Source organism: Schistosoma haematobium, chromosome 1 (assembly GCF_000699445.3).
Source record: "Schistosoma haematobium chromosome 1, whole genome shotgun sequence".
NCBI lineage: Eukaryota > Metazoa > Platyhelminthes > Trematoda > Strigeidida > Schistosomatidae > Schistosoma > Schistosoma haematobium.
The window spans coordinates 49859997-50002287 of NC_067196.1; the positions used below are offsets into that span (position 1 = coordinate 49859997).

Consider the following 142291-nt stretch of genomic DNA (forward strand, 5'->3'; position numbering starts at 1 on the left):
CTATGATTATCTGCAGTTGAAGGCCGTGGTCAATAAAGCAAAACACAAGGCGGCCTGCTTGAGCATCTGGGCTACCTTTTCCTGCCATCTAGATATTTCAACAAGTGCGTTTCTGAAAAGTGTACAATCTTTTGTTGTCAAAGTTACAAAAAGCCCAATAAGAGATATTGTGGTGGCTGGCAATATGCAGCGAAAAGAGTATACATTATTCAGATGTTCATTTACTGGACTGCTCACATCTAATGGGCGGTCACTCAATATTTATCGTCAGGATCGACCAAGAAGTAAGAAACAGAAACTTTATGAAATACTTTGTGCTGAGAATTCTATATTGTACCAAAAATATAATACTGAATAAAGCTAATAATAATAATAATAATAATAATAATAATAATAATAATAATAATAAAGAGAGCGTCTATTCTTAATAATCGCGTTAGTGTATATATATATATATATATATATATATATATATATATATATATATATATATATAGGAAAACAATCATATCCGTTTCTTTACCATTGATACAGAGTAACGATAGATATTGGATATGTGATTATATATAAAGTGTGTCCTTACGAAACTCACTGAATATATATGTCACAATACATTCACTCATTTCTCAGATCAATATAGCAGTTATTACTCATGAAAGACAGAGCGAAGATAAAGAAGTAACTCTTTCAGGCTTTATTTATGTTTAATTGGTGTTCTCTCTTTCATCGTAGACTATGAAGAATGTACGAATAGAAAAAAATGGATTTTGTAACGACTTATTAATTTCTGTACTGAAACACATCGAAAGAATAAAACACTTGCACATTACATGACATCTACCATTTCAAGTGTTTCTTTACACAAATGACATAAGCATTCGAATATACTCTATCCAAGTAGTCGCAATCAATGAATAAATGAAAAACTGAACTAATGCTTTATGGGCTAAGTGTTTATACGTCTTACCTAAACTATACCATCAGACAACTTTCTGAAACGCTTGACTGTGCGAACATGTGGTTATATAGTCAATAATATTATTATGTGTTACATCATCTTGTTTAAGATCACTTACGTGTAAGTTGAATTTATTTGCTCATGAAAATAAGTGATACATAATGACATATGTAGGTCACACTCCGTAAATGTGATAATGAATACATAGATCATACTATCACCAATGAACACATACAAACATATAGTAACTGGATGAGGGGTCTTTACGATCGAGGAGAAAATGTGCAAGTTGTAACCAGTTTCATTGTGAATACACCTAAAATTATCTGACAAATAAATACAGTACAAATAAGAAATTCACGTATTTTCGATTACTTCATTGCCATACGCTTACAACCTAACATGAGTTAGCGAAGTACGAGTAATGTCAGATTCTCACATTACATATATCTCGATTTTATCGACTTATCAACAGTATGAAAAATCCACAGACATTAATGTCGTCTTGCTCACTCAGTCCTGTACTTAATCTAAATACCATCGCATCCGCTGTTCATATCAACGTGCGGCTTACTATCTATGTCGTCCCCGTTTCTTAAGCTTGTATTGCGTATTTTCGACACCACATGCATTTAAGATTAATAACGTAGAAAAACTTTTATCCCACCATCCGCGAAACGATTCGTTCTCAACTTCATGATATCTCAAATACTCAGTATTAAGTGACATAGGAACGAGCTTTAGTCAAAAGAAAGTTTGGATTAAAAATGATTGTTTATTTTATGACATATAATGAAATTTCAAGTCAATATCTGCGACGTCTCAACTCTTTCGAACCGAGACCAACAGCGAGCCCAATACCGAACAACGCAGCCGCTCCCAAAACTACACCCCCTACAACAGCCAAGCCATTCATACAATCTAAAATCAAAAAGATTTTAAAAAAATTAAATAATCATCTGAACCATCGTATCAAACTGAACAGAATTCTAGATCAACCATAAAAAACACTTATTTATATGTAAACGCGGACATTGTGAGTAAACAAATTTCCTATACATGACAAACTTAGGTCAACCTGGACTTAGTTTTACACCAAAAACTTTGAATACCGTCTATAACACGTTCGGCTTCACATTGTCTTGATGATCTTATTTTAAATTTGTCATCACGACACGGGAGTGATAGTTGGTGAAGACCCTCCACGACATCTTTGATTTCTCTGTCTTGTTTTAACGTCTCTTCTTCAAACTTGTCATCATGGTAGGAGAGTGATGATGGCCATTTCTGTAAAAAAAATTGTAAGATCGATTTTTCTGAATAATAGTTTGAGCTACAAGAACCTTGAATGCTTTTGGTTGAAAAAATAAAACACTTCACTTTTTTGATTTGATAGTGTTATCTTAGTACTTAATTGCATGCTAACTAACTTTATCATAGCGTGAATCAATTCCAGCAATTGTGCCAGCCACACTTATTTTGGTAGTCTTGTGATGTGTGCACTGACAATTTAGTTGCCTGTCATTAAGTCTTTAGCACCCTATCTAACATCCTGCTGCAATGTGGGTCGGTTGATCAAACGGCATAGCCATTGTCTTAAGCTCTCATATGGATAGAAACAATAACAGATACGTTGTATGTCTATCTCCACATGAAAACTCATGGTTAACATACCGAGGCAAATTTTACTTCATATCTAGGGTACAAGGTATGGGTATCTAATGACCTACTTCGAGAACCTCAATATTTTTTTCGATCAGATTGTCTAAAGAAACATTGATGATAAAATATCCGCAAATATAATATGGCTATTATATATTCGGAACTCATATTCTGTGATAGTATTAATCTACTTATCATAAAGCTTTAGTTGACGGAATGCAGTTGAGTTCTATGCACTTAAACACTATTGTTTATATTTTAGGAAATCATGTTTACGATCCTGTTACGACAATAACAGCGCAAAGCTAATATTATCAAGAGAGAAACTCACCTGTTCAAAGCACTTGCGACACATTTCTGTAACTCGATAAAGAACCATAACTGACTGAATATTTATAGTTGACTCTGTCGCTTATGTGTGCATGTGAGTTTGTGAACAACTTGTCGCTTCAAGCTAATCCACATCGATCAGTTGTCGTTCCACCTATCAGAGTATTTTGCTTGATGGTGATTGTTCGAGAGGGGTGGTAAGGGTCTGATATTTTAATCTTTACCTATTGTGCTGAACAACAACAGTCGTTAGGATTGTAAAGGCTGTCCCAATTTCAAGTTTCTCTACCCGTCTGAGATCTGTTTGTTTAATTGGTTATTTGGTAATATTTTAACCTAGACAGTTAAACCAATCAGATGGCCCACAACCTAAAGAAATAGACTTTAAAAAATCTTCTAAGTTCCTAAGACAACGCTCATATGAGTTAAGATTTAATAAGTATAGTATTGTAAATTATTATCGTAGCATACAGTTCTTTACTTGTAATCTTAAAATTGACATTAGATGATGTGCTCAGTAGAATGTGAAGTTTTTGGTAAAATCTGGTGGAATGAAATAATTGCCATCAATTCGCCACTCAATATTCTATAAAACACCGAATATATAGAAATATTTATTGATTATTTATTTGTTTGAACGCATAAATATTGTTACAAGGGGGCACCAAATATATATGCGCCACACAAAACAATGAGGATGGGAAGAGAAAAAAGAAGGTAGGGTGCGTATAAGGAAAAATGAACAATAACGACCAAAGATTCGTGTAAGGTAGTGCAATAATAGTAATAATGGAGGAAACGGAAAGGTACAACTAGAAGAATTCTTTCAGTTAAGGAAGATACAACTACTTTTTATGAAAAAAGTAAAAGAAGGTTACAGCAGGATTGCCACCGGCTTCTATTCTGAGCAAATGTACAGAAAAATAAATGGCAGTAAACAATATTTGATGACATTACGAAAATACAATGAAAGTTATATGAAGTCACTGAACTGGTGAAATGAGTTGATTCCATGAAATATTGATCGCATGTAAATAGACTAAGTGATGTATTAACAATAAATTATGCCTGTTTCAAATAGTCCAAAAGACATGTACAAATGGATGTCATAGATAAAACGAACTCCAAGTGTTTAAAAGGCAGGAAATTTATGATGAGGTATAAACTGATAAACTTTATTATTCTAATAAGGTTGTTGATCCACTCTTAGCACAATTGAAATTGACCACTAAGCCGATGCACTTAATTAAGAAATCAAACAATTAAATTCACTGGAATGTATATACGATTAGTGAAACTTGAATTGAAACTGAAATTTAATCAAGTTTTATCTTTGTCTACTTTTTCAGTGAATGATTAGTTTCGACTTGATCATTATCTATAAGCTGTTGAAATAGTAATTTAAACACATTAGTTTAAATAAGTTATTTAATTGTTTTTAGTTGTTGAAAGCACATTTGACCACTATTTTGACTGTAATCAATGATAATTCACTTTGCATAAATAATTGTCAAGTATATGTTACCTAATAATAATAATAATAATAATAATAATAATAATAATAATAATAATAATAATAAGAATAAGAAGAAGAAGAAGAAGAAGAAGAAGAAGAAGAAGAAGAAAATCAAATTCGTCCAATAAACCTCATCTGATCAACTAAATATTAGTAAACGAAATTTGATTGCCCGATTTTCATTGTCAGTAATATGTAAAACAAAAATTGATTCAGTTTTATGGGAAGCACAAAAACCAGTGTTTTGGGAATTACATGTACAATAAAGAACGTCTTTTATGACATTTTTAACTAAAATTCACTCAACAGTAGTAGACAATTTTTGAAACGGATTAAATTCTGACCCTGTTCGGTAATGTGAAAACACTCACTGTAGAATTAGTTGGTGTCTGATTTTAGGTTCTTTTAAATAATACCCTGCATATTTTTCTTATATGCATGTCACAGAAGATACGGGTAAATACAGCTGGCGTTAGTCAAAGGAAATCTGTTATCTAAGTAGTAAATATCTTCATAAGCGATTTATCCTCTGAGCTGAATCGCTTAGTCAGACAAAAAAAGTTTACCTAAATCATCCGCCTGCGCAACAACAAATCACATTTAAAATAATAGGAACAGCTCCTTGTCGTAAAATTCCATTTATTATTGATAAAATATACAAAGCATGCGACTCATTAACATTACAAATTATATCTTGAGAAACAACGGACATCCATATGACACACCAAAAACACTTAATTAACAGTTCATTGCGTCATGAACACTCTTTAACAAAATATGTATCACATTAAATTTCTGTGGTAGTTTGAAGTAATTGAATGATAGTACAAACCAGGAATTACAGAAATAACGCAATTTAACCAAGAAGAACTAGATGAGCACGAACGAACGTATTGCATTCGGATTTTGAAACCAGACAGTCATCAAGTACAAACGAATCATTAGTTCATACAAACACCACAATATTACGACTTTTTGGATAGGCTTTGATAGTACATTTGTTGATAATCGTGATTTTTCATTATTGCATTTAATAATCCACCAAGAGTAAGTACATTCTGAAAGATTTATCTAACATCATATGATTATTTCCTAAATGATCTATCAGAACTGTTGCATTCTTTGTGAAATACTAATAGTAATGTGTATATGAAAGAAAACATGGCATTCATATCAGACAAATGATTGATATGGTTCAAACAGTCTGTATCATCAAATAATTCTTATTTCCTGACAAATATGTCAACTTGTTAAAATAAATAAGTTGCGAAAATCATGTCAAGTTACTACTGGTTTATATAAGTCCATATATACATACATCGTAAATAGGTCAACTTGTATACTGAAATTCCTAATCACAAATGTATAAACCACACAACAATTCAACTTAATACTTATTATTAGGCAAGTTAACTGAATCTTCTTTTCATACTGTAGACGAAATGCATTAGATAAAAATGGTAGGTAAGTAAGCGTAAAATAAGTGTGTATACCGATGTGAATACTTTATTCGACACAAGTATGTTTGTCGATGACCATTTAATCAGTTTGTTGAAGGGTCCTATAAAGGACTGTGCTTTGTTCACTTTGAATGTGAGTTGATATCTACTATGAAAAAACACAGGGTAATATTATCAATCAGATGGAATATAATACTGCACAGCATTGTCTCTACATCATATCATGTTTGTTTTGTTTTTATATTTCATGCAACTAGTTCCCTTTACGAATTTGTCTATTTTTATACTATTACCGTTATTATTATTATTATTATTATTATTATTATTATTATTATTTTTATTTTTATTGATAGTCAAACTGTACAAATTAAAAAGTACGTTAAATTTTCCTAAATGTCAGTTTATTTTTTTTTACCGAAAAATTTGTATTTGTAGAAGTTCTCATGCAGTACAGACAATATGAACTCACTTATTAATGTCAAGTGAATAATGTTTACCACAGAAAATCAACAGTTTATGAAGAGAATTCAGACACATAGATACCATTGTGTTAAAATTAATGTTAAGTGAATAATGTTTACCATTGAATTCAGACACCCGGAAACCAAAATTTTACAATCGATTTAAATTATTGTTCACAATACTACTCATAGAAAACTGAAGATCTAAGTTACTACATCGTTGAGGAGTATTCTATGACAAATATACCCATTGAAATATAAAATAAGAAAGATTGGTTCGACGAAGTGTTCTATTTTTGGTGAATTTATTTTCAAAGCTGTACGATCGCAAATATATATGCTTATTTTTCTGGATGATGATAATAATTACAATAATAGTGATAGTGAAATTCTGTTAAACATGGTAACAGCGAGGTAGAATAAACAAAGGTATTAAGAAAAATTACTTTTTTATTATCAGGGAAACTAATAATAGTTTCAAGGAGGAAGAATGTATTTGTAAAATCTCAGCAAATGGATTTTGAAGTTAATCCAACGTTTCGCCTGGTAATCCGGGTAGCAGATGGCTGTCAAGTAATAAAAATTTGAAGGAGAATGTAAATTATGAGACATTAAGATCATGGTAAAATAGGAGGTTTTACCAACTTTTTTGGACACATATCTGGTTTTTCTAGATGTGTAGCTATTGCTTAGGAATGTTAAGAAGATACAATAAAGCTGCATTATGCAGCCTTTGATTGAGTGACCCGCGTTCAAATGGTGTTTGATTATTGAGTTTCTTATCGAACCACTGTGTCAACTCATTCTTCTCGTTTATCTTTTTGGTCTTCGTTCTTAATTATTCTTTTTATAAAATCCCTCGGATAATTATTCGTCACTAGAGTGGATATAAATAAATTCATTTCAGTTTATATATCATTTAGTTCAGTGACGAGTTTTTGAACTCTGGTTATCAAATTCTTGGCCACTGTTGCTTTGGTGGAGTGGAGATATGCTAACCTCTAATCTAGATATTTCCATGAATATGTTAACTTCCGGAATATATTAATTTTAAACAATCATTATAATGACAAAAGTGTCATCAACTTTATATTCCATATTTGATTACACTTTCATATGGTTTAAGAATCTTGGGTAAGTATTTAGAAACACTTTTGGTTGATGAATTTGTATAGTTAACCACAGTTCTTAGTGGGATATTAGTTTTATGTATTTATGGTAGGCAGTCAAATCTACAAATTTTATTGCTTTGCGGAAATAGTGAAAACCATCAAGATGTACTAGTTTAAATTATAATTCCTTGAAAAAGCTTGGACCAGATTGCCAGGCGAAACGTTGGATTAACTTCAAAATCCATTTGCTGAGATTTTACAAATACATTCTTCCTCCTTGAAACTATTATTAGTTTCCCTGATAATAAAAAAGTAATTTTTCTTAATACCTTTGTTTATTCTACCTCGCTGTTACCATGTTTAACAGAATTTCACTATCACTATTATTGTAATTATTATCATCATCCAGAAAAATAAGCATATATATTTGCGATCGTACAGCTTTGAAAATAAATTCACCAAAAATAGAACACTTCGTCGAACCAATCTTTCTTATTTTATATTTCAATGGGTATATTTGTCATAGAATACTCCTCAACGATGTAGTAACTTAGATCTTCAGTTTTCTATGAGTAGTATTGTGAACAATAATTTAAATCGATTGTAAAATTTTGGTTTCCGGGTGTCTGAATTCAATGGTAAACATTATTCACTTAACATTAATTTTAACACAATGGTATCTATGTGTCTGAATTCTCTTCATAAACTGTTGATTTTCTGTGGTAAACATTATTCACTTGACATTAATAAGTGAGTTCATATTGTCTGTACTGCATGAGAACTTCTACAAATACAAATTTTTCGGTAAAAAAAAATAAACTGACATTTAGGAAAATTTAACGTACTTTTTAATTTGTACAGTTTGACTATCAATAAAAATAAAAATAATAATAATAATAATAATAATAATAATAATAACGGTAATAGTATAAAAATAGACAAATTCGTAAAGGGAACTAGTTGCATGAAATATAAAAACAAAACAAACATGATATGATGTAGAGACAATGCTGTGCAGTATTATATTCCATCTGATTGATAATATTACCCTGTGTTTTTTCATAGTAGATATCAACTCACATTCAAAGTGAACAAAGCACAGTCCTTTATAGGACCCTTCAACAAACTGATTAAATGGTCATCGACAAACATACTTGTGTCGAATAAAGTATTCACATCGGTATACACACTTATTTTACGCTTACTTACCTACCATTTTTATCTAATGCATTTCGTCTACAGTATGAAAAGAAGATTCAGTTAACTTGCCTAATAATAAGTATTAAGTTGAATTGTTGTGTGGTTTATACATTTGTGATTAGGAATTTCAGTATACAAGTTGACCTATTTACGATGTATGTATATATGGACTTATATAAACCAGTAGTAACTTGACATGATTTTCGCAACTTATTTATTTTAACAAGTTGACATATTTGTCAGGAAATAAGAATTATTTGATGATACAGACTGTTTGAACCATATCAATCATTTGTCTGATATGATTGCCATTGTAGCGGTAAATAAATCCCTAAAATAAATAGCTCTGTAAGTTTTCGACATTGGATGCTGACCATATGTTTTAGTGGACTCATCTAGCTGAATGCGCTCGGTCAGGCATCCGCACCAGATCACGTGTGGTAACGCCGTGCTCAACATCAACCGCAATCGCTAGCCAGATTAGATCAGAGAATTCCGATATATTGGTCATCGCCAAATATACTCTTCCGGTCTCCTCGACTCTGTCTTTTGATTTCTCTTGGTGGGAACGAAATATATTAGAAGGTGTTACTGGTAGAAGCGTTGTCAAACACTGAATACCTGTGACATCATCATTGGTGAACCCGACGTGATCTGATACACCTAATTGCAACTGTGAGTCTGTTCCTTTTTGGGATTTTTATATATCATTGCCTTATTTTTTATTTTTTTTTAAACATTGTGATTTTTTTTCGTGTTTTTTCTTCGATATATATATATTTTCCCCTCGTTCATTATCGTACTTCATACTTCATCATGACTGAACAGACACCTAAAGTACTCAAGCTTAAGACTTTGTCCCCACCTTCGTTTCAACTGATGCCTTTCTGGCCCGACAACATCGAAGCCTGGTTTTGCTACGCAGAAGCCGACTTCTCCGAGCACGGCGTGATCGACACACGTGCACAATTCCTCGCAGTAGTCAAGGCACTACCGCGCGAATTCAACAGGTACGTAACACCTAGTATGTTTACTAGTGATGTTTCCGATCCTTACGAAATCTTAAAACGCTCGATTCTCAAACGAGGAGATCTAACCGATCGACAAAGGTTAGATCAACTCTTCAATAACATCGACCTGCAACACGGTTCTGCGACGGACATGTTGCAACGGATGAGAGAGGTAATAGGCCCAAGAACTTTCGACGAAGGTCTATTCAAACAACTCTTCTTGTCAAAACTTCCCCAACAGGTGCAAGCAGTTCTGGTCTCGTTCCAGAACAACGGCTTAGACGAGCTAGCTGCATCTGCCGACCGCATTTTAGAAATTACGAAATCTACTACCGAGGTATTTTCAGTCAAAGAAAAGCCTCACACGACTCAGAATGATATAACCGACTTATGTCACACACTCACGCGTTATCTTAGTCTTCGTACCGACCGTAAGAGATCGCGCACACCACGTAGAAGCATTTCTCGTAAGCGATCTGTCTCTAGACCACGAGAGACAGATAACCCCGACTGGTGCTGGTATCATAACCAGTATGGAAAGTTTTCCAGAAATTGCAGAAAACCCTGCAATTTTCCCAACACGAAACCGACCGATTCGAAAAACAATTCGGGAAACTTCCAAGCCGACACGCGTTAACGGCAACCGTAGCCGGCGAACAAAGCCGTCTGTTATTCGTCACAGATGTGACAACGAGAGTTCGCTACCTCGTCGACACTGGCGCAGAAGTTAGCGTTCTCCCAGCAAATCCTAACGACCGGCTTCACGAATCGGCTTTTAACTTACAGGCGGCAAACGGAAAACCGATCGCTACGTATGGCAAAAGGTACGTTTACCTTAACGTGGGTTTACGCAAACCCATCCACTGGATTTTCGTTATTGCAGATGTTTCTATGCCAATCATTGGTATGGATCTTCTACAACACCATATTCTGATCATCGACACGCGCAAACGGAGGCTAGTAGACGGAAACACTAATTTGTCCGTTTGCGTAACTTCTTTTACTGGTTGTAGAGTATCCCCAGTCACAGTTAAACATATGATAGACCCACTCTATCAACCACTACTCGATAAGTACCCTGGGATACAACAAACTCAACCGAAACTACCGTGTGTAACCAGCAACGTTACACATCACATCACGACTACAGGACCACCTGTATTCTCTAAAGCACGACGACTAGCTCCTGAAAAGCTAAGGTTAGCGAAAAACGAATTCGATCACATGATGGACTTAGGAATCATACGACCGTCAAGTAGCCCATATGCATCTCCGTTGCACATGGTCCCTAAAAAGGACAGCAACGATTGGCGTCCAACTGGTGACTATCGGCGATTGAACGCGAAAACCATTCCCGATCGTTACCCGTTGCCTCACATTCACGATTTGACAGCTACCTTGAAAGGTACAACTGTCTTTTCGAAAATCGACTTGGTTAAAGCGTATAACCAAATCCCTATGGCTACTGACGACATACCGAAAACAGCTATTATAACTCCCTTCGGACTCTATGAATTTTTGCGAATGCCTTTCGGTCTAAGAAATGCTGCTCAAACATTCCAAAGATTCATAGACGACGTTTTCGAGGTCTCAACTTCGTACACGCGTATGTTGATGACTGTCTAATCGCAAGTCCGGACAGAGAAACACATCTCAAGCATCTGGATCTTGTTTTCGAACGACTTCAAAAACATGGCATTACTGTAAACGTTCAGAAATGCCAATTCGGAACCGACTCGTTAGACTTTCTGGGACACACTATCGATGCTCAAGGCATTCGACCTCTTAGGACCAAAGTGGCGGCCATTCTGGATTACCCAGAACCGACCACTGTCAAGCAATTACGCACGTTCAACGGCCTCGTAAGTTTCTTTAGACGTTTCATACCCAAATGCGCATTACTTATGAAACCTCTGACCGACCAACTTCGTGGAAATGCGAAATCCATTAATTTGGACGACACCGCACGAAAAGCATTCTCCACAGTTAAGGAACTGATTGCTAAAGCAACAATGCTCGCACATCAGGACACCCGAGCACCCATTAGCATCGAAGTAGACGCATCCGACTCGGCAATCGGAGGAGTCTTACAACAATGGGTTAACAACTCCTGGCAACCCTTGGCATTTTTCTCTAGAAGGTTGCTAGACACCGAATCGAGGTACATCACATTCGGTAGGGAACTCCTAGCTATGTATTGTGCTAAACGGCATTTCCAACACTACATCGAAGGTCGTGAATTCACTCTTTTCACGGACCATAAACCGCTCACTTTCTCGTTAAGCTCTCCTTCTGACAAGTACTCTCCCCGTGAGTCTCGACAACTGGACTACATTTCGCAGTTTACTTCAGACATTCAACGCATCTCTGGAGCAAACAATGTAGTTGCAGACGCTTTATCTCGTATAACTTCCTTGAACAGTTTCCAAGGAATCGACCTTCTTAAACTCGCCGAGCTTCAAAAAGAAGACACTGATCTTCAGCACGAGTTATCGTCTACAACACTTAAACTACGCATCAAACAGATGGGAACAGGTAAGAAAACTCTACTTTGTGACACATCTACAGGTAGGGATCGCCCAATCGTGCCGAAACATTATCGACGCAATGTCTTCAACACATTGCACAAACTTTCTCATCCAGGTGTTCGTGCAACCATCAAGCTTATAGCAGAACGGTTTTGCTGGCCTGGAATGAATAAAGACGTGAGGGAGTGGGCACGCTCCTGTGTAAGCTGCCAAAAATCTAAGGTTATCAGACACAATAAATGTCCCTTAGGCTCGTTTAAAACTCCCGATGCCCGTTTCGACCATGTCCATCTGGATTTGGTAGGACCTTTACCAGATTCAAATGGATACTCTTATCTCTTAACCTGCGTTGACCGTTTCACTCGATGGCCAGAAGCAGTACCTATTAAGGACATCACTGCTGAAACAGTGGCCCGCACCTTCGTCGAACGATGGGTAGCAAACTTCGGTTGCCCTTCAACCATCACTACAGACCGCGGACGTCAGTTCGAATCTGATCTTTTCCGTCGTCTGACCACACTTTTAGGAATCACTCGATTCCGAACGACCGCCTACCATCCACAAGCAAACGGGTTGGTAGAACGTTTTCACCGACGACTGAAAGCTTCGCTATCAGCAGCAAACGTTTCACAGTGGACCGACGCTCTTCCACTCGTCTTACTAGGTATCCGCAATGCAGTGAAAGCTGACATTTGATACACTGCGGCTCAACTCGTTTATGGAACGACACTCCGACTTCCAGGAGAATTCGTGGATCCTTCATCCTCTTCAATGAACATGGATCTAACCTCCTACACGAACAGGCTTACAAACGCAATGCGTTCAGTTAAACCTGCTTTCACTCGACCTCAATCAACTGATGTTTTCGTTCAACCTGACTTACGATATAGTACACACGTTTTCATTCGTCGAGACTCGCATCGACGACCATTCGAATCAGCATACGAAGGACCCTTCAAAGTTCTTCAACGTGAATCTAAGTACTTTATAGTCGATAAGAACGGAACCAACGATAGCATCAGCATCGATCGCTTAAAAGCAGCGTATTTAGAAGAAAATCCTATCCACGTCGATTTTCCTTCGGTACAATCGAACGACACGACTCCGACACTTATAATACCTCATCCGCACACACGAAGACACTTCGACAGTATCCGAAAATAAACTTAAAACGACGCGTTCTGGAAGAAGGGTGAGATTTCCAGAACATTTAAACGACTATTGCACGTAAGGCACTTCTCGACATTGTATATTATTTTTTTTAAAAAAAAAAACAATTTTAATATGCTTATATATTTTTATTTCTATTTAAAAAAAACAAAACAAAAAAAAACAATTTTTTTAACGCTATTACGTGTTCATGAGTTTATTTTCCATTTTTTTCTCTGACATTGTGCTTTTACACACATACGAGTGTATTTCGACATGCACTTACATTTTCTTTTTTCTTTTCCAGGACGGCTGGAAAAGAACGATGACGTTTATGAGGATCCGAAATTTTCATTGTACATTTTCTTTTTTTACTATGTTGAACCTCCGTCCCATATAGTAAGGAAAGACGACCAGACGCTGCTAAATTTAGTAAGCTATCAGAAGAGTGTTTACCAACGACAAACTCGTTGGGTTTAAACTTCTGGCTGGCCACGTCTTAGTGTCGTCACTGCCCCACTAGGGGGGGGAGTGATCTGTAGCGGTAAATAAATCCCTAAAATAAATAGCTCTGTAAGTTTTCGACATTGGATGCTGACCATATGTTTTAGTGGACTCATCTAGCTGAATGCGCTCGGTCAGGCATCCGCACCAGATCACGTGTGGTAACGCCGTGCTCAACATCAACCGCAATCGCTAGCCAGATTAGATCAGAGAATTCCGATATATTGGTCATCGCCAAATATACTCTTCCGGTCTCCTCGACTCTGTCTTTTGATTTCTCTTGGTGGGAACGAAATATATTAGAAGGTGTTACTGGTAGAAGCGTTGTCAAACACTGAATACCTGTGACATCATCACCATGTTTTCTTTCATATACACATTACTATTAGTATTTCACAAAGAATGCAACAGTTCTGATAGATCATTTAGGAAATAATCATATGATGTTAGATAAATCTTTCAGAATGTATTTACTCTTGGTGGATTATTAAATGCAATAATGAAAAATCACGATTATCAACAAATGTACTATCAAAGCCTATCCAAAAAGTCGTAATATTGTGGTGTTTGTATGAACTAATGATTCGTTTGTACTTGATGACTGTCTGGTTTCAAAATCCGAATGCAATACGTTCGTTCGTGCTCATCTAGTTCTTCTTGGTTAAGTTGCATTATTTCGGGGAGTCATAGAGTAACAGTCGATAAATCCACATAATCAATTGCTCTGTTATTTTTCGATGTTTGATGTTTATTATGACATCTGTATTTAGTGATTTTTTTAACGATGAAATAAAAACCTTTTTTGTTTTAATTTGTCGCACACGTTATATAACCACATTTATATGCAACATCTATTGTTACTCTGTGTCGTTTGAAATAAACGGATATAATTTTTTGGTTATTTATATCTATATATATACTCCCGCTCTTTTTGAAAGATAAACGCTATCTCCGATGTCTGCTCTTCTGTTTTATTGACCACGGCCTTTGACTGCAGATAATCATATTGTCATAACATCCTTTTAGGCCTTCCCACACTATGTTGGAGTTTTGGCTCGGATTACTTATGAATAATACTATCGGATTTAATGTTTCCCATTACGCCGTTGTTGCCACCACGTAGAGAAACAATTGTCAATCAAGTGAACTCATTTATGATTGTTATCTCAGAGAGCCACTTATAAGTAGAATTCATTTGATAACAGCTTGTAGTGGTAAATAAATCCCCAAAATAAATAGCTCTGTAAGTTTTCGACATTGGATGCTGACCACATTAGTTTTAATGGACTCACCTAGCTGAAGTCGCTCAGTCACTCATCAACACCAGATCACGAGTGGGAACGCCGTGCTCAACAAACCCTGCAATCGCTATTCAGATTAGATCAGACGATCCTCGATATATTGATAGCCTATCAAATATATCTACTGTCTTTTGATTTCACTTGGTGGGTACGCTTCATATTAGTAGGTGTTACTGGTTTAAGCGTTGTCAATCTACGAATACCCGTGGCATATTCATTTGTGAGCCTAACGTGATCTGGTACACCGAATTGCAAACTGTGATTCTGTTTCTTTTTGGGATTGTATATATCATTGCTTTATTTTAATTTTTTATACATTGTGGTATTTTTCCCGCGTTTTTTGGATATGTACATTTATTTCACTCGTTCATTCTCGTACTTGATATTTCACTATGACTGAACAGACACACAAGTTGCTTAAGCTAAAAACTATGTCCGCGACTTCGTTTCAACTGATGCCCTTCTGGCCAGACAACATCGAAGCCTGGTTCTGCTACACAGGAGCCGACATACGTGCACAATTCCTCGCAGTAGTCAAGGCACTACCACGCGAATTCAACAGGTACGTAACACCTAATATGTTTACTAGTGATGTTTCGGAACCCTACGAAACACTTAAACGATCTATTCTTAAACGCGGACACCTAACCGATCAACAACGGTTAGACCAACTCCTTAATAACAGCGACCTGCAACACGGTTCTGTGACAGACATGTTGCAAAGAATGAGAGAGGTTATCGGCCAAGGAACCTTCGATGATGGCCTATTCAAACAACTTTTCTCACCCAAACTTCCTCAACAGGTTCAATCTGTGCTTGTCTCGTTTGAAAACAACTTCATAGACGAGCTGGCTGTATCTGCCGACCGCATCTTAGAAATCACGAAATCTTCTAATACCGAGGTTTTTCCAGTCAAATAAAAGTCTCAAACGACCCAGAATGACGTAACAGAGTTATGTCATACCCTCAAACGTTATCTTGAATTTTGTGACAACCGTAAACGGTCACACACCCCGCAAAGAAGCACTTCACGTAAGCGAACTGTCTCTAAACCATGAGAGACGGATAACCCCGACTGGTGCCTGTATCATAACCTGTATGGAAAGTCTTCCAAAAATTGCAGAAAACCCTGCAGTTTTCTCAACTCACAACCGACTGACTCGATAAACAACTCGGGAAACTTCCAAGCCGGCACGCGTTAGTGGCAACCGTAGCCGGCGAACATAGCCGTCTGTTATACGTCATAGATGTGACAACGAGAGTTTGCTACCTTGTCGACACTGGCGCAGAAGTTAGCGTTCTCCCAGCGAATTCCAACGACCGGCTTCACGAATCGGCTTTAAACTTACAGGCGGCAAACGGTAAGTCTATCGCCACATACGGTAAAAGGTATGTTTACCTTAACGTGGGTTTACGCAAACCCATACACTGGATCTTCGTTGTTGCGGATGTTTCTATGCCAATCATTGGTATGGACCTTCTACAACACCATAATCTAATCACCGATACTCGCGAACGGAGGCTAGTAGACGGAAACACTAATTTATCTGTTTGCGTAACTTCTTTTTCCGGTTGCAGATTATCCCCAGTCACAATCAAGCATATGATAGACCCACTTTATCAACCACTACTCGATAAGTATCCTGGCATTCATCAAACGCAACCGAAACTACCGTGTGTAACCAGCAACGTTACACATCACATCACGACTACAGGACCACCTGTATTCTCTAAAGCACGACGACTGGCCCCCCAAAAGCTGAGGTTAGCCAAAAAGAATGCGACTATAAGACTGTGAAACAGCCAATATGCATCTCCGTTGCACATGGTCCCCAAACAATACAGCAACGATTGGCGTTCAACTGATGGCTATCCACCACATTTTGGCCAGTGTATAAGTCCTTCTCAATTCAGCTGGTATTTAGAATCGGTCTTACCAGATACGGACTGCAGTCACGTCTTTGTGTGACCACCCATAGATTTCTTGCAATATACTTTTATACCAGACAACATTGGTTGTTGATGTGGGCGGTGGATGAGCATGCTTGACATGTACCAAACACATTGGTTGACATAAATTCACTGTCTCCTCAACAGAATTACCTTATTTCATCAGTTTTATATATATATATATCTGAGGGATTTGTACGTGTCTAGTCTGATAAATCTGCAGTATAACTGCTTTTACTTGACAATCGGGGACACCTTCAATTCTCACTGCGCAAAGTGAAAACACGAGTGACTGGTTCAATGAAGGTTTACTCACTCTCCAAATAAGTTCTAACTGATATATTTTATTAGTCGTAGACTGCAATACAACTACTTCTATATATATATTAAAATCGTTGGAGCGGTATTCTACTACATTCTACAACTAGGTATTACCCTTCCTTCTGATAGCCAATGTGCATTCCCTCTAAACTTCGTTCCAAAGAAAAACGAAGGTTACTGGCGTTCGGGTAGGGATAACGGATACCTCAACTGTCAAAAAGTATCAAGTTGGTACATAATACATAATATCCATAGTTCAGAAACAGCTTACAGCGTATGAACATATATACCAGGACTGACTTGATCAGGGCATATCTCACTACCTCAGTGGCTGAAAAAGATGTCCTCAAGACATATATTACTATACCTTTTTGATTGTCCGAGATTGCATCCAATCCGTTTGGCTTGAGGAACGCTGCACGAATACTTGAAAGGTTTATGATTAACCTCCTTTCAGATGTGCTTTAGGCACGAGATTATGTGGTCGATTTGTTAATTGTCAGTCCGGATTTAAAATCACGTAAATAACACGTGGGGGCAGTGTTAAAACGGCCAGATGGAAAATGGATGAACAGAGATGAAAGTTGTACGTTCCCTTTTTGTACCTGGATATGTTGTCTGATCAGTGAAGCGATTCTCCAAGTTTGACTAATTTTATCTGTACCCTTTAAAAATAGATTCTGCTTTACTTCGGACTTTAGGGTAGCTAGAGGAGTAGGTGAGTAAACGCATGACGGCCAGATAGAGCACGGCAAAATCGCACCTCACCAACATGCTGTCCGTTATCTCTCTCGTGGCACTTCCTCGGATATTCTTGACACATTTTCTTACCTTTCAGTCCCTTAGTAACCCTGATTCTCCTATAGAGGGCACGCACGAGTGATGTGCGGTAATTTGTGGAAAAAAGGTAAACGGTACCGGGACAAGTGAACAAGTTAGAAAAGTATATGACATCTATAGTCTATCTCTGAATATTGGTTGAGCAATCGTCTCCATTGAGTATAAACGTAAGAAGGTCAGGCATTGTTTGAGTCTGTAATTCTCCATTACGCTGCGGATACTGAACTGACATATCTTCCTGTGGAAGTCGGTTCTGAGAGGAAGCGGATGCAATGAATTCGGTCGGGTGGTTGGGATCTGGATGAAGACATGTTGATAATGTCAAAACATCATAGCTCAAGTATTTACTTCCTGGTCTTGCCTGGACATTATACTTCCTATCATCCCATATTGTGTGCTGAAAGCTTTGTGTTAAAAATGATAATCTCGCGCTACAACTGTTTTGTACCACAATGTGAATAAAAACCTACTGCAAATAACAGTTTAACTTTTTCTGCTTATAAAATGACGGATAACTGTCAGCAACATATAGGCATACCGTTTTGCTATGTACTTTAAAAGCATCCACTATGCGATGATAGTTTACCTCAAAGCTACACCAGTATTCATTCTGTGAACAAATGGTAGGTACGTTATGTCTAAAGTTTGCTCTATTCCGTTACTGAAGCGCGGTAGATTGATCTACTCACTACCCACCACCGAAATATCCGGAAAACCGAATTCTAATTTGTTCGTAAATTACAAGTAATCAACTCAAAAGCTATTGTTCAAACAGTAATTATTGTAAGTTCGCTACAAGCCTACAATTTTCGGGTTTCCGGAGCAAAACGTACAACATACCAAACCAAAACACTAAGAAACCGAGAATGTTCAGGTTCAAAATTCTAAAGGAACAAGTCCAAAATTGAGTATAACAGTTATATCTATCCAAAACGGTGAAAATGTAAGTATTCAATGTAACAGTTAATCATCAGTTAAACGCTTTCACTTCCTCCTGTATTGGGTATCGACACCCTTGCCCATGATAAATTATATTTAGGAGTCATTTAGTGCCAAAATATATTATTTAAGTTATAATTCGAAGAGTACTTCGAATTAAGCCTAATTGTAAGATCCATTTTGAATGTTTTGTGTGTTTGTGAAAATCCCTCCATGTGCATACTTGACCTTTTTTCTATTGATCCCTTTCATTGTACATTATTAGTTTTTGATTACATTTGAATTGTTAATATTTGTATTTTACTGTGGTCTTTGTTCTTACTACACCTTCACTAATTCCTCGTGTTTCTTCTCGATCTGTTCTTATGTTGTTTTACTTTATACTAAGTCTTGGAGTCAGCCATATTGGTTTGTTCCTGCTTTTGATTGCTTCACTTGTGTTGACTGGAATTGTGCAATTTGGTTGTGAGGTGAAGCACTCTTCCAGAATTGAAAACACTGTGTTATAGAGCGACCAATTATTACCTTTTGAACGAATCTGTACGTGGTCTATCCAGACAGGATAGAATAACATTTATTTGTTGTGATTGGTAACTTCCTTGCATCCTTTATCAACTTTCTTATTTATTGTAATTTAGATTTAATCAATTGAACAATTATTGGTTGGATAGCTGAGTGGTTATATTTGTTTAGGTAATAATGTACACTTAAATTCATGATAAATTATAGAACCGTCATCGTACCCAATTACTTTGTTTTGGTTTCAAACGGGCGAGGGAGCGTATCTAACTCATCCAGACAGCTGTCCATCAGTCCAACCGTAGTTTGGACCTTACACTAATTATTGGTGTCTTTTCATAACTTTGATTTTTCTCTGATTGTACAAAAGCGATTATAGTAAATCTAACACTCTTGCTGCCAGAGGGAAATAACCTATATTTGACTACGGCAATTGTGATGAATTGTGAGTAACAAGCAAATAAAATACGAAAATTAACGTTTAATAACCAAAATCAACTACAGAGTGGAGAAGTAGCGATTCCAAAAATAACCTCATCATACCTCGGAAAAACCTAGAACTTATCTTTTATCAGTGTCACATCTCTTGATACCAAACTTTAACTTCACCCAACAAATACCTGCACATTAATATGCACAATACTTTGACCACACACCAATTTCTTCATAAGAAAGTTTTATGGACTAACCTCTGTAACTAGGTTGTAATCCCTCATTAACTGTCCATCTCGTGTTCAAAGCTGGCTGATATCCAAAAAATGTGTGATAATAACTATAGCTACAGCGCACAATCAATATTTGTGACATGAACATCGATCTAATGTCATCTGAAGGCAGACATAAGTTGAGAGGATGAAGCCTAAAAAATATGGATTCTCACATGTGATATTCTCTACCGCTAACCAATTAGGAAAACATTCAACAAATACGCACAAGTTATTGCGTTTGGTAGGAAGAACAGCTCACCATTTTTTTTTCTAAAACGTACGAAAGTGACGACAAATTGATACACAACTTTACAAAAAACAGGACCTCTTGTCATTTAATACACTGGATTCATGTTCTAAGACCAGTCACACCTCATACTTCATTGTCCTAAAAATTAACGGGTACAAGTTCGCCTTACTGTCACCAAGTGGGACTCTAGGTTTTACTTACAACGTCCGGCATCTCAAAGACAATCAAAGTCTGTCAAATACCGAACCTTTTGAAATCACTAAGGCAATGAGGTGTTCGAATCCAAATTATCCTGCAGTTTCAAGGAAAATCCAAACCATGAGGATACCAACAACCTATGAGCTTGAAAGTAAACATTTACTTTCGGCTTACGAGTCGCTTTTGATTTCATATTTTTCACCAAGGAATAGGGTTTAGATTCTAGATTATGCGGCACAGTAAGCATTTGTTTCCACTGTTGTCATATATCTTATAAAATGAATGCTATAATATGGTTGCTTCTTCAGACTCTGTGTAGCATGAAGAATGAGCTATTTGAATTGATCTTTACATACATAGAACCTCAGTTAAAAAGTTTAAACTTTACTCTACTGATGCCTAAAAGTGGTTATCACTTTTATGTAAGAAGTTCGCGGTAGAGAGGACAAAAGTGCTTGGATCGATGATTAGACGCACTTGATTTATATTAATGGATTTGAATTTTAACTGAGAAAGATGAAAGAATAACCACAAATATGGCCATGATTTGTCGAGTGGTTCACAGCCGTCTTCGTTTTTGAACCACTTAAAGGCTTTATCTCAGCTACTTTTGAAGAACATACGACCACAGGCTGTCGGACTTCAAAAGCACAAAAGAAGTCACGTAGTCTGTTTTGTCAGATTAGGTAACCAAGTTTAATAAAGGGAAACCTATTAGCACAAATCAAATAGATAGGGAGAACTCGGAGAAAAATTCCAACTTTTGATATGAAACCCGGTTGTGAAAATGAATAGTTTAATTAAATGCTATACGTGACGTAATGGGGACATCAAATACCAGGACAGTCCAGTTGCAATACATAAAGATTTCTAGCTAAGTTCATAACCTTTGTAGCGTGGCGTCGAGTCGCGATCAACTACGAACACCGCTACAGAGAAACACGCGCCTGGATATCCACAAAATCCCGCGGAAGCCAAATATCAGAAGGCAATTAATGGACCAAGTCGAGATATATTTGCTGGCAATCTCGGGGTATTGAAAGAATACCGATATCGTGCCAGGATACAAGCTTGGTTACAGAGCGTAACCGAATTCGCGCGAGGTCAAAATCAAAGTGTAAGAATAATGGATATTTTTTAGCACAGTTAAACAAAGAGCACATTAAACAGTCACTGGCACAATTGGTTATAATAATAATTGTTTTCAATAAACCAGTCGTGTTCTCGTGATAAAAGAGTCACTACACCTTTTTCACAGTTTTATTGACTTCTAGACACCTATATGATGTTGCCTGAATACACAAATATGCTGCTTGTCCCCTAAAGCACAATAGGCTGTTTGTGATTATCCGAGGAGCCTGTGTTCACAGTAGGAGTACAAACGTTAACTGCTATGGAAACTCAATACTTCTTTTCTCTAGGAATCAAATTATCCGATATTAAGAAAAATATTGTCTTGTCACCTTAGATCATACGACTACTCCGGCTGGCTCTAGATTATCACACAAAATCTATGACTCTGGAGATTAGTCAGTAACATCGTTCCACCTAAGAATCCGACGACGAAGATACCGATCTTGCATTGTAAACTGATTGTTTGTATACATTAGTAGGTCGCTGACTTGAAAATCAGTACCACTTGAAGTCAATAGCCTTTTTGTCCAAGGATGTAAATAGATGAACCTGAGAGAGTTAATTTGACTAGCGCGTAGTCCACACCACGAGTTTATGAAACGGCAAGGATGCCTGAGTGTGTCTTTGGTTGATTAGGTCATAAAATAGAACGATATGGTGGAATCTCGAATATTTGTCGGGGTATTAACCTGAAAAATTGTTTATCGCAAAAACGTGGTCGATTTATTAATTATATATTGGATACGTAACGTAGCTTCGAGCTCCAAATAATATGTTACTCTTCTTTAACTAGATCATGAAAGCTGATGGATTGAACTAGGTGGTCTTCAGAGTTAAAAATAAAAACCACCTTATCGGAGTATTGGTTCGTCGAACGAAATAATTAGATATTATAACTTTTTGCCAGAACAAAAGATGTCAGTAATTTAGATGCTAAAAATATCAGGGTTAGCTGAAAGATGAATAAAAATATATTCATACGCCTCCGACTACCTGTAGTAAACCAGAAGTTATAAGTAAGCTCTATGGGAGCAAGATACATGTTCGTGAATTTATGGCGTGTAGATCACTAATGTAAATGATCTATGCTGTATGATTGGGGACCTACTAGAGTTAAATGGGAATGTTGTGACCAATAGCTAACTTCAGAGTTGTACCTTTCATTCAGCACCTAACGTGGATTATCCCTCCGTCATATCAAGGTAATATGGTTGCTTTGATACCGTAAAACACAAAGGATGTTATTACGGAAATATAATAGTAAGAATGGGTACAGAGAAAATAGTGCGACCACCACCGCACATGCAAGTTCATGGAATGCGATTAACTGATACGCGTTAGTTGTCTTTGACATTGTCGGGGGCCGATAAACTGTTCGACATTCAGTGACCCAACTACCGGATTGTTTGTCCAATGCTCAATACCAATTCAACAGCCCTTCACAAGCAGCTTCATTTCATTAGACAGTTTGTGTGAAATATCCAGCATTTTCGCACTTAGTTAGTGAACGGCTGCTGAACGCAAGAGGAGAATCGTTGATGAGAGATTCATTTTAAGATTTTACTTCACTTTACCTATTATTTTAGTTCGGTAGGAAAAGATGCAACGGCATCATGTACTCAGAATACATGACGAAATTTTTGATGATTGAACTGAGGTCTCCGTGAAAAATTAGCGACTTATGTGCGATAATTATTTGCTTAGTGAATGAAAAAATTATCAAAAGTGATGGATACCAAAAGTTTATTGAACATTTCATGTTCAATACATGTCAGTTGTATATTGGACATTAACTTCGAGTATAAATAGTTTTCTGAGTGTCGTACGGAATTTGTATTGGTATTGTAACGTGCAGTATGAGGATGTTGGGTTGGTTCTGCGCTGTAATACTGTTCACACTGTTCAGTTCTGAGTTAGTCGAGTCGAAATTTAAACCGCGAACAAACGATAAGGTATTTTACTTACAATTGGAAATATTTTCCTAGGACTTAAGTAATTCACCACATACCCATGAAGGTGAACACAGTGCAGCATACGATCATGATGCATTTCTGGGGAGAGACGAGGCCAAGAGATTCGATGATCTAACACCGGAAGAAAGCAAACAAAAACTGGGGTATTTAACGTTTTTCTTTATCCTACATAAGAGCGTTTTACGCAGACTTGCTTATTTTATTGTTAATATTAGCGTTCATGTTTTTATCTGGCATGTTTGCTAGTCAGTCGCTTTTACCTGTCCCGGGTTATATTCATAAACTCAAAACGTCTTATAATCGAAATGTCTCATTTTCTATGGACTAAACCAGAGCTGTAAACAATTGTTTATAGTTAGGACTTTCCTAATTTTCATCGAGTAACATTATTGATGTACATTATCATGTGATGAGATTTGGCCTCATACTGGAGTGTGCCCCGGTGTACAAATTTCGCGTTTAGTGTACAGCCATTATTAAGCAGGCTTACTGGCTGGATCACTTCGGTTGTTGAATCAAAACTGTTCCTAACTTACGCTTCATAGCAACCCCTTCAAACATATGGTTGGACGCATTTTCTGACCAGGCACTTAGTATTAGTCCGTCATGCTCAGGAACGATGGATACTCCGTTCTCGGTCTTCAAAAATAAACATTGCACGAAACAATATTTTCTGATAGCTATCATCGTTCAACGGTTTTAAGTTTCTGAATATTATTTTTCAGTGAGATTGTGGACAAAATTGATTTAAATAATGATGGTCAAATCACTTCCGAAGAAATGACTGTATGGATTAACAAAGTATCCAGAAAAATGCTCCTTGATGATGTTGATCGCGCTTGGAAAGATTTTGAATTGCTAGACGAAGACAAGTTGCCATGGGAGAAACATGTTGACGAGCTGTTTGGTGAAGACGGAGATTTAGAGGGTACGTTAACCTCTCATTTATTTTATACACTATAGGTCTATCGTCTAACATACATTATGTCCAGATTCATTTCTATCTTATAACGAAATTTAAATTGTATTTTCAGATGAAGATGATGAAACAAAGAAAGCCTATTCTGAAAAAGACAAGAGGCGTTGGATGGCTGCCGATGCAGACGGAGATGGGAAGCTATCAAAAATAGAATACTTAGCATTCCTTCATCCAGAGCATGAACCAAAAATGCGAGATGTCGTTATAAAGGTTAGCCCTGTGACAAACGATAAAAACAACTTGTATTTACTCCGCAATCATACGCTTACTCAAAAATACCCTATATTCACTTGCGAATAATTCCATAACATTCAGGTTATTTGGAGCAGTGTATGCTCTGTGGATTATGGTAATTCTATTTAGACCGTAATTTATAGTTTTTATTAGCCCAAAAATCCATGTTGGACCTACTTGAGCCTATCACACCTCATGGAGAAGTGTAGACCTCCCAACCTGGATTTTCCATTAAACACAGTCCTAAATAATGTTTTCCAGTTGCTATTCGTTCATTTGATATCCACTTCCAATTTCTAACGCAGCGTGTTCCTTGGTCTTCTTCTTTTTGTCCCCCTTCATGATCCCTAATTAGCACTTGTTTAGTGTTCTATCCACTTCAAACGTCGTTTTCTAATTTCCTCTTCAACTGGAAGCTGGTTCGTTCTCTGCTACAGTAGGTTGTTGCTGATGGCATCTGGTCAACGAACATTGAGTACATTGCGTAAAACATTGTTTATAAATAAGTAAAAATCAATAAACTGATGCAGAAACTGCTGCTACTCCGTATACCTCGACCCTCATTTGTTGGTGTGTATGGGATAGAAAAGCTAGGTTATCTTTGAAGTCCAAATCGTCTAGTTGCATCTAAGCTGTCCATTGTTTTCCATGCTTCACCTGAAATGTGGAGGTCTCTTCACAATCCACCCGACCACGAGAAGACAGAGAAGGGGCGAGAGTAAGCAGCCTTGTCTGACACAGATCTTCACTTAGAATGAGTGTCAGCCGTCATCTATGCACGACTTAGCAGTGTAGTCCGTCGTATGAATTCTGTTTGGTATTGACGGTTTTCCATGTTAATTTCTTCCTTGTGTCATATAGTTGTTTGGTATTTCCTTCTCTTGCTGCTTTTCACACTGTCATTGCTAAGTGTTCTACGTATTTCTGCTTGCTGACCGTAATGCTCCTCTACACCCTCTTGTTTATTTCTGTGTACTCGGTCTGTGACATGGTTTCCTCTGCTTGTTCGACTGCTGTTAATTGCTGTCTTCTTCCCCTCTTAAGTCGTGGTAATGGTTTCGACCGAGATGCATTACTTATGATGATGCTTCTTACGGCTTAGAATCTCCTAACACGTTGAAGTTAGTGCTTCTCTGATCCTCTTCCAGTTGTTCTCCATAGTAGTTCCCTCTTCTTTTAGTGGATCATGTAAGGCTTGAAACCCGTTTCTGAGAGCTATCTTGAATTCGTTGTTTGTCAGTATATCGAAGAAAGGCTATACAGGATTTGTTTAATGCTGAGTCTCCAGTTGTCCAGTGTTTCTTTAGCTTCAGTTCCTAATTGGTCGCAACCAGGTGGTGGTGATTTAAAGGTGTCAGCTTTTTTTCCTGGTTCTTCCATTTATCTTCTGGATGTTTTAGTGATGTAAATATGATCGATCTAATTCTCTGTAGTATGATTTAGTGAGACCCATGTAACTTCGTATAGGAGTTTGTGTGGGAATACTGTCACCTTCAACCGTTTGGTTGAATGCACATAAATTTGCAAATCTTTCTTCATTCTCATCCCTTTTTCTTAATCAGTTCATGTTGTCTCATTATATCTTCCTACTTGGTATTGTCCATTCGGACCTTGGCGTTAAGGTCCCCCATCAGGATGGTCAGGTCCTTTCTTGGGCACCTCTCTATGGCCGACTTTAGCCTCTCATTAGACTGATGTTTACCGTCTTAACTGCTAACATTGGTGGGTCCATGGCACTGAACAACATTCATTGTGATCCCTTTTGTCTTTGTTTTCAAAGAAGGTTTGATTATTCTAGATCCGTGAGATTTCCATCCTACAGGTGTTTCACGTGCTTTAGACAGCATCAGTGCAACTTCCTGCGCGTAAAACGTCATAATTCTGAATGAAGATCCTTCAACTTGGAGGGCTGAGTTTAAACAGTTTAAATTATTTATTCTGGTTAGCACTTTTTAGCAAGGTTGTTTTCTACAGGATGATGTTGCTGACCCCACGCCCAGCCCTCCTCCTTTACCAGGGCTAGGGACCGACAGTAACCCTAGAAGAGCTGTAGATGTTGCTAAGTTAAACATATCCATGTAATTTTGTAATCGGTAGTAGTCGAGATGATTATTGAATAACTTGTTGCAAATGCTTGGGACATTTTTGTACTTCAGTGAGAAGTTCCTCAGCACTGAACCACAAACTAATCATTGCTTTTAAGACTCACAAGTTAGAGTGATTTCCAGTCAAATATGCACATTTGCCTGGTCCAAATTAAACATATATGAATACTTATTATTGTCTAACACAAATACCAAGTTTATCGTTAAAAAAGTAAGCACAACAGCTTCAGTTTCATCTCTAATGTAAATAATTACTTCAAGTTACATTAAGTTTTTAGACACTTTGTGGTTCAACTATTTTATTTGCTTTTACAAACCTAGGAAACAATGGAAGAAATTGACAAAAATAATGATAGCTTCGTTGATCTTGATGAATATATCAGTAAGTTTTCACTGTTGATGTATTTCTTCAGATTTTTATGTCGGAAATATTCGGTCGTCAAAACTTTAATTGAATTGTTATTTTCAAACTCTATTTTTGGCTAAACTACTGATAGTATAACTTTTAAGGTAGGCAGAATAAGCCTGTTAATGAGGTTGTAGATGTCCATTGATTTATATGGTTTTGTCCTTTTCTAGGTATTCTAAATCAACAAGGCCTTTATAAGTGAAGAACATCCGTAGATTGCTAGTATCTGACCATAAGTACCCTTAAAGCATATGACAGGATCACCTGTTATCTAACAATATACGTGTAGAGTGCTAGGCAAAGATGGTAAGTCGACTGATAAGATAGTGGATCCTCATCAACCGACGTGGTCGGGACTACTTGCATTCAATCACCTCTTACTTTGACACTCGATATTTCTTGATGTAGCAGATTGAGGGGAAAATATAGGTAACCAATTCATGATACCGGTCCATGAAGTTATTTTTAGTTAGTTATGTTAGTGGGTGCTGATCATGTAGTTCAGGTCCGCGCTATTGTAGCTAATAATTGGGTTACAATCAGCCTCAGTGGTGCACATACACTCATTCTTTGTCTCTCCTTAAGTTCTGAGTTCCAAAATTATTTTGTATTTTTCATTCCCGCAAACTAGTTCTCGAATCACATTCTCTATGCTTAATTTGCTTTGCTAACACTGATATTACTACTTTCACTACGTTGATATATATATCGTTATGTTCACGTGCCGTGGCGTGGCAATGTGGACTGATGCATATATTTACTAGTTTCTATATTGCTTTCGATTAACTTTGTCCGCCCCTGATAGTAGTGGAACTAGGTGTAAGAAGGCTAAGGGTTATCAGGTTTATATGTAATACTGGTTTATGGAGTCTCTATCTCTTGGTTTAAATTGTGGTACAACTAGGTAGGATCGCTAACAAAACCAGCGATCGAATACAAGTGCTGTGAAACTATTCGATCAAATTTAGACGAAAGTTCTTACGTATTATCCATGGTTTATTTCCCGATTCTTAAATATTTTACTACCTATTTCAACTAATTGACAGACTAATATTGTGATCAGTCGAGATTATCACGGGCTTTACCACTAAAAGGTTATTCGTTAGTAATAACGGAACAACTGGGTATTTCCACTGTTAATCATCTTTAATACTGAAGTTTTATATGGGCGGGTAGTCAACTAAAATACTCGTTGAGTCTACAGATTGTCGCAGAAGGTACAGAAACTAGTTGAGCACATAATGGGGCAAAAAATTATCCAGTTGATTCTAAAATGGGAATATTTAAGTCAAACTTTAATGTCAAGTAGAATTAATTCTCTCACACTGATTAAATACTTGAGGACTTTGGCCTTCAAACAGTATTTTTTCATTCATCTGACTACTAGTAAATTAGCTTGAAGAGTTAGTGAAGTTTTACGCTTCATCATTGATTTTTTATTGGTACTCTAAGTATCTTTATTCGATGTTTATTGGGAATTTGTCTTGTAGAAGATCTGTGGTCTCCGAATTCACCTAATGAAACGGAGCCTGAATGGGTTAAAACTGAAAGAGAGGAATTTGCCAAACGACGCGATATTAATGGGGATGGAAAACTGGATCTGGATGAGGTCGGCAAATGGATCGTACCTGAAGATTATAATCATGTCCAAGCAGAAGTAACCCATTTATTCTCAGAATCAGATGCAGATCAGGTAGAGCTTATGTTGATTATTGTGCCTTCGTAATTTTTCGTAAATATGATCTCAGATATGACTAGTGTCTTTATAATACTTGTCAGTTTGCCATTGTAGGTTTTTGTTGCTATTTATATCGAGAGACTTAAAAGGTAAGATGGCTCTTAATTGTTTTCCATGCTAATCGTAACCTTGTATTTTCCAACCAAAAAATTAGTTTAATATTGAACTCTGAAAATTTCCGGATCTAGAGAAGTATTTTCATTCGAATAACGTGATAAATAGTATGTTATCCTTTTCGAGAAAGCCTTCTTTATGCTAGTGTCAGCAATATAGACTTGTACAATTATGACCATCCCCGTCATTTACAATGGTTACCAACTATCATTTTGTGTATGGGATACATATCGATCTAATTTGTTCTCGGTAGAAACAAATTCTACTCAAACTTTTATTTTGTCAAATATATATCGCGTATTTTTTAAAATTTCTGTTAATATTATTTAGGATGGAAAACTCAGCAAAAACGAAATACTAAATCGTTACGACTTATTTGTTGGTAGCCAGGCAACCAATTTTGGGGAAATCCTAATTGGTCATGATGAGTTATAACAATGTGAAATCTGTCAGTGAAGTAATCCGACAACCGATTGTCTGTTAAATATCATAAGGATCTTTTTCTTTTAAAAGTCTAACATTTTCTTGGTTCATAGTTTCTATCAGTTATTATACGTTATTACCTCTATTGCATAAACACTGTTAATTCATATGTTCTTGTTAATCAACACAAACTTTCAAAAACACTTGATTAATCAAGTGTGTCAATAAAATTTGTTGAAGGTCGTACATTTTGCAAGTGCCTATTCTAGCGCTTATTTTGTTTTTATCTTACAAACAATTTCGTCTATATTTTATTCTCGAGCCATCCGTTTATTTTCATTTTTTATACTTTTTAATCGTTTATTTGTATATGAATCAAAATAGTTTATTTGCCAGCTTCATTTTTAGTTGATCTCTTTTGTGCGCATGCTTGTCATTAATATGTTTTGTAATGTATAAAAATATATTATTGCTTTACATGTATTTATTTTTGATGTTCAAAAATATGACTGATTTACTCATTGGTTAAAGAAATCTAGGTTTAGTGTTATTTTCTCGATTATTAAAAACTGCTATTCGTAAGTAAATGCAAGTTTGGTCAATCTTGTGTAAGCTTCAGTTGCTCCCGAGATCATTTATAATTGTTGACTCTCATCCCACACCTGTATGTATTATTCCCATTATTTGTGATTGTTGAATCACTCTTAAACTAACAGTCTACTACTAAAGGATTTCACAGACTAATTAACCTTTACTTCCGCAGACAGACAGTCAATTATTTGACTCCCCCTCATATACCCTTGTTTTCATAAAATACACCCATGCTATGATAAATAATGCATCACGGTTGACAGTAACTAGTCGTGCGTAACACAGCTTCATCAACCAGCTTTCTATCTCTACCTAGTACCCTTCATCTGTCCTCCACATTACTCTTTTTTTAGTTGCAACATATGCGGGCTAGTTTCATAGAACTAGTGAGTTATCGGTTCATGGAACGTGGTCATGACCTAAATCCAAAGTCTTAGTACTTGTGAAGTTGTACAATATATTAAGAAAGGAAAATTAGGTCCATTTAGTTCCTTTATATTTTGCCCGATTTAGAGTTAAGCTACTCATAAGTAGCTCACTATTTCTAAGGCGAAACATGGTTTTACTAAGACTGAAAATTATACCCTTATTGAGATGCGAATTTCCTATCACCACTGTGATAAAACTCACTTGTATTCCAATCTCATGTAAAGTTTTCATCAAACCATTTTTGTTTATGCGTTATTCAAAGTGATTTTTAGGTTTGTAAATATATATCAAAATGATTGGAAACGAATGCGGACTGAGATTGACTAAGGTAATAGTGAACCTTAGTTATCTGGTTATTTTAGCCAGTGTAAGAACTGTCGTGTTTGATTTATACCTAATTTTCATATAATTGTGCTAACATATATGAAAAGAATCGAAAAATGTGAGAACAGATGCTGTATTTTTCTTACATTATGACAATCTTTTCACTAAACGAGAAGACAAATTTAGAATTTATCTTAGAATTTGACAGTTTTTTGTCTGTATATCTGAATCCTAATTGTTACACTGATATGGAAGGTACAATAAATACTATTTCGTTAGTCATTATAGGTGGCCTCTTAAAATTATTTCCACACTTAAAAAGCTTCAAACTGTGGCTAATGGGTACGAAATTTTAATTACTCCGAATAATATATATGTAAAAACGCCCCCAAATGCCCTAGTATGGCCGGGAGTGGGGTGGGCCCGTCCTGCCTCTCGAAATTCTCTCACACGGGCACACGTATACAGCCTCTGCCAGAGATGTCCTACTCACTGCCTACTCGTGGCGGGGGTGCTGTTTACGAAATTAAGAGGACGAAAAGCGGATGTCCGGCGCTTTAACCGGATTCCAAACCAATGGTACACGTGGGCTCCAGTATCCTGCGGGAACAAATGGCGTATGAACCAATCGTTGGTCACCGGCTACCATGGGACTGGATCTCCTTACGATGCTCCACTGCCTTATGGGTTAGACCTTTGGTCAAAGGCTCGGGGTGTGGCCCCCAAAGAAAACCACCTTCTTCGGTTTGGGCACCCGGGCAGTATCACAGCCCTCACACAAATCGAATGATTCATGTGCCGTATATCTACTTGGTGCCTCCTTGTACCAATGTTTATGTGTTTAAATAGATAAATAAATAATGTAAAAACAAGTATATATTATTAATACCTATGAAAGTAACTGACATTTTAGTTTTGTTTTCGGTTGTTAATTATTTAGATTGACTAGAAAGATTATTATTGTCGCTAAGAAAGGAATAGGAATTGAGGAGGGACACTGATTATGAATACAGGGGTCTTTAATGCTGTTAGAGGTTGCTGATTGACTCATTGTCGCTACTTCATTCTTTGTAGGAATAACAAGTACTTTCACATTTGACTGACAATTTTTTACTGAAATTACTCAGCTGTTTGATATTATGTTGCCTCGTGAATCGTAAGTAGGTAGTTTAACTCAGCCGTAATGAATAATGAGCTGATGTTTAATATCCTAAGTAGTCATTCACTCAGTTACAACGTAGGACCAGGGACACATGCATTGGTCCAAGTTGCCACACCTCATTAGCACAGCGAGGCGAACACCGGATTCATAGAAACATTTAACTCAATGGTGTAATATATAAAGGAATGATTTTATGTAAGGATGTAGTACAGAAAGAAAGATGTGAAATAACTTTGGTCTCATAGTTAAAGAGTGTATACACCGACGCCATTGTGATCGATTCTGAGCCATGTTACCAAGAATATCCAACCATTGGTTACGATAGTCACGCAGACCCCAACCAAGAAGTCTGCATCTACCAACATGGCTCAGACTAGAGGTTAGTGTCTTCAAGCACTGATGCCACGTTTTGTTTTGGCCGCCCCTAACCTTCTTCCAACCATCTCCAACACCGGTTAGCATTGCACGTCGTGGTAATCGGTGTTCAGGCATACGTAACATGTGACTCAACCATCTCAGTCGATGAAGATTCACAACCTCATCGACTGATTTACCATCATTCCCTAATACCCTGCGTCTAACCTCACTGTTACTTACCCGATGATCCAAGCAGATGCGACCAATATTTCTAAGGCATCTGTGGTCAAATATTAGTAACTTACGAGTATCTTCTACTCTTGATGGCCATGTTTTGCAGCCGAAAAGTAAAACAGAACGGACTGCCGCGCAGTATACTCGTCCCTTAATTGATAGACGGATATCTCACCTTGGCCATAGGTGACGTCAGTTGGCAAACGCCAAATGAGCTTTTCGAATCTGTGCTGAGATTTCGTCAGACACCAACCCATTAGGGCTGATCATTCTTCCAAGATAAGTGAAGTTTTCAACTCATTCGACAACTTCACTCCCTATCTTTAGTTCAGGTATTGACGCAGACCAGTCCTGAAGCAACAACTTGCATTTAGAGGGGGATAAGCGCATCCCAAACATTTTGGGATTTCTGCTCAGTGCTACTAAAAGATTCTGCATTTTATCAGCGTCTTCACCAAACAGGACTATGCCATCTGCGTATTCCAAGTCGATAAGTGGACCTCCTGGAAGGAGATTAATGCCACAGAACTCAGTAGACGAGAACGTTATTTCCATCAGTATGTCTATGATGAAGTTGAACAAAAATGGAGAAAGTGTACAGTCTTGACGTACACTACTTGAGGTTGCAAAAGCAGATGACAGCTCGCCATAAGTTCTGACTCGACTAGTAATGTTCGAGTAGAGAGCCTTCACAAGGTTTATGTACTTCTGAGGTACACCTTTCAGTGACGGACACTGCCACAGAACCTCTCGCTCTACAGAGTCAAATGCTGCTTTTAAGTCAAGAAAGACCACCATTGTCGGACGCCGATAAGTATGCCTGTGTTCTAGAACCTGAGTAATGGTGAGTACGTGGTCGATGCAGCCACGACCAGGTCTGAAGCCAGCTTCATTCTCTCGTGTTTGCAGTTCACGAGTCTTAGTTAGGCGTCTGATAATTGTCGAGGCTAGTATTTTAGATGCTATATTAGTCAAACTAATCCCTCTATGGCTATCACCGGATGATTTTGACCCCTTCGTATATGTCGGGACAATAAGTGATTGCGACCAATCAGATGGGATTACATCCAACTCCCAGATCTTAGCTAAAATATTAGTCAACCTAATCGCTAAAATTGGACCACCATCCTTAAAGACCTCTGGAGCCAGTCCATCTGGACCAGCTGCCCTTCCTCGTTTCAGATTAACTATAGCCTTTTGAACTTCTGCTAGAGTTGGGGGACCTACTTCAATGTTCCATTCACACTGTCTGGGAATGGAGGGTAGTTGTATATATATATATGTTGCAAAGAAGAAAGCCTACATTTCATTTTTCTAAAATATTGAACTGAATAAAAAGAAATCTTTCTGAACTATTGTTCAAATACCAATTGTACTAAAAACTTGTGACTAAAAGCTCTATCGTGACAAACCTGTCATGATGCATATATAACAACAGGGACTGATTGGTTTTAGCGCCAAACATCACCAAGGCGAAGGTATAAACTCTTACTAATACCATCTTAGCCAAAGATGTTGGTGATCATCCGGTCTCAGTGGTTTAAATGATAACGTTATTTGAAGCGAAAGTTATTGGACTTGAATAACAGTGTGAACTTCAACTTTCGAACGTAGGTAAATCTAACTGACAAATTTCAAATAGAATGAGATACGTTTCTTGGATTCTATTGTTAGTTACATACCAGATATACTAAAGCGTTTAGATATTTATTTGAAGTTAATTGCCAGTAGAATAAAAAAAGCGGATTAACTTTTATTCACGTACATTCTTCCGCACTTGTTAACTTTGGTGTACCAAGTTTCATTCCCCACAGATTTCCAATCGTTCTTTAGATGAAGTCAGTCTGTGATGGAAACTAACTTCACAAAAAACAAACCTACTCATCATCTTTTTTAAGTGAAGACTTATGGGTTGAGTAAATTCCACAAAGTGGTATTATCTCATTTTTATTCTTTACTTGTACTTTGTGAAAAATAGTTTATTACTCACATCACTTGTTAATAAACAAACAAACTTCTCTATCAACTGAAAACCTTCCCTGGGTTCGAGTCCCGCGTGTGCGCTGCTGAGGTGTCCCATACTGGGACGAAACAGCTGTCCAATACTCCTTGGTTTTCAATCGTGGTCTAGCTTAGATCTACTCATGAATTCGACTATTAAAATTACTACAATCTCTACGATCTCCCATTCTGATAAAAAAATTGTCGTCTATAATTTTAAGTTTCCAAGTAAAATCATCTACGTTAAAATCAAAATTTAATATTAAATAATCTTAATTAAGTTTGAACAGAAAATCGAAATTAAAATCTATGGCTTTTTCCAAGTGATTATAAATTATCATAGGAATCAGTGCTCCAAGTTATATTTTTAAGAATATCATTACTCAAATCGTTTCAAAATCCTAGATCTCCCATCACCACTACTAGATCGTTTCAAGTCTCACCCTACGAAAGGCAAAATGACGTTTTTTACGTGGGTGGAATTTGAATTTGAGCTATTTTTACTTTCCTATTTGATAAAGTGATGCAAGGTATATCTGTCAGTCTCTCATCTTTTGTTAAATTAAATGTTTCCTAACTAGTTTGTAGTAGTGAGGACAAGGATATTTTGTGGCTGTCCTTACTACAAATATCTGACCATCTTGAATAATACGGTCATCACTACATAAGCAGACATGTGGATGTTAATATTGGATAAACAAACAGACCATACATCAGTAGTTTCGATTTTTCAAAACATGTGAGAAATATGGATAAACCATGATTACTGGTTTAACAACAGATGCTGAGTAACTCAATTTCCACGTGTATATTTATACATTTAATTATTTGAAATCTAAAGAACCGAAGTTGTGCTGAAAACACTTATACAAGATGTCTTTAATCTCAGATTGTATGTTGTTCTCTGTGTCAAGGTATCCCAATTACATATATGATTTGAGAAATGAGTTTTAAATTTAATCCAATTGCATTTATTAGTCGTCGAAGTTCGAAAGTTCAGGCTAAGAAACGCAGTGAATCAGCCGATCAAACATCATTAAGTCAGAATGATAGCGATAATGAATTTCAGAGTCCCGTGGTCAGATCTCGTACAAGACCTTCAAAGAAAATCTCATCCGGACAAGATCCAAAATCTTTCCCTTCATCTTCTATTCGAGCTCAGGTACTTGCAAGTCTCAGAAGAACTCGAAGTCCTAATCGTAAAGCTCATCAAAAGTCGATCAGGGCAATATCTGTTCCACCAAGTACGATTGAAAATAATACCTCAACCCACATCAATAGTACCGTTACTAGTACCACTATTAATGATCACTGTAAAGTAGCAAGTGTAGTTAGTTCAAAATTTGGCGAACGACAAACAAAAGAATGTGAATCTCCAGCACCTCTAGCTCAAGATGATTGTTTTGAATTAACAGATATGTCGGATGTAGAAAGTGATCCTATGCATAAATCTCAAACATTTCAGTGGTCAACAAGTGATGAAAACAAGATGCAAAAAACAACAATTGGAACAATGGATGATCATGAATCTAATACACCGGTTGGATCACAATCACAATCTCTTGAAAATATCAATATCGGGTCGAATAATCTATCGTCCAGTGTACGTGATAATTACAATGATAATAAAAATGAAATTGACAAAAACATTTTATCAACTTATACGTATGACAGTACAGATTTACAATATGAATCGGAAGGAGAGAATTCGATGGAAAATGGGTATGCAATCTATGCAAATAATAACAATTATTTTGATGATGATAAAAGTGTAACAAAATTAGTTGTTGAATATGAAATCGACTATCCTGTGATTGATCATACTGATTATGATGACGTCTTATCACTTACTAATGAAACACCAAAGCAATCCTCATTATCTAGTGATAATGAGGAGGAACACGATATAGGAGAACAAGATGATGAAAGTACAAAAAGTATTTCAAGTTCAATGAATCAATCAATCACATCTATAAAACAGCCAGATAAAGAAGATGCAAACAAAGAAAATATACAGTGCGATACTAGAAATGTATACCAAGACGAAACTGATGATCGGCAATATGTTCCTAGTCATTCAGAAGACGATTATTATAGATATGATGAAGAAAATCAACAACCACTAGTTATAACTATTGAGAAGGAACAAAACATTCAAGTAAATGAAACTAACTATAGTAAAGAAGTACAGGAACAAGAGAATATTGATCAGTATGAATCAAGTAATGAAGATGTAAGTCAAGATCCATCTTCGCTTACTAAATTAACTGCTTACAATTCAGAGTGGGAAAATATGCGTGATAACAGAGACACTTATTTAACAACACCTTCAATCATTATCACATGTGCATCTACTGAAAGCTTGATGAAAATAAATAATGAAAATAGTTTAACACCTCCAATGAGACCACCACCACCTCCAGTCCCTCCATCGCCTTCTCATTCAGTAAGTACACCCAAACGTCCATCACCACCTAAAGAATTACCGCCAAGACCACAGCATCCTCAATCTACAACAACTAGTCATCATGATACTAGCAAAAAGAGACGTAAAAAGGATAAACTTTTTGGTTTAGTCGACCTTGGTGAGTTTATCACATTTTTTCAGTAATTTTGTGGACTTGAAACTTTATGACTTTATGATATCGGGAAACCATTCTTCAAACTTAAGCTATAAAATTTTGTGCCTTATTTCACCGAATTGATCTTAGCCGACCTAGTAAAAATATCTTGGATACGAGCTTATTGTTAAAATTCATTAAATGTTATTAATGTGAGAAATTATTGAATTTTCAATGTAAAAACAATTTGCATTAACACTGAAACTTTCATACTTTAATAAACATATAAAAACATGGAAGTATGATTTATATGATATCGTTTATAAGAAATGTATATTGATTAATGTACACGTCAAACTAACTAATAGGGGAACGTGATAAGAGCTATAAACCCAGGGTTTTGTAATTCTTTTTGTAAATAGACTGGTTTTGTTGACGAGGAACGAGTCATGAACCGTTAGTTTAATTATAGCATGATGGTTATAAGTTTGAATTCAAGAACGAGTTTGTGTTCTTTTTTAGTCAACATCCAGGAAATTCCCAGAACCAATTTGGAAACACCTTTGAGGTTTTTATTCTAATATATCACTCGATTAATTAAATTGGATATATACCGTATGACAATTGGTTCTCAAAAAGGAAAGAATGCAGAATGATTGTATTCCTGAAGATGTGCCTCCCCTTAAAGTTTTTTTGTTTCATTTAGGCTAGTTGTGAATGTCAAGTCAAATAAATACCATATACATTTAGAAGTCATTATTGTTGCCCTTTAATCCTCGTCATGCTAGCTAATTCAAGCTTAGCTACACAGTCCTTCTACTGAAACGATGTTTATTTTATACCTCTAAAGGTGATTTCTAACATTCTGATTTATTTCCAGAAAAATAAACGAATTCAGACTAATATGAAAAGTAATAAGATTATTTATAACAGTTAGGTCAAATAATCACATTGTCTCAATTTTCTCAAGCTAATGACTAAAATTTAGTCCACACAAGAGGTATTTCCAGAACAGACTGCATCATCAGTTGTAAAGATTTCAAGCAGACATTTTCTTTAACTGGAATAATTTTACATTCTGAAGTTCATAAATTACAATAGTATTTTATGATTCTCATTTGTCTATTGATTTAAGTTCATCAACAATAGAAAAGTACTTGTTATCTGTTGATTTCAGTAGTTCATAAATATCTTTATCCTTGAATATAAACTATCTCCAATTTTTCAAACTTTTTCCCACATACTTTGAATTGACAATATTGGCTAAAAGATAGCTAAGAGCAGAATGATAAACAACAAGTCAGATTGTAATAAGATGAAGGTACAATACTAGAGGACATTATTGTAAATAATGATAAATTTGAGTTCCTTTCAGTGTTTCTTATCAGATTGTCTAGCAATGAACGGTTAGCGAACTCTTATTGGGATTAATTTTATAAGGAAATAAATTTCAGTTATATGACAGAACATGTATATTGTTTAATAATCTACTTTGGATGTCTATGCTAGGCCTTAGGCTAAAACAAACGTGTTTCAGGAAGTATACTCATACAATCTATATACTCAAATAGAAGTTTGTGTAGTTACATAGTATTTGGGGGTCGAGTTAGTGTGAGACATTAAAGAGGAAGAATGTATTTGTAAAATCTTAGTGAAAGAATTTGAAGTAAATCCAACGTTTCGCCTGGCAATCTGGTCCAAGCTTTTCAAATGCTTTCGCTGAGATTTTACAAATACATTATTCCACTTTAGAAGTTTGTGTATTTGCATTTGAGCTTACTACTCAATTGTTGAAAAATTGAGTCCTTAAATTATTGAGATACGATTTTGAATTTACAAGTAGCTAATGTAAACACTATCTGGAGTAAAGACAGCAATGAGATTGATGGATAATGTACTATTTCTCCTAAAACAATAGGGTCAAGTTAGTTAGTCCGTTCCCATTAAGCAGTTTCTTTTAATGACCAAGTAAATAAACCAAAGTAAAATGAATAATTTTAAATATTCATGAGACACAAACATCAAGAAATGGTATCTGTATAGAAAATATTATGTCACTAATTGACTTTTGTTGGGAAACTAGTGAAAACCAGGAAGCACCGGATAGCTAATTCGTCCCAATGTGAGACACCTCGGCAGCGAACATACACGAATCCACGAGTTATCAAACCCAGGATCTTTAGGCTTCCTGGAAAGCTCTTAACCTTCAGATCAGTACAATGCCACAAGTGTTTACATTTTAACAATATTGGGTGTGAGACAAATATAATCAATGATAATTAATGGTGTTTATAAAATATCACAAAATGACTGAAATAATGAATGCAGAACATTGTATCCTGACTCGTGAACCCGAAGACTAGGTACTTGCTGAGAGATCTGGATTTCCTCGGTTTGACTCCGTGTGAGGTCGTGAATACAAACTTCTGATAATTCCTATGCTAGGACTTAATAGTTTCCTTGTGTTTTTTGGACTTCAATGGTTGTCTTAACAAGGTCAGTTTGTGAAGTAAATCTCCAAATTCAGCAGTCTCAACAACATTCTATAATCACAACTATAAAAAACCAAGGCTGTTATAGAATTGCTTTACCCCTGAAGTTTTGATGAGAATTTGATTATCCTAATAATTTAAGTTAGAACACAATATTTGTTTAATTCTATTGTAAGGTGGCTTTGTAGTGAACAAGCACACCAGTGAGGAAAAACGAATGTATGTAAACATAAAATTACAGTATCTCTTAGTAAAATCTCAGAATCATATAGTAAATACTTAATTTGCAAAATATCAATCAATTGTCTTAAACTTGATCGTTCCTTCGTAAATGTCAATCATTTGTCTCAGACTTCACTGTTTTTTTTCATTTTCATACCAATCGCTTTCTGTTCTCGTTCTTTCCTTCTCAATCTTTTTGATCTTCCGCTGCCATACATTCTATTCCTGACTAGTGTTATTTACTACTTATGTCAAGATAAGTAGCACACACCACAGGGTTATGATTGCTCAGTATAACTATAATCAATACATACAGTATGTTCAGCTCTATTCTCTAAGATAAACAAAAGAATAATAATAAAGAAAGACAAAATAGGCGATGCCTTTAAATATCTATGAATTGTTAATCTATTTTTAAAAAAATACTAATGTCGGTCAAATAGAATTAAATTGTCAATTTTTTACATTGACTAATGATTGATTTATGTTTATTCACTATGTTTATTATACACTTGAGAAATAAACAATGGGAAAAATAAACAAATAATAGTAAATCAAACACTTTTTTCCCATTCCATTCTGTTTTTGTTTTTATCTATTTTGACAACAAAATATCGAATAAATAATGGTCATAAATAAAACAACATTTTAATGGTTTACTTTGATATGTAAATAATAATAATAATAATAATAATAATAATAATAATAATAATTCGAATTCAAAAGAAGGGAATTGTGGACATTGACTACGGGTTCATTATGGACAAAAATGTTAAGGCATACTATTTCACCTGTCGTCTTTAATTAAAAAAGGTTGTTTTATTGCGCCAAATCTATATCATTGAATGCAATAATTAAAAATATTAGAATATTGACCAGGTATTTAACTGTAGTTCAAATATATATACATAAGTCATCAATTCTTTAAATTTAAAACGTCTATCAATATGAAAGTAAATATGTTAGTTTATAGGCGGGTAAATTAATCATTTGTAATGCTAGACAACTTGTAGTGTGTCATAATTCGATATATTTAATTACAATTGAATATGCCTTTGAACAGACTTTTCATAATCATAACTTCATATTTGAATATCAGGTATTTGATATATAAACCATTTTATTATAAGATCGTGTTTTGCAATGAATTTTCTAATGGAAAACAAATTAAAAAATATTTTTGTTAGCTGTTTATTGGTCTGTCAATAATCAACTCGATCACTGATGCTCATTCATAATAAGTATTTAAGCAATAAACATAAAATTTTCCATGGATTTTAAGTTATTTTTAATTGCGTATGAATAATCCCTAAATAATACAGAATATTTGTTAGATATTTCATCCTAATTATGAGTTATTCATATTAATATTATATTGAAATAGAATAGATGGAATGTGGCTAACAGTGGAATCCGAGAATCTACTGCTAGACACATTTCATTTATCCTATATGAATTTGTGTTATCATGACTATATAGAGGTAATTCACAAAGGATGCCCATGTGCCAACCAAGATTGATCAAATTTCAGTCAAAAATATCAATAACGGGATAACTCGAACCATCTCAAATCGAATTATACTATTGGAATGTTAACTATTTGTAGTAATTTACTGTCTATCATTCAGTGTATTATTAAATAGAGTAGAAAAAGCTTGGGAATAATCACAAAGTTAACTGATATATTATTAGTGTATGACGTTACTGATTTCTAATTTCAGTCATGTACAGAATTATTGATTTTGAAATGATGGAAAAGATTTAACTTATTTGATATCACTTAAACTATTCTGGTTATAGAATATATTTTTCCTGTTTACTTATCTCTGAATATTATAAACTTTTATATTCTCTGTAGTGTTTAACAACAGTTTTTTGGTCATTTATAATAACACATCATTATGTAAGGTTTGATGTTAAATCAGCCAACTTATCAATCGACATTCATTTAAAAATATTCATGATGAAGGATCACGTCAGTCAGTCAGTCAGCTACAAAGTAGGACCAGGCACATATATGCATCGGTCCAAGTTGCCATACCTCATTAACACAACAAGATGGACACCGAATTGATAAAAGTAGTTAATTCAGAGGTGGTAATATATAAAAGAAAGATTGCAATAAGGATATAGTACAGGAAGAAAGAATTAGTTCGTAGAAAGAAAGATATGAAGCAATTTTAATCTCTTAGTTTAAAGGAAGACAAAGAGTGTATACACCGACGCCATTGTGGTCGATTCTGAGCCATGTCACCAAGAGTCTCCAACCATTGTTTACGATAGTCACGCAGACCCCAACCAAGTAGTCTGCATCTACCAGCATGGCTCAGACTAGAAGTTAGTGTCTTCAAGCACTGATGCCACGTTTTGGTTTGGCCGCCCCTAACTTTCTTCCAACCGACCCAAACACAGGTTAGCATTGCACGTCGTGGTAATCGGTGTTCAGGCATACGTAACATGTGACTCAACCATCTCAGTCGATGAAGATTCACAACCTCATCGACTGATTTACCATCATTCCCTAATACCCTGCGTCTAACCTCACTATTACTTACCCGATGATCCAAGCAGATGCGACCAATATTTCTAAGGCATCTGTGGTCAAATACTAGTAGCTTACGAGTTAGTTTTCCAATTAATCCAGAAAATTCTACGTTTATGTATTGAAACAATTAGTGCTGAGTGAAAAACTGGTCATCAAGAAGCTTTTTTATCAGCATGATTTTAAGTTATAAAACCCTGTCGCTTTTATTCTTAATTTTAAACTAACATGGGTGTGATTTGTTTATATTTGAAGATATATTTTGTCAACAGGAAACTATAATTTAGACACCAAGGTGCATCAGATAGTTGTTTCATTATAGTTTAGAAAATCTATAGAAGGATGCATTTGCAAACTCACAATCTACTCAACACACAATAATTAATCCTTGTGATGAACATAATACGTCCAAACTATTGGATGGAAACCCAATGTTCTAGTTCCACAATCTTATCATTAGTTAATTTTTGGATACAGCACGATTCTCACTCAATATTATCCTGATGAAAATTAACTTATAAAGCAACTAAATCTCTCTAAAACTACCTAACATAAAGATTATATCTGACAGCTTATTTTTAATAAAAATAAATACATAAAAGTTAATAATAATGACATTGTAATCTTTTTTAATAATGTAGAATTTATTAATTAAACATTTTTAAAACTACTGGCTGACCTAGTTATCCATCTACTAGATAAGTTCTACGTATTGAGTTATTATTTTTTTCAAAAAAATCCTTTTTTTGTGATAGTTTATAGGGAGACACATAATTGATCAAGGTATTGAATTACTTGGTTGATGACCTAGAAGCAATTAATCCTATTCTATTTGTAACCGACACATAAATTATCATATCACCTCTGTAATAAATACAAATACGTTTAACTAAGAATATTCTAAATACGTTCATTAATAGATAGGATGATTTACTAATACTTAGATTTTTGGCTCTTGGTAGTGCATAAACATTGGTACAAGGAGGTACCAAAAATATATGCAACACACAAATCATTTGATTTGTAAGAGAGGCTGGGATACTATCCAGGTGCTCAAACCGAAGCATATTTTAGTCATCAATTAAAAAAAGAAGGGATATATCATATTGTAGTGATCATTTTGAAATAATTTTCTTTACATTCCGATGTTCTAGTAATGTTAATTTTGTTGTTGTTGATTTCATGTGTGACATTTTGTGAGGTCACTTTCATCTGTAACCGTTTTAGAAATAACATCGATTATATTATCATATTTACTTGTGAGAAAAGTTGTATAAAAGTAATTTAATGTAAAAACAATTTGTTCACAACGTATTTTCATTCAGTATAATAAAGAAAACTAGGAAAAGATTATTAACAGTAAACTTTTTCAGAAATTTTAGTAATTATGTCTTTCTCTTTCCTTGTTAAGATTATTAAAATACACACATTTACTTGATCACTTTATAAATGAAAATTTTCTTTGAATTAGTTTGTCTACGTCTATTGAAATCGATTAAGAAGTTAGGAATACTAAATAAGTTTAGATTCAACAACGATAAACTTAATATCAGAATGAGGATTTGTAGAGATTGTAGTGATTTTAATAGTTGAATTCATGAGTCGATGATGGTCTAGCTTAGATCAACTCATGAATTCAACTATCAAAATTACTACAGTCTTCAGAAATCGCCATTCTGATAATAATCATAAGCTCACCAGTGACTATCTTCAAGATGCATTTCCTAGAGCTCGAATGAGATTCCGTGACCAATGGAATCCAGTCCGTGTCGGGTGGGGACAGTTATCCTTTTCAGACAATGGATGAATGGTTGCTTAAGATCATGGATCGATTGAAGTTGGGCATTAACACTGTTAGATGCCGGCTCAGTGGTTTAGAGGTTGGGCGTGAGGGATCGTGGATGTGCACTGCTGAGAAGTCCCATACTAGGACGAAAAAGCCGTCCAGTGCCTCTAGGTTTTCCATGATGGTCTAGCCTTAATTGACTCATGAACTCAACTATTAAATACAAATATATATTTAGGAAACAAATATAAGTTTTTTCGGGTCTCATTGGCAACTGCTATCAGTTAGTATCTGAAAACTATTGTATCAAACCACAAACTAACTGAATATAAAAAATAAGCATTCTGAATGGGAACAAATAAATCAATAGTAACATGCTTATACATAAGTCGTTAGTTTGATTTTCATAAACTGATATTCAATACTTCTATATTTTTTGATTGAGATCATGAACCGATTGGTGTTAGACTATCATTGAAAACCTGGAAGCACTGGACCGCCGTTTCGCCCTATTGTGGGACTCCTCAGCAGTGTGCATCCACGATCCCGCCCGCGGATTCGAACACAGGGCCTTAGGTCTCGCGCGCGAACGCTTAACCTACTGGATCACTGGGCCGGCATCCAATTGTGTTAATGTCTAACCTCAACCAATCCAAGTTATTTAGACTAAAAACTATCTATAAATTCCGATTTCTTATTCATAATAGGATATTGTTTTCTAGTCTAGTCATCTACTACTACTACTTAATTCTTTTGTTACTCAATATTTAACTATAAGATAAGCGACCTAATGAAACATCCAAATAAATTGTTCAGTCTACAATTTTATGAACCTCATTAGTTTATTGACTAGTTATACTTGATTTCTAGACCTCGTGTTATTGAAAGAGTATTTTTGCTTCATAGTTCGTTTGATCAGTTTTATTGATTATTTTGTCAATACCTATCCTTATTATAACTGGTGCTATGTATTTATATACATTTATATTGATTAATATGTCATTTAAAAGAATAGACAGCTTCCAAATGTAAGGATAGTGAGCAAACAGGATTTCATAATCCAATAGCGTCAGTTGTAACCAGTCTATTCAATTCTCTTTTCTCCATCTTTCGATATCAGCGTTATCAATACTCGAATGATTAGTTAAAGGCTATGCAGGTTTAACCTTCATCTTTTTTCCTTCCTATTATATTCTCATTGCATATTACTGACTTATTTTATTGTCGACACTTTGGACTTGAAACAATCAATAAAGTAAATTTATTTGTATATCTCACCATTTATTTATGTAATTCTCCTGCCCTTCAGTAAATTTTGTCTATTTCACCCCCTTCCTATCGAATATTGATTATTCTGATACCCTGTGAGAGCTGTAGAATTTGTTTCTCTCTTTTCCTTTGGAATAAAAGGGATAGAGACGCTAACTAGGCAAGGAAAAAAGGTATCTGACCTGCATGTAAATGTATGTCTCTGATTGAGCAGCTAGTCTACTGAAAAATCGATAAACGGACATATACTAGTTTGCTTAACCTCAAATGATACATCATTTCATTCTGATTTATTTATACTTGAACGTGATTCTTTAATTTTGGAATTCACTGTTATGTACAACGTTGGTTGTATTGTATCTGTTACATCTTCACGACTATCTATTGTGTTTACGTTATTCTGTAATATAAACTGCAGGTAGAAAACATTGCTTTAAAAAAACTTGGATTAAATATATGATGGTTTCGTATAAAAAGTTGACTAGGAATTAGACGACTATTTGTGATAATTATTCCTGTAAGTTCATGCCTCTTTCTAATAATAATAATTATTATTATTATTATCAATAGTCGACATATATGCACAGTTTCAGTTTCTGTTTATTTATAATTTTGTTGGATTCCTTTGCCTTCCTCAAACAGTTGGTGTTAGTTTCACAATATTCAGTAGAAAGTGGTCTTAAATAGATAATTTTGTATATTTTGTAAGTTATTTTTATCATAGTTCGGTGCTATAGTTGGAGTGAGCATTAGACAGGTGTTTCACATAAACAATTGAACTCCTCATCAAGTGTAAAATAGTTTTTGAGCTTTTAGAGATTCTCTGACAGATTTTGTTGATTTATGATTAGATTTATATGATGGAGCATCGTTGAAAACCTGGAAGCACTAGACGGCGGATATGAATTATCTGTTAGAAAATCATTTGATCGTGATTGTATTTCATTTTTTCTCTCAATACTGACTAAAGTCTTCTTATGAAGCTACTGAAACAAATTAATAATATTGTGTTCTATTTCTTTTTATAAGTTGTCAACGTTCAAAGAAAACCAACCAAATACATTGAGCTTCGTTATTTTTTTAAAATGTTATCTACAATGTTGTATTTACCACCTTTCACTTTATTCGTTCTCAGATTTACTTATAAAGTGCATTTATTGTCTTGATAGATTTATTATATTAATTTGAGATTTGACGGTATATCAGTCTAAGCTAAGTGTAATTTGACAGCAAAGTCTTTTGATGTAACAATAAGTGAACAAGACTTCAAGTTTTAAATAGAATATGAGATATTTTGAAGTTGTAAACAAGAGTTGCTTATAGTTATTATTACGCGTACTACTGATATGATCGGATTCCATGGGTCATAACTTGTCGCTATGACTTTAGGAATTCTCTTGAAGGGTAGTCAATAATAAGCATATGATTTAACAGAGTTTCATGTTCATTTACTTAATCTTCAAGTAATAAATAATTATATAATACAGTCGTCTTTAATTAATATTTTGGATGGTTTAGTCTGACAAACAAGTCATTGTTTAATATGAGTACAATAGAAGACTGAACCAAAATATTTTTCTAAACTATTTACAAAGCATTCAGTATAGTTCATTATTCTAAATGCAAGTTAATTATCATGAAGTCACACTAATTTAACTTGTATATTTCAGCAATAAACTTTATTTAGAGATCTTCATTTATCAATCATCAATATTCTTCTCACAATAAGAAAATATTTGTTACGTTCTAAAATTATCGATTGATTCTCTATACTTTGCATATATTTAATACCAATTGAATTGGCTTATTCTATCACTAGCTGTTGAAATATGGGTTTAGCTTTTTTCTTGAATTACCAGGATTGAAGAGAAATAACTATAAATCTAAAAATAATTACATCTTTCAAAACTGCATTCTAAACTTTGTGTTTAGCTGAATAATAAAGATCAGACTTATATAGTTGATTGTGAAAAAGTATCAGAAAATATGTTAAATTCAACATGATATTATCTATACTTTCAAACAAAAATGCCTTTTCCGGTAGCATATGTTATAGGGAACAATTCAACCTTTGATTTGTTGTAAAATAAATTTATTCTCCACTCTTCATAGCAAATCCAATGAGGCATCACTATTGTATGTACCGAGGATGTTGCAACTTTAGTAGATCAGTATTATCGAATTACTTGTTTTGTAAATATTAGTGAGAATGAAACAAAACTCAGGTTAACATGATCTTATTAATATCTAACCAAATTTTTCAAAAAAGAAAACAAAAAATTCTTCAGAATAAATGATAAGATACTTGCTAATGATTAGTTTTGAAGGAAATACGTTTACAAAGTGTGTGAACATGTTTGCTTCACCAGTTTACTCAAATTCTAGAACAGATTAAAATATTTGCTAAAAAGGTGGACTTGCGGGATGACTCATTTGACTTTAACTTCCGGGTGTTTTATTGAAATGAAGTCAAGTTAGTTAACTTTCACATGATAATTTCACAAAATAATCTGAGCAGGATCTTTTACTATGGGGTTAACATGTGTTCATAATATACTATGAGTAGAGGTTAAATTTCTCATAAATGCATAATCGTAAGATCGATATCACAAAACGTCACACAAATTTTATCCTGTTCGTCATTATCTTCTGATTCTCAACATGATCTCACTACCTATCATTTTTCGGAAGTTGGTTGGTATAAGGATTTAAGGCAATATAGTTCTTGTTTCTAATGTTAAGTTACGTTAAAAAGTTTACTGAGACGATCACAGCGCCTAGAATTTCCGATATATTTTGTATTTCGTGACAAGCTACTGAATTAGTTTTAAGTAACGTAAATCTTAAGCAATATCGCAGTATTGTAGTGCATGTCATATTACAAGTGGTGTTCCGCATTGTTATTCAGGTGAATTAAGAACAATTAAGATCTGTTATATGAATAAGTTAACAAGCGGAATATTGTCTCTACAAGTAACTAGATTACAAAGATTAGGAAGTTAGTCTATATTCGAAACAGAATCAATATACTCTTGCACTAGACAGAAGTTTTCACCGATTAGTGTTTGTGTTTTTTAAATAGTAAAACAGAGAAATATGATTGTTTTTACCGATGTTTGGTTCATATAATGATGAAAAAAAGTTAAGACGCCAAAAAATCTATACGACTGGTCTAAGATATTTATGTATTGATCGAATGGTGGAAGTCACATGAGCAGTGTGTTGAGTTTATGTATAACAAATACAAGCGCGTATCCGTGTGGAATTATTTAATTTTTACCGGACGTTTTGTAGACATGAGAGCAAACGACTGAATCCATGCCTGGTCTCCTTTCAAACTTCATTTAACGCAACGAGGATGTAACATCTGAGATCATATGCATGATAAAACTGAGTAACAATCGAAAGGGAGTCGCTTCGACCAACAAAACTCAGCGTATTAACTTTAGATGATAATTTTCTGTAGGTTCCACGTAAGAAAAGATGGTTTAGTGGGTTGATTCATGTCTCCTATACCTCTTTCAGTAATATTCATAGTCGAGAAACTTCTCTATCGGCTGTGCCAAATAGAACTTTGAACCCAATGAATATAAGTTCAGCTAAATGTCGTTATGTGTAACAGGATCTAACGTAGGATAAAGATGAAGTTGATACGTATATTTTCACCCCCATTATTTCGAAGAAAGATACCTTTCCCGAATTTCTATTCACGTTACATATATAAGCGTTATTTCAAAATGGGTTTAATATTACACTAATCTATGCAGAGGAGAAGATTTGCATTAATGTGGTGCTAGGATAGCGTGCATAAGAAAACATGCACTAATTTCAGTATTATTGTGGTTCAGACGTGCTCTGATAGAAGCCGAAGTCCTCTTTTAGCACTCCATGACAGTATCACGTAACCGTTCACTGTCTAGTTTGGTCGCCAGAATCCCAGTCTGTCTATAGTTGATACATCCGCTAGACGGCTTCGGTCAGATGTTATCTACATCAGAATACCAAAACCCTACTTAAGTGTCTTTGTGCTTTAATAAGTTCACCTGTTTGAGTATTAAAGTTTTGAACCACTGTGATGACATTCAATCATCAGACTATTATAGCGTTTGAGAAAAATATAGCCTGAGCTCATCTTATACTATTCCCGAGTCATGATCAATGAAAGGGTAGCAAAAAACGCAGAACAGGCAACAGTGTGTATTTTGATCTTTTCAAGTCCCTGTCACATCATTCGACCCGAGACCACACGGGTGATTATCGTCTTAGATTCAATCCAGAAGTATCAATCTTTATTTCATACTCATTTTAATGGTCATGAAAAGTTCATATCAAGTTTCCATACATTCTGATGGTGAAACTACTTACTACTTACGCTTGTTACTCCTCGTGAAGGAGCATAGGCCGCTCACCAGCATTCTCCATCCAACCCTGTCCTGGGCGATCCTTTCTAGCTCCTTCCAGTTGTCATTCATCCTTCTCATATCTGCTTCTATTATCCGACCTAATGTGTTCTTTGGCCTTCAACTTTTCCGCCTTCCTTCAGGATTCCAAGTTAGAGCTTGTCTCGTGATGCAGTTTGATGATTTGCGTAATGTATGTCCTATCCATTTCCATCGTCTTTTCCTAATTTCTTCTTCAGCTGGAAGTTGGTTTGTTCTCTCCCACAGAAGGCTATTGCTGATGGTATCCGGCCAACGGATGTTGTATATCTTGCGTAGACAGCTAGTTATAAATACTTGTACCCTCTTGATGGTGGTTGTTGTAGTTCTCCAAGTTTCAGCTCCATACACTAGAACTGCCTTGACGTTCGTATTGAAGATTCTCACTTTGATATTGGTTGAAAGTTGTTTTGAGTTCCATATGTCCTTCAATTGCAGGAATGCGACCCTTGCTTTGCCAATCCTCGCCTTTACGTCTGTATCTGAACCTCCTTGTTCATCGAGGATGCTTCCCAGGTATGTGAAGGATTCTACATCTTCCAGAGTTTCGCCATCAAGGGTGATTGGATTGCTGTTCTCCGCTTTGAATTTGAGGACCTTGGTTTTCCCTTTGTGTATGTTGAGGCCTACTGATGCAGAGACTGCTGCTACACTGGCTGTCTTCATCTGCATCTGTTCGTGTGTACACGATAGGAGGGCTAGGTCATCTGCGAAGTCCAAATCGTCTAATTGATTTTGAGCTGTCCATTGTATTCCGTGTTTGCCCTCAGATGTCGAGGTCTTCATAATCCAGTCGACCACCAGAAGAAAGAGGAAGGAAGAGAGTAGACAGCCGTGTTTGACTCCGGTTCTTATTTGGAATGCATCTGTCAGCTGTCCTCTATGCACGACCTTGCACTGTAGTCCGTCATATGAGTTCCGGATAATATTGACAATCTTCTCAGGAACTCCGTAGTGTCGAAGAAGTTTCCATAACGTCCTCCTATCCACACTTTCAAATGCCTTTTCATAATCAATGAAGTTGATGTATAGTGACGAGTTCCACTCAACTGATTGTTCGACGATGATCCGTAGTGTTGCAATTTGGTCTGTGCACGATCGATCCTTACGGAATCCAGCTTGTTGATCTCGAAGTTGGGCGTCTACTGCATCTTTCGTCCGGTTCAGCAACTATCTGTTAAAGACTTTTCCTGGTACTGACAGTAGTGTAATGCCTCTGTAGTTTTCACATTTGCTCAGATCTCCTTTCTTTGGAATCTTGATGAGGTGTCCTTCTTTCCCATCCATTGGCACTTGTTCCTCCTCCCAAATCTTTTTGAATAGAGGGTAAAGCATGCTTGTGGTTACTTCGACGTCTCATATCAGTGCTTCAACTGGTATGTTATCGGGTCCAGCTGCTTTCCCGTCCTTGATTTGTCTGACGGCCATTCTGATTTCTTCCGTCGTTGGTGGGTTGATCTGATGGTGAAAGAACTGGGTTTATTGCATCAATTAGGTAAAGTCAAGTAAATAACCACACTTATGCTCTGCATGCTGGTATTCAAGAACTGGAAAGTATTCTTGATACAGTTTTAAAGATTCCTCGCTAGCGAGATCTGCTTTCCCACTCGAAATTAAAAAACCGTAACATGATCTGGAGTTTGATTTTTATGGACTAAAAATCAAAATTTAAAACTTGGATTTATTACCAGTTACACATGCATAAGTTGAGGCTACTACAGCGAGCTTTAATAATCTTAAATTGAGGTTCTCTCAGGATTTCCCACTTTTCCTTTCCTGATTTCATACCTTCCATTGGATTATATTTTATATTCATAGTTTCCAATCAGCATTAATATTATCACCCAACTGTTTTAGACTTTATCTTCTCTGTTTCCTTTTTGTGCGGTGTTTTGAAGTGCAGTCACCCCAACTGATGAATATATTCAAAAGATAATATATTTTTATGACTGACTAGAGTTACAGAATGTTTCTAGTGAACCTTGAGAAACAGTTTTATCATTATTTTTATAAAGCTGGTGGAATAACCTCGTAGTCCGAAGCTGAATTGATCGAGTTCAGTCATATAAAGCATTTTTCAGACTTTTGTTATCAGTTTTATAGAGGTACCTTCATAATTTCTTTAGACATTTAGCTGACTCGGAAATTTCATGAAATAAAGTGGTGGATGCTGTTTTTACGACCACCCTTTCCGAACTCATCATTTCGTTTACAGTAAGATGTCATCGCAACAGATGCTGAGCATCACAAAGGGAATACCTTATTAGAGTTTGGTTTCATCCTTGGACTTGACGTTTGCTGCCTTTGGTCATAAAACCTTTCAATCAAACTGTTTGACACCATGAAATATAACAAGAAAAGTATTTTAAATAAAGCAAGAACAAATATTGGTGCAGAATAGTGTGAATTCATATTATTTCGAGGTTTCTCGTCAGTTGCTTACAAACCAAAAAATGTGATAGAATTTTTACATTGAGATAGAGTGAAAACAAATGACATAGATGAGTGTATCTATGTCATTTGTTTTCACTCTATCTCAATGTAAAAATTCTATCACATTTTTTGGTTTGTAAGCAACTGACGAGAAACCTCGAAATAATATGAATTCACACTATTCTGCACCAATATTTGTTCTTGCTTTATTTAAACTCATAAAGGGAACCAATTGCATGAAAAGTATTTTAACAAATTTACCTCGATGAGGAGATCAAGATAGACAAACCTGATCTCATCCCAGTTACTTTCATTCGGTTTTAAAAGTATGAAGCGTACATATATCATGGTGAAAATAGACTATATTTTGTTAGCAAGAGATACGACATCTTAGGTCTAAGATGTGTTGCAGGAAAATGAGTTTCATTTGATTTAATTGCAGTTGATCATATGATCTAAGGTAGTCATTATTGACACTATACGTTTTACCTGTTTATATACTAAGATTTCATCGCTAATAATGTATATTTTATAAAAATTTGATTGATTTTATACTAAAAGACATACACTCTACTACTCGACTGTATTACAACTAATCATCTCTCATACATGTCATAGAACCTGGAAGGATCATAATATATTTTCGATGTTCAGTTTAGTCAGATTTCGTTTTCGGATGTAAAAATTGGTGATTTGACTCATAGCTGTCTGATCAATTTATCTGATATAATCATCACGATAGTTAATTTGAACCAACCCTTTAAGTTGGAGTTACTTTCTTAAAATAAACCTTAAGTTTCGGAATATGTCTATTCATTGAAGCTGTTCGGTACTTGGTAAACGTTCATATTTAATTTTGAATATTTTATCATCAAATTCAGTAGCTTTCTTGAGGCATAATTTATGTGGATATGAACTGTAAATCTAGCATGGAATACAATAAATCCCAATACTTATATTAATATTTTATTGTTACGAACTTAACAAAAGGAGTTTGTGAAAATTACTCAATGTGAAAATAGTTTTTATTATAAAGTGATATTCCTGGATTCCCCTGTTATGCATTACCTAAACTTAGTAACCTAATTTCTTGTTAATTAAAAATTTAGTTAAATAAATACTGAAGAGACTGCTAGTTTATAGACGAACCAATGAGATTAAGTATATCGAGTCTTGAAGTTTGGCTTGCGATTCGATCACCTATTTGCATAATATCATTTGTCAATAGAGCTGGTATCACTAGGTGATGAAAACCCTAACTGTAATTATTAACTCAATTTTATCTAACTGAAACCTTTTCCTATTTCCTCAAACTAATTCTTAGACATCTTCTGACCCTAATAAGTGATCATTTGAGCATCAATCAAACGTCATCCATAAATTACAGTCTCACACGAATTCATCATCAATAGTGACTGTTACCTCATTATTTATAATCTGGTCTTTTTCCGATCGTTTCAAGACTATGCAATGTACAAAATATAGTGGTAACTTGACTCAAACTTCATACATTATGGTTCTCATAATGGAATTCTATCATTACGGAATTTTTACTTAAATAATATTTATCATCTTTTGTTCATTAGCAATCAGAATTAATAGTTTGTTGAAGCGGTTTTAAATTTTTTCAATAAATTTCACTTTCATTTCTTTTCAATTTTCTTTTCAGGACCACTCCCATCAGATCCAGATCCAAATTTTCCTTTTCGTAGTCATTTTGAAAAAAGTGTTCTACCAAATCCCAAAAAAGCTATACAACGTATTTTACGTGGAGAAACTAAAGCTGAACGACGTCAAAGAAAAGAACAACAAGAATTAAGTCGTCTACTTAAAGGTCCTAGTGATAAAACTGAACAAATAATTAAACTTGAACCGTCACCACATTCTAAAGATTGGCAAGAATTTCAACAGCTTACAGCAAGAATACAAAGTACTGTTGAAGAGTCAACAAGTAAAATAAAAGCTTTATCCTCAGTATACCATACTGATGATAATCCACCAACAGATTTAAAAACTGATTATATAAGACCTGAATTAGAATTAACCGAAAACTGGGCAAATTTCGACCAGATAAAAACTACTGACGAAGAAAATTGGGCAAATTTTGATCAGTCCATTGCCACATCGAATAATTACACGGAATTCAATCCTTTAGATACTGATAAGAATTGGGCTAACTTTCAAATAGAAAATTTAGATTTAGATAACAGTAACCTTGAAAACTGGGCTGATTTTAATCAGACTCCAACTACTACTGATCAGATTATTGATACGAGGGAATCAGAGCAACCAGACAACTGGGCGGTTTTTGATCAGTTACAAACTTCCACACAGTTCATCAATTCTAAACCAGTCGAAAGTATCAGTGAAAATTGGGCAGATTTTAATACATTACAAGCAGCTAATCAATATCCACCATATACATCAACAGGTGACGAGAACTGGGCGAATTTCGACTTAATCGCAGCAAATAATAGTTTACCATCTAGTAATACAGTAGATATATTCAACAAAAACACTGATTGTACAGAGCTAAAAAGTAGTGACAATTTGTTTGGTGGTTTTGAAAACATAAATACTCTCTCAGAAAATTCATTTGAACAGCATTGTCAGGAAAAAACAAGTGAAGACGAAGCTCATAGAAGAGATCACGGAACTACAGAGGAAAATCTCTTCAATCCACACTACATAAAATATATTGAAAATCCACAAGATTTTCATCAGTTAGAAACTGACCAAACGTTTCTTGATTTTAACAACTACAAATCTCAACATCAACCAAAGCTCTCTCATTTAGATACCTCAGAGATTGTCTCCGAATTAGGAGTGACACAATCAATACCTGAAGACATAACTAACAACTATAATACCCTGGAAGATACTGACAACCTTTTTATTAGGAAGAATTCTATCGATACATTTGAGACTCATTACACAGTAGCTGCAGATAATTTGATAGACTCTAACTATACAGAACATTCTGAACAAATTGTTGGATTTGATCAAGCAAAACAAACTGGCACTGGTGAACGTTTAAACGAATCGAGTCATCCAACAACTGAGATTAAAAGTGATTTTAGTCAAACAGAATCAAGTGATAATTATTTTGTTGTAGATCGTTCAGGAACTACTGAGAATCTATTTGGTTGTAATTATCCTTTGTCTATAGTTGGACTTTATCGTCAAACAGTTGTTGATACTGCACAACAAAAAATAACTGGTAAAACCAATTTATTTAGTTCTTCCAAAACTATTGAAAGCAAATCTAATTGTAACAATCCACAAATTGTCATAAAAACATATTCATCAGAAAGTTATTTCTTTCTGATTGATAACCAAGAAATAATTCAAGAGAAAATCCATACTACTGGTAGCTATTTCAGTAATCCACACATTTCACAGTTAAATTTTAAAAATATGGAGGCAGATAAATTGAATAGATTTAATGAACTAGACGATAATGAAGTAGTTCAGTCCAACCCGATTATGGATATTTCTGAGGAAAATTATCATAAGGATTATGATATCGAACATGGAAATTATGAACAAAACGACGATTTTGATCCGAAAATTACAGCTGATTCAAGTTCATCCACATCTTCATACGAAGATGATGAACAACACGCTGTTAAAGAAGATGAAGACGAGGTAGAAGGAGAAGAAGAGGAAGAAGTAGGACCAAAAGTACATAATGATATGATCGGTGAGTATAATTTAGGATATCATCAGAATTATGATAATACCGATTATACTGACGAAGAGGAAATGATGTTTACAACAAATGCCCCGAATATCAAAGATAATAAAGAAGAGATCAATCCATTTTCTAATGATAATTTCGAAGGTATATCATCAATTACAACAACAATAGAAAATAAAAATGGTTTAAATGTAATTGAACGTAAAACAAGCATAGATGATTTAAAAACTATAGCTAGACCACGTGTTAAACCAGTTAGACAAGAAACTTTATCAGGTAATAATCCGTTCCGTAAACGTTCAGATATCGATGAACCTGATATGTTAAACATTGATCCTCATGTTACTGATACTGCTGACATTCCAACCGATGAATTAACACGTATAGCATCTGGAATTAAATTAATTAGTCCACAGAATAAAATAAGTCTTCATAGTAAAATAAAAGATAGTTTTGATAGCAATACTAGTGAATCATTTAATGGAGAAGTTGAGGAATCAAAAGTTGAGCTACAAAATTCTGAAATAATACAAACAATTGAAAATGTAAATGTTAATTTAGATGGTTTTGATCCGCTGCAAACTATTTATCCGGATAGTGAAGATGAGAATTCATCTCATTCAAATGAATCAAGAACACTACACATTACAATAAATCAAGATCAACAACAAAATACTGCTTTGAAATTGAAACCAACGGTAGAATCAACAGATAATGATAATAAATTACCAATCACTATACAACCTCCACCACAACAGTCAAAATCAATAAATATTCTTGATTTAAGTATTGAATCGATTAGTAATGAAGAAAATAAAATGATATCAAAAGGGAATAATCGTTCTACCGATGAAACAAATGCTAATATTTCTCCGACTACACCTCCTGGATGGGTAGACTTCTTTGATGATGACAATGATAATAATGGTAATAATAATTATGATAACAATGCTTTATCAAATTTTACCGCATTTAAACTTGATAAAGATGTTGTTGATAAAGCATTTGAAATTCAGTTAGAACAAGAAGAGGAAAATAACAGAAGTAAACCAGAACCAGGTTATCCGGAACCCCCAAGACCGGAAACACCAGATCCAGAATTGGATATACCATTTCATCCTTTTGTTAATACAGAAGATACTTGGCGTTTATGGTTAAGATATCCAGAGAAGAAAACACGTGTTAAACAAATTAGCAAGTATACAACAGATAGATATTGGCGTGAAGTAGCCGTAAGACTAATTGAAGAACATGGTCGGAAAGTAGTAGCTCTTCATGAAATTATTGAGAATACAGATGAAATTTCACCTGAACCATATAGAACTGTACGTATTGAGCCATATATGCAATTGTCTAGAGAAAAATTACAACAATACGATAAGTATGGTAAACTACATGTTTTCAAATTAAATCATGTTTCTTATAAAGAATTAGTTGGAATGAGACCGGAGAAATTCTCAATAAAAAATTTACAAAATTTAGTTACCCATAAGCCTAAACAAAATATCACACTAGATCATATACCAATATATACAGAAATATTAAAATTTGGTTCTTTAGATCAGGCAAGAATTCGTAGATTGATGCCGGTGTTTGAAGATGCTTTAATGAAAATACCATCACATAAAGATACATCATTAAATTATAGTCGTGAAGAGGTTTGCTGTTATGTTGTTGATGAATATGAAGGTAAATTAAATGTACATGGGACCATTTTAGAGCAGAAAGCACGTACTCGAATATTCTGCACAGCGTTTGTTAATGGTGGTCCACATATAGTACTTGGACTAAATGATAAATGGCGTTTTGGTCGCGAGGTTGTCAGACGTTCTGATATATTACCAGTAATGCACGATGAATGGATAAATATACAAAAACCAGAATTTCATTCATGCGTACAAATGGATGAATACGAAAGAGATCATATGTTACAATTCTATCCATTAGACGGCTGTCGATTTGAATTATTAAGATTTCGTGTTAGCCTACGTGGGAACAGAGAATTACCAATGCAAGTTAAAGTCACATATACAATTGATGGACGCCGAGTCTCGATGAGGTGTGATTTACTGGTACCAGGCTATTTTAGTGCTAGTAAACGATCTGGTGCAGTACCGTGTGAAAAAGTTGAAATACACATTCCTTTTCCAGAAGAATGGATATATCACTTAAGAGTTGAAAAGCATCATAAATATGGTTCTGTACATTCTACATTACGTAAGCCAGGTAAAATTAAAGGTCTAGAAAGGATCACACAAATGGCTCAAAGTTTATTACCACCAAGCATGTTGGAAGCAAGTATTGGTGTTGCAAAATATGAACATTTATATAAGGCTATTGTATGGCGTATACCAAGAGTACCAGAAAAATCGGAAGGTAAATACTTGGCAGTATATAAATTTTTCATTTCCTTTCACAATATTAACTGAGTGTGACACGGTTTTTAGGTCAATACTAACTTCCAAAGCTAAGTAATGTTTAATGAAATAAATACCATGGTGATTTCATATTTACTCTTGGGATCAGTTGAATGTATTTACTAAATTTAAAAAGTCACTCAATAATTGTGATTATCTAGATGATTTTCACCCATTTTTTCTCTTAAAATTATCTTGAAATTAAAGTGAACTGATCCCAGAAACCCTTTCCAGTTCTGATTATCATTTAAGAAAATGAGTATTTAACACTTAACAGTTGTTTGGGAACTTCAAACAAAGCAACCTAAGAGTAAAGTACAAGTTTTTAGGGTTTGCTTCCAAGATAAATCAATGGTATGAGATAAGAAATTATTCTCATTTGATATAATTTAAGTGCTGATTACTAACCCGGATTACCTACTGTAGTGTTGTTCCTATTCAGTTATCTGGAGGATGAATATTCTATCTTACTGTACTTTTAATAGTATAGCTATCATATTGACAACTCATAACTCGAGGTTAATAAACTTAGGATGATCATTGAGTTAGATAAATCTCATCTTTTGCTTTAGTGTTTATTAAATCAGTGGTTAAGTTAAAATAAACGCGTTAATTGTATAACCTATGCATGCAATATTGCATATGAACACTCTTAGAAATGTGATAAAATACTTTATTATTGTGACTTATGCTACAACTCTTTATTGATTTTTGGTTTTAGCATCATTTCGTCCACATCTATTAACCTGCAATTTAGTATTAGCTCCACATGATACAGTACCTGAATGGGAAACTTTAATTCCATACTGCCAGATTGAATATAATATGCCGTCAAGTACAGTATCTGGCGCGACTGTACGTTCAATTAGCGTAGAGCACACAGGTAATGTGGAGAAATTTGTAAAATATCTTACCAAATATAAGTATACAATGGATATTGACTATCAGTTAGGTAGTCGTAAAGAGCCAGTTTTGAAATCCCTTCTAGATGAAAATACATCTAGTTTATATGAAACATCAGATGAACAAACACCATCAAATCGAACATATGAACGATATACTTCAAATAACAACATCAGTGATAATAACAATAATAACTCAATGAAATCAGAAGAACATGATCGTGTCAACAACATAACAACAGTTATTTCTGATGAAGCAGAAACAAACCAGACAGCACCTACAGAATTTGGTGATCTTTTAGGTTTGGGTTCGGAGTTTGATATAATGTCTGATGTTCGATCAGAACAATCTAAGTCTAGTAATACTGATAACATTTTTTAAAAAGACAATTGTAATTCTATATAACTGATCTTTTTAAACTATAACACTGGAGATCTTTCGTTCATTTAATTTTAAAAATCGATTTTTCAGCTGCACAAAAATGCTTTTTCTTTTCTCTTCACCGAAATATAACATAGTCAATTCACTAAATACTTATTGTCATTCAACATGTAAAAGATACAACCGTGAATCTTGTACACTTATTCTTCAAAATTTTACACTACTTATAACTTAATTAGTAACTTCATGAGATGGCATGCTTATAAATTTATTGTATCGTTAAACAAAAATATTATGTACTTAAATTACGATATGGAAAGTCGATATCCATCTTTATTTTAACCAATCTTTCTGTTGAGTACTTTTATTAATGATGTTTGTCAACTTATGTTGAAAACCACTTCTTGACAAACTTTCTACATGGAATATAGTCATCATGTTATAATCAATATAATATATAATTTATTATTAATACACACGTAATTATTCAACTAAGAAATACGCACAAAAAATTTCAAAACCATTCTATTAATATTATTAATATGTTAATATAATGTAATGCGTCCCAGGCAAAGCCCTTCTGTGATAGCCTGTACGATTTTGATTATGACCAACTGAGTATAAATAGTTTTCTGTGTATCCCCGCCCATTTTATTTGTTTGCACAAAATACCCCACTGTTATTATTATTATTATTATTATTATTACAAGTTGGAAGTTCAATTCTTAGACATTCATAGAGCATTTTTTTTTCAATCCGTCGTACCAACATGTTAAAATACATCCAATAAACAGAAATAAAATTATATAATTGCGTATAAATCATATATCGTCTCATTGATTCTTGAATCATTCAAGTTATCTTACAAAGACAACCTTAAAAAACAAACATCAATTGTAATTGGATATTTAATCTGAAATTTCTTTTTGTTTATTTATACCTTGTTTTTCTTCTTCTTTAAATTTATCACTTATCTTCGTAGTTTTATCATCCGTTGAGTTTTTGTCAATTTTACTTCATTGAAATTAAATATTATATTATTTAGCTATTATACAAAAGATATTTCTCACTTACATCATGTCTGCTTAATTTATTTGTACAATTTCTACCGGTTATCCATTATTTGTGAATTCAGATCAATATACATTCTTAAAACAATAACCATTTATTTATTAACAATGAATAATTGAACTAATAAAGTCTTAATGTTAATATTCTATGTGCCTATTATTAACATGATTATCTGAATGTTTCATCGATATTAATGACTGAATTTCATGAATAATTGAATTAATGAATAAACCTGTTTAAATTTTCTCTATTAAATTAATTGAAGAATTTAGTGTAAACAAATTTGATTATGAAAATCAAATTAATGGTTTGCATTACATTCTGTTTTTTTAATTCTAACATTAATCATAAACTAAACTTGATTGTGAATTTTACTATGATCATCTTGAAAAGTTAAATGTAGTTATAAATATCATAAAATGTAATCTATCTTGAGGCATTGACAGATTTTATGGGTTCAGAAAAGTTTACATTAATTACCTTGAATATATTCGAATGATTTGTTGAAAACTGAGAATAACAGTCAAATTGTTGTGATAGATCAATAGCAAGTATTTGCACTATGACTGTATACAGTTTTTTAGTTTTGGTGGAGTTTTGTTCTCTGAGCTCGATGGTTTGATCGTGGAGCTTTCATCGTTCTTCTGAACGACATCATCAGCGAAAATCTCAGATAGACTGAAGTTTATGTTCCACGACCAAACCATCCATCTCAGGGAACAAAACACCAAAATCAACCACCTGAGCTATAAATCTTCTCTACCATCTATCAATTCATAATCTAGCCTCATAGGTTAATCGGCATAATTATTTTAAGTGGAATTTCAACCAAACTAGCAATCGTTGCGATAATAATCACCAAATCCTTTACTTTTACCCCATGAGATATAAAATTAGAAATTTTTTTAATTTTGAGCGTTAAAACTGAGAATACTGTCATACAAATCTTTCCTGTATACAGTTTAAATAATGCAAGAACAACAGATCAATATGAATACATTTATTTCGACAACTTAGTTTAACTGTTTACAGCGTGAAATAACCAAGTTATTACTTAAATCTGTTCATCCAAAGTTTCAGAATCATCTGAAAATATTACTGGTGTTAAGTTTTTTAAAGCATTTGAACAGATAACTAAGTCATGTACGTAATTCCGGAATTGAAATAAAGGAATTCGTCGATAAAGCTGTACTGCCATCGCAAAATGTGTACAAAATGGTTACAAACCTCAATTCTCAAGGTGTTTACAGAGTTCAATATGTTGCCGAATACAGAAAAGCAAAATGTTTCTAGAACGTATTACAAACACGATAATTTGTATAATAGCTAGCATCTGTATCTAAAAACATAATGGGTATCATCAACCGAAAAGCAGATTAAAAATAAAAATATGAGAGCTTTCATATTTACACAAAGATTCAATGAATGCACAAAATTTTGAAATAGCTGTTACAGATATTAAGAAGTTGAAATGATAATAATTAATAAATTGAATATTACACGACGATGAAGCATGATATGCTCTACTCAAAATGATTGAAATGAAATTAACAACTGAATATTGTTAAGTAGTATGATTTACGCACAAAAGTTTAGCGGAAATGAAAAAGATATGAGCAGAATTAACAAGTGGACTTTTCTTCGGTTCACATGTATAACTTCATTTGCAGTATTAGTGACGTTCAGAAAAGTAAGACAATCATACCTACAAATAATTCTGGTTATTCGAAAAAGAATTAGAATATCATTAGAACGACCTGTAATATCACAGACAGACATACTGATACGGATCAGTCGGTAGTCTAAATTAAATTTTTTAAATGATCAATAGGCAGATGGAATTGCATTTAAATGATAATAGTGGAGTGGAGATTTTCTGTCTCAGCCCTAATTAACATGTAAGAAAATGGTTTGTGTATAATCTAGCACTATTATGATGAACTTATGACCATGTTCACTTTTCCGTTTTGTTCGTCATGTTTCCTCCAAATACACTTTATCATCCTCATCAACTTTTAAGTAGGTTGGTTGATATAACTCTTATTCATCCCAAGTTTGATTGAAAATCTATTTCATTTGCAGTAACATTGTTATTTTAACTGGTGTATCAGCCAATCAACTAACCACCTTGATTTTACTCCTTAAATGAAAACACTCATTTGGGCATAAAATGGAGTAAATTGTTGAAGAAAAATATCCATTTCAGACTGTTAGATCCAATAAACTGTACTGTTTTAAACATATACTGTTTTCTTATTATCTTAATCAATTCTGTTTATTTCAAAATAGCTTAGGTCACAGATTGAAATCATCTGGAGAAATATTGAAAATGAAAAAGGAACCGGAAACAATAGCTTGAAACTCTTCATCAATGTACACTTAAAGCCTCCAAACATAATTGAATTTTAAGCCTTTAAGTCTCCCATTAAATCTTAATGGATTTAATGTAGTGATTTGTGATCCGATGCTTCATCTATTTAATCTCAGTGTATTTATCTTATAGAGGCTACAATCATCTAAGCGTGTGGAATAACCTATTCACAGTTGTAAATGACTTCGTAAGCACTTTTCTGTGGCTACCAGTGGGCTTTATTAGTTCATACGATTTTACGTTTTTATAAATTTGAACAAAACAAGAACTATAGACGTAGTTAAACTATTGAAATTCTTTTATTTTGCTATTTCTCTACAGCTGTTGACAACCTAGAAACAATGACTTGAAACCAATCTACATACTTTTATCCTATTATCAAAAATGTCTATCCGATGAGATAAATAAACAGACGATAAATATGGAAGAATAATACAAAATGTTTATATTTATATAATAACTAGTGTGAAATGTCTGAAAGAAACATTTTGAAACTCATCCAAGAAATTTCCTGTTAACAGAAAATAGATGTCAGAAGTTATGCAAAATAGATAGACGAATTCTTTTAAGTACAGCTTGGATAAAACTCAGGAATAAAGAAAAGAACATATGATTGAAAGAATAAAATACAATGTCACACAACTAAATATATAAAAATAGAAGTCACTAGGGTATAGAAAGACTGACAATGATATCTTTCTATATTATCATATAAAATATTCATATTGCCTTTACAATTATTAGTACTAATGCTTCTAGGCTGTAAGTATCGAAATAGAATTTGTGAAATAAAATGAATTTAATTAAGCCTACCACAACTGTTGTTCTTGATTCATCGATTTTTCTTAGTTTGTTTATCCTATTGGCAACAGTTTGCGTATACTGAGATGGTGAAGATTTGTAGCTCAGGCGGATGATCTGGGTGGAGTTTTGTTCTATGAGCTGGGTGGTTTGGTCGTGGAACTTTCACATAAGGTAGAAGTGAAGTGTTTGAATTTCTTTACATATAGCTCACAGCTTATCCTGTAAACATCAATCTTCATTGGTTATTGTTGACCTTTAACCTATCATTGTTTAATTCATTATTTTAATTGTATTTCCTATTGATTTGATTCTTGGTCCTATATTTATCCATAATTTTTCTGATTGGTTGATAAGTTGAATCGATTTCAATGTGTTAGTGTTTACTTCCAATGATCATGTCCATTGATAAATTAAACTTGGTATATATATTTATATTCTGATAACTCAGTATTATACTGAATTTTATGATAGATTCGTCTCTCATAATGCTATATTTGTAAAATCACATTTATTAAGTTAATAATAATATCAGAGATACAAAGAGTATTAAAAGCTAAATGAATTCAATGTAGCACATAAATTTTTGGTTAGCAAACACGAATTTGCGTTATTTCTCTCTTTTTCTTTCTCTTTTTAAGCATGATATACTTTTTATGGGTTTCCATACAATTAGTTCTTGAATAAGAAAAAGAGAATTCAGCGAAGAAAATATTCTTTCCGACGAAATCATATACTTAAGCTGTACATTCGTACATACAGTTATATGGAAAATATATGTGTATGGAAGGATAGAAAAGACTGCATGATAAAATGGATTCGAGACTAAATAACAAATGAAGTTATGTACTAGTCAATGGGTAAGGAAGAAAACAGTTTATGAATCAGATAATTGTTCAGTTTTCTCACGAAGCTAGTCACTAGTGAGCACATGGTAATTATCAGTTTAGGGGTTGTGGACATTGGATTAGTTGAGGTTAGGTATTAACACCATTGGATGCCGGCTCAGTGCTCCAGTAGGTTAAGCGTTCGCGCGAGACTGGATGCTCACTGCTGAGGAGTCCCACAATAGGACGAAACGGCCGTCCAGTGCTTCCAAGTTTTCAATGGTGGTCTAACATCAATCTGTTCATGATCTCAATCAAAAACTTAACAATCTCCACAACCCCTAAACTGATAATTACCATGTGCTCACCAGTGACTAGCTTCGTGAGAAAATTCTCGGCGTTCTTGTGAGAAGCCGTGACCAGTGGAGTTAATCCGTGACGGGTAGAAACAGGTGTCTACCTCAGTAAAATTGTCCAATTGACAGATATGAAGAAAAAACGACAAACATAAAGGTCATAATAATAAACTGAATAATAATCAAGAAAACTTGTATATGGTAATAATAATAATTGATAAGAGTTTAAAATTGCAAAATCATAATTTAGAATTTTTTAAAATTCAATAATAATCAAATAAATGTGCAAAAAACATGCGAAAATAAACCCAGAAACATACCCATTAAGAGAATTAGAGGCAAGGAAGGATGAGAGGTTGGACGAATCGTTTCTGCACGCAAAGTTCGGGCTTCAGTTCGTGATTGCCAATGCCTCAGCAGTGCATAAATTACTGATTCGACACCCCTTCGATCCAATTCCTTTGACTCTGTAGATTATTTTAAAAGAAGGATCCTTTAGAGCGATGCGTCCACAATTGATAAAATGACCGCTTTGTGCGGCCTATGTAACGTGCCTCACATGAGCAGGTAAATTTATGGATAAACATTTGGTTCTCTTAATAAAAAAAATATAAAGAACAAACACAAACAAGGACTGTATTATTCCTGAATCTGGTCGTCTTTATTCATAAAATTTTCTGTAGTAAATAGACTAGTATTCATAGTAGCGTTATGATTTATATTACAATGTTTAATATAATCACTAAAAATGAGTGATAACAAAATGTAAATTTACTAATTAACTATGAAAATAAAATAATAGTGAACGATTAACGATGAAAGTTCCACGATCAAACCACCCAGCTCAGAGAACAAAACTTCATCAAAATCATCCACTTGAGCTATAAATCTCAACCATTGTTAAAAATTAAATATTCAAATTCAATAGTTTTATTCAATATTGTTAACTTTATTCCATAATATGTTTTATGCAACATCCATTTATTACAACTGAAAACATTAATTTTAAGTAGGTTCAAGAAAAGTGAAAATTAATTAATGCTAAACTTTTAATCCCTAGATCAATCAGATTAAGTGCCTAATGAGAGGACTAGAATTGTTTAGTTTCTTTTACAGAATAACAAGCTGAAAGTAATACTATTTCATTGTTCTCAATGACTGTTTAGTAAACAAAATGATATAAAATCTATTCTGTTAAATACAGAAATAATTGTGAATGCTTTCGTTTTCCCGATCTTACATCTCTTTATCATTTGTTGTTTGTCTAGAGCTCAGAAATATACGATAATACAGCTGAATACAACTTTTTGTAAGTTCTACAGATATCCCAGTTGATCTCAATTCATTATAAAAAACGAACAAACAAAAACCATAAACCTAAAATAAGTGATATAATCGATTTATTAATTATTGGTTGATAGTAAGGTTAAATAGATCAAGTGACTACTTTGCAATACGGATTGATGTCAGTCCAAGAGCTGTTGAAAACCAGTTGCCAGCGGTAAACTGTTTCACTCTAATTTAAGACTTCTCAGAAGTGTGCATACACAATTCAACCTGTAATCTAAATTAGAACCTTCATATCCCGTGGTGAATGTGATGCTCATATTCTGGTGAGGAAAAATAAGCAGAAGAGTTCAATTATATCAGGAATTGAACAGCTATCATTAACGACAACAAATAAAGTTTGCAATATAATACAGCGAATTGACTAAAGTTAAAAAATATTAACTGTTGCACTCGAACTTAATTGCTGATCACTACACCTGAAGATATTAGATCCGATCTCTCTAAGAGAGTCATGGACGCTGATTTCTTAGAAGTCCTAAAATACTGTTAATCGGCTGTTCAGTAACTCCTAGTTCTCAAAGACTCAATCAGACACTGATGATGATTCTTCCCATAAATGTCTTATTTATCTACATCAAAGAAATAGTACTTTATATTTAATTGCAAGTTCAATATTGAAGGCATTTCAACAACAGAGTTAGTAGAGACATTATATATATATATATATATATATATATATATATATATATATATATATATAAGCCTTGTGGCTTCTGAAGCAACTCAGCTTTCACCATGAGGCGTCATAGTTTTTCTAAATGAGGACCTTCTAACTCCCAGGGCAGAGTTGAAATGGTTTGAATTATTTTTACTGGTAAGCGTTTTTTTAGCGAGTTAGTTTTCTACGGGATGAGGACGCTAACGCCATGCCCAACCCTCCTCCTTTATTCAGGCTTGGGACCGGCAGTAACTCTGGAAGAGCTGCAGGCGGAGTTATGTAGTATTTAACAGGTACATAATAGATGAATTTCTATTATCTCACGTTGAATGTCCTTATATCATAGAGTGTTGCCCAGCCCAGTTAGTCTGAAATTCAATGTGGACAAACTTAAACACTCATTTAATCAAAATCGTGATTCATACACTTTTACGGATTAATTAAGGTTAAAGTATGAATTGAATTTGTTAGGATTAATATTATTCACTATTCATGAATTCCACTAAAAGGTCTATCATTTATTCTGTTCTACACATTCTAGTCAAGACGTTTTTAGTATATTTTAATGAGCTATTAGAATGTTACAAGTCATTATGAATAAAAGACATTTTAGAGTGAACCCTTAATTCGGTTTGCAATTGTAGAATGTTAAGATCGTTAAGACGCTATTTTTAAAAAAATGATTTCTGTTTAGATTGACTTTGTTGTATTCAAATATGTGGGTTATATGTTCTGTATAATCGTGTAAATTCGCACTCAAATGTTGTTGATAAGACAATGTTGCCATGGTTTTATAAGGAGTTTAAGAATAAATTGTTTTGTCGTTGATCGAATGTACCAAGAAATAATGTTTAAGTGCTTAAGTTTGTCCACCTACATACTGTCATATAATACTTATTAGTGAAATATGGAAAAATTGAACGACCACCTCAATTGAAATATGCTTAGACCACCCAATAGTGATTTGACATATTCTTTAAATTGTGTCACTAATTGAGTACATGTTTCAGTTAAAATTAACAATGCAGCATGTTGCCAATCGCATAGCAGTTGACATAAAGTTTCAATGAAGCTATCAAACAAAAAAACATGTGAACAAAAGCAAATTGTCAAAACTAGATTAGTTGCAGTCTGGTTCCCACAAATATGTAATATACTTGTTATTATGAACATTTAAATTTAAGTATGAAAAGACTCTGAAGTCAAACATTACTTAACTTACCCATTGCTGAAATTAATGTCTTGTGACAGTGTTGTTATTTATTATTTGCACCACTGGTTTACTACTACTACTACTACTACTAATAATAATAATAATAATAATAATAATAATAATAACAATAATAATAATAATTGTACTCAATAAAACAGTCATATTAGCTATTCTACAATTTAATTTTTCCACTACAGGTTGACGGTTTCACCAGCGATACTAATATGCTTACACACACACATTTTCAACAAAAATTACAAATTAATCATTACTAATCATAAGGGTGATGATGGTGGAAACTTGTGTTTTTTCTAAAAGAAAACAAACTTGAACTTATTAAAACAATATTTTTTTCGAAATAGGACAGAAAATTTGAAAAACGGTTCAATGTTTAATGTTTTCATTCATTATTCGTATTGGTTTCAGCCTGTTTTGAAATGTTTTGGTACATTAAATTAATTAGTTTAAATAAAAGTGAAATACACATAGATACCACAAATTAGAAAGTAAAAACGATAAAACAAATATGAAGTTTTTGTTTCTCAAATGAATTTCTTTGATGAAAACATAAACAAGGGAATACCCGTTATACAAATGTTTATACATTCAATAGTTTTATGAAGATAGCAGTAATTCTAGTACTACTACTAGTAGTAGTAGTTTTTTTGTATATTTTTATGTGTTCTTTATGAAATTGCTTATTTTATTGAGTACCTTTAATTATTACTAATATTTTATGCACAATTATTATCTTAAATTAACAGACGCCTTGACTATGCTAAAAAACCTACGACTGACTCAATGCACGATTGTGTTATATCAATCGATATATATATTAGACAATGCAACTGAGCGTCTGTGAAGAATTTCCGAATATAAGGGCCGACTACATCGTGTTCAAGTGAGTGTTCTTGGTTGTTTTTAAATATTTTGCATCAACTTAATTGTGATGTATTGCTGCTTACCTTTGCTAAAATTATAATTGGATGCTGACTCAGTGGTCTAATGGTTAAGTGCTCGCGCGCGAAGCCAGTAGGTCCTGGGTTCGATTCCCGCGGGGTGCGGGACCGTGGATGCGTACTGCTGAGGAGTCCCATACTAGGAAGAAACGGCTGTCCAGTGCTTCCAGGTTTTCAAAAGTGGTCTAGCTTCAACTGACTCATGATTTCAATCTGTGAAAATGTCTAAAATCTCCACAAACCCTTTCTGATAAAATTATAGTGCACAAAAATTATTTTTTAGTCATATTTAAAATTTCATATGGTTTATATCACAAATACTTCAACTTCTCAAACTGATCTTTGATTGAAGAAGTCATCGTTTACTATAAAAATAGTGCAAAATTTACAGAACAGTTCATTGAAGTTATCGTGGACAATGTACGAGCTGATACACGTATTCACGGGTCCAAACTGCTATCATAACATCAACATAACAAAAATAATAACAAAATAAAAAACAAATGAGTCAGAATAAGACTATTAGTACCAACAGTAGTGGCTGCAGTCACTACTGTACACTTTTTTCAACTGTGCTCTTGTGCTTGCACCTTTATTAGTGTATAGCGACACAGTTTAAGCATTCTTATCTTTCATATCTTAATAAATATGACATATTCCAAGCTAAAGATTTTTTTATGTTTCTGTGACATGAAACAGGTTATAAATAACTGACAATAATCTATTTTCTCACTAATACTTTTCTAGTATAATTCAATGTCTATCTTAATTTTATACATAAAACTTTTAGAAATACCTATATGAATAATTATAAGCAAAGATGGATAGTGGCTAGCAGTGGAATCCAGGACGCGCGTTTCGTCCTGTTTGGGACTCGTCAGCTGGATGTACTGCATCTGAGTTGATGTTCACTCTGGGACTCGAACTCAGTACCGTTCGCTTCAAACGCCATCGCGTTATCCACTTAGCTACTGAGTCCTGATAGCCACTTGCTTGTGCAATGGTTTGAAGTTTAATTCACTTGATATTGTTTTTACTTGAATCTTCCCATTGATGTTTTAGGACTGAAATTGATGCAGGTACATCCGGCTGACGAGTCCCAAACAGGACGAAACGCGCGTCCTGGATTCCACTGCTAGCCACTATCCATCTTTGCTTATAATGCTTGTAAATTAAGGCAATATCGAGGCATACGCACAGTATGCACATATGCCAATAAGGAGACTGATCAATTTCAGTCCTAAAACATCAATGGGAAGATTCAAGTAAAAACAATATCAAGTGTATATGAATAATTGTTTACATAAGTTTTGTTACGTAACAAACATCACCAGTTCTGTAAGATAATTGTTATAATAGAATAATTATTTTCAACATTCAATTCGTCATTTTATATCACTTATAAGAAATTAGCATTACAATCATGAAATTGATGATCTATTAAGCTATTGTTGCATAATTTAATTAGTTACATTCCAACTTTATTTCTATAAACATTTAAAACTCTAATCCATTTCTATCAAAATTTCAGTAATTGATATTATTAAGCATAAAATTCAGTAAGTTTAGTTAGTAACCGACCCCTCCCCCCCCAAAAAAAACACTTTTCCATTTAATTGGTTGTTAAAACATTTAAACCTTTAATTATAAAATATTTAATTGATTTACATTTTATTTTATATCAGTGCACTTTAAATAAAATGACCATATTGATTTTTGTTAACAAGTTGACAATAAATATTAAATGTTTATTTCAATTAATTAATTTAACTTATTCAATAACAATTGTGGTGATACAAAATATGAAGTTTCTCATCGATTATAATTCAGATGAAATAACCGTTAAGTTTTTCACTGAGATTTCGTAAAATTTAAGAGTAAATTTATTATTATTATTATTATAAAATAATTTTAGTTGGATAAACATTAAAATCCAGGGAGCATTGAATAGTGATTTCATCTAAGCTTAATTTTTCTCAATGGTTTTCACCCACAATCAACACGAGACTAAACTTAGAATTATATGATGACCTCAGTATGAATTGGTTACCATTAAAGCATTAAGAAGGAATATATTAACTCATTGTTTTTTTCTTTAAATCCAAGTCAATTTGTGACATAGCACGATTCTCATCCAACTTTATCGACTAATGACTATCTTAATTGTTAATTAGTTAACACCTTCAGTTACCATTTCTAGTTGGAATTTCAGGAATATTCATCTAGAAGATGATCACCAATGAGTACTATGTTCTTTTTTTATTTATATGGTTGTGTAGAAACCTTTTACAATCAGAGAACAAGAATTATTTTTAAACGTTTAGAAAATAGGACATTTTTCTAATTATAATAGTTCAAAATATACTGAATGTGTTCGCCGATTCACGATAATTTACCAATGAATTTTAAAGACTAAATATCAATTTTCAAAATATTTCGGGTGTAATAATTTAATAAAACAAACAATTTTCAGATAATCTGTATTCTAGTTTCTTTTTTTAATTGTAAGAAGAGTCTCTGAATTCCTAGAAAATTATAAATATCAAATTGCTGCCAACAAAGCAATCGATTTAGATTTGAAGGTTAACATAGATGATCTAATCACGAATTCATGGGCTAACATTTCTCATAATTGTATGTGATCAATTTATTCTTATTTACTTACTTACTTACTTACGCCTGTTACTCCCAATGGAGCATAGGCCACTGACCAGCATTCTCCAACCCACTCTGTCCTGGGCCTTCTTTTCTAGTTCCATCCAATTCTTGTTTATTTTTCTCATGTCTATTTCCATTTCCCGGCTTAATGTGTTCTTTGGTCTTCCTCTTCCCCTACAGCCTTGCGGATTCAAAGTGGGAGCTTGCCTCGTGACACAGTTGGGTGCTTTCCTCAATGTGTGTCCTATCCACTTCCAGCGCTTCTTCCTGATTTCGTCCTCCGCTGGGATCTGGTTTGTTCTCTCCCACAGTACGTTGTTGCCAATAGTGTCCGGCCAACGGATCTGAAGTATTTTGCGTAGACAACTGTTAATAAACACCTGTATTTTCTGGATGATGGCTTTCGATGTTCTCCAGGTTTCTGCCCCATATAGTAGAACTGTGTTGACATTTGTATTAAAAATCCTGACCTTGGTGTTGGTTGACAGTTGTTTTGAGTTCCAGATGTTCTTCAATTGTAAATATGCTGCTCTTGCTCTGCCGATCCGCGCCTTCACATCTGCATCAGATCCACCCTGTTCATTAATGATGCTGCCCAAATACGTAAAGGTTTTTACATCTTCCAAATCTTCTCCGTCAATTGTGATTCGATTGTTGCATGTTGTGTTGTATCGGAGAATCTTGCTTTTCCCTTCATGCATCTTAAGACCTACTGTTGCTGGTTGGCTTCTCCTGCATTTGTTGTTGCGTTTGGGATAGAAGAGCCAGATCATCTGCGAAGTCTAGATCGTCCAACTGCATCCTAGATGTCCATTGTATCCCGTGCTTCAATTCAGATGTTGACGTCTTCATGATCCAGTCGATCACCAGGAGAAAGAGAAAGGGTGAGAGAATAATCCAACCACCAGAATTCTCCATCTAACCCACTTCCGAACAATCCTTTCCAGTTGCTATTCATTTTTTCGATATCTGCCTTCAATTCCTGACTCAGTGTGTTCTTTGATCTTCCTCTTTACCGTTTCCCTTCACGATTCCAAGTTAGCAATTGCTAAATGATACAGTTTAATGACTCTCACAATGTGTGTCCTATCCACCTCCATCGTCTTTTCCTAATTTCCTCTTCAACTGGAAGCTGGTTTGTTCTCTGTCACAGTGGATTGTTGCTGGTGGTATTCGGTCAACGGACATTGAGTATCTTGTGTAGACAAATGTGTATGAACAGTTGTGCTTCTTGATGATGGTTGTAGTAGTTTTCAAAGTTTCAACTCCGTACAGTAGAACTCTCTCGACGTTCGTATTAAAAATTCTGAATTCGATATTGGCTTGTATTTAGTCGTTTCGCGTTCCATATGTTATTCAATTGTAGAAATGCTGTCCTTACTTTACCAATCCTTGCATTTACATTTGCATCTGATGGTGTCCAGGTACGTGAAGATTTCAACACCTTCCAGTGTGATAGGGCCAGTGTTCTACATGCTGTATAGTGACGAGTTCCACTCAAATGATTGTTCGACGATGACCCATAGTGTCACGATTTAGTCGGTACACGATCAATACTATGGAATCCAGCCTGCTGATAGCGATGTTGGGCGTCTACTGAATCATTCATTCGGTTCAACAACACTCTGAAAACATTTCCTAGTAATGATAGTAGCGTGATGCCTCAATGGTTCTCACACTTGCTCACATTTCCTTTCGTTGGTATTTTGATGAGATATCCTTGTTACCAGTCCGTTGGCACTTGTTCCTCCTCCCAAACTTACCTGATTGCAACGTGCAATATTTTTTTAGTTCTGTGTATGACTTCAGTGCTTAAACTGGTATATTGTCAGGTCCTGCTGCTTTCCCATTCTTGGTTTTCTGGTGGTCATGCTGATTTCTTCGATTGTTGAAGTGACAGCTATGGCGAGGTTTGTGTGTGCTACTTCGATGACCGGTGAGTTCAGTGAAGCTGGTCTATTCGAGAGTCCCTCAAAGTGTTCTACCTCTGTTCTTGAATCTCAGTGATTGGCTTGCATTCATTGTCCCTGACTGATCGCCCTGTTTTACAATATTTCCATGTTAGTTTCTTCCTTGTGTCATATAGTTGTTTGATATTTATTTTACTTGCAGCTTTTCACACTGTCATTGCTAGATGTTTTACATATTTCTGCTTGTTGACCGTAATGCCCCTCTTTACCCTCATGTTTATTTCTGTGTACTCGGTCTGTGGCATGGTTCCCTCTGCTCTTGTTCAACTGTTGTTAGTTGCTGTCTTCTTCCTTTCTTAAGTCTTGGCAATGGTTTCGACCGAGATGCATTACTTATGATGATGCTTCTTACGGCTTAGGATCTCCTAACACGTTGAAGTTAGTGCTTCTCTGATCCTCTCCCAGTTCTTCTCCATAGTAGTTCCCTCTTCTTTTAGTAGATCATGTAAGGCTTGAAACCCGTTTCTGAGAGCTATCTTGAATTCGTTGAGTTTGTCAGTATATGGAAGAAAGGCTATACAGAATTTGTTTAATGCTGAGTCTCCAGTTTTCCAGTGTTTCTTTAGCTTCAGTTCCTAATTGGTCGCAACCAGGTGGTGGTGATTTGAAGGTATGTCAGCTTTTCTCCTGGTTCTTCCATTTATCTTCTGGATGTTTTAGTGATGCAAATATGATCGATCTGATTCTCTGCAGTGTAATCTAGTGAGACCCATGTAACTTTGTGTATGAATCTGTGTGGGAATACTGTGTCACCTTCAACCGTTTTGTTGAAGACACATAGATTTTAAAATCCCTCTTCATTCTCATTCCTTTCTCTCAATCAGTTCATGTTGTCTCATGATATCTTCATAAACGACGTCCCCATTCCGACTTTGGTGTTTGAGTTTCTCTTTAGAATGGTCAGGTCCTTTCCTGGACAATTCTCTACGATCGATTGCAGCCTCTCGTAAAACTTGTCTTTATTGCCATGATTGGTGGTAACATAACATTCATTGTGATCTCCTTCTTTGTTTTCAAAGAAGGTTTGATTATTTTGGATCCATGAGATTCCCATTATATAAGTACTTTCATGCTTCTTTAGACAACATCAGAACAACTCTGCGTGTGCGGAGCATTTTCTTATTCACAACCAGGGTACAACATCATCTCTCGCAAATTTCTCCTTTTCTATCCAACTTAAGTCTAATGGGTTTCCCTGATTCCGACGACTACCATGTTGTATCTCCTCATTTGCGTAGCTATTTTATTGATCCTCCCAGTTCCCATGTGCCTATATTAATAGTCTATTTTTATTGATGTTTTACCGACCAGATTATAACTGTTATCTTTATGTGGTGGTCCGTCTTGCACATTTTGATCACCCATTCGAGATATATTAGCTGGAATACAGGTTTCTTTTTAGTCTTACCATATCAGGTAGGTCAGTTAGAGAAGGGTTTGAAAATAGTTTCTGATGGTGATGAGGCACTATAGAAATGGAGCTATCACATCAAAAACCGTCCAATAAAAGCTCGAAAGTGATCAACCTCAAGAAGCTGTTGCTTGAGGTTTGATCCCAGGTCTCTAAGATCACTGCTGTTCAAATTATCTTTTCAGATATCTCGAGGAGAATTGTCTTTCTACTGTCAAAGCAACTGACAAATAACAACCGCCCTCGTATTTCCACGAGCATTTGAGATCACTCTGTTCATTGTCAAGCCCCTCTGTCTTTTCTCAATATCCCTTCAATTCTCACTATTAACTTTTCTCCTACGATTCCAACTTTCTACTCATGAGCCACCAAAGTTAACTATTTGATATCACCAAATGTTATTCTTGATCTTTTAAAACCGTGCCCTAAACTATATGCTAGTTTTTTAAATGTTCCAATCCTATATCAAATCGAGTTGGCTTTCTTAGCCAGTACTTGTGTCAATCACATATACTGCGTCTTCAAAACACCCATATAGGGTTGGAGTGTGGTTATTAACTTGATGTCACCTGGTCACTACTAAGAACATACACGATTTACTCTCTGTACATCTAGAGGTCTGGCTGCTACTTCTTGTGGCCTTGCTGGCGTAGGCATAGTATTAAGTACAAAAGTAGAATAGGTTCCCCTAAAGTGGATTCCTTGTGTAATGTCCAAATACACGAAGCAGAAAGAACTATGAAAGATGAGGATACACACCGTTAACTGTCTATGCTCTCAGTGACTGAAGTTTGCATGAGGTAAAAGATGATTTGTAAAAAGAGATTTCTGGTCTCCTTCAATGAGTTAAGCACTTAAATGCATTAATCATAGTCAGGGATTCTAATTTCTAGGTAGGTAGTCCAAACTAAACTGACAGATACTAAGTGGGGGTTACGATGTTGTAGCTTAACGAACAGATAATGGTGGTTCTACTCAGAGTCACAGAAGGAAGACTAGTAGAGTTCAGCTTAAAGATGAAAAAGTCAAGAGTATATTTCAGGGACAAATAGAGAAGCATTTAGTCAGTCATAAGAACGATATCGACATGGATGTAGGTTGGAATGATATCCAAGCAGCTGAGATCTACTAGTGAACTAAACCAAATGATTAAGTAACATGAAAGGAATTTGTTGGCATCTAACAAACTGATAGATGATCGGAAAACCATCCTATCAGGCTTTGAACAAGATGAGGAACGAAGACATCTTAAACACTGAACTGATAAAAAACCTATGCGATAATCGTGAGCAATGGTGGGTAGCGAAAGAAAATGAGATGGAAAAGACAGGAGCTATAGGGAACTTTACAGACTTATCAAAGAGACAGATATTCAATCTTGTCGTATTATTGAGATTATATCCGAAATAAATGAGAGCATGACCCACGTTCAGTTAGAAATGTTGCTTCACAACTGATCTACGTGAACGCCTAAAATAATGATACGGAGTGCAGTCGAGTGGTAATGGAGGCAAAACTAAATCTGGTTTCAGTTCATGAATTGACTAGATAGGTTGGCTGAGCCGTGTTGGTAAGCTCAGACTAGCTAGCACGAATATTTAAACTAATGTCTGACGGTGTGACTGACATGACTCAGAATTAGTCGCTGTAGCAAATGTATTCAAAGTTTTCCTAGCCCTAGAGCTTGGGTTTCAAAATCATCTTTTACATTTTTTGTTCATTTTTTTTCTCTCGAACCATATCGTCTATACCTAGTTGTTTTTACTTTTACTACACTGATGTTAGTCTTAATAGTTTTATATCGGTGTGCTAATTCCGTGTAGCAACTTGAACCGATGCACATTGTGCCGGGTTCTGCGATGAGCATGACTGATAGTCATCGATCTGAACATGGCTGTGAACTTTGTTTGGGAATTATCTGCAGAAAGCCCTGAACCTGTGTTTCGTACTTAATAAAACTCGTCCGAAAGATGTATCAAGACTTTTCGTTAAGAAGGCAGATTTTCTTTGAGGGGATTTAAATCATTGTACCAGACAGAGGAACTGTATTTCAGACAATCTGAAAGCAACTGACCTACTGTAGAGGACTGATATTTATACAAATGTCATCACCTAATAACTGCTTTGTCTAAATATTTTATACATAATTGCGAACTATCAATACAAATATCGACTGAAAAATCATCCTTTTTCTGGGACCTTCATTCGTGATCGTACATTTAGAACACTAATAATGAAAAACTGACTCATCTTAATTTTTTATACGTGTCTAAGAAAGTACAATAAAAAGTGGAACTTTTCGTACATGAAAAATTTATTTGTCCAGGAAATTATGTGCGGTTTACAAAGCGAGAATGTTACAGGTAAAAAAAAAAATCAATCAACACATGTTGGATTAGGGATGGGTGGGAAAAGAAAAATTGTATTTATGAGTGAAGTGATGAATTATCTATAAAATGCTAGACAAAAAAGATAAAACAATATAATGATGAAAAACAAACAAGAAAAACAAGGGGTGAATATTCGAGCTAAGCGGGAACGGTTAATAATAAATTGACAAGAACACTACCATTAAGATTTGTCCAACTTATTTTCAGTCAAAATCATAGGAAATGAGTAATTAGTAGGTAGCTTTTCGATGAGTAAAGAAACCCATTAACGTATACTTAAACCATTCTTTAGATTTGTTTACGATATAATAGAAGATAAAATAACTAGCAGGAAGAGACCACATCGATGCACATTGAAAACAACATAAATGTATACAATAATTTACAATAACACAACAGTGTAGGTTATGACGACAAAATTTGCTTACAACATGTGCATACATAACGTAACGGTTATGTATCAGTTTTCTATGGCAGTGCTAACAGACTGTAATAATGCGAATTTGAAAGACCACGAATGATAAACAGTAGCGCATGTATGATGATATTTGTAGCTTTGACAGCAACAGCGATAGTACAGCAGTAAAGAATGAAGGTAAGTTGAAAATCGCGAACATACTGTGTCATCAATTTATCCTGATGCGGTATGCCGTTTCTGTTTTTGCGACTCATGAATCATTTCACAAAAATCATCTAATGCACCGATACTTGTAGATAGACTAGAGGGAGGAGATGAGAGAAAAAACAACACAGTATAACTATCTTCGATAAATTTGTGAGACATAATCCTGTTAATAATTCAGTTGTAACAAATGTAGGATAGAGTGAAGAGTTTCAGTGCATCGAAAGTACGGAGGTGATTATATCGAATTTCATTCATCACATAGATTTTATTTCAATGATGAGAAATGATTATATAATCAATTATTTTTCTTTCATTTTATCATTCAATTATAAGTATTATTAACAACCTCAACTCCTTTATATAACTTCATTTTTAACAGAAATATTCAGCAATCGCAACTATGATGTTTAAAAAAATATTTGGTGAGACTATAATTTATGAATGACCTTTGAGGGACGCCAGACTAACCTTGAGAGTGTCCACCTAATAACCGGGACCAAATGAGGGTTATAAACCTGTGTGAGGAAATAGAATTGTGATTTACAGTTGATGATTAGAGATAGAAATTAGATTTAGGGTTTTCATCCCGAACTGACATCAGCTATAATGCCAAAACTCTATTTATCCGAATGAATGAGTGAATTTCGCGCCAAAATTCGAAACCTATTATTTTATACGTGATTGGTTCGTCCATAAATTATAGTCTCGCCCAATATTTCTGTCTTCTTGTTCTTAAGATTTTTTGTCCAATCTCCAGCATCAGTTTCAATTCTTTTAATTTAACTATATCAAAAGTTCGTTTATATTACCATTTGTGTTCAGCTGATGAGAAGCATTATGAAATAGAATAATGAGTTTGACTCAAATTGTATGAAAATATTTAAGAAGCTTCTAACTTATATGTGAAAATCAGTGAAAAGTAATTAAATAGGGTGTAAATTATCAACTTATCACATTAAATGTAGTTACGCTTACCGACCAAATGCATTAAATAAGGAAATTATCTCAGTTCTTCGCAGTTGAAAATTAGGTTCGGCAGTAGATGATTGATCTAAAGGATTCTCTTTACGAACAGTATCAGAAAACAAAATTTTCAAAGCAGTACCCATACCTTGTGTCTGGAAATGAATTTTATGTAGAATTAAAAAAACGGTGAAAACTACACTGCCACAAAATCATTCACTGAAACTCGACTACCTTTGAAATGAATGATTAGAGTAATTTAACGATAGCATATACAAGAAATCAAGTAACCAAACATTATTCGAAAAGATAATAATTATCCGTTATTTATAATCTTGACTGAATTCTGTCCAGTCTTTCATGGCATATGTGAAGCCTGCACGGATGGCCCCAATACAGCCACAATTTACAAGTCGATACAGAATAAATGAATTTATGGCTAGCAGTGCAATCACGGAAGTACGTCTCACCCCTTTTGGGACTTTCAGCTGGATGTACCTGCATTACTGATAAACCTTCTGACTGAATGTTTGATTCGATTTTCTGAGCTCTTCTAGTAACCCCCAGGCTAAATCTACACAGCAAGTTGAACACGAGAGAAAAGACGCGAAAGAGGGAAAGAAACGCTTCACTCCAAGGTTAGTTTATGTACAGAAATTTGAGGGTATTTACAGTATTTCAGATGGCCCTGGGCTCCTGGAAAGTTCTGGAACCCTCCTAAACATAGTAGTAGGACAGGTAATCGTCCGATAAGAAATCTGACACGTGACTCACCACTTTCTAGATGTTCTTGAGAAACTTCTATCCAGTGTCGATTGAATAAAATGTTTTTCCGAGTTTTCAGGGCCTCTTTAAGCTATTTTCGAGGAATCTTCTGGGTCTTCCTAACAATTCCAGTTTCAATGTTCCCACTAGATCTTCAACCCAAAACCTTTCGCTTAATAATAGTGATAATTCAACAACAAGTAGAAAGTATTTGTTGTATTGACTGACATTTGCAAAAACAGGACCGGTAAATTTATATCATAGCCTTTAAACTACTAGTAATTATGAAACGTTAACAAGATATCTTATGGTAGTCCATTAATTTAATCCAACAAGGTAAAAAAAATTAATGCTGTGAATGAATCCAAGCTGAAGTCAATTATTAGCTTAGTGGGATAATAGGTAGTCAAGGAAAATTATAGTTTGACCAATCTGGCAGCATCACTAAGCCCTACACTCAGAGTGACCCAAGGCTATCTATACGAATCTATACCTGGTAAATGAGTTGCAATAATCCAAGCATTCAATAGTTTTAGTTTACGGTTTAGCATAATCAGGGAGTATCATCATCGGTTAATACAAAACGTGTGTACTGGTTAAAATTGTCAAAAAAACTGTTACATCATTTGGTGAAAAAAAACAAGAAGAACAAATCAAACTCAGAGGAATGGTAAGACCATATCGCAAACAGTTCAAAATTAATCGCACGATAAGTAAAACACCAATAAAATCAGACATCTTTATTAGTTTACATCAAGAATTGATTCTGGTTAAATAGCCACTGTAAACTAGGTAGGATTGGAGATTTGTTCCGTTCTGGTATGGGACTCCTTAGTAGTGTGTATCCATGACCACATGAGAGTTTGAACATGGGACCTTCAGGTTTCAGTGTGATCGCCTGGCCTTTAGAACACTTAGTCGGTATCCAATGTTTAACTTCAATCAGTTCGAGACAACTCTAAAAACATATTTTAGGTAAATTCTTTATATAATGATTGAAATCAATAATTACTGCCGGATTTCAGATGAGTTTGCAGTCTGAAAATAACTTAATTTAAAATAGTGTAACACTATAAAGGTTGCATTCAGTAAATATAAACAGTTAGTATAAGATAATAGTGATGATTCGTCATTTATTCAGATAGATGGATGAAATTGGTCAGATTCTTTTTTAAAATTACTGAGATTTACCACGTCGGTCATCATTTAGGTGTTTTCAGTTTCAGTTCGGGAAAATAACCAACATACTGAAGACTTTTTTTATTACCATAAAACGTCAAACCGGGGGTAATGAAAAGACTGTAACAGAATCTACGTACATACTCACTTATCTTTTGCAGAAGGATAGACATTTTATAAACTCCTGATCCACTCCAACAGTTAGTTTCAGTGAACATGATCAATCAATACTTAACCAAAGTAATTTATTATATTGGATGATTCGATTTGGTAATTAAACTGCATAACTTGATCAGAGCTACCATTGACTAATAATTCATGTGTGTGTGATTTATAATTAGATTAGTGTGAACGTGCACTCAACTACTTGAAATGTCTCAATGAACAAATAAAATTTTAGTACACTTTTTTCTGAATGATTGCTAATTTGTGTTCTTCAATTATCGCCGTGTATTAAATTCAAATTAAAGAAACGTAGAAAAAAATATAACATATATCGAATGTCTTTTTTGGAGAAAATCAATGTGACGTAACTCACTTGTAATTTTCCCCATAATCTACATTTCTCACAACCAATACAATCCATTATACGTGAAATATTGCGAAAATGTTCACGAAATTGCTTTTTTAACACATTAGCTTCATTAATATCTCCAGCGAATAAAAGATGTTCATTAAAAATACTCCCCTCATTTCTGGTGTTATGAAAATACAAAGTGGATTGGTGATTTAAAACTGCTACAGGAATATGTCGATTATTAGTGAAAAAAACAACTATAATGCACATTTGATTCCCTAATCCTAAGATGACATGGAATAAAAAAATGTTTTTACTGAAATCAGATATAATGGATAGGTAGAATTGTCAGTGTAGTAGGATCATCTTTAAAACATGCTAACTAATTATGCTAGTTAACTGTTTTGAATGAAACAGTGCATAAATTAACAAAATGCAAGTATTATGTGGAACGACTTGAAGTTACTCATTGGTACAGTTGTATTCAGTTTTTTTCATTTATCCTTCTGTTTTTCCTTTTGACAATTCATACTCGTCTATAAATATTTTTTAATTCTTTCAACAGGACGAAATTTGTTTGTTATTGAACGGTGTGTAAGATTAATTGATAAAATAGAAATATCAGTATAGGGGATTTGCGGAGATTGTGGAATTGTCATAGTTTTAAATCACGAACCTATCTTGGCTAAACCACCACTGAAAACCTGGAAGCACTAGATGGCTGTTTAGTCTTAGTATGGGACTCCTCTTCAGTGTGTGTCCACGAACCCGTGTCCGGATATCGAATCCAGGATCTTCCATTTTGCTCAGAAACGCTTGACCTTTAGACCAGCAAACTGGTATCTAACAGTAGTCTACAGGCCCTGGGTTCCATTCTCGGACACGGGTTCGTGGGTAAGCGCTGCTGAGGAGTTTCATACTAAGACAAAACGTTCGTCCAGTGCTTTCAGATTTTCTAACTAGGATCAATTAATGATTCAAAATTGTGAAAATAAAGTTAACTGATAGTATACTACTATTGTTCATGTTTCAATAATATTTTCCATTTATACTGAAGTTTTCATTTTAAGTGTTATTTGATAGACCATATTATACTGAAATCTTGATAGATAAACACTTACGAAACTATAGAATCATTACCGAAATACGTGTATCACTGTGAATTTTCAGAAATCTCAATAAGACAAAGAGGAGAAAACGTAATAAGAATATAAAAAGTACTATAAACAATAAGTGGATGTGGATTGGAGAAAGAGAAAACAACGATTAAAAGTATTTTACTATCTCTATAGACTTCAGGATATAAAGTTACATGTAAGAATAATAGGTTGACCGTCAAGTGGATGATTATCGTGTATCGTAGTGTCGAATTAAATTAACGCTGTCGTGAAATTAATATTTGAAGTTGAACTAAGATGCTATATTTGATCACTCAGAATACTTTTAGAAATATCAATGTTATAAACAATGTAGGACGTGGCATATATGTACATCGATCCCAGTTGCCACACCACGTTAGCACAGCGAAATTAAATCGTCAAGACGAAAGACGTAGTAGAAGTAGTATCGTTATCAGTGGTAGAAAAGATTGGACTATATGATTCAATAATAGATTTTTAAAATAAAAATTATAAGTATTTTAGGGACAAAGAGTGAATACATCTGTGCCATTGTGACCGGTCCTATAAATTATCACTTAATGTCTCTAACCATAAGTTAGGATAATCAAGCAGATTCCAACAAAGTGGTCTGTACCTAACTACACAGTTCAAAATCATATGGAGATAATAAATAATAAACAAATTTATGTCACTTTTATCATGTTTAAGTCCTCAAAGACTTTGATTCGCACATTAGCATCTTCCTACATGGCTCCAGGCAAAAGTCAGTGATTTCATGGAATGATACTATATCTTAATATGGACAATATGTGGGTGCTAAATATTGAACAGTAAGTAAAGAATTCGAGTCTATCATTGTTCACTTGATTAAGAAACGTTATCTCTCTTTTTTCAGAGGATAATTAGTTGAGTCATTGAGTTTCATAGTCTTGACGAAAATTACAGTTCATATAATTTCAATTATAGAGCACTTATAAGATAGAACAACTTATATTAAATAAGTAAACTCTCAATGTTTTAGGACTTATAATTATGAATATTTGCATGACTGTTAGTTCATAGCTGAAAGGAAAAACATGAAGGGCTTTTACTTAAAACTATGGATGAATTCACCGCTTAACAGATTGTATAATCGTAAACCGAAGTTATTTTATTGGTTGATGATGGGTTATTCATACAAAAAAGAACTTAGTTACTACGATTACTCGACAGAATCCAAAACAGATTTTATTTTATTATGATAACCTAATAGTTACCAAGAAATCAATTAAATAAAGCTTACTGAATTATTTGTAGAAAATCTGTAACAACAGATCTAGTTTCCTTATCCATTTTCTCATCTCCTGTGAAATAAGTTTGTTTCATCAAATAAGGTGCAGCTTTAGCTAAAGCACGTAATTCCACCAAATAAGTGAAATAAAGATTACGCAATCGAGTTAAACCATCTGGCACAATAGATGGATCAAAACGACGACGAAATTCCTCCAAATTTGGACCCCAACCTGGATTATTACTATCATAATCACGAGATATTGGTTGATGTCGTGAAAAAACTAAAGATAAAGAATAAAAACAAGAAAGATGAACATTCTAGGTAAAGTAAATGTCTTTTATCTACATAAAGACTTGATGAAGTCATTTCTTATTAACTAACTTACCTAGTACAGATTCATGTGCTTAACCTCGAGTTGCACTCTAAATATAGCGGCTAGCGATGCTACCCAGTTGATGGAAATAGATGTAGGCGAGACAGGGGTTGAACCTGTGACTTAATGACTGAGAGTTGAACACCTTGATCACTGGTTCAACGCTTGACTAACTGATAATTTATACAACGTATTTACGATATAAACATCTTTGTACTCGATTTTTATGCCATTGTTTGAGAGAAGGATAGCGATTTTATGTGGTTACATAAGCCGAGTTAGATGAAGTAGGGTTTGAACCTGTAAAGCGCTGATTGCTAACTGAGCATGTTGGCTATCAGTTCATCACTCCTTGATTAGATTATGATTAAAAATAAATAATTGAGAATCTCGTTTTCCTGTAAATAAATATTTGTCTGATGCTCTCAAGAATCTGCCAGATACCAATAAAAATTGATAGTGCAGTAATTGTAATAGGTTGTAAACAGTTTGAAAAAAATTCATTATTATTCTATGAGATATCATTCGACGCTGTGAAATTATGTTTATGAAACATAAAAAAGTTTGCTAAAAATGAAGACTTACGACTTAACGGATATCGATAAGATAAATGAACACTGATACTACTATGCAGCCCAGACACCATTCGATAAAATGCACGCTTTTCAAGGCATGAAGATTGACCTAATATATATGGAGAAAAGTTAAAATAGCTGCACAATTAATTAGTATGCTGTACCCTTTTCATTAAACTATGTGTAACAACAAAACTATAAGCATCTTTAGGACGACACACGCGTCCTAGATTCAACTGCTAGCCACCACCCATATCTGCTTAAAACATACTTGAAATAATTGATATACGTAAGGGTAAGAGTTTTGAGAGTTGTAAAACAATTGAAAATTAAACAGTACTACTATTTACTATTTAATAGTGTGCAATTGTGACTTCATACAAAAATCGACGTCAATAATCTTAGGTCCAGCAGAGAGTAAGAATATTATTTACTTGCTGAAAATTAAAAGAGCAGATCGGATGAGAAGGATGTAAATCGAAAGTCCAATACTGTTATTAAGATACAACTTAACATTCGGTGACGTTAAGAGTACTGCTATTATTCATTGAATCACAAAACTAATATGAAATAAGAGGAACTCAAGGAGTTTGAATTTTATGAATGATCGACAATTTAGATACAAGTTCGAAAAAACTTGAACATTAGTAATTCAACTCAACATAATACAAATATTGCCTATATTAAATAGTAGTGTATAAGAAAGTCTGTTTGTTGAAAGTGGCATACATGAGATTATGAAAAAGGTGCAGGCTTGAAACAGAGAATGCCCTTCAAAATATTAGCAATTTGTGACTATACACTTGTTTCGTTTTCCATTTTATTGTTCAAAATACCCCTGCAAGTCACCAAAAATTAGGCTGTTCACGTCTTTACTATTATTATTAGTAGTAGTAGCTTTATTTTTAGAGTCGTATCCAGAAGTGATTCTCCTGAATCCAGTTAATCAGCAATTATCAGCGGTCAACAAATACAAGAGACTGTACACTTTCAATATTTTCATCAACACAAGTTAGCGATAATTCTGGAAATTGTAGCTTCCTTGGAACCTTTATATGACTAGTTGGAACGACTAAATAACTTGAAAAGAGTTTTGTCCAGTGAATTATTCTCGTAAACAGACCTCGCAATACTTCATGAATTCCTTGAGTTTTTCCAGATCCAACAGCTCAGTTGGGGTATGTATTGAATTTACCGTGTATGTATTCATATAAAATTCGTTAACACTTCAAGAGTAAGGACGAAACCAAACGTCAATAATATAGATTTTAAATAATTTTCTTTACATATACATAATCTTAGAAAATGAGAGATGGTGTTTGAATTATGTGATGGGAAAATATCACAAGTAGAATAAGGTGAAGAGAAACGTCTCAAGGTTAAGACTTTTATTAAGTAGAGGCAGAAGTGATACTTATTTAATCGCGCTTTGACAAGTAGCTATATGAAGAATAAAGTCTTAAAGGTGATTTATCTCATAAAAACACAACATTCAACAAAAACTAACCAATGGAAGAAGGTATAGTAAGTATAGAAAGCACCAAAATCGAAACAAGAGAAAACACCAAACGAAAAACAAAGGATATTTTAAAAATATAATAAACACGAATAACGAAATAAAAGGCAAAAACAAAACACTAGAAAGTTATTTTAATGTTTAACATCTGTTAATCAATCAAAAACACGACTATTTTCCCATAAAATCCATAGATAATTAAATGAATAATGCAAGGGATAAAATTCGTGTACATTGACAAACTTGTTTACAATAAATACATAATATACATGTATATACCATCACTAATACATATAGTACCCAAAGCATTTTGATCATCTAAACGATTGGGAGAAAAACGAATGAAATAATATAAGCTGCAGAAACAGTAATAGCGGTGATACAGATAAGACTAATTTGACTACAGTAATTGGTATTATTGTCATACAATCTTCAGGGAACTTTTATGTAGGTCAGGTTACTTGACTTTCATATTGCTTATATTATAATGAAACTGATGAATAGAAACTACATATTAAATGGTTTACGGTCTCAGAATGCTTGTGTTATGTCTATAATATAGTCAAATAGTCTTTTAGAGGTTATTATGCTTATGGTAAGTTCATTATTATACCATCAAACTAAGAATGAATAAAATTTGTCGTTAACATCCAAAAATAAGCAAGATGATTTAAAGTATCTGAATTCTAAATGCGCTAAATCCTAGGGATTAATCTAAATCTCTGAAAATCTTGACGCTTATCTAAAGGTCTGAAAGAATTAATTCCAATCCAAGAAGTAGTTAAGGTTATGCACGAAAACCTTCCATGTAACTAAGCCAACTATTCTATACACCCCTCTTCATAAAGTTTTTGCCAGGTAACATTGTTTATGATGAAGTATATCACGAAAAGTAATAAAAACCTATTTTAGAAAGAATTAATAAGCTTCAACGAATATATACATATAAGCACTGAAAATTCTTCGGTCAACAAGATCATGAAATCAATAAACATTAATCAACCAATAAGATAACGACACGTTAATGCCAACTTATTTTTATGTCAGTAACACTATTATATATACTAAAACATAAAGGTTGAGCAAAATCACAATAAAATGAAAATTATTTATACAGAAAAAAGCTAAGGTTGAAAAGGAAAAATCCAGAAAATAAACTGATGATTATAAAGAGATGAGAAAAGGTACCACAAAATTATAATTAATTAGCACATAACATTTAATAATAAATCCATATGGTACGCTAAACTTAAAAGTATCCATCTTATGTATGATTGAAATTGTCGATCAATAAAGCTGTTAAGATGAAAAGAAACAAATTGTTGTAGATTATCAACTAATAGTTTAACAATTAATCTGGACAATATACATGATTTTCGCTAGTTATCTTTAGAAAAACTGGCCAATATTATTAATTTTGAAATTATTTTGCTTTCATACTTCTTGTTAAATGTTGTTATTGTTTTATTATATTTGCCTTTTGTACTTTTTGTCTGACTTTTATTTTCGCTATTTTGATTGCTCTTTTTGTTGTTGTAGTTGTAGTCAACATTGTGCGAACTTAAGATAAATGGATTGTTAAAGTAATTTATATAGATGTCATTTGATAAATATTTCATATGAAACATAGGATACAAAATACTTGACATGGAAAAGACATTTTCTTAAATGAAAATGCTTATGATACTGTTATAAAGAGAGATGCATAAAGGACAATCGAAAAAAAAGAAATACAATTCATACATTTTTTTAAACACTTAGTTTATTTCCCAAAACGTGATACAAAACTTGCTTTTAAAATAATATCAACAGATATAGCTAATGAGATGATACAGTGAAAATGGAAATTCTTCCGTATTACAGTGAACAATAAATAATTTAATCACTTCCGATAGAAGAATATATGATTGTATGATCAGAACACATGAATTTACCGAAATAGAAGTACAATCGAATTGAAGGAACGGTGAATACTGCTTTGTTCAAGCATATATTTACTGTTAGTCAACTGTTATATCAAGCCACATTGTTTATCAGGGGTTAACAGAACACATACTTTTGTTAGTTACTTATAACTATCTAACATCTCAAAATGGTGTACGTGATGTCGAATTACTTAGACCAGTGATCGTACTGTAACATGACTAAGAGAACTTGAACAGGACTGATTAACAGGACAGGCATGAAAAATGGATTGCTACACATTGATAAATCAATTGTATAAATATTCATCAACCCTTGGTTTAAGTTGACACTAACAAAGCTAAGTGAATTCATTTAAATCACTTAAAATAAATCCTGTATCCAAAATTAGCAAGTCTAGCATAAACAAAAATAGGTTAATAACATCAAATATACTCAACGAACTCAATGGATATGAATATGAGGTTGTTCACCTTAAAAATAGTCAAAATATGATAGAGATGATGGCTTAGAGAATAATCGATGAGTCTACGACACTGCCGTCGGCTATGAGGTATATCACTTGGCTCCTACAATTGTGTATTTTTATTCACAATACAAGAAATCCTATGAAGAATGAGATCACCCGATAGAAATCAGTGGCAGATCTGACATAGTTTAAGTCTGTCTGTTATTTAATATCAGTATACAATCCTTTAACTCCGCCTGTAGCTCTTCTAGAGTTACTGCCGGTCCCAAGCCCGGGTAAAGGAGGAGGGTTGGGCATGGGGTTAGCGTCCTCATCCCGTAGAAAACTAACTCGCTAAAAAAACGCTTACCAGAAAAAATAATTCAAACCATTTTAACTCTGCCCTGAGAGTTAGAAGGTCTTCATTTAGAAGAATTATGACGCTTCATGGTGAAAGCCGAATTCCTTCGGAAGCCACGAGGCCGATGCCCCTTCTAACAACCAGAGCAAAAATTTTTATAGGTACATGGAACGTTAGAACAATGTGGGAAACCGGGAAGACTAATCAAATAGCAACGGAAATGAGGAGATACAATTTGGCAATACTGGGAATCAGCGAAACCCATTGGACCCAAGCTGGACAGAAAAGGCTAGCTACGGGAGAGATGCTGCTATACTCCGGTCACGAAGAGGAAAATGCTCCACACACACAGGGAGTTGCTCTAATGCTGTCCAAAGTAGCACGAAATGCACTTGTAGGATGGGAATCCCACGGATCCAGAATCATCAAAGCATCATTCAAAACAAAGAAGGAGGGGATCACAATGAATATTATCCAATGTTATGCACCCACCAATGATAGCAACGACGACATTAAAGATCAATTCTACGAGCGGCTGCAGTCAATCATAGAGAAATGCTCAAGAAAGGACCTCACCATTCTGATGGGAGATCTAAATGCCAAGGTCGGAATAGACAACACTGGGTATGAAGATATTATGGGACGACATGGACTGGGAGAGAGGAACGAAAATGGAGAAAGATTTGCAAATTTGTGTGCATTCAACAAATTAGTCATAGGAGGCACAATATTTCCACACAAACGTATACACAAGGCTACATGGATCTCAACGGACCACACTACAGAGAACCAGATAGACCATATTTGCATCAAAAAAAAAATTCCGAAGGACAATGGAAGATGTGAGAACCAGGAGAGGAGCTGATATAGCTTCAGATCACCACCTAGTTGTAGCCAATTTAAAACTGAAGCTAAAAAAGAACTGGACAAGTGGACAAACAGCAATACAAAGGTTCAATACAACCTTCCTTCGAGATACTGACAAACTCAATGAATTCAAGATAGCTCTCAACAACAGATTCCAAGCCTTTCAAGATCTACTGAAGGAAGAAGAAACTACTATGGAGGACAACTGGAAAGGCATCAAAGAAACATTGACTTCAACGTGTCAAGAGGTCCTGGGCCTAAAGAAACACCATCATAAGGAATGGATCTCTATAGAAACACTGGACAAGATCAAAGAAAGGAAGAACAAGAAGACAGCAATTAACAACAGCCGAACACGAGCAGAGAAAGTCTAAGCACAAGCTGAATACATAGAAGCAAACAAGCAAGTGAAGAGGAGCATTAGAGCCGACAAGAAGTACGTGGAAGAACTAGTAACGAAAGCGGAAAAAGCTGCGAGAGAAGGAAATATGAAACAGCTTTACGATACAACGAAGAAACTAGCAGGGAAATACAGTAAACCAGAGAGGCCGGTCAAAGACAAAGAAGGCAAGCCAATCACTGAAATTCAACAACAGCGAAACAGATGGGTAGAATACTTCGAGGAACTCCTGAATAGGCCGGCTCCAATGAATCCACCGAACATCGAAGCAGCACACACAGATCTTCCTATAGATGTAAATCCACCAACGACGGAAGAAATTAGAATGGCCGTCAGACAAATCAAGAACGGGAAAGCAGCAGGACCCGACAACATACCAGCTGAAGCACTGAAATCAGACGTCGAAGTAACCACAAGCATGCTTTACCCTCTATTCAAAAAGATTTAGGAGGAGGAACAAGTGCCAATGGACTGGAAAGAAGGACACCTCATCAAGATTCCAAAGAAAGGAGATCTGAGCAAATGTGAAAACTACAGAGGCATTACACTACTGTCAATACCAGGAAAAGTCTTCAACAGGGGGTTGCTGAACCGGATGAAGGATGCAGTAGATGCCCAACTTCGAGATCAACAAGCTGGATTCCGTAAGGATCGGTCGTGCACAGACCAAATTGCAACACTACGGATCATTGTCGAACAATCAGTTGAGTGGAACTCGTCACTATACATCAACTTCATTGATTATGAAAAGGCATTCGACAGTGTAGATAGGAGGACATTATGGAAACTTCTTCGACACTACGGAGTTCCTGAGAAGATTGTCAATATTATCCGGAACTCATACGACGGACTACAGTGCAAAGTAGTGCATGGAGGACAGCTGACAGATGCATTCCAAGTAAGGACCGGAGTCAGACAAGGCTGTTTACTCTCTCCCTTCCTCTTTCTTCTGGTGGTCGACTGGATTATGAAGACCTCGACATCTGAAGGAAAACACGGAATACAATGGACAGCTCAGAACCAATTAGACGATCTGGACTTCGCAGATGACCTAGCCCTCCTATCACGTACACGTGAACAGATTCAGATAAAGACAGCCAATGTAGCAGCAGTCTCTGCATCAGTAGGCCTCAGCATACACAAAGGGAAAACCAAGGTCCTCAAATTCAAAGCGGAGAACAGCAATCCAATCACCCTTGATGGCGAAACTCTGGAAGATGTAGAATCCTTCACATATCTGGGAAGCATCGTCGATAGACATGGAGGTTCAGATGCAGACGTAAAGGCGAGGATTGGCAAAGCAAGGGCCGCATTCCTACAATTGAAGAACATATGGAACTCAAAACAACTTTCAACCAATATCAAAGTGAGAATCTTCAATACGAACGTCAAGGCAATTCTACTGTATGGAGCCGAAACTTGGAGAACTACAACAACCACAATCAAGAAAGTACAAGTATTTATAAATAGCTGTCTACGCAAGATACTCAACATCCATTGGCCGGATACCATCAGCAATAGCCTTCTGTGGGAGAGAACAAACCAACTTCCAGCTGAAGAGGAAATTAGGAAAAGACGATGGAAATGGATAGGACATACATTACGCAAATCGTCAAACTGCATCACGAGGCAAGCTCTAACTTGGAATCCTGAAGGGAAGCGGAAAAGAGGAAGGCCAAAGAACACATTACGTCGGATAATAGAAGCAGATATGAAAAGGATGAATTACAACTGGAAGGAGCTGGAAAGGATTGCCCAGGACAGGGTTGGATGGAGAATGCTGGTGAGCGACCTATGCTCCTTCACGAGGAGTAACAGGTGTAAGTAAGTAAGTAAGTAAGTAAGTAAGTAAGTAAGTATACAATCCTTTGAATGCGTATACAAACCTTCGAAAAATAACGGACATTCACTCAGCCAATGGCAGTGATCAGTGCTCAAAAATGGTTTGCTCAAATATCAACCCCAACTAAATAATATAAGGTTAATTTTGTAAATATTATATTTGACAATAAAATGATCACTGAGTAGTGACCAGTGTCATGTATATCAAGTCCTTCCTAATGCTGGTCGATCAGGTTGCTCAGTGGCAGTCTCAGACAGTGAATTTGGGTGACACAGTATCGAATCCGCCAGGGGCCACCAATTTCCTCAAGATCATAGATATATCTTACTGACGAGTGGGGAAACCTAGGTCCAGGGTTTCTTGTCGACTGACTCCAACCACTAAATTTTTATGTCTTATTATCACATTATAGCGTGCCTTGATCTTCGTTGTCTGTAATAAATATGTGCGACTAAATCGTATGTAATGTAGTGGGTAACATAAACTACTTTCCAGATAATTGATGTCCTTTACACTATACTATCAATATTTTTTATTAACTCTATCAGTACATATTTTCACATTCTAAATATGGATATTACCAAGTCAAGTTGCTCGACAAATAAATTTATATCTGCTACACTAAACATAACAAACACGACAAGAACTGTAACAAAGAGTGAGATAACTGGTAATGTTTTCGCTTTACTGTTAGCATTCAAAATATCATGAAACCGCAAAACAATTAAACATAAACAGCAAAACAAACAGTTGCCACTAGTGCTCGTAGACAGAAAACGACAATCCAATAATAATGAATCGATCCTCCACTCAGGACAAACGATAAGATGTTTTGAAGACTGAAGTATTGATTTTTGGTGAACTTCGTGTATTTGATTAAAATTGTGATATTAAAATAGTTTATATAGGTGCCTATTTTGTCAAGACGTTGTACAACTCGTAATGGTGCTAAGAGAATGAGTTTATTTTACTAAGTAATGAACTTGCTGAATTGTAAGGAGAAGACCACCATTTGTGTTTAATTTTATATAAAAACACTAGAATTGTGGGGAAAATAATTTCTATGTTGAAGAGTATACGTTGCAACTTTTGAGATCAACCGTTTTCAGTCAAACCAAATAAGTCTCCTTCCTGAAACCACATGTAATCAAGTTTTAAAAGTTATTTGTTTTCTATAAACAAGCAAACTCATTTTTACCACGTAATCATGAACTAAAGTCTGATTTTCTCCAAGCACTCAATACACAAATGAGATTCAGAACTTACACTAACTTAGCAAACAGATAAATTTTGACCAAACTGCTCTTTAAAAAGCAATAATTAGCTCATGTTGGGTAGATTTAGATCGTTTAGCAACGAAAAAAGAACATACTGATTCACATCGAAATTGAGTAAATTAATTTAATGAACAAATTGAGAAAATGACATGACAGTCACAAAAATCAAGTTTACTTACTTGGACCTAGGTAACTTGTCCCATAAGTAATTGAATCTTCACTAAAGTGAGAATTTAGGTGAAAATATGTTATAATATTAAAATATACTTGAAACAGTTTTCATTGTAGACCATATACCATATTCTATTTGAGGCAGGTCCTTTGTAACCAGTATAACGTTCAGGATTCTTGAGTAAATCCACGTAAATCATTTTGCCAGAGCTATCGTCTGAAGTGGAGACAGAAAAGTGTACATTTGTGCATATATTACTCCGCAACAACCATAAAATCATGCAACTAAGAGACCTAATCTCTTATCACTCTCACCATTAGAGTACTCACGTTTACCTTTAAATAAAAAGTGATTTAAGACCCAATATGTTAGCCGTTTACATGATTAATGGGTTATAAACACGTTCACCACTTCCGTGGATTAAATTTAAAAAGACTAAATCGCAGATGAACCATATGGCAAACGCTTTATCTGAGAGGATCACAAAAAAAAAGAAACCATGCATCCTACTATTCAATCGCAAAACATATTCTGCTATAACGAACAAATGAGTATAAACTGATTTAACTGTAGTGTATATATTATTTTCAGCTAATATCAACAAACAATTTCTGATCAACAGTAAAGTGGTATAAGTAGGTGCGATGAATGTAACATGACCAACAGATATTTACACTGATGAATAAACTCTTCGCTAATGATGAACAATACATTTCATAATCAGCGTTTGGATAATCCGCTACATCTTAAGAGCACGATTAAATAAGGTCTAGATTCATAGTTACCCAATAATTGAACTGCTATAGCATTATTTATCTTATGTAATTATAGAAATATATTGGACTAGTATATAATTGTTGATTAAAAAAACTAGATAAGTCAAGTGAAATACTTGTTATTCTTAGTTTGTTCTTAAACCCATGGATTCAAGCCCATAAATTGGAGAACTCGACCGTCAAACTACATATTCTTTTCTTTTAAGTAGACGTAAAATATCATCTAACTTACCATCAGGTTCACAGAACGTCGACTCATCTTCATCATCATGACGAGTCCAGTTGGCAATTATGGTTTTACGTTCTTCACTAAAATATATTGAAATGAAAATTTTAGTTTGTGAGATGGCAAGTAAAATAATCTGACTAAACGTACATTTTGTCTGAAGTTTACAGTTAAAAAATTAACATTAAAATTGTTCATCAAAAATTTTAGACATAATCCAAGTCATTCGGCAATATGTTATAGACCAAGATTCAAAGTATTTGGTATAGAGGATTTATGAAACATGATTAATGATTTAAAAAATAAGATGAATGAATACTTGAACGACATCAAACACATAATCGTCAGTCAGTTATAAGCAACGTAGGATCTGGTACAAAACTGGATCGTCTTAAGATGCTACACTATATTAGTACAGTAAGCAAAGATTATTAGGATGAATATCCAAGTAGTAAAAAAATGTAGTACTATTAATTATAATATACCTTTGCTCAGCTATGACCTCACCATAAATAGTAAGGTGCTACCTAGGTTTTACATAATCGCAGATGTAGGACTAAGGTATTCCAACAATGTCATTCTCAACACAGACTTCTAAGTCTCGAAGAATTGTATACTATGTAGCATTTATAACTATGATTCAAGTATTTTAATATACAAAATATGTATCCGGTCACACATCGGGTACCGAACTTTTATTCTGAGTAGTGTTTGCATAAAGGATAAACTTAGGTTGAAATCTGTCCAGTGGCAATCTACACTTCGCATTTTTGGGAATGAGTATCTTAAAATCTTAAGATTCAGGTGCATCGAGCTTGAACTTGATCCTTTATGGAAGCGGCAATTCAAACAGAATTTAACTTTTTCCCTCAAAATATAAACTACAGTATCTCTAACATTCACTGGTGAAATCCAAAGTGTAGAAAAACTTAGTTATGGCATTCATGACTCTATCTTGAAAGTGAAAATGTCTTGTCCCAAATCTTTTCTCTATATCATTATCATAATGCTTGTGGTAAATGTCTTACTGAAACAATTCGTGAACCACTTCCTTTTAGACAAATTAATCCTTATTTGATAACTACGGTCAAACTTTCTGTGAACATCCATAAGTTAATAATTCCTCTCTTCATTATATGTGACAAGCCATTAGAGAACTTTGAAAACAAGAGCTACGACAAAAACGACTTACCTTAAGGAACTATCTAACTTCCCTAACCCACAGTCGATTCCTTCTTCTGGATACATGTTGGCCTCTTTTGAATACTACTAAGTAAAGTTAAACAAGTAGTTCGTACTTTATGGTGAGGTGACGACTCCAACGAATCTTCACGTAGCCCCAAAGGTATTTCTTCAGCTGGACAATCTTTGACTCGACAATCTGATGATGGGCATCGTTTATCATCGTCAAAAAAAGGGCAACCGCGTTCCAAATTAACCTAAAACAATCCATGCAGATAAAATATATACAAATTCATAGCTATTCAGAATGATAAAGTAAAACAGCCACAAATATTTCGACCATATCTTAATTATGTAGTTTAATTATTAAAATCTAGATTATGCATTTAACTAAATTGTAAGTTTGAACGCATGTCACAAAATGACCACTTCTGTTAGTTTTTCAGTCACTGACAGTGCTTGACATATGAACAGTTAGAATGTGAAAAAAATTCTGCCAAAGACAGTTACTAAATAAAATTTACCATGTCAACACGCAGATTAAATTTGGCATTACTTACGTGGTTTATACCACTACACTAAGTCAACTAGTATTTTTTTTAAATAATTTATTTCCACTCAACACTCAAGAACGAGCTTGTGAACCTGGGTTGAAGTCATGAATCGCAAGGAATGCTAGTGATACTAACCAATTTACAAAGTCAAAGTAAACAGAGGAAGGTCCGAACTTGTAACAGGAAGAATGGTTGCTTTGACTATAGATCTACCGACTTCAGAAGCGTTCAATACTTTTAGGACTGATGATACTAATCCATATCAAATTATTTTGCAATTGAATGGACACTTAGTGACTTAATATTTGGAACGCTGAAGTTAATTCGTTTTGAAAGTTTTAGCGGCAGTTTCCAAATTTTCCTCATTAATTTATTAATCAGTTGATAAGAGATATGAAAATTTAAGTCTTTGAAGAGTTGCAGAATTTTAGGACTATAAAACAGTCTTGTACGATAGACTCGTATTTCGAGTGGGATCTGAATGAAATTGCTTTGGAAGCCTTACTGTAAGGCACGTTGACGTCTAAATTGCCTATGATGCTGATTGACTAAATAAACGGAACTAAACGAAATGGGTGTTAAATCTGACGTGAGCTGACAGTACATATACAAATAATTAGTCGGGTAACAGTACAAATATTTTCTTGGCTTTATGAAAGTTGGCATTTCACTGACAAGATTGATAACTACTCGTAGGACATAAACAATTATTTTAAATGATAATCTTCGTCTTATTATTACATTATCGAAATTTATCAAAGGAACTAATTGCTTTAGATGTTTTACAAGAAGTTGAAAAATCATACACATTTTTGCTTTCGCTACATTAGCCTAGATTTTGTATGATGTATTCACCCAACAACTAACCCTTATGAAGGTTTTAAATGGACCATGATTTGAGGGTCATTTGTCAGTCCCCTGAAAAAACGTTAGGCAAGGATTTCGCGACAGTGTGAGGCCAAATGTACAGGAATAGAAATAAAACCAACCGAATAAGGGACATCAAGTTGTAAGATCTAGACTGCTTTCAGTCTTCAGAGGTAAGAATAGGAGATCAATCAACTTATATTAATCCCTACAATTTGTAGTACACCTTGAATGTATTGACAGAGGGTGTTGATATTACGTGTTCTGATATAAAAATCCAGTAATTCACCATTCAATGCGAGAAACGGAATCTCAAACGTGAACGATTTGATCTGTTTTCGAATTACCTTGGTCACTCGTGAATGGTTGGAAAAGATACGACACATTAATGATTCAGCATACGGTAAGGCAGTAACAGGTCAACTCGTAACTTGTCGTAAGATAATAGAAATAGGTTGAGGTGTCTGGGAATTAACAAGGCACAATATCAGGTCACAATAGAACCTATAATTTTGTTGTCGATAAGTCACTATTTATTTATAGTGCTTTTAAGTACAAAGGGATTCATGTATTAATGAGGACATTTGAAGGTTTTCACAAGATAGTAATGATTGAAAAGTTAAGTACCTCAAAGTAGTGGAAGAAATCCTTCTGTAAAATGTTTTTGATGCGAGGCAAAACTTTCAAATTGTTGAAACCAGTTATCTTCTGGATGTCTGCATTAATATCATCCACCATACCACTTAACTACAAAGTATTAAAAACAGTCTGAGCTTACAAGAGAAAAGCACCCTCCACGTTCCTCACTTGATTGCGCTAACGAGCAAGCAAGAAGAATTATAAAATGTAAAAGTGATTCTCTCCCAATCATCAACCAACGACAAGTAATTACTATAGCAAGAGAAGCTGAACCTTGAGCTTAAATTTACAAACAAGAACTAGAAAGGCTTTCAGCGTACTTAAACAAAGAAAACATAGTTCGTAAGTAAAATCTAAGCACAAATGCTTATATTGAAAGAAATATCCGTATTTTAATTTTGTAACTTTTTATTTAACTAGAGTCATTGACGGTTTGTTAGAAACAATGAAATATATGCCTCTCAATTTTCCTCCATTCGATTCGTTTTTGGCTTTATTACTGCTCTTAGGGTACTTGGGGATAATGGCGGACACTACAGGTTATATTGTCTGAACCGGATAAAATTTACTGAAAGGCTACCAGTTGGTTACAAATGGTTGTGAACGGAAGGGAATCTTTCGCTTTATGAGTTACCGTAAATGGTAGCAGAGGATCACCGAAGCCTTTAGGTAAAACCCTAGTTATGTATGACAGAAAAGAGAAAAATTAGCGAATTTTAGCAAAATAATGTTCTTAGTTCGTAAGAATGGCTATTTCAGCCAGCTGCAATTCTTGAATTCTACTACTTATGAAATGTGGAACCCGTATCAACAGTCCTTTCTGCCATATTTTACCCGCAAATTCTATTTGTTTCCATTAAGGCTTTTCTTGGAACTGAGATCAAGTATAAATATTAGATACTTGAGAGTGCTTAGAATGTTACAAATAATTAGGTCACATTTGAGGTGCTTATACCCTAGTAAGCAACAATACAGTGGCCCATGGTGTTTAAGTCCTCGAACTGATTTCATGGCTCGCATTGGGACACTACTTAGTGTATTTTTATTCGATTGGAGTGAGAAAGGAAAAAAATGTTTCCATACTCTACATGAATAAAACTTAGAAATCAACTGAAAATTACTGCATTCAAAATTCTCAAAAATGCACTTTAGAGTTGCTAGTGTAAGGTCTGCCCAAAAAGCATTTTCGTCTCAGCTAGCGTAAAACTTGGATAATTGGGTGCCGAGACTCCTAGAACTTTGAACATCTCTAAAAGAAAGGTACCTGAGTTTTATGAGTTTTCTGAAATATATCTCAAGTGAACTATTTTACTCGTTGAAGTGTTGAAAATAGAGTAGCCGATAAATTAAGGGTTCGATACTCAAGAATCAATAAAAAATATTCCCAACAAGTTGGGATCGGATATCTAACCGCAATGATTGCAGAAACTTTCCCAATCAGGAAAAGATATCCGGTAACGAAGATTAAGGGACATCAAGTGACGTTAAAAGGAGATTTGGATAAAGGCTACAGTGCAAGACTGGGAGAAGAAATAAATAAGTAAAAATAGTCCAATGTAATGCTGTCGAATGATTCTAGCTTATTCTTTCCGTTACGTTGACTTTGGTTTCATCTGTAAGCATTTGCATACCTACAGTAATCTTGAAATTATTAGTTGACCACTCTCAAGTGAAGTATGTTGTCTAAAATCAGCAAAACGTGATGAATCTCGTTATTGAGCAAAGTTTGAGTGTTCACTCAGCCTTCAAGTGACATGGCTTTCAGAATATTATATCTTAAGTAGGTCATATTTGAATTATTACCAAAGGAATTCTAACCGAAATATAACTGTTTAATATCTAATGGTTTGGGGCCAACTTACTGGGAAGTTCTGCATTAATAAAATCGATTTATGACTTTATGGATTCAAGTTATTCATACTTTTGGCGATCTAAGGAAGTTAAGAGGATATTTACATCGCATAACAGGTCCTTACAATACTCGTTGTATTATAATTTCATATTTTTCTAGATATTCCATCGCTAAAAGATTGTTTTGAATATTTAGAGATACTTTGATATTTCTTTTCATTGCAATTACTCGATAATAATTGAAGCACGAAAACTACGCAAGCAATACCTTAAGATTCGATTAACATTTCTTCTTAATTCGTGAAACACATATTTCCACCAGAAATAATTCGAAGGGAGAGAATCAACATGGTTTTATTCTACATCTCTACGCTACTAGACTGATAACCTTGATATAATGTTTATGACTCAACATAATGTGACCGTCTAACTTATATTTTATTAAGTCAAAGTTGTGTCGTTGTCTACGCTGACTCGCCCCATGCAATGGTCGCCCATTTTGCTTGCAAGAATTTTGGAGGAACACGTTCCAGCTGGTGACATAGTATGTCTATATGTCTATCTCTCCGGAATGGCTGGGACATGTGTTCCCTTCAGTCCTTACATTTTGAGCTTTCTCAACTTCCACCATCTAGAACATGACACGGATGTTAAATAAAGCTGTGGATTCCGTTTATTGTCTCGTTCATTATTAAAATCGTAAGAAATCAGCATTGAAGTTTATTTGCTCATGAAAACTCTAGTGCTTACAGCATAAACGTTTGCTAAGACATTTTCTGTGGCCTGTTACAGCACAAAGTGATAGAACAGCAATAAAGTCAGTGAGGTCATTTCTTAACAAACTTCTTAACTTTCTTTACAGGCTATGGTTGGAATGCACCACTTTCAATAACAAAATCTACGATAAATGTGCTTTATCAAACAACTCACTTTGTTTGCACAATCCACATTTTAATGATAGAATTGATGGATAATACATGGTCGTAGATAAACACCCTTAAATTTTTTCGTTCAACCCTGTAGTTCTTATGCTGAGGACCAGTGACAAGACAGTAAGATTCACATCTTATTACTTCACCTTAAAGTCGAAGGCAAAACTGCTGATAAGTAGACTGACTTGTGCTGATCTTATCCGAACACTTCCTTCTTCCTGAAGACAAACCACCTCCCAGTTGACAAGAAATAATAAACGGCTGGATCTCTACCTAAACTAGTGGTCGCAGCGTGTACCCAAAAGAATATTCAGGCTAATAAAAGACCTCAATATGCATTCCGAACACAGAAGCTATCTGTTCCACTGGGCTGTAATCAGTCATCAGAACAGGTTAACATACTGGAAGCTGTGATGTAATGAACTGTCATCATATGCACACCACTGCTGTTAAGGTTCTGCAGATAAGTTGTTAAGCACATAAAATTCCTTAGTTGGCTGTTTCTTCTTGTTTAAAAGTTACAGAGTGTTTGCAGTTATTTCAAAGGTCAAGTTCCTAAATATCAACTTTATAGACTCCACTTTCAGACATACATTTTTTTATTTGTACGGTAGACCAATTAATATCATGTATCAAGCGATTCTGTGAAGTGAAGAGATAAATTGTCTCCTCTGGAATGTTAAGTATATTAATGCAATTGTTTATGACGTCCTCTCGTATCAGAAGTTACTATGAATACGGTAAGCCGAAATTTAATGGCCAACAACCTTTTTTTCTGTTTAGTGGATTATAGAAAATGCAAAACTGTGCCAAAGACTACGTGTAATTGTGATAATTAGGAGTAGTTGAACTGTAGTACAAACTAGGAATCCTATAAATAACGCAATTGGATCAAGAAGTACTAGATAAGCACGAACAGATGCACTTTATTTGGAATTCGAAATCAAACATTCAACAAGTACAAAGGAATCGTTAGTTCATACAAACACCACAGTAATCTTCCCATGAGACGAGCTTAAGCATTTTAGATAAATGTTGCCTTTAATGCCGCGGATCGTTTACATGTCAATATCCGGTCATATAAATTATCCGAACATCACTGAATTTAAGTAACGAAACCAGAACCGATTTCTTCGATTATCTTCAGTACACACTCTCAAATTATAACAGAAGTCAACTTAGTTCTTGCAAAATTAGATTCTAAGGTGGAATATAGTGAAAATAACGCTGAATATCGAAGGAATCCGTCACCAACTTGCATTACGATACTTAAATTGACTCTAAAAATCAAAATGTTTGGGATACGACACGTCAGTAAGACTGGTCTGTCCTTTCGTATTGCTGTGAATATGAAGAGGAATAACTAATAATTAATCGACAATTTGGTGAAACGTTTTCATGCGATAATTAGTTGAGTTTTGTTGACTGTTGTATGAGTACGTGGACAAATATTGTAGTACTACATTCCGTTAACAACAGCAATTAACCAGACGACCATTTTGTACCTGAACCGGTGGTTGCACGACTACAATGGAATACAGGAATACGGAATGCCTACCCGTCTGTTGAGAAAATGTTTGTCCTTTCATGTCACTTCCATTCTGAACCGATCTCTTAATGTGCTCAGAATTTCCATGCTGTCCGTCGTGAAGTATTGGATGCTACGGTAAAGCCCCATTGATAGTCTTATAAATGCAACCATTCTATGTGTTAACAGTTCAGAATTTGCTCTTAACTCCTTATAATGTTTCGAATTATTTGAATAATAGCACGAACTAAGAGTCCCAGAAATAACGCAATTGAATTAAGAAGTAAGACACAAGCACAAGTGAATGTATTGTATTTGGAATTCTAAATCGAGCATTCAACAAGTACAAAGGTATCATTGGTTCATTCAAACACCACATCCGCCACAGCTTAAATTGGAGTCTAGGTGTTTGTAATCAATTTTACGTCTTCTTCTCAAATTCATCCTGAGTCTGTCTGACATTGTATTGGATAAGGATTCTGTATTATCTAGAATATGCTCATTAGCATTAGAATTAACAATCGAAATTGGAACTGACTCACCTGGTTCCTGAAATTGTATTTGATCTACATGTCGACTGTGTGTACTTAAGTCATCGATGTATAGAATTCTCACCATCGATTTTCCGACATTCTTCAGAACAATACCCGTAGATGGTCGAGGATCATTTCCTCGATAGTATGTAACTTCGGCAGACTCCAAACATCTCATATTCGACCGAAGAATTCTTCCTTTCAATAGCTTCGCTGGAGTCTCCTTCGTCACCGAATGTCGGGCATTTCTATATTGCAATAGAAAGGTATCTACTCCCCCTCTCCAGCTCATTAAATGTTGAGGGGGCTATAGAATCAATAGCAGTCTTTAATGTCCTAACCATTAGAACACGGATGTCTGGGAGCAGTAAATAGATGTTTGCACCCTAGACCGTTCAACCAGGTGGTGACTGCATCTGCAGCAAAATGTGAGCCATTATCAGTCACCAACACCATGGTAACCCCTTCTCGACTAAACACCTTTCTTAATTCTTGTATTGTGAAATCAGAATTTGGTGAAGTTGTGAAAAAAACTTCAGGCCACTTTGAAAAAGAATCAATGACTACTAGTGCGTAGTATTTACCAATAAATGGTCCACGATAGTCAGCATGAATCCTCTGCCAGGCCTCAGACGATACTGGCCATGGCACCCACTTCGAAGGATGATTTTTCAACTGACGACATTTTCCACAATTGTTTGGTGTACGACATATATCTGCATTTGTCTCTGGCCACCAACATGTGAGCCTTGCCAAGGACTCCATTTTCTCGACACCTAAATGACCACTATGAAGATCTTCAAGAACAGATTTACGCAATGAAGGAGGAATGACAACACGATCATTTGAACACAGAATACCATCAGGAGTAGTAGATAGCTCATCCCGCTTTGAAAAATAGATAGGAAATCTCCGTTTCAAATTAGCATTCCAACCTTTCCGTATAGCACTGAGTATACATCCAAAGTATCTACGAGTTTCTCTAATGAGATCTGGACATCTCACTGGTAAAGGTTGCACTAACAAACAGTCTGAAGTATTAACCGGTCTATCTTGTAATGATTGCCGAGAAACGTAGTCAACTTGTTGAATTTGTTTGGCACTTCCCTTGTGAACCGTCTAGTCACATGCACTCAAAGAAATACTCCATCGTTGAACCATAACAGCTGAGGAATGTGCTAAGGATTTTTCAGGATGACAAATAAACTTTAAAGCTTAATGATCAATAACAATAGTAGATTTCTTTCCGAATACATATTTCTGAATTCTTTTAACAGCCCAAAACACAGCTAATGCTTCTCGCTGAGTCTGTGAATAACCTTATTCAGTAACGGTACGTTTGCGTGAAACACAAATAACTGGTCTACCTTCCTGTTCCAAAACTGCACCAATTCTCACAGGTGATGCATCTGTAATAAGCACAGAATGTACATTAGGGGAGTACGTTCGAGGAACAGCATCACTTTGAAGAAACTTCAGTAGACTTCGTAAGCATGACTCTTGTTCCTCACTCCATTTGAATGAATTGGATGTTAAAATATTAAATAAACAATTTGCACGACAAGAAAAATTAGGAATAAAACGGGAATAGTATTGAAGAGCACCCACTAGTGAACGTAATTCTGTAAGATTTTTCGGAGACGGTGCATTAGTCAGTGGAGCTAGTCGTTTCATATCTGGTCTCAAACCATTACCATCAACTAGGTATCTAAGGCATTCAAAACTAGATACACAAAATGAACACTTATTTGGATTCACTGTAATATTCTTCTCAATTAAACGACGCAATAAAGCAATAGGTCTCTGGTCATGAACTACCTTATTAGAACCATGAACAATGAGATCATCTTGATAAACTTCAACACCTTCAAGATCACTAACTACTTTATTCATAACTTCCTGAAATATGGCTGGAGAACAACTTAGACCAAATGGAAGGAAATTGTATTTGAACAGACCAAAAGGAGTTTTAATTGTCGTCAAAATAGATGAATATTCATCTAAAGCAATTTGAAGATAAGAATCTTTCAGGTCAACTTTTGAGAACACTTTAGAACCGTGAAGTCGATTTAGAATATCTTCAGCTTCTACTGTCGTGCACGTTTGCTTCAACAAACGGGAATTCAGAGTTAATCTATAGTCACCACAAATTCTAGGGGTCTTGCCGTCCGACTTCTGTGGCGTAACGATAGGAGTACCTCATGCTGAATACTGAAATGGTTCAATTATGCCTTTCGCACACAAGTCGTTTAATGTCTTACGTACTGCTTCTCGAAGACCATAAGGAATTATTCGTCTTTTAAGAAAGACTGGATCACCCTGTACTTAAAGTTTTATAGGCTTAATTTTCATACCTCCACTGCACTTAGCACACATAGCTATCAAATCTTTAAGTAAAGTATCAGAATTTTCTTTAGAAACTAAGAAGGACAACTCCACCTTAAGCCTTTTCAAATTCTTTAAACCCAATATTGACAGTCCTGTTTCGCTAACTAAAAATTCACAAGGTATGTATGAAGAATTATCATCTCTGATTAGCAATTCACAACATCCTCGTATGGGCAGTCTGTGTCCAGTAATTCCCAATATTGATACTTCAGTGGGTCGTACAACGTTAGGATCTAAAGATTTCAAGTTCTTGAATGAAATAATGGACTCTATACTGCCTGTGTCCAGAATAAAGTCATTAAATGAACCAAGCGATGTATATAGTCGCTTCTGAATATGAGCATTACCTTTCGAAATAGTAGACAAAGACAAATGATCACTAGAAACATCCGAATTATTGAAATTTAAATTACAAGATTTAGTACAGCTTGAAGCAAAATGGACAGTAGCTTTGCATACTGACTGAATGTGTCCTACCTTACCACACTTAAAACATTAAGCATTACGAAATACACATGAATTGCGAGCATGAAACTTTCCACACGATAAACATTTACCAAACTTCATCTCACCTTTGTGATTTGCTTTGTAATTCCTCGTTGAAACACCTTTCATATTTACACGAGAATAGGAATCACTGTTAAACGAACGCAAGTTTGATTGACCCTGAGATTGTAGTTCAGCACGACGACTAAGCAAAGTATTAGAAATCTTCATCGACTGGATATCAGGTTCATTCACTGCCTCGTAGTTAATACACGTAGTTCTAGCATCTTGAAAGAAACAGTTGGGTATTTTTAACAGCTCTCTTTCCAAACCCGGTATGTTAATTCCTGCAATTAATCGATCTCTCAGTTGCACATGAAATTGATCAACGAAATTACACTTGGCAGCTTGTTTCTGCAATTCAAGGATGAATTCCGTAACCTTTTGATCCCTTCGATGAACCATCTAGTGAAATTTCGCCCTTTCACGGCATTCAAAACTGGTGCATTTTACATGACTTAATAATAGCTCTTTAAGAGTTGCATAAGGGAGTGAGATAGGTTTTTCTGGATATACCAAAGTTTTTAATAAGCTGTACGCTTCTCTCCCTATGAATGTCAGAAAATGTGCCACAATTTTATCACCTTTAACATCTTTCTTGGTCATGCTCCAGATTTCGAACCTTTCCAAGTAATCCTCAAAAGCTTCAGGAGTTGAATGAATATCTAACTTTTCCATTGCAGGCTCCATCGCGACGCCAATATAATGTTTCGAATTATTTGAATAATAGCACGAACTAAGAGTCCCAGAAATAACGCAATTGAATTAAGAAGTAAGACACAAGCACAAGTGAATGTATTGTATTTGGAATTCTAAATCGAGCATTCAACAAGTACAAAGGTATCATTGGTTCATTCAAACACCACACTCCTGTAGCTTACAGTGTTTTATTAAGCTGCTTACCGATATAACGAACATTTTAATATATGTAACGATTATCTAATATCTCGGGCTGCTAAACGCCATTTTTAAATGTTTTCGTCCTCTGCGTTGTTTTTCAAAGCACTAATATTATCTTACCAAAGCGTCATATGGTCTTGAGGACAATATCCACTTCATGAGATTATTCATCATTCTTGAATCAGTAATACTGCGAGGCATACATTTTCTTAAAACGCCACTGGTCACTAATCCCATTGGTGCCATGATATCGATTGTGTCCACTGGTGTTGGTTACTTTCTAAACCTTGATTCTTGCTTTTCTTTCAATGTAATTACTTGTTTTGTAATTGTTACAGTGTGGTTATATCTCTTATTTAGTCCTTATGTTTGGCCATCACAAGTTTCATCTAATAGAAGAGGGTATTTAGTATTTACCAATCAGAAATCTGAAATGTACTAAACAATCGTCCACCATTTTTCTTGCATTCATTTATTAGCTAACGTAGATCTACTTCTGATGAAATCACATCTCGTTTTTTTAAAAATATCGGTCAATTATTATTAACTATAATGATCAAGCCCTCTGTAAAAGCTAATGACCACGTTTTACATGTCATACTAGTTAAAGAAATACTTATATAATTCACACTACTCAGTAACAATAAGTAGTATACATTTACTGGCATAGAAGTAATCAAATAAGGTTTAAAATAATGACGAGATTCAGTTCTAGGTACAATATTTTCTCACAAACTTTGTTAATATCATAAAATTAATTATTTCCTGTAATAAGAGTATGTACTGTTTATACTTGAAAATAAACTTACAAGTAATAAATAACTTCTTTATGATTCTTAGCGTTTTTCTGATGAAACAAGAGGAACTATAATAGCCAGAAGATAAAGGAGCCGATGAATGCCGATGATAAGTTCACTACATGCACATCTGAAGATATGATTCTAGCATTGCAGATCAATTAGAATTTAGTTAAATTTAGACCACACACTTTAGGTACTAAAGTGATTTATAGACTGTAACACGTATTAACTGATAAAAACTCACGTTACGTGTTGGTTTTTGATACTGTCTTTAGGATTGTTAATGTCTAATTGTCTTGATCCTGACGTCACTAATCTGTCGGACAGTAATTTTCTTTGTACTTTAAATTCCGTAAGTATTCAGTCACAAAATGACTATGTGACTCGGAAGTTTCTATAGATATATGAATTACTTTTCAAACGATTCTCAACACCATGCTGTTATTGTTAGAATTGTTCATTGATTATTGACTGTCAAAGCCAATGCTGGTGTCTAGCTTATCAAATATCCTGATAGTTCAGTTTATTTTATTATCAACATTACCTACAAGATGAACTAACAGTCCCTAAAAGCTTCTTCCCTTTAATTTCATTCAAATATAGTGCTATTCTCATAGCCATTTTTCACTTCCTTTGTTTAGTGGTAGTTTGGAAGCCGTAACAGTAATAAGAGTTTTGTTCATAGTGAACCAGATAACATGATTTTATTTAGAAAACTCATTTAGAACCGAGAAAACAACCAAGAAACTGGATTTATATTTCGTACTTTATTTTCAACCCTCCACATAGTCGAGACATCCTGAACTATAGAAGTGTAAACATTTAAGTTGTTTAGAAAAGGTATTTACATAAGAATTCTGAAGTGATACACATAGTTGCAATAAAGGTTGTCTGCATAGCGCTTTTAATTCATGCAGATTACAAAAACAATTGAACAAAAAAAACATACTTCCTCTCTAACCATATGCGATGGCTCATCAATCGATTTACCAGATGTAAATAAGGTAATAACTAGAAACAATGCATTTCATTTTGAAAGAAGTATGTAACAGTAATTGAGGTAGTACAAGAGCATTGAATAATCACACAAATATTATTGTCTAGTCCTTAGTGTCAACTAGATTTTATCAATTAGGTTCTAATTTCTAGCTAGCAATCAATGTTGAAATTTCAGAAACTTCATCTTAATTAGTAGTTAAATGCACACAAACGAAATAGATAGTTAACTGTTTGTGAACTGGAATAGCAATATATAAGATTAGTATGTTACCATACAGAATAATAATTTTCAGATTACAACAGGTTAAACTAAAATGAATAACTAGAAATATTGAAATACTTATTGTGCATCAAATTAAAATAATAATAATAATCGGTTCATGATCTCAATTAAAATAATGTATTAGTATAGTTTCAATGAGCTCCCAAATGCCCTGGTATGGCCGAGAGTAAGGAGAGTCAGCTCCTCCTTTCGAAATACTCTCAAATGGCTACGCGTATACAGCCACTGATAGGGAAGTCCTACTCGTTTCCCTCTTGTGACTGGGTGTTGTTTACGAAGTTGAGAGGACGAAAAGAGAATGTCCGATGCTTTAATCGGGTTGATGGATACGGAGAGTTCACCTAGGGGAGTTGGAAAACCCTGATCCCGAACCAATGGTGCACATGGGCTCCAGTATCCTAAGGGAACAAATGGCGTATGAACCAATCGTTGGTCACCGGCTACCATCGGACTGCATCTCCTAAAGTCACTCCACTGCCTTGTGGATCATACCTCTAAGTCAAAGGCTAGGGGAGTGGCCTCCTAAGAAAAATACCTGTTTCGGTTTGGATGCCCGAGAAGTATTCCAGCACAGCGCATATATATTTGGTGCCTCCTTGTATCAATGTTTATTTGCTTAAGTAAATAAGTAATAAATCAATCATTACTGAATCTCTATCATGTTTCTTGATATCACCCCAGGTATTCGATGTTCAAATAAATAAATAAATAAGTTTCGATGATGAACCTAAAGCGGCGAACTGGACAGTTGTTTCTTTCAGTTTGGGGACTTTGAGGATAGAGGCGTCCAAGATCCAGTTAACGTCAGTCTACAAATGAAAGCCATCTTCACACTGAATGCACTTCCACAAAACCATCCATTTAAATGACGATTATTTCCACTAAAGTAAACCTTGAGAGTGATCTTTGAAGTTCAAGTCAGTACCCATTATAATTGAAGTTAGTCATGTCAAGAATAAAACCAGTTACCTACTAGTAGTACGGAATGATGGTCGCACTATACAATGAGGAAATTAAAGTTAGAGTTGGGGGAAACTTGGTTCCTAACTCAATGGTTCACTGGTACTTCTAATGAGACCTAATAGTTCTGTGAATAATACTAAGAAGACACGAACAAGAACTATGATTACACAACTCTCCTTAATTTCTCAGTAGTTCTTCAACTGATATCAGTTTGTAATATAAATCATTTTCAAACAATAGAAAAACTACACAAAACAATCAAATAAAATAATTTACATCTAAATATTAGTGATAGAAATATTTACATTAAACAGTTAATATGTTCACGAGTCTTGATCTAACAAGAATAGAATCCTGATTACTGATATGTGATGACAGTCATAGGGTCTTGAGAAGTAGTTTAAAACGAGACAGTAAGCAGGAGAAATGTGTATGCATTCTGAGGAGTTATAAATTATTTACATAATACATATACATAGCCTTCAATTGTTCTGCCATCTGAACTGTCTTCTCCTTTGATCTTCAAGTGTTCTGTCAACCCCGTGCTTTTGATATACTGAAACTCTTCACTCTATCCAACAACATTGGGGCCACGTTTCGCAACACACTACTCACAGCTAATTTTTGAGTAGTATCCACTACAGTAGTACACAACGAGATAATTTGATATTTAATTTTATATACATTACTATAACTTGGGTTAAGTATAACAATGATGTGTATGAACCTCTGAGTACTTTCAATATTATTTGGGACTTTGAATCACACTGGAATCCCAAACTCACGTTTCGTTAAATTTGAGACTCGTTAGAAGAATGCATTTTCATCGTAGTGTTCATACTCTCACTGAAAAGTGAGTCCATTACCCAGCATCTCAGATTTCAGAGCTCAAGTAAACAATTTACTGAGCGAAAATAGCTATCACTCGTTCACCTAACAGTTGAAAGAATTATTTTTCATCTTTCGAATGTAACAAAATCATTCTATGCCGACTAAGAATAGCAAGGTTTATTTGCATGTGACATCTAGCAAATAAATAAGTATCTAACAATAAAGTAGGCTTTAAATGATCTACAGTATTTGAATACTTATAGACAAATTTACAGCATATGTTTTTCAGAAACATTTCTCGAAATCCCTATTCCGGACATTTTGTGTTATTCTGCGGGTAATAATTTCCTTCGATCAACATTTCATACCTTTATACTCAAAAGAGTTACAATCACAAAAGTTGGCTTTGACATTTATTTGATCTTGTAACGGTGAGTATGGTGCGCTAACTTGGGTAGTTTGATCACCACTCTACATAAAAGATAACTCAAACAAATGCTCAGACATTAGGTTCACATATGGTTATGACAAAGGGATAGGTTGTTTCCTATCTTTAACGTAATTAAAATATATTTATTGTCTTAAGGAAGAAAGAAATTTCGAGAACCTGGATACATATTGATGTTCACATTAAGACTTAGACTCAGTGTTTTTCGCTTCTAAATTCAACTCTTTATCAACTGAGCTAGTGATTTCATTTAACGATCAACTTGTTCAATGAGTATGATGTTTACATTATTACTGGTAAGAGTTTCAATTGCCCAGCTGTTGATACACAGGACTGAATTATCATCTGTTTTAGTTGGTATATAAGCATCTTGAACAGATTATTTCAGTGTGAGTATCAAAATTGGGATGTTGGTACATCTAGTTGAAGAGTTACAAATAGGAATAAACGTATGTCACTGATTTCACTAACAGCCACAATTCATGTATTCTAAAACTGTTTTTTTTTTTGATGAAGTGAATAATTGGAACAGTCTGCTTAGGATTTACATATGATAACTAAGAACGATGAAAATTCGGTCCTAAATATCAACAACGAGATCATTCTAACACTTACTACTAATAATAATGTAAATATTTATTTAGGTCAAATAAAGCATATTGTAAAATGTTATTATCGTAACTGAAAACATATAAGTAAATATCATTTATACAATTGATTTAAAAAAACATTAACGTCCAGGTTAAGTATAAGCTTTGTGTACTGTAAATCAAAGATATTCATTCAAAATTGGTATTCTGTTTTCAATGATAGTTTAGTTTTAATTCTATAGTATCTTTTTGAAATAAGATGGGAATCCGAGAAAAGAATATGGATTCTTACAAAATTGATCACGTTTATAAAATCAGGTGCAAAAGACAAGATTGGTATTATACTATGTATTTTATTAGCACATGGTTTTACTCACTTTCCGATTGTTTAATGACCTATTTTCTAGCTATTGAAAGTGTTTGGTATAAAAGAAAAAAAGGGAAAAACCTATTGTTTTGAATCAACCACAAAGTGGCTATTTAGGAATTCTACTTAGTCATAGAGTTTAATTGAATATTCTGTTGTTTGATCTATGGATCTGAATAAAGGTAAAGTTTCTTCAAACTTGAGTGAACATTTTATGAATTTGATTAGTTACGAGTAACTTATACAAAACACTGTTTGATAGAAAGTTTAAGGTTTTCTGGGACCAATTGCAAAGATTTACATGTACTCTTGAAAGTGTCGAACGCCTAATTTGATGAATTTATATCTGCATCACTAAGTTTTATTTTTACAGACATCATTTCCGGGTTATCCCATGAATGACTAATTTATATAATTAGCACTAATGGTAGTGAAGAAATTAATTTATTTGGGAAGCCAAACAGTGGTCTCGTAACTTATCTACGTTTATAAATGTATGTTTGTTAACTGAAGTTACTAACGACAGTAGTAATAATTCTGTAGGAATTGGTTTTAGTGTAATGGAATAGTCTATTTTGTATTAACTGAACACAAGCATTTGTACTGAGCTACAATCCAATCTTGATCCGCTGTTTTTTTAGCAATGGATGCTATGTGATATTGGTTACTGTATAATTGAACCATGGTATTAAACTGTGATAAGGTACGTACAGATAGGGGTAAATCGAGAATGTGGTATACAACAACAGTGAGGTCATGTCAGATTACTGGTCCTAGAACATTTCGTAACTCCGCCTGGAGCCCCTCTAGGGCCACTCCTGGTCCCAAGACCGGATAAAGGAGGAAAGTTGGGCATGGGGTTATCGACGGCATCTCGTAGAAAACTAACTCGCTAAAAAAGCGCTAACCAGGAAAAGTTGTTCAAACCGCTTAAACTCTGCAATGAAAGTCAGGTCTTCATTTAGTAGAGTTATGACGCCTCATGGTGAAAGACAAGTTCCTTAGGAAGCCACGAGGTTGATGCCCTTCTGACAACCAGAGCAACAATTTATGTAAGTACATGAAATACTCGTACAATGTGGGAGACCGGGAGAGTATTCCAAATTGCTGCAGAAATTAGCCGATACAACATGGAGTTTCTCGGAATCAGTGAAACACATTGGATGCAGGTTGGACAGCAAACACTAGTTTCAGGGGAGTTTCGGTTATACTCCAGCCATCAAGAAGAAAATGCCCCATATACACAAGGAATTGCATTCATGCCAACCAAACAAGCACAAAATACACTTATAGGATGGGAATCTCATGGACCAAGGGCCACCAAAGCCTCCTTCAAAACAAAGAAAGAGGGCATTACAATGAACGTCATCCAATACTATACGCCTAACAACGACTACAATGAAGACGTTAAAGATCAATTCTACGATAGGCTGCAGTCAATCGTCGAGAAGTGCCCAACAAAGGACTTGACCATTCTGATGAGAGACCTAAATGCCGAGGTTGGAATGAACAACATCGGATATGAAGACATCATGGGACCACATGGAATGGGAGAAAGGAACGAAAATGGTGAGAGATTTGCGAACCTGTGTGCCTTTAACAAACTGGTCATAGAGGGCACCATATTCCCACATAAACGCATACACAAAGCCACATGGACCTCAACGGATCACACCACGCGGAACCAAATCGACCATAACTGCATCATAAAAAATTTCAGGAGGACAATGGATGATGTAAGAACCAAGAGAGGAGCTGATATAGTATCAGACCATCTGTTGGTCGCCAAGATGAAATTGAAACCCACGAAGCCCCGGACAATGGGGCGGACAACATCACGAAAGTTTAATACAGCTATTTTTCGGGATACTGACGAACTCAACAAATTCAGAATAGCCCTCAGCAATAGATTCTAGGCCTTTCATGATCTACCCAATGGAGAAGGAACTACTATGGTGAGCAACTGGAAAGGAATGAAAGAGGCAATCACTTCAACATGTCATGAAGTTCTGGGTCACAAGAAGCACCACCACAAGGAATGGATCACTGTTGATACACTGGATAAGATATTCAAGATGTGAAGAACAAGAAGGCAACTATCAATTCCAGTCGAACAAGAGCAGAGAAAGACAAGGCACAAGCTGAATACACAGAAGTAAGCAAGCAGGTGAAGAGGAGCATCAGAACCGACAAACGTAAATATGTGGAAGATCTAGCAGTGACGGTGGAAAAGGCTGCAAGAGAAGGAAACATGAGACAACTGTATGACACAACAAAGAAACTCGATGAAAATTATCGTAAACCAGAACGACCAGTAAAAAGCAAGGAAGGCAATGTGATCACCAACACTGAAGAACAGCGAAACAGGTGGGTAGAACACTTCAAAGAACTCTTGGATCGAACAGCTCCACTGAATTCACTCAACATCGAAGTAGCACCCACGGACCTCCTAAAAGATGTTGGCCCATGAACAACTGAAGAGATCAGCATGGCTATCAGACAAATCAAGAGCGGCAAAGTAGCAGGACCAGACAACATTCCGGCAGAGACACTGAAAGCAGATATAACAGTAACTGCAAGGATACTCCACATTCTCTTCGGCAAGATTTGGAATGATGAACAAGTACCGATAGAGTGGAAATAAGGACACCTGATAAATATACCAGAAAAAGGCGATCTCAGCAAGTGTGATAATTACAGAGGCATCACTATTCTCTTCATACCAGAAAAAGTCTTCAACAGGGTATTGTTAAACAGAATGAAGGACTCCGTGGACGCCCAACTTCGAGACCAACAGGCTGGATTCCGTAAGGATCGATCATGTACAGACCACTGCGGATCATTGTGGAACAATCAATTGAATGCAATTCATTACTCTACACCAACTTCATTGACTACGAAAAAGCATTTGATGGCGTGAACAGGACAACACTATGGAAGCTTCCTCGACACTACGGCGTGCCTGAGAAGATAGTCAATATCATACAGAATTCATATGATGGATTAAACTGCAAAATTGTGTATGGAGGACAGTTCATAGACTCGTTTGAAGCAAAAACCTGTGTCAGACAAGGTTGCTTACTCTCACCCTTTCTCTTTCTCCTGGTGATCGACTGGATCATGAAGACGTCAATATCTGAGGGGAAGCATGGGATACAGTGGACAGCTAGAATGCAGCTGGGCGACGTAGACTTCACAGATGATCTGGCTCTTCTATCGCACACGCAACAACAAATGCAGGAGAAGACGACCAGTGTAGCAGCAGCCTAAGCAACAGTAGGTCTTAAGATACACGAAGGGAAAAGCAAGATTCTCCGATACAACACAACATGCAACAATCGAATCACAATTGACGGAGAAGATTTGGAAGATGTAAAAACATTTACATATTTGGACGGCATCATTGATGAACAGAGTGGATCTGATGCAGATATGAAAGCGTGGATCAGCAAAGCAAGAGCAGCATATTTACAATTGAAGAACATCTGGAACTCAACACAACTGTCAACCAACATCAAAGTCAGGATTTTCAATACAAATGTCAACACAGTTCTACTGTATGGGGCAGGAACTTGGAGAACTACGAAAGCTATCATCCAGAAGATACAGGTGTTTATTAACAGTTGTCTACGCAAAATACTTCGGATCCGTTGGACAGATACTATCAACAACAACTTACTGTTGGAGAAAACAAACCAGATGCCAGAGGAGGAAGAAATTAGGAAGCCGATAGGAATCACATTGAGTAAAACACCCAACTACATCACAAGGCAAGCCTTCACATGGAATCTTCAAGGCCAAAGGAAAAGAGGGAGACCAAAGAACACATTACTTTGGGAAATGGAGGCAAACATGAGAAAAGTGGACGAAACTGGATAGAACTGGAAGGGAAGACCCAGGATAGAGTGGGTTGGAGAATGCTGGTCAGCGGCCTATGCTCCATTGTGAGTAACAGGCGTAAGTAAGTATATTTCGTGGTTTCTCATCAGCTGCTTATAACCAACTATGTAGTAAAATTCGACATTGAGGTAAGATGTGATGTGAAACAATTGATATGGGTGAATGGAAAGAATTGGAATGACAAATGTGATCAATAATAATTATATATATATATATATATATATATATATATATATATATATAAGAACAGATCGGAGGTCATTTTATGCTTGAACATAAAAACATGAGGAGTAGGGGATGTAATAATTAAGTGAGGTTTATCTCAATTAAAACAGTTTCTGTCCAATGAGTTACATACAGGAAAAACTCAAACCTGATTTATATATTCAAAAAAAGACTGTATTAAACCTATTTCTATCCCGGCAACTCATTTTTCGGTCATCAGTTTCATTTTGTTAATGTTTATCTTGTTATGTGGTCTTACCTTAATGATTTCTTATTTTATATACATTAATACCACTCCTCCATTCACACATCTCTATTCACTCAATTCTCTTAACTCATGTACACTCTTCAAATTCGGTTCAGTTATTACGCAACCAATATCACCAGTTTTTTTAATTTCAGGAATCTTGTGTAAATCATCCATTACCTCCAATCACACAACTTATCTCATCTGTCTCTGAACCTCACTCAATTATCACATCACACACCACTCAGGTTTTCTTATTCAGACATCAAATGACCTCCGACCTGTTCTTACACACATGTATATATAGTTATTATTGATAACCTTTGTCATTCCAATTATTTCCATTCACCCATGTCAATTGTTTTACACCACATCTTACCTCAATGTTAAATTTTACTACATAGTTGGTTGTAATCAGCTGATGAGAAACCACGAAATATAATTAGTTATTCGCCTGTTACTCTTCGTGAAGGAGCATAGGCCGCTCACCAGCATTCCCCATCCAACCCTGTCCTGGGCAATCCTTTCCAGCTCCTTCCAGTTCCTATTCATCCTTTTCATATCTGCTTCTATTATCCGACCTAATGTGTTCTTTGGCCTTCCTCTTTTCCACTTCCCTTCAGGATTCCAAGTTAGGGCTTGCCTCGTGATGCAGTTTGATAATTTGCGTAATGTATGTACTATCCATTTCCATCGTCTTTTCCTAATTTCTTCAGCTGGAAGCTGATTTGTTCTCTCCCACAAAAGGCTGTTGCTGATGGTACCCGGCCAATGGATGTTGAGTATCTTGCGTAGACAGCTAGTTATAAATACTTGTACCTTCTTGATGGTGGTTGTTGTAGTTCTCCAAGTTTCAGCTCCATACAGTAGAACTGACTGTCTTGACGTTGGTATTGAAGATTCTCACTTTGATATTAGTTGAAAGTTGTTTTGAGTTCCATATGTCCTTCAATTGCAGGAATGCGACCCTTGCTTTGCCAATCCTCGTCTTTACGTCTGCATCTGAACCTCCTTGTTCATCGATGATGCTTCCCAGATATGTGAAGGATTCTACATCTTCCAGAGTTTCGCCATCAAGAGTGATTGGATTGCTGTTCTCCGCTTTGAATTTGAGGACCTTGGTTTTCCCTTTGTGTATGTTGAGGCCTACTGATGCAGAGACTGCTGCTACACTGGCTGTCTTTGTCTGCATCTGTTCGTGTGTATGCGATAGGAAGGCCAGGTCATCTGCGAAGTCCAAATCGTCTAATTGATTTTGAGCTGTCCATTGTATTCCGTGTTTTCCTTCAGGTGTCGAGGTCTTCATAATCCAGTCGACCACCAGAAGAAAGAGGAAGGAAGAGAGTGGACAGCTTTGTCTGACTCCGGTGCTTACTTGAAATGCATCTGTCAGCTGTTCTCCATGCACGACCTTGCACTGTAGTCCGTCATATGAGTTCCGGATAATATTGACAATCTTCTCAGGAACTCCGTAGTGTCGAAGAAGTTTCCATAACGTTCTCCTATCCACACTTTCAAATGCCTTTTCATAATAAATGAAGTTGATGTATAGTGACGAGTTCCACTCAACTGATTGTTCGACAATGATCCGTAGTGTTGCAATTTGGTCTGTGCACGACCGATCCTTACGGAATCCAGCTTGTTGATCTCGAAGTTGGGCATCTACTGCATCTTTCATCCGATTCAGCAAAACTCTGTTGAAAACTTTCCCTGGTATTGACAGTAGTGTAATGCCTCTGTAGTTTTCACATTTGCTCAGATCTCCTTTCTTTGGAATCTTGACTAGGTGCCCTTCTTTCCCATCCATCGGCACTTGTTCCTCCTCCCAAATCTTTTTGAATAGAAGGTGAAGCATGCTTGTGGTTACTTCGACGTCTGATTTCAGTGCTTCAGCTGGTATGTTGTCGGGTCCTGCTGCTTTTCCGCTCTTGATTTGTCTGATGACCATTCTGATTTCTTCCGTCGTTGGTGGATTTACATCTATAGGAAGATCTGTGTGCATTGCTTCGATGTCCGAGGGATTTATTGGAACCGGCCTATTCAGGAGTTCCTCGAAGTATTCTACCCATCTGTTACGCTGTTGTTGAATTTCAGTGATTGGCTTGCCTTCTTGGTTTTTGACCGGTCTCTCTGGTTTACTGTATTTCCCTGCTAGTTTCTTCGTTGTATCGTAAAGTTGTTTCATATTTCCTTCCCTTGCAGCTTTTTCCGCCGTCGTTGCTAGTCCTTCCACGTATTTCTTCTTGTCGGCTCTAATGCTTTTCCTCACTTGCTTGTTTGCTTCTATGTATTCAGCTTGTGCTTGGACTTTCTCTGTTGTTAATTGCTGTCTTCTTGTTCTTCCCTTCTTTAATCTTGTCCAGTGTTTCTATAGAGATACATTCCTTATGATGGTGCTTTTTTAGGCCCAGAACCTCTTGACACGTTGAAGTTGATGCTTCTTTGATACCTTTCCAGTTGTCCTCCATAGTAGTTTCTTCTTCTCTTAGTACATCCTGTAAGGCTTGGAACCTGTTGTTGAGAGCTATCTTGAATTCGTTGATTTTGTTAATATCTCGAAGGAAGGCTGTATCGAACCTTTGTAGTGCTGTTTGTCCACTTGTCCAGTTCTTCTTTAGCTTCAGTTTTAAATTGGTCACAACTAGGTGGTAATCTGAAGCTATATCAGCTCCTCTCCTGCTTCTCATATCTTCCAGTGTCCTTCGGAATTTTTTATTGATGCAGATATGATCTATCTGGTTCTCTGTAGTGTGGTCCGGTGAGATCCATGTAGCTTTGTGTATACGCTTGTGTGGAAATATTTTGCCGCCTATGACCAATTCGTTGAATGCACATAGATTTGCAAATCTCTCCCCATTTTCGTTTCTTTCACCCAGTCCATGTCGTCCCATGGTATCTTCATATCCGGTGTTGTCTATTCCAACTTTGGCATTTAGATCTCCCATCAGAATGGTGAGGTCGTTTCTTGGGCACTTCTCTATGATTGACTGCAGACGCTTGTAGAATTGATCTTTAATGTCGTCGTTGCTATCATTGGTGGGTGCATAACATTGGATAATATTCATTGTGATCCCCTCCTTCTTTGTTTTGAATGATGCTTTGATGATTCTGGATCCGTGAGATTCCCATCCTACAAGTGCATTTCGTGCTACTTTGGACAGCATAAGAGCGACTCCCTGAGTGTGTGGAGCATTTTCCTCTTCGTGACCGGAGTATAGCAGCATCTCTCCCGTAGCTAGCCTTTTCTGTCCAGCTTGGGTCCAATGGGTTTCGCTGATTCCCAGTATTGCCAAATTGTATCTCCTCATTTCCGTTGCTATTTGATTAGTCTTCCCGGTTTCCCACATTGTTCGGACGTTCCATGTACCTACAAAAATGTTCGCTCTGGTTGTTAGAAGGGGCATCGGCCTCGTGGCTTCCTAAGGAACTCGGCTTTCACCATGAAGCGTCATAGTTTTTCTAAATGAAGACCTTCTAACTCTCAGGGCAGAGTTTAAGTGGTTTGAATTATTTTTTCTGATAAGCGTTTTTTTAGCGAGTTAGTTTTCTACGGGATGAGGACGCTAACGCCATGCCCAACCCTCCTCCTTTATCCGGGCTTGGGACCGGCAGTAACTCTAGAACAGCTACAGGCGGAGTTACGAAATATAATGAATCCATATTATTCTATATTCATGTTCATTCTAAATCTATTCAGTGGTCAAATTGGCTGAGTTACCACTTAAATTCTGGCAATTGAATGTCGTCCAGTATAAATGATATTGATTCGCGACCATCCCAATTAGCGTACAAGGATTACTTTGATTAAATAACAATCAGTTCGACTAGAATAGTTCCAGAATATTAGGTCCCACAATTATATGACTCCTAAACATCGTCAATAATAAAAAAACCGTGCAAACTACGCCGATTCAAGTTTGACCTTAGATGCAATGACTAGGTTTTTGTACTTCGGCAAGTTGGACACATGTCCCGATGCCCTACTTTATTCACATTCTTTAACTTGGAGGAGGTATCAAACTCCATCGATCGAGAGTTTTTGTGGTGGTGCAAGTCACTTAGGTATGTCAGGAAAGTATGCAGACCTCCAGAATGCTCTTTACTCTAACACTAGTGATCGTGTTATTATTTATGGTGAATAGCTGTATTTCTTGATCTGAAGGTGGCGTTCGACACAGTTGTTTGTGAGATTTTTGCAAGTGTTTGGAATTAAAAGGAGTACAAAAGAAGCATACCAACTCTGTAGACGCTTCCTACTCAAACACTGCCGTTCGAGTTAGAGCTCATGACGAGCAGCCACCAGAACATTCGACCTCAAATAGTGTTTGTCAGCGCTGTCCACTTTCACGATTTTTATTTAACTCTGTTATGGGCGTTCGCTTAGTGATAAAGCTGTCATCCTCTGATTTTTCAGGGATTGATCTCCTACCGGAATATTCACTTATCGACTTACAGTGTGCAGATGACATGGTCTGGAGACGGACGGGATTAGCTTTTGATAACTTGTATCAGTAAATATTTGTTGACTGAAGTGGTTGGTGTATCCATTACATTTTTTAAACCACTGTCTACCTGAAATTATAATGTTTATTCTTGAAAATAGGTTGGAAGAAAACGTAGTGACCAAACGAAAAAGTACCATTAGTCCATGAAATCATTGACTATTAATCTGAGCCATGTAGGTAAATACGGACTATCAGATTGGGGTTTGTGTGATTGCAGTGATCAATAACCGTGGACGTCGAGTGGTATAACTCGGTATTGCTCACAGCGACTTTGACCTATTAATCCTCTATTTTACCCTAGGTCTTGAGGTTTGATGTTGCTTCATATATTTTGCTTCTCTGTTTCAATCCTTCTTTTCAGACCTTATTCTTCAATTTTAGTTTCTTCTCACTATCATTGATATTGCTATTATCTTAATTCATATACTGTTAATCTTAATAATTAGATTTCGAAGCGTTGATCAGGTATAACAAATCGGGCTGACACATATTTGTACCTGACTGTAGGTTAATTAGAACAGACTGACATTAATACAATTAATCATAAATTACCATTCGTCTGTCTGAGTGAAATATCATTTCAGTAATATTGTACAGGCTATAGTTTGATCGTTTACAATGAAAAATCAAGACATTAAGATTGTGAAATCAAATTCATATTAACATGTGATCATTTTACATTAGGCTTGATCAATTACATACATTGACGAAAATATGTATATTGGAATGTAAATCAGTTTTTATGAATCATGTATAAAATATTTGGTAATATTATTTCTAACGTGAATTACTTATCTCAAGCATTAAAATCAGATATAATGTAAACAAATATGAAATTTCCAAAAATATAGAAATCAGTTCTTAATCAAGTATTACTTGTCTCTCCTATCAAAAATTTTATTTAATGATTTATTAGTTGTCCACTTATTAATAATAGTTTATTCAACTATATTCTTCTGTATGTTCTTAGAAAATAATTTCTTTTAAATAGTATAAGAAGTATATCAGAAGGGTTTTGTGGATATTATGTTAATTTCAATGGTTGAGATCATAAGTCAATTGAAGCTGGACCACCATGGAAAACCTCGAAGCACTGGACGGGCGTTTCTTCCTATTGTGGGACTCAGCAATGTCCATCCACGACCTCGCCTCCCGAGATTCGAACCCAGGACCTATCAGTCTCGCGCGCGAGCGCTTAACCACTAAACCACTGAGCCGGCAACCAACGGTATTAATGTCTAACTTCAACCAATCCACGAAATTGAGCGACACATCCACCAATGTCTTCAGTGAGTTACTATCTCACAACAGACCCAGTTGAACTCCACCGGTCACTGCTTCTCACTAGAACTCCAGGAAACACCTCTTGAAGCCAGTCACTAGGTTTTCCAAATTTTCCATGGTGGCCTAGCTTCAATTGACTCATGATCTCAACGATTGAAATTAGTATAAATTCTGTCAATAAATTACCGTACATTATTTGTTTATTTGATTTCTAGTTAGATTAGATAGATAATAGCTAACGATACTACACTGAGTGATTGTTCGAATCAAAGTAGTAGATGAGTTTCTGACTTATTATTTAATCTTTTCGATAAAACAATATTTTTGGAGCACAACCTATTGAAAATTTTTTTAAAGTACCGAGAGCTAATTACACGGTAGAGAGACTGTGGTTAAAATAAACATTTTTCTTGTGTTCATTATCTTCATAAGATTTTGTTGTAACAGTCAATTTTATGATTATTTATAATAACGTGAGGTGTAACAAATGATTTATCTACATTAATTTCATATATATACGATTGTACAGCTTGATAATAAATTCGTTGAAAAGAGATCCCTTCGCTCAAATTCGTGTTTTAATTTTATCTACATTACAAAATATTTTACACATTTTTCCCGATGATATTAAAAGTAAACTGTTAGGATATGCAGAAAAATATACCAATAATTATCATGTTAAGTCTAATGGTGTCCTTGGACTTTAAATGGACATTCCCTATTGGCCAATATTTATTTCACTTGTTAAATATTTTACAAATGTTGTTTTCTATTTTATGGTACGATGTGGTTTGTTTGATTGGTATATAAACGGAGTATGTTTTGAAATATAACGATTCATAACTCAGAGACTGAGACTTGTGTTCTGGACTCGAGTGGTTGGGCTAGACAGCGAAGCAGGGCCAATCAGGGCTTTAGGTCGTTCGTGCGTGTTTTACGTGTCATTTGTCCGATCGATAAGTCGCTACTCCATAATCAGCATTTACCCGTTACAACATAAACTAAATAGGAATAGGAAATCAATTCGAATTGATTGGTTGATTGATTATTCTTACAAAGTTCTATTCATTAACAATCTTTCTGTTTTTAAAATAACATTGAAAACTGAAATTAATGTATATCCCCAAAGTATGGTCAGATGATTAGAAATAAATAAATAGTAACCTTAACAAAGTTTAGATGTTGTCTGGGTCAGTTTAACGAACAAATAAAAAAAACAAGTTAAACAATCTATAAAATGTTTTATGATCTGAGTTATGTGTGTATGAATGCTGGCTAGTCGATAACGTTTAGTTTTGATTGTTTGTAATGCCTATTTCCTACCAAATAAAAAATTAATGAGAATACATTTTGCCTTATCTGGTCTTAAAAAAGTTGGTGAAATTATTGAAAGCTACTATTACACAAAAGAAATTTTTTGATAAAGATAATTCATAGAATTTCCAGATCGTGAGTTTTAGCTTAAGATGGTTTTGTTGAATTTGCATTTTTTTCTTAAGCTGAACAATTTAACTATTAAGCTCTCATTATCCTTTAAAGTAACACCATAAACAGAAATTTTAGACTAAAATGAAGTAACGGAATTTCTCACCTCTCATTTAGCTCACACAACTCAATCTAACTAGAAAAATGACAAATCATTCTGATGACTAATTGGCTAAGAGAAAATGATGAAACATAAGACATTGTTCTTAATCTTACGATGTCGTAGTGACTTCATTCTCAAGAATTCATTGTGCAAAATTAAATTTTTCACTCTTAATTTTAAATTATCTTTGTTTGGGTCTTATCTGATCTTGATTCGATTAATCAATTGTTGTATCATATTTGATAGTATGAAGCCGATGATATCCTATATTTCTAGAATCCTATCTTCCCGTTCTCAGTTTTGTTTCTAGAATATCTATACTGTTAACCTATGAATGGACGACAGATAAAAAACTGATCAGTTCTTTCACAATTATTATCTTTTTAGTAAATTTTTAGTGGCCCGTGGATCTGACTCCAATTAGATCGTATGAATGTTTGTTATCGAAATATGTATGTCGCCTATCCTCGTATATAATCATCGACTTAAATCGCGTTAGTCAATAACGGAATTAAATAAGTCGAATAACAAGAATGGACTTGTGAATACATATATTTTGTATATAAAGCGAACGGAATAGAGAGAAGAGAAACGACGCGCGGTGGAGATGGCGGGTAAGCCAACTCCCATTTAACCAAGAGTTAATTAATAATTATAGTTACACAAAAGTAAGTTACAGACATGTGTGAGTAATAGGATAAGAAATGTACACACACCTACGCGCTCATATAAAAACAGTCAAGATTGATAAGCGAATAATTAACAAGGTCAGAATGTGACTCAAGTAGAATAAATAGAATGGGCTGTCCGAAAGCTAGAATAAGATATATGGGCCTTATATAGTCACCGACACCACAAATTTATAACCATGTCAACTCAAATGAAATCAACACTTGTCTGAAATGAAGTACGTGTTGATATGGTAAACTATCACATGATAGATCGCGGTATATATGACATCGTTTTTTCAAGTAATAATAACTTGTTAAGTAATTACCTAGTCAATGAGAAGTATCTGTCGGTCAGAGATGAGTAATTAGAGGATGTTACAGAAGTGTGTTTGCACAATGATGTGAAATTATACTCATTCCAATTTATGCAAATCTGTGATATGGAGTGCCAATCAGAGGTAGCTTAACGAAAAGGTCAATCGATAGCAATCAGAAGTGACAAAAAGGTCAAGTGCATTTCAGTGGTATATCTATGGATGAGTATTCGTGCACTTTATTCGGTAATCCAATACCTATTCACCCTCACTCGAGTTCTCTCTCAATTAGTCATCTGGGGAGTTAGCGCATAGTATACAGTGTATCAGTACCAGATTTCAGACACACATAACAACAATCTAACTGTGAATAAATCAGATAAAAATTTGCATGCAATTAGTTCCCTTTATGAATTTAAATAAAGCCAGAATAAACATGGATATAGAATAATATGAATTCATTATATTTCGTGGTTTCTCATCAGCTGATTACAACCAACTATGTAGTAAAATTTAACATTGAGGTAAGATGTGGTGTAAAACAATTGACATGGGTGAATGAAAATAATTGGAATGACAAAGGTTATCAATAATAACTATATATACATGTGTGTAAGAACAGGTCGGAGGTCATTTGATGTCTGAATAAGAAAACCTGAGTGGTGTGTGATGTGATAATTGAGTGAGGTTCAGAGACAGATGAGATAAGTTGTGTGATTGGAGGTAATGGATGATTTACACAAGATTCCTGAAATTAAAAAAACTGGTGATATTGGTTGCGTAATAACTGAACCGAATTTGAAGAGTGTACATGAGTTAAGAGAATTGAGTGAATAGAGATGTGTGAATGGAGGAGTGGTATTAATGTATATAAAATAAGAAATCATTAAGGTAAGACCACATAACAAGATAAACATTAACAAAATGAAACTGATGACCGAAAAATGAATTACCGGGATAGAAATAGGATTATTATTATTATCGGGTTCGCATTTTCTTATCGCAATTGCTTCAGCAAACCGAAGAGAAGCTGTGTTTCTTTGTCTGCTGATAATTTTGAAGGCTTGATGAATGTCAATGGTATGCCTGATGTCGAGTAAATGCAGAGCTATTGCACTGTTTAGAGCCCTTAAGACTTACAGTCTCAACTTCTTTGGAACATGTTTAGAAATGAGAACATATACTCTTTACTCGGTTCTTCCAATGTATGTGTTTGTCATGTACATGTAAATTCGGTAAATGAATGATGGTCATATAAATTATTCTCTGGAAAATTCCCATTTGATTTGATTTTATACAACAAACAACAATTCTTAATTCACATATTACATTTTCCAAATGACGTACTCGGCCTTAAATCTGGCCAAGTTTATGGATAATTGATTTCGATTTATAATTGTAGAACCTGATGAGAAATTATTCAAAAGAATATTCTTCGTTCATACAATTGTGTTTTTAAATAAATTATTCTGTCATCATCATGTTCTTACTCATGATTCGATTCAAGGTTTTCCAGTGCCAAATACCAAGTCAGTTGAGTGTTTTGCATACATAATACGTGTGCATGTTTTGTTTATTACTGAGGATTAATATTATTGTTTCTAGGTTTTTGGTGGCTTAATAGAGTCCGCAAAATAAATATATTGATTGCGTTCTGGCATGAGTGTTATTTTTGATTCACAAAAGTTGTTTCCGTTGAAAGGTTGTGGAGGTTTTTGAATTTCACTGAAATTATGAACCGATCAAAGTTAGACCACCACAACTTAAAAATACTGGACGACCGTTTCTTCCTAGCATTGGACTCTTCAGAAACGCTGAACGTGTTGAGTTCGATTCCCGCATGGAGGATGTGTATTCGCACTACCAATGAATTCCATACTAGGAAGAAACGGCTGTCTAATACTTCCAGTTTTTCAGTGGTGGTCTAACTTAGATCAGTTCATGATTTTAAAGAAGTTAGTTCTTTGAAAGAAATTGTAGAACATAGTGTTGTGATGTATTCAGTAACTTTTACATTTAAGAATTAGTTTGTTAAATGTGTTAGAAGAGATTTGAAAGGAAGGCAAATATGGGACTTCAGTAATTATTCGTTCGTAAATTAACATTACTTACTTACGCCAATTACCTCTCGTGGAGAAGCATAGGCTGCCCACCAGCACTCCTCATCCAACCCTGTCCTGGGCAATCTTTTCCAGTTGTTTCCAATTACTATTTATCACTTTCAAATTTGCTTCCATTACCCAACGTAGTGTGTTCTTCAGCCTTCCTCTTTTCTGTTTGCTATCAGGATTCCAAGTTAGAGCTTGCCTCGTGATGCAGTTTGATAATTTGCGTAATGTATGTACTATCCATTTCCATCGTCTTTTCCTAATTTCTTCAGCTGGAAGCTGATTTGTTCTCTCCCACAAAAGGCTGTTGCTGATGGTACCCGGCCAATGGATGTTGAGTATCTTGCGTAGACAGCTAGTTATAAATACTTGTACCTTCTTGATGGTGGTTGTTGTAGTTCTCCAAGTTTCAGCTCCATACAGTAGAACTGACTGTCTTGACGTTGGTATTGAAGATTCTCACTTTGATATTAGTTGAAAGTTGTTTTGAGTTCCATATGTCCTTCAACTGTAGGAATGCGACCCTTGCTCTGCCAATCCTCGTCTTTACGTCTGCATCTGAACCTCCTTGTTCATCGATGATGCTTCCCAGATATGTGAAGGATTCTACATCTTCCAGAGTTTCGCCATCGTAAATTAACATGTATAACTTCAACGATTATTTACTAATTAGTTACTAATTATTATTACATGTTTGAAGGATGGAAAATATTAGTCAGCTCTTTATAAATTGTTCAGCCAATTTTGTAGTGGGAATTTACCTAAGCACGTTATGATTCGGTATTTTATTTATGTCACTATATAGGTTCTGGACAGAAACTATAAAAAATACTTTGGAAAGAATATTCATCACTGTGTGACGTTGGCTAAAGAATCATTTTAAATTCGGAAGATTTGTATAGTTGTTCTGATTTGAAACTTCAGTAATGTGCAAACACGATTACGACAAGGATAAAAGCCAGAGATTTAGTGTCTTATGAAGAGCTTGTCACCTCTTTAACAATCGAGTAAGTTTATATTTTCAAATCCTATCAATTTGAGTTATAACATGACATTCATCAAGTGCTATCGAAATTTTTCAAATGATTTCAAGAAGAGCCAATGAACAAAGTAAACATACTAGTATATATAGTATTTTACGAGACAAATTAACTGTTAGAAACAAGATGTCACCATGCTGAAAATGTCAAAAAATAATTTCTGTTGTAAGACTGTTGACTCTAATATAGTTTAATGCATAAAACTAATTAAAAGAAGAAAGATTATGAAAGTTTAAAAGACATCTATTTATAAGTCATAACTTTATTTACTGTAATCAATGCAGGTGACAGTGAAGATAGTTAAAGCTTGCTTACATTTTTTAATGGAAAACAAATTTTCTTACGAGTTGATTCAAATTTATCGATTCCATGTTAAGCAAGGGAATTCTAAGCCAAGATTTACTACATCACCAAATTCAGAGTCAAGGTTAAAACTGTAATAACGTGAATAAAATATGACTCCTACAATAGAAAAAGTACTTTGTAATGGTGTAATCGATTAAATGTGGAAAAAACTATGTATACTGTAGTGGTATGTAAAAATAACAAGAATTTTTATGAATTTTATGCGAACATAGTACAAATTTATGTTCTCATTTCACAGTTCAATAATTCGGTTTTGTTTTGTTTTTATATGAATACGCACATTTCGGAAAAACACTAATCGGTATAAATAATCATAGTACATAATTTATTTTGAAACTTCTGTACCTATTACTAGGCATTTGGTGGATTTTCAATTTATTAAATTAACAGGTGAAATTGATGAAGTTCACTTCTTGTTAATGGAATTCAAGAAAGAGGTTGTGGATGAAGCCCTTAAAAATCGTTTGGCTAGGTCATTTACTTACGCCTGTTAACCGTCATAAGGGAGCATAGGCCTCCCACCAGCACTCTCCATCCAGTTCTGTCCTGGGAAATCCTTTCCAGTTGCTATTCATCCTTTTGATGTCTGCTTCTAATTCTCAACGCAGTTTGTTGTTTAGTCTTCCTCTTTTCCATTTCCATTCACGATTCCAAGTTAGCACTTGCTAAATGATACAGTTTAGGGATTTTTGTAATGTGTGTCCTATCCACCTCCAACCGTTAAGCAGTTTTTAAACGTGAGTCTATATAAGACTAATCTTGTAATGAGAAAATAACCACAAAAATAATAAAAATTCCCAATAAAAGCATTTGTCTATAAACAAAATTTATATAGCAATCTTGTAAGATTTATCAGATTAAACACTTGCTATTAAATCGACTACTGACTTGATTTATGGTATACAGCTAAAATATATTCACATACACAAGATAATAATGATAGGTTGAGGTTATTTGTAAAGTTTTCATATTTACTTCGTTGCACCCAACCCATCTAGTCATGATTCTCTAATTTGTTCGATAATTGTTGTAGATTAGTGTAATTGTCATCAGATTTTATTTCATATCCTAACGTTTACTATTTCACTCATTTCGGGTTGCACTACAGTGGGCATTTCCGTAGCAGACAGCACTAGCATGATATGTTTATTTGCATATTATTAGATTACTTAATCTACACTGACTGGTTGTTTTAAATAATGAAGCCACATATATGTTTTGATTCATTAGTTGACGTTAGTTTGCGATGAAAATTCCTCATAAATTATACAAAAAAAATTCAAGAACAATTCCTGAGATTTTTTTGGGGGGATTGTAATTTATAAATTTGATAGTCCGACATGAAACGACAACTCATCAACGATACTGGCTTATGATCTCACAGTCTCATCAATTGTTTGAATTTAAAAAATGTAGACCACTGAATTTCAATATAGCTGTTTGTCATACGACTTGTAGTTATTGCTTTCAATCTGTGTGTGATAGTAGGTAGATAGGGATGAGAAATCCAAAACCAAGATAAGGCGAACTGTCAGCGCTTTCGACTGGCATCTGTTGATTCATTCCAACTTCCACGTTGGGGTCCTAGAGTCACTGGAACTTAGTTACTTGGGAGAAAATCAGATACACCTCACTATAGAAGCCATTGTCTATCTTGCTGTAGTTTTTTATTACATCCTTCATAATCTTGAGATGGATTTCCTCAACTAAACGATGATCGTTTTTTAGCTTCATTTTTAACTGAACTGTCTCTTCTTAAACACTATTTCTGTTCATTTCTTTAGTTATTGTAACTACCTTACCCTCGTTTGTTTTTTCAGATAGTCTTTCGGTTGCGTGGAGGATTTTTCTATGATGATCTATTGTACCAGCGTTAATTTATTTTCTATTTTCGACAATTACCCCCACTCTCCTAGATGACATTAGTCCGTGATGAAAATTAATTTCACTAAGAACTGTCTTAGTAAATGAACCATATAAAAGCTAATAAGCCATGTGAAATAAAAATCTAAATAACAGAGAAGTTTAATACTTTGATTAATAGAGTATTGGTCTGAAAATCAAGAATTTGAATTTCTTTTTTTCATAATTATTCTGTTTCTCTAATATAAAACTGAAATTCATCTAAATAAATCAATCGCATATATTTTTAGTAATAATTAAGCTACAAACTTTCAGTTTACTGTTTCTCAATTTACTTCAGTCTATTAGAAATGATCGATTTTGGTTCTACAGCTTACAAACTACACGTACATGTATAGAAACAATGTGTGCATTCTGAATAATCTGTGTATATGTAACGAGCACATAAGTCATTGATTTGAATGTTATTGTTATTATTTGATGGTTAAATGTATAGATGTATATTTGCAATTTTCTTGAAACACACACACACACACATTCAACTATCTACCTATCTCTGTCTGTCGATTTGCAAATAAAATTGCTTTAATATTAATTATTACACACGTTTTAAAAAAGGATATTATCCTATGACACTAAGACTTTTACTGTTAAGTATTTAGAATACAAAAGACTGGTTCAACAAAGGGTTCTCTGAGGTCAATTTACATTCTAAGCTTCACAAACACAAATATATACTTATTTATCAAGATGATAATAATTAATGATAGTGATAATAGAATTCTTCCGAAAATGGCAACAGAGAGGTAGAATAAATAAACGTATTAAAACATTATCTTAATTCAGGGAGTACCGCGTGTGAGAACGTGGATGTACACTATTGAAGAGTCCCATACTAGGTTGAAATGGCTGGCAAGTGCCTCCAGGTCTTCAATGGTGGTATAACTTAGATCAACTCATGGATTCAACTGTTGAAATTACTACGATCTCCACAAGTTCATATTTTGATAATGGTTTCATTGTTAAGGGCCTAAATATTCATCGTAAAGATAGATAAGAAAATTATCATTGGGAAACGATGGCTCAGCATGATAAGATTAAATGTTGAAATTGAGATAAACTGTAATCAGGAGGATCATAGAAACAGATATGAACCAGTTGGGGTTAGTAGGTTTGTAGAGAAGATAGAAGGGGAAGCAGATGTATGTGAAGGAAACAGTGTGAAGAAGAAAGAAAATCATGACACACTAAGACGATGGTATAATATGAGGTTGTACCAATTGCTTTTGGTCACATAATTCTGGTTTTTCTAGATGTATAGCTATTGCTTCGGGAATGTTAAGAAGATCTATGTAAAGGAAACCTTTATGGAGTGGCCAAATATCAAGTTTCCACAGCTGGGTTCCCATTAGTCGAAAGTGAATACAAATAATTTGTAGTCCCGAGGTCATAGATAACGAACTGAGCTTCCTGAAGAAAATACTTATCGAAGACAATTATCCATCGATATTTATTAACAGGCATATGAAACCCAAACCGCCTAAGGCACAAATAATCTCGGTTGAAAAGAAAATATTTTACATAAACATCGATTTTAAAGGTGATAGAGTCACAGACGTTCGATTGCCTGAAAAGGACTTTCTTTGCAGTAACTTTGTGAAGAGGTTTCCAGCGGCGCAATGTTCATCAATAATCTTAAGGATAAATGATCTCATCTGACCTATAACTCAGGAAATGATAAAACTAGAAACATCACTTGATACATTGGATTATGTTCGGATACGTGTCCTTGAAAATACCGTTGGTTGAAATCCAACTGACTAACTTACTACATTATTAAATTAAGAATAAAAGTAGGATTTATATGGGAAATGATGTTCTCAATATTATGTGTGTGACTAAAATGTGAAATTTAGCTCTTGGATTATGTGAACGCACTTATATTCTGTAACAAGAATTTTAGAGTGCGGATACCATTTGTGACAGTTGCAGATTTGAAACAGAGCCGATGTCCATGCTGTAAAGTATTTATTTGAATACTAGGATCACGATTTTATCTCTTATTCTTTTCTGTGTGTGAGGAAAACTTTGGTAAACAAAGCTATGAAAGTTGTTATTAGAGTTAGCAGTGCACTCTTTATAATGAGCATAGATAAGGTTATGAACAAAGATTTGTGCAAATATTAGCCGTTTTTCTGTACGGGTAAATTTACCATTACTAACCTACAGCAGAGAAAGGAGCAGAATTCAATTTATACTTACGTATAAAGCGTTCTCAAATCTGTTGATATTTTGTAATGACGATTTTCCATTAAAATGATCAATTTTTGTAGTATACATTACTGAGAATAAGTGTGGAAGTGGAATAATTTGCTTTAAAATTAATGTGATTATGTCGTTACTAAGTGATGATATTGTTTTACTGTGCGGTGATACCAAAGCCATACAATTCGCAATTAGTGCCCGTAGGTATCTTACGTGTTTTGCACCTTCGAAGTACAAAGTACTTTTATAAGACTGGCAGGACCCTGGGTAATGAGCAGGTAGTGGTTGGTATGTTTTCGCATCTCTGTTGCTGCGTAGGTACTGGTGTTGGCGTGAGTGATGAGATCATTACACGTATAGTGAAAGCCAGAGCAGCTTATGCCAATCTGGGCCATCTTTGGAACCTTCGTGATGTTAGTCTGGGTGTAAAACGTCGGATCTACAACGCGTCGGTGAGAGCAATTTTGCTCTATGCTTGTGAAACCTGGCCTCTTCGAGTTGAGGATGTTAGATGACTCTCTGTGTTCGATCGTCGCTCTCTCCGAAGGATTGATGGCATGCAGTGGCAAAACCATGTTACTGATGCACAGGTTCGGCATCATGTGTTCGGGCACAGCGACGATACTTCATTTAGTGACACAATCTTGAGACATCGACGGCTTGGTCACGCCGTCCCAGAGAATTCCACGTACTGCATTATTTGCCGACGCTGTGACTGGTTGGAAAAGGCGGAGAGGTGGTCAGTATATGACATGGTGTCGTGGCATGAAATAAAGCTGTTCAGGACTTGCTTTTGTTGGTCGCTGGTTCGGGTCCTAGAGATACTGCAATACAGTGACTTGGGACGTTATCAGATATGGCTCAGAATAGAAGTCAGTGACAGTTCTGCTATAACTTTCTTCATAAAAAATGGACGCAACTACCTTAAGGAGAAGAATACTTTCTGGTTGTAAATTTACATCTCCCGTTATTACTAATTTACTCTTATACACTAATTTCTGTTCGTTATTGTTCGCCTTTTTCTTATATTCACTTTACATTCTCATTATTATTGTGTGATGCCCTTTGTACCAATGACGAATAATTAATGTAGAATGAGATGAATACTTCTAAAAGTATACTTTGACTTGATCTTCAAATAGATGATTTGTAGAAAAACCAGTATTTCTTGAGTTCTATACCCCATTATCCGAAGTTACGTACAGCCTCTACTAATCAATACCTAATTGCGTTAACTTTAGAAATTATAAGTGATATGATATTTCTAATCAACGGCAGTGGGAATGTGATTTAGCTGACAGTCAAGGCTCGTATACTGGGAGAAAAGTCAGAAATTTAAAGGATTAGGTTCCGGACGTGACCCCAGACTACCATTTGAATAATTTGCCTGATAAGCATCGCGAAGGAACATAGGTGGCCCCAGCATTCTCCATCATTGGAGATCCTTTTGGTGTCTGCTCCCAATTCTCGACGCGATGTGTTTCTTGATCTTCCTCTTTTCTGTTTCCCTCCACGATTCCAAGTTAGCAATTGCTAAGTGACACAGTTTAATGACTCTTACAATGTGTCCTATCCACCTCCATCGTCTTTTCCTAATTTCCTCTTCAACTGGAAGCTGGTTTGTTCTCTGCCACAGTGGATTGTTGCTGGTGGTATTCGGTCAACGGACATTGAGTATCTTGTGTAGACAAATGTGTATGAATAGTTGTGCTTCTTGATGATGGTTGTAGTAGTTTTCAAAGTTTCAACTCCGTACAGTAGAACTCTCTCGACGTTCGTATTGGGAATTCTGAATTCGATATTGGCTTGTATTCAGTCGTTTTGCGTTCCATATGTTATTCAATTGTAGAAATGCTGTCCTTACTTTACCAATTCTTGCAATTACATCTGCATCTGATGGTGTCCAGGTACGTGAAGACTTGCATACCTTCCAGATTTTCTGCATCAAGTGCGATTGCGTTGGTGTTCTCCTTGTTGTATTTGAGGATCTTTCTCTTTCCCTTGTGTATGTTGAGATTTACTGTTGTAGAGGCGGACACTACACTGTTTGTCTTCACCTGCATTTGTTGGCGTGTATGTGATAGAAGGGTCAGGTCATTTATGAAGTGTGAATTATCTAGTTGCATGTAATCCGTCCATGCTTCCCCTCAGATTTGGAGGTCTTCATGATCCAGTCAACCACCAGAAGGGAGTTAGCCATATTGTCTAACTCCGATTGTCACTTGGGATACATCTGTCAGTTGTTCCCCATACACCACTTTGCACTGTAGTCCGTCGTATAAATTCCGGATGATGTCGACAACCTTCTCACCTACTCATTCCAGTGTCGAAGAAGTCTCCACAATGTTCTTCTATTTACACTGTCAATGAAGTTAATGTATAGTGACAAGTTCCACTCAAATGATTGTTCGACGATGATACGTAGTGTCACAATTTAGTCGGTACACGACCAATGTTATGGAAACCAATCTATTAATATCGATATCGGGCGTCTACTGAATCATTCATTCGGTTCAACAACACTCTGAAAACGTTTCCTAGTAATGATAGTAGCGTGATGCCTCTATGGTTCCCACACTTGCTCAGATTTCCTTTCGTTGGTATCTTGATGAGATATCCTTGCTTCCAGTCCGTTGGCACTTGTTACTCCTCCCAAATTTCCTGATCACAACGTGGAGTATGTTTGCCGTTCTGTGTATGACTTCAGTGCTTAAACTGGTATATTGTCAGGTCCTTCTGCTTCCCCATTCTTGATTTGTCTGATGGTCATGCTGATTTCTTCGATTGTTGAAGTGACAGCTATGGGAAGGTTTGTGTGTGCTACTTCGATGTCCAGTGGGTTCAGTGGAGCTGATCTATTCGAGAGTCCCTCAAAGTGTTCTAGAATCTGAGAGATTGGCTTGCTCTCCTTTTCCTTGACTGGTCTACAGTATTTCCATGTTAGTTTCTTGTCATATAGTTGTCTCATAATATCATTTATCTACATATTAAATTTCAACTATCAGAGTACTTCGTCAGGATTTGCAAGAATTTAAAGAGTTAACTTATTATTATGTACGAACTAACATTGCTGTTCAGTAGGTTGGATTTCTATGAATCCTATAATGTTTTACTTAAGGACACAGATATGGGAGACTCAATGGTTCTTATAATGCTTTGAAATAAACAAGATTATTTGACGTAATTGCCACATTTAAATCTCTTCAAGATATGTGACAGATCGCTGGAAATGGGTGGAAACTTTTATGATCTATATCACAGTTAAACTATTATATGTGAGAAAATTTTATGACTAAATTTTCGAATTACTGATGTTTTAAAGAAATCGGAATATGGTCGATTAAGTAAATTTCAACGGCTGATTGTTCATTACATTATTAACTCTAATATGGAATATGCACAGCAACTCTAGAGATTTGAAGCTTCTGCAACATCGAACTTTTCTTCTGAGTCCATGAATGCTTCCGGTCACCTTAATTATTTGTTATCAAAATGTTATTTGGAAATTCGAAGTTATATTTATTCACAGTTACGATAGAATTATATTCATTTCACGTCTACCTATATAATACAATAATTACTACAGCAATAAAGATTAATAATTTGTAGCAAATGATGTGTATTGTATAAATAACGAGTATGATTAAATAAATGTTTACTCTATATATTAAATTATTAAGTATTTAAATTTTAAAAGTTATTACGAAGTAATAACAATTACTGAACGAAATGAAAACAATGGTATATATGGTAAATGTTTATGATGATGATAATTATAATAATTGTTAGTTCATAATTACGTGAGAACAGTTATGATAAAGGGTGGACATCTTGGACATAGAGATCAAAGTATAATCTGATTGAATCTAGAGAATGGTAGATGGGTTACGATCTCCAGTCGATATAGTTATCATTGCATGGAATGACAAAGGAAATACTAAAGAGCATACGAACAAACAAATCCTGGAGCACTTATCAGCAAACAGAACCGTTATAATACGAAGTAAAAGGATCAACCAATTCACAATAAACAATCAATGAGGTGTTCTTCTAGATCAGCTCGGGATGCAAACATTTGATGACATCCAGGACACCACGGTTGTTCCTAAAAAATAGAAATAAGGCTTCAGAAAAGCAGAGTATCGTCTTAAGAGAATAATGAAATAGATTGACCGGATATAAACTTGTCGCGTATAAGGCAACATCCATCATCAATTTATATCGTTAATAACAGATGTCACCCAATGAGATGTATAGCCATAACTTTGCACGCAAAACTATATGGTCTGAGAAATTGTATAAAGCAGTTGATTAATAACTTAAGGAAAAGTGAACCCCAGAAAACCAGTCTAGTTTCATGCGTAAATGTGAATGTATAGATCAAATATTTACAGTTTAGTAGGTCCGGAATTACATGTATACTTAATGATGGGCAACTATCGACAGGTTTTATACCAGTGTCTGTTACTGAAAGATGTACCAAACAACTATAGTCTTTCAAGACTGTAATCCAACAGTAACAACTACGCTGAAGATTATAGCGAACTGTTGTGAAAACGGGCCACATCGCGTGGTGATTTGTCAGGACTAGTTACTTTTCTCCTAGTATTTTACCACAGAGGTGAATTTCGAGAAAACGTTTACGTTGTGTGACTTTTTAAGAATCGATTTCACACCTTCACATTTACGTGTTGACTAGGTGAACATAGATAGAATAGTCCTGTTTGGTGTAACAGCTGATAAGTTTTCTACATCCATTGAGCCAATGGAAAAACGTTTATTCTCCTCTAAAATAGTTGCTTCCAGATTAGTCTGTGTCAATGTTTAGTACAACCAAAGAAAGTGAAGCAGTCGAGGGTAAATGGTGAAATATGGACACATTCAACACTTTTAGAAAATATGCAATATAATAATAAAAATAAATTGAGTGACATTTGGCATTAACATACAGAGTTACTAGAATGGGTGAGTCTCACAGTAAAGATAAATGTCAAAATGCTATTTTTTTAGTAATAATCTGTATTTTGTTAATAAAAGCATGATATGAAAACTGTACTGAAGAAACAACCCATTATAAATGAGCGCCAAACGAAACTTACCTCATCAACTGAATAACTTGGAACAGATGGCCTCTCCATAGGTTTGTTGAACGACTCCTCACAAGGATTGAGACCCAGTTCGGTTAACCATGACCCATAATTGGAACGATTGTGTTGATTCTCCGTCAATTGCTGTATTTGGCGGCGAACAAAGCCACCAACATAGGATAAAAATGAGGGCATCAATGTTTTAGGTTCAGAAGGAATTCCGCCATTTTCAGATAACTAACAAGTAAAAATTTAGTGTACCAAGGTTTCAGTACACACATTTACGGGGGCGGTCTACAGTATTGTTGGTTAAACAACCCTGTTACATAAAGTAGAAGCTTATATATATATCACATCAATATGTTACAAGGATCAAATGAGGAAGCTGCAAATAACCTTTATTTATTCAAGTGATGAATTATGCTGGTTTATTTCCTAAGTTAAAAGTACCAAACAAAGCAGTCTCGATAGCTATAGTGAAATTAGAATTCTCATCTAACTCTAATTTAGCAGCTTGTGACATTTAGTAACATTAGGAGGATAACTTGACCATAATATACTAAACACGTTATCAAAATACGACATAAAGTTTTTTTGGGTCCGCGTGACTATCGTAACCAATGGTTGGAGCTCTTGGTGACATTGCTCAGAACCGATCACAATGGCGTCGGTGTATACAGTCTGTCATCCCTTAGACAGTGAAATTAAAATTGCTTTATATCTTTCTATCAGTTAATCCTTCCTTCCTGTACTACATGCTTATACACAATCTTTCTTTTATATATTACTACAACTGAAGTAACTGTTTCTCTGAATATGGTGTTCATCTTGTTGTGCTAATGAGGTGTGGTAACTTGGACCGATGCATATATATATGCCTGGCCCTACGTTTTAGCTGATTGGCTGATCTGCAAATTAATTTTCTCCGAACAATTGCATTGATTAAGAGATACCAAGCTGCTGTAAATGTCATTCCTGAATCTACACAGATACAACAAGGTCACAACTCACATTTGATGGAACTTCTATAAAAATACTTTCACTTTTTAATGCTAGACAACTGTTGGACAAAAAATATTGAGGAAACATTTACCTCTGAACTGTTGTCAGGAGCAGATGGAGTTGAATTAAATTCGTTGATGTTGGAAATTTCTGTAACTTCTTCACCAGCTGTCAATGGAGGGGGTACATGTTTACATGAGACACCATTAAAAGAAAGCTGTGGCCAAAGATTTAAAATACTTGGTGCACTTGGAACATTATGTGTTACAGAAGTTTCTGGTTGAGTAGGTGGTGTGTTAGCTACTGGAGCTAAGAGTTTATCATCTAACAGTGATGCCACTGAAGTTGTTGTGCTAGGTGTTGAAAAATCTTGATTCCTTTCACTTAAGATACGTAAGACCTCTTCACGAACAAGTTCCTTCAAATCAATATTTCTCATTAGTGAAGCCTATAAAAACAAAGATAATTAGAAGCCAGTAAGCTTATTAGTTAAAAAAGGTATGGCTTCAGTTTATTAGTAACACGATATAATTGCAAGACAGATTTGGAAGACTGAAAGATAAGCAAGTTATTTTTGTAGTATAATCATCCTGTTTTATGTAGGAAATTTAGTGATGTGTCATTGCACAAAGAGGATCCAAAGTAGAAATAAACTAATTCACTACCTATTTTCGAAATAACCAACGACAAAGAGCAACATTGTTTCAATTCTTTAATCAGATTTGCCAAAGGTTTAGAAAATAATCAAAAGTGTTAGTTATTTAGGTCAGTACTGATAGTTTTTAAAGCACAACACTGAAATAAAAAAATAACAAAACGGAGTACGAATAGAATTAATTTTGTTTGCTACTACATTCTAGTGAAAATCGTATTATCGATCAAGCCAATAATGCAAACCGAATATTTAGCAATTTAAAGAATGTTGGACATTTATATTTGTGTGAATAGATGCTTATAACACATGACTTGGACTCAGTGTAACATCCCGTGACATCAGTTTTCGTTTCCAATCGGACATTATTTTTATTCTCAATGGAACATTTTTGTTCAGTATGACAAGTGTGAACTTTGTTTTACTGTAAACTTATGTATTTTTACATTTATATGATGTTTATTAACTAATCAAATTTATTTAAAATCAGTATATAGATGATTGTATTTGTTCTAACCTCTTCAAGTTTTTTTTAGTTAATCTTGATTGCATTAGTATTTCGTGTTCTTACTTCGCGTTGTCGAAATAGTGACTCCCGTTTTAAAGCATAAGCAATATGACCGCGAATATAACATGAATCAATGTAATGCAATCACTAAGCTGAAACACAATCTTCGTAAGAGTTAACAATACCTACTACTCAACTGAATGAAGGTTTGATCCTGGAAGCTATTGGTTGAAGACCAAGTGCTCAGTGATCAACTAAGCTACTGCATATTGAGTGTCAAGCTACTGTCTAGCTCGATATCGACAAAGTAGGTCTGAGTCAGAAAAAAACTAAATGGAACCAGTTCAAAACAGTACGAATTCATGAAGTCAACTATTAGTTTGGGTCCTGTAGAAGTACAAAGTCCTAAATGATATCCTCTGAGAGACAAAAATGTATACTAGGGGACCCTAGTCAATGATATAATTAGATGATAACTATTAAAAAAAATCAAATATAACCTATAAACCGTAAAACAATTTATTCAGCAAAGGAATCCTTTTCAACGAGTTCATTTTCAAAGATGTACAATCGTACACATATGTGATAGACTACAGGTCAACGAGTAATAATATGTCTGTTAGAATTTGATTAGTTCTATGAAATTCGACCACATCACTGTAAATAAACAGATAGTTATTCAAGGAAAACTTTACGAAAAATGTAGAATACGTAGTCAATAAGGTGATAAGTGTGGTTGAAATGAAAGTATGTGAACGGTAATAAAAAAATCTGGATTAATAATAATAAATCAGAGTAAAGTAGAATCTTCATACACATAGTTCCCTTTATTATCTTAAATAGAGCAAGAACAAAGATTGGTGCAGAATAATATGAATTCATTTTATTCCGTTAGGTTCTCATCAGCTGCTTACAACCTAAATTATTTGAAACTCAAACTTATTACAGATATTGACATATTTATACATAAGAGTATGATTAAGGATGAATACATGTGTATTATGATGTAGCGAAGATTACGATAGAGTTAATGAGGTCATGAAATGTTTGATTCGAATAAATAAATAAAGTTAGAGAGGGAAAGTTCTAGAACATTGAAATAGTGATTAGAACGCATGAAAATAGATTAATAGTAATAAAAAAAATATGAATTGAAATCAATCATTTATGTATGATGTAATTTAAACTTCAGAAAGAGTTGCGATAATGACGCAATAAATAAATAAATAGGAGCAAATGAATAGAAAGGGTGGGGGTTATTGTTACCACGGTAAAGAAAGATTTATTACTGTCTCTTTTTGTATACATAGATCTGGTTTTAAACGTTTGATTGCTAACGATTCAGCGAATTTCAAAAGGTTGGAGTTTGATTATTTGTTAATCACCTTGAAGGACTTCAGTATATCAACTTCATGTCCTGTATCAAGGAGATGTCTTGCGATAACACTGTTGAATGCGTTCAATCCATTCAACCTTAAACTTTTTGGAATATGTTCTTTGAATCGGACGTAGGCTCTCCTTTCTGTTCTACCAATGTAACTGCTTTGGCAGGTACATGTAAACTTGTATACACAGTTGGTGGTAATATGAAAGGGATACCTGTCGACCTTTGATGTGTCAAAGAACATGTTGTTTTGGACAGGACAATCAATTTCGCTGCAGGATAACTTCTTGTCAGTGCAGTTTTTAGTCTCATATTGATTGATCCTGTGACATCGTCACCTTTGAATTGAAGTTGAATAAAATAGGCTTTTTATTTGCTGTAATTTCTTTCGGAATTTTATCTTCACATTTGCCGTATTTCTTAAGTTTCAGTGGGTATCCGTTATTCTTTAAACATTTTTTTAACATTCATAACTTCCTCTTCTAGTGTGTCGGAAGTACATATTCTTTCTGTTCTGTGAAAGTGTTTTGACCACTGCTTTTTTGTAACTGATTGGACGTTGAACTGTACCATCCTTTC

General features: G+C 35.0%; 4 protein-coding genes across 11 annotated transcripts in view; 1 reads left to right on the plus strand and 3 right to left on the minus strand.

Annotated features, from left to right (window-relative positions):
• Positions 1-1621: 1621 nt before the first annotated feature.
• MS3_00001498 (uncharacterized protein) lies at positions 1622-3205 on the minus strand. The gene is made up of 3 exons (XM_051208964.1): positions 2952-3205; positions 2071-2245; positions 1622-1879 (listed from the first exon to the last, which is right to left on the minus strand). The coding sequence occupies exons 1-3, from the start codon at positions 2997-2999 to the stop codon at positions 1764-1766; spliced, it is 339 nt and encodes a 112-aa protein (XP_051074377.1). The 5' UTR covers positions 3000-3205; the 3' UTR covers positions 1622-1763.
• Positions 3206-23708: 20503 nt separating this feature from the next.
• Positions 23709-61654, plus strand: RCN1_1 (calcineurin inhibitor). Of its 4 annotated transcripts, XM_035734023.2 has the most exons (10): positions 23709-24001; positions 24035-24165; positions 24748-24950; positions 25057-25211; positions 27662-27722; positions 29240-29442; positions 29932-30029; positions 36101-37707; positions 54536-58942; positions 59705-61654. In XM_035734023.2, exons 1-10 carry the CDS (start codon positions 23906-23908, stop codon positions 60265-60267), a joined length of 7524 nt encoding a protein of 2507 aa, XP_035590231.2. In that variant the 5' UTR covers positions 23709-23905; the 3' UTR covers positions 60268-61654. The 4 variants fall into 4 exon arrangements, with proteins under 4 accessions (XP_035590231.2, XP_051074378.1, XP_051074380.1 ...); XM_051208965.1 differs by lacking the exons at positions 36101-37707; positions 54536-58942; positions 59705-61654 and having other exon boundaries at positions 23856-24001; positions 24986-25211; positions 29932-30503; XM_051208967.1 differs by lacking the exons at positions 25057-25211; positions 27662-27722; positions 36101-37707; positions 54536-58942; positions 59705-61654 and having other exon boundaries at positions 23883-24165; positions 29932-30503.
• A 15744-nt stretch (positions 61655-77398) lies between these two features.
• Positions 77399-99051, minus strand: ERO1A_1 (ERO1-like protein alpha). 3 transcript variants are annotated; one of them, XM_051208969.1, is made up of 12 exons: positions 98884-99051; positions 98733-98852; positions 96801-96941; positions 96695-96768; positions 95509-95585; positions 94596-94716; positions 94508-94548; positions 85704-85802; positions 84755-85025; positions 82373-82529; positions 79903-80045; positions 77399-79021 (listed from the first exon to the last, which is right to left on the minus strand). In XM_051208969.1, exons 1-12 carry the CDS (start codon positions 98974-98976, stop codon positions 78934-78936), a joined length of 1425 nt encoding a protein of 474 aa, XP_051074381.1. In that variant the 5' UTR covers positions 98977-99051; the 3' UTR covers positions 77399-78933. The 3 variants fall into 3 exon arrangements, with proteins under 3 accessions (XP_051074381.1, XP_051074382.1, XP_051074383.1); XM_051208971.1 differs by lacking the exon at positions 85704-85802 and having other exon boundaries at positions 78208-79021; positions 96695-96941; positions 98733-99051; XM_051208970.1 differs by lacking the exons at positions 77399-79021; positions 79903-80045; positions 82373-82529; positions 84755-85025; positions 85704-85802 and adding an exon at positions 95393-95474 and having other exon boundaries at positions 92899-94548.
• A 37428-nt stretch (positions 99052-136479) lies between these two features.
• The window catches only part of MS3_00001502 (uncharacterized protein), a 15923-nt gene continuing 10111 nt past the window's right edge, over positions 136480-142291 (minus strand). The window contains exons 8-10 of one of the 3 annotated variants that reach the window (XM_051208972.1): positions 139260-139616; positions 138179-138403; positions 136480-137184 (exon numbers count right to left, since the gene is read on the minus strand). In XM_051208972.1, coding sequence (XP_051074384.1) covers positions 137101-137184; positions 138179-138403; positions 139260-139616 — 666 coding nt within the window. In that variant the 3' untranslated portion in view covers positions 136480-137100. The remainder of the gene's footprint in view (positions 137185-138178; positions 138404-139259; positions 139617-142291) is intronic. The other 2 variants (XM_051208973.1, XM_051208974.1) reach the window with 2 other exon arrangements.

Bases quoted from the DNA above. Each gene is read 5' to 3' on its own strand.
- MS3_00001498 (XM_051208964.1), bottom strand. From the start codon at position 2,999: ATGGTTCTTTATCGAGTTACAGAAATGTGTCGCAAGTGCTTTGAACAG. The intron at 2,246-2,951 runs GTGAGTTTCTCT...TTTTTTTTACAG, and splicing joins GTCGCAAGTGCTTTGAACAG to AAATGGCCATCATCACTCTC. The intron at 1,880-2,070 runs GTATTCAAAGTT...TTTTGATTTTAG, and splicing joins AGCCGAACGTGTTATAGACG to ATTGTATGAATGGCTTGGCT.
- RCN1_1 (XM_035734023.2), top strand. From the start codon at position 23,906: ATGAGGATGTTGGGTTGGTTCTGCGCTGTAATACTGTTCACACTGTTC. The intron at 24,951-25,056 runs GTACGTTAACCT...TTGTATTTTCAG, and splicing joins TGAAGACGGAGATTTAGAGG to ATGAAGATGATGAAACAAAG. The intron at 27,723-29,239 runs GTAAGTTTTCAC...TTTGTCTTGTAG, and splicing joins TGATCTTGATGAATATATCA to AAGATCTGTGGTCTCCGAAT.
- ERO1A_1 (XM_051208969.1), bottom strand. From the start codon at position 98,976: ATGATTGGGAGAGAATCACTTTTACATTTTATAATTCTTCTTGCTTGC. The intron at 94,549-94,595 runs GTATATTTTAAT...TTCTCACTTTAG, and splicing joins TACAATGAAAACTGTTTCAA to TGAAGATTCAATTACTTATG. The intron at 79,022-79,902 runs GTAAGCGTAACT...TCCTCCCTCTAG, and splicing joins TTATTTAATGCATTTGGTCG to TCTATCTACAAGTATCGGTG.